Below are 122,262 nucleotides of genomic sequence, written 5' to 3'. Positions count from 1 at the left end.
TGCAGAAGCTGCTGTATAGGGTTCCTTCCCTCTGACCGTTCAAACCTCAATTTCTGTTTGACGTTGTAGATGTGTCTTCGGTTTGGCTGGTCTTCGGGGAATTTCTCTAACACAGACGCTAATATTTTAGCGGGCTTCACTTGAGCATCACTCATTTCTTTTACAACTAGTTTCGCAGCTGGACTTAGGCCGCTTAACTGCCGATGCCCACTTTGTATGCTATCAGCTCATGGTTGTGATATCCCCATTTGCCGTAACCCTTCACTTCCCAACCGTCACGCCTTTGATGTTGTCGAACCTTAACTCGGAACTGACACCCACAACCTTTCCGCTTTGAGTCAAACCGAATCGCTTTACTGAAATCTCGTTCTTCTCTTTTGCGATAACGGTCGCATCTCAAAATGCGATCCATTCTACCATCCCGTTGAGATTTATGAGTTGCTACTACTAAACAAAAGCCTGATCTAATTGCAACCTGTTTTGCCCAATCAATCGCTTGTTGAGCATCTTCGAACAGGCCATCATGTACAAAAATCCCACTGTAATCATTTCCGTCTCCACCATAATCCTGTAACAATAACATATAACGTATAAATATAATTACATTAAGATTAAATTAACAAAAACAAACAAAAAAAAAAAAGGGGATTAAAAAAAAAATAAAAAAAAAAAATATTCCCCTACTGGCGCCTGGCCAGGACGCCGGAGCCACGGCCGGGGCGCCTGGTCAGGACGCCGCCGCCATGGTGGCGGCGTGCTGGCCAGGCGCCTTGGCCGTGGCTGCGGCGTCCTGGCCACGCGCCACTACTATGGTCGAGGCTTCTCCACCAGGCGCCGTGACCACGGTGGCGGCGTCCTGGCTAGGCGCCACAACCACGGCATGGCCTTTTGGCTAGGCGCCAGCCACCATTTCGTCCTTACGATGCGTTACGAACCTCGTTTTCCGATGACGACGGCGATTCTCCGGTGATCCTCGGCGATCCGGTGCTGCTCCACATTTTTTTAGTGCGAAAAATTTATCTTCCGTTAAAATTATAAAAAGGGCAAATTTGTCAAAAAATTATAAAATGTGGGCTTTATGTAGAGATTTGCGGGCGATGAATAACAAGTCCCTTGAAATTAGCCTTGTTGTCTCTCTCAAGGAATCACCAAGTGCAGAAGATGTTATATTTAATTCAATACATGTCTTTTGATTGGTGCAGGAGATAATAACTAATTTCCTTGATAAACCTTCTATACATATCACAGTAAGTGTAGGAGAGAGGGGATCATCTTGTCTAAACCTCCTAATAGAGGGGAATACGTAACGTAGTCATATTAATAAAATTACGGAGAGAGGGGATCACCTTATTGTCTAAACCTCTTAATAGAGGGGAATACGAAAAGTAGTCATATTAATAAAACTACGTAACTAGATAATATGTAATTGTAGTAATACAAGTATTAATCCAAAACATCAAAAGTTTCAACAGTTTTCTAAAGGAAATCTCATTCTAATATATTTAATCAATGAGTTGCTTGTAATTGTAGTTGTGAAATAGGAAAAGGTGTAAACAACTTAATACCTAAGATCGATTATGATGAGGAAACCATACCTATAAATAAGATTTATTTCCTTTTATTATTGAGAAGTAAAATACAGATTGTATAAATTTAAATTTTTATAATGTGAGAATATTATAAAGCTTCCCCTCGGATCCATCTCTTAAACATGAAGGCACATTGCTTTGGCTTGTACTCGGGAGCAGTATGTCCAGCTCCCTATACAAAAGAGAGAAATATTTGCTATATAAATTCATTTTCATTGCATTCAATTATGTAATACTCCGTAATCAATGAAAGTTAGTTACATCAACTAACCTTAACGGTGGCAAATGTCATTCTATTAGCATATGTCCTTGTAAAGCTACATAAAAAGGGCGAATTAATGTATGACAATGCATAAAAATTATATTTATCACGAAATATGTACAAAATAACATATTTTTGAGCGAAAAAAATAATCAAATAACGAAAGAGATTAGTATCAAGAAAGGCATAAATCCCTAAAAGGAATTCTCAATTTATCTAGTCCTTCATATTTTTCTAAGTTTGAATTCTTTTATAATAGAAAGTAGGTCATAGAAAATGAAGTTTGAAAGTGACAAACATAAAGTTTTCTTTGTTATGTACTCCGTACTATGAATGAAGAATTGGTAATTATTAAGAAATGGCATGTACTAAACAACATTATTTAACAAAAGTATTTAAATAAAAGCTTGCATCTTAATTATATGTGGAATTATTTCATCTATATATTTACTTAAGCATGGAATCTTTCAAGATATTTAGGAATTATTTATACATTAAACTTGTAATTAAATGTGCATATTTCTTTATAGTAAGATTCTAAATGTATTTAACAAAGAATTTGTATGAAACTCTTTATTTGATTAAAATAAAATTCTTAATGTTAAGATGGTCGAATAACTAGAAACATATTAGCTAAACTCTTTATTTTATACCAATCATTTGTGGTGGAAGGAATACATACCTTTTGGTTTTCTTATTTTCATAAAATAATACTTCCTCCGTTTCTATTTAGTTGACACGTTTAATTTTGGCACATATATTAAGGAGAGGAGAGATAATGATAAAGTAAGTGGGGTACACTAAAAAAAACAAGGTACAAATCTTAGTCAACTAAAAATTAACTTCCTAAAAAAAATACGTGTCAACTAAAAAAACGGAGGTAAGTAAATCATTAGGTAATTTACTCAAACTAATGTGTTAATTATTCTGAAAAGCAAAAGGTATACTTTATAAACAAAATCTTCAATTCTAAATTATAACATGCATCTCATGGATATAAGTTGCACTTGTACTACCTCCTTATTTGAATCAAATGGTAAGCCAATTGACAAATAGTTTTTGATATATAACTTGGATATTTTTATAACAGTCGTTTGAAATATGACTATCTTATTATTTCAATGATAAGTAATATGACCTGTTCATTTTTTACATTGTAATATGGACACAATTAGTCTTCTAATATCTAATATGCAAATATAATTTTTTAAAATTTTAATCTAACATAAAATATTTTTTTTTTTCAAGAAACTATAAAATAATAATAAAAATTACATAAATGCAACTAAAATTTTGATAAATAAAAAAAATGTTGATAATACAATATTATACCAAAAATAATTAGTAATATAAATTATTACTTAGAGAAATATATGTCAATTATGATGTACATAATCATTAAAATATTATGATAGTCATAATTCAAACGACTACTACAAAATTTTCAAACTTTTGCACTACAAAAGATTAAGGTGAAAAAAAGGAAAAGAGAGAGAGAGAATGATGAAAACTTGCAACAACTTACCCGGCTATTTGGCTATCAACTAGCCATTTTCTCCAATCGTCAATAATTGAGTAATTCAAAGATCTTATCCATGCTTGCGTTCCCAGGAATGGGACAATCATGTCATGGTCTCCACTAAGTAATAAAATTAAGAAAAATTATTACATAATAAAGGTATTTAAGCATAATATTAGGAGACCACAAATTTAAATAGTATGCAAACCTGTATATTAGTGATCGAAAGCCTTTGGCACTTATTTTCACGTGGTATGGCACACTACTTGGAACCTCATAAGAATAGTTGAATTTATAATTACATCTTATCCAATTTCCAATAGTTTCCTATAATAATTTAGTAAAATAGTTAGGACTTTATTTTTTTTGGTGTAACATGAAGATTGTATTATATGCTCATCTCATATACCTTACGAACATGAAGAGCCTTTTGAACACTCTTCTGATTCATCCAGTGTTTAGCAACTAAATATCCTTCTTTCTAAAATAAAAGGAGGTAAAACCGTGTTAGCTATCTATTATTTACAAAATCAATATTTAAAATAAGTTTAATACTAAACCCCTTATTGGGGTGGAGTAGTCGATTGTAAGTTTGTAACAAAATGCATATTTAGGATTAGTACTTGTATCCATCCACAAACAAACACAAGTTCTTCTAACGCAATTTGTCCTTTCTCACATACACCCTAGATAACTTTCATACTATCATCCATCTTTAGTAGAAGACCACCAACTAAACATGCTTAAATATGGAATATCTTGTTACGGTGTATAATATAAGCTCCTTAAAAAGAAAGGTGTAATTTGTTCAATTCAGTTGTTGGTATGAATAGTATATCAAATCTTGTTTGTATGGATATCATCGTTGGACTCGTGAACTACAGTAATTAAATTTTAGCATGTAGCTTGTTATCAAGCCCCATTATTCTCTCCTGCTAGGACACTAACTAAAGAAAATTCCCAATAGGTCACCATCCCAAGACTACCTACAACTAATAAGCGTTCTTAGATTAATTGTTGTGTCATACTCCCGATGATTATTAGAGATATAAAAGGGTTAAAATACTAGTATATATAATGTATTGACAAACGTGAAAGTCACAATATTACAAATAAAAGAAAACAGAGAAAGTATATACTTGGATAACTACCTATTCACATGTACATGATAATAACTCTAAAAAAAATGTTAAAAACTTACTCGACAAGTATAAGCACCAAGTTGTTTGAGATGAAGTAGGCTATTGACCCTATCAATCATCTTCCTTCTCTTGCTACCGGAGATTCCATGAATTCTTAGAGAATCAATATCACAATAACTCTCTAATGTCATTGTAATTTGAATTCCAAGCAGGCCCTTGCATTCACAAATTATAGATAAAATTTACTATCATCATTTAAACAAATAACATCAAAACATAGTACGAATAATTAGTGAATAAATAGAAGCATATATATTGTGCTCACCCATTCAAAGTTCTTAATATTGTTCCTACACTCTTGGTTTCTTGCATTTACCAATTGATACTGTCCTTTATAAGTTCTTTGCAATGACTAGATGAGAAAAAAAATTAATAATAAATAAGAAGACATTACAAATACAAATTAATTTGAATTTAAGTTAGTTAAAATCTAGTACTATTAAAAAAAAAAAAAAAAAACTAAAAAAAAAAAGGTAGTTAAAATTATAGGGAGCTATATCATATTACCTCATACTGCTCATCAGAAATGAGCCCCATGCCATGTGCAAAAGGGACCTGATAATTGCTATCAATAAATCTATCAGTGGCAGGATTTCCTAATATATAGCCCTGGATATGTAAATATTCAAATATGTTATTAATTTCTATTTTTTAAGGAAAAAGCATGTACTTACTCCTTTGATCAATACACACACACAGACAATAAAAAAAATAAAAAATCCTCCATTCCATGTATTTTGCTTTTATAATATGTGTTCCCTCCATCTCATAATGTTAGTCCCATATATAATCCATCACATAAAATAAATAAAAAATGAATATTTGGAATCGAATATTAAAGTACAAAATTATTCATAATTAGTTTACCTTATTTAAGGTTCTTTTTTTTTATTTATGGAAAAGCATAAGTCATAATGCATAATTCAAGGTAGAGATTACCTTACTTAAAACCATGTCATCAATCCACAACCAATTAATTCCAAAAAAATTAAGTTAAAAATGGAATATATTTAATATGGGTAGATCTTTTTAAAACGCCGAAAATAGTATATGAGACTAACATTATGAAACGGAGGGAGTAATATAATATTACTTAAATGAAATCATACATTGGCAAACCTGAATGGTCAAAATGAAACAACTAAATAAAGTAGAAAAGATATAATTTTATAAGAAATTAGGTTAAGAAAAAAAGATATCTATAATACTTTTTTGTTATTTCCATTTTGAGAATTGTTGAAGTATATCTTACCAAATAACACATGTAAGTGTCTCATATTGAGAAAAGAAAGGGAGAGTTAAACACTTAATAAGGCTAAGGAGCTACTCCTCCTATTGCTATATGATTTTGGATGGAACCTCCTTTGGACTTGTGAAGTGAACTTTTTCTCTTGGTTTGCGGGTGCGGCCCACACCCATATTTAACATGGTATCAGAGTCAGGCCCACGGTATGGGACCTCTAATGGCTTGAGTATATAGTCAGGCCCAAAGTTTGGGACCTTTAATGACATAAAGTATTTTGGGCCAAATTGAATTGGATCAAGTGATCCTTGAGTTAAAGGGACCTTACATGTGAGGGGGAGTGTTGAAATATATCCTACCAAATAACACATGTAAGTGTCCCACATTGAGAAAAGAAAGGGAGTATAAGGTTAACGAGCTAATCTTCCTATTGACATATGGTTTTGGGATGAAACCTCCTTTGAACTTATGAAATGGACTCTCTCTCTCTTGATTTACGGGTGTGGCCCAAACCCGTATTTAACAAGAATCTAACTACTAGCTTGTTCATATCATTTTTTATTAACTTATAAGATGTTAGAATCTTTTATTTTGAAACTTTAAGCAAATGTATTATGTGATTAATGGTTAAATTCTCACTTTTCATTTCAAAAAACATGTGTTCAATTCATTGTAACACATATGTACATGTTAATCTTAGTACCAAGGATTTGCGAGTTGCAACTACTGCACCAGGGTAGCGGAAATAGGACAATGGTTCACCACGTTGCGCAATTATCATTTTATTCATTGAGATAAGTAATATCTGTGTTCCTTATAGTATAACAATGCTAACATATAGACATCGTTGTGGTTGTGTGGTTATAAGTGCCACGTCAAAATTTAAAATTACCAATAGGTTGGAGAATTCAAATAATATAATTGGGAAACAAAAACAATAGGTTGGAGAATTCAAATAATATAATTGGGAAACAAAAACAATAGGTTGGAGAATTCAAATAATATAATTGGGAAACAAAAAGGGAACAATAAGTATTAACCTTGAGATTTAGGAATGGTTGTGACCCTCTTTCATTATCTATGCAAGAATTAGCACGGAGAAAGTTATGTCAGCAACTAAAAATACATACCCATAAGGCCATAACCTTTATTCATATTGGAGTAACTTACCATAAACCATGTCTATAAAGTATAGTGGAAGAGTAAATCCTATGTATGAGTCACCTCCAAGGTAAAGAGGATTTGAAAGGAATTGTGGATGATTGAGCAGCCACTGCATTTGATTATAACACAAATAGATTGCTTAACATAATTGTGTTCATTAAAAAGAAATCTAGACTAGTCTAAATAATAGATCATACTTAATGCAACTTAACATGAACTATCCGGTTTGTCTCTAGAAAATTATCTTATCTAGACAATGATATTTTATAATTTCACACGAAAAGATAGGCTTAATAGAAAAACTTTTAGAGATAAAGGGAGTAACAATTTACTAAAGGAAAATTGTACAAATTTCACCTTTCTTAAAAATTGATTAATGTTATGAGATGCCTTGAAATCCCCAGAGTAATTGGCACGAGATGTTTCAGCATAAGAGAAGCCAGCACCCGCAGGAAAATCCACAAAGAGTATGCTTGCAGTCTTGGATTTCAATTGTCACAATGCAAACAAGAAAAAAATATTAATCCCTTATTAATTTTATTTTTTTTTCGCGCAAGTGCAAATTTAAATAACATATGAAAGCCAAGAGAAAATTTTATCATTTGTAGTTGGATAAAAATAAGTGATGAAAGTTTACCTTAGTCCATGCATATTGCCTCAAGAACAATTTGGGTATAGTCTCAATATTATCTACCTCTTCAAGTTGTATAGGTCCTAAACATTCAAGTTGTATATAGTTAGGCAAAATTAGATATAAATGATACTCGGTATATTTTTCATTAATAAAAGGGTCTATTTTATAGTTAATGTATAGTTTAAAAAGAGACTAATAATTTCGAAAAACCTTAATCATCTGGATTATAAAGTAAAAAGATACAAGAGAGAAGCTCATTAACGGATCTCAAAATGAAGTTGCATCCTAATCGGCAATATGATGAGTAACCCATTTAGGTTATGGAGTACCTATTTCATAGAGGATGGCAGACATTGCAGAGCAAAGAGGGCCTCCGGTTAGCCAAAGAATCACCGGATCTTGTTTTGGATTGTTTTCGGACTCAAAGAAATAGTAAAACAGTTGAACCTCTCCTTTATCCATTCCAATGTACCTGTCAAATATAACCAAAAAATTGGGCTTAAATTCCCTTAAAAGTCAAGCCCAATTTTTGGCATGTCCAGCCCAAAAACACGTGGCCCAAAATTTATAAGGCCTCAATCTAGTAAAAAAGTTAAATAAACCATAATCTAGAAAACGTTCACTTCAACATTTTATTGGAGATATATGAATTTAATTGACCTAAGTTTATAATTAGCACATGGCCTCTAATTTGATTTTGAGGGCCTTACTTATATAAACTAACTTAGTACACTATTTGTCCTACAATTATGATCATGTATACTACTTTAATATGTGTTAAATGGATGACAAATACGGGACAAAAAGAGTACTTAGATATGGAGTATTACGCGTACAATATATATATTGAATGCACTAATTAATGTTTAGCTAAAGATGACTCACCCGGTTTCAAGCGAGAAAGGAAGAGGGCCATCGAACCCGGGCAAATATTCAACGTTCTGAGAGTGAACAACAGTAGCATGAGAATTCAACAGCCAAAGAGTAAGACCCAACAGCTGCAAGATAATGAAGAAGCCAATGTTTGAAATTCTCATTGTATGTTTTTTGTTAGTTTTACAATTTGATCTTAGAGTTCTGTGAATATTTATGGTGTTTTGTAACTTTTATATACACTTGTTATTGCATTTGTTTTGTTTTAATAGAGAGTTATTTCAACTTGTATTGGGAAGGTTTAGCTTGAATTGCTAAAACTAGTAGAATTTGAAATTTGAAGCAACAACTTTGCTAACATGCGTAGAATTTGATATGGTATCGTAACAAACTTATAAGTACATTGCTCGATTATGTCATTATAAATGTAGAGTTCAATTTTGGTTGGCTTTATTATTTAAAATAAACACATGGGCTATTTTCTTTTATGACAAAAAAAACTTGCATAAGATGATTTTGGACCTTTTAAACTTTTTGGTTACTTAGCTCACTCAATAATAAAAGTTTACTTTGCCAGTTTACATAATAATGAGTTACATACAGAACATTAAGGATTCGAGAATATTGCTAAGCTATCAATCCCTTATCGTTCAATCATACCATTCACACGTACCTCAAGATATGTGATAAAGGAGATAACCTGTGGAATGTCAATACTTTACAACCACATGAGTTTTTGAGTGAAAACTAGCTACTCCCTTGATATTTAAATAAATAATCACTTTGACTGACACACATCCAATACACATTATGACCAATATTTTTTAATAAACTTTTTAAAATTTGATATTATGAAAATTTATAATGCTACTAATTTAACAAAAGTTTACTAAATAATTATAGGCGCCAAATTGTAACTCTCCAATATAAAGCATGATGGTAAAACTTACATCACCGTGAAATTTGATCCGTTATTGCGCAATAGATCATAGAGTTGCTTGAGTTTCCTCTTGTCCTAACTCTTTAGCCTTTCAAAGCCTTTTTATTCTAGCCCGTTAACCTTTTTCCATGCATATAAGCGTTATTTTTAATAAGCTTAAACCCTTAATTTGGCCCATTATTCTAAACTAACCCAATAAAACACTTTTGAACTCCAATAATATTTAAGAACTGATTGCAGCTAATTTGAGTCCCAAACGAATTAAAAATTATAAGAAAAACGAATCTGAAAGATGAAAATTAATTCGTATGGTCGTACGGATAATCACAGTTCACGTGTTGTGCGAGTCGACTAGCGTGAATCGCCACTTCTTGGACTAACGCGCCAATTAGCAGTGTTGTACGCTAGCCATCCTGGTGTAACATGTAACACTCCCAAATCTCCCTCTACGGAAATACTAGTATAATACGTATAATTATACAGTAGAGATAGACTTAGGCGTATTACCGCCGCGTGATTACGCAAGTTTACCTTAAAACTTAACTTAATAATAAACTTGCAGCGAAAAACTTAACTCTTCTTTTATTAATACTTATAAATAGAAACCATTGTTATGAGTATTCAATAATAAAGACAAAACAACCAACATCCCTAAACTAGGTGAAGTGAATCCCGGGACTCCCATATGCTCAATCATAACTACACCTGAAATAGTCAACACGGCTTACCTTTAAGGTAAACAGGGCAAACCAAAACATATAGGAAATACGAATTAGCAAAATAAGCCAAGTACATTTAAGTGCAAGATAAGTACACTCAATTTATTAGCAAACATGCTTTTAAAACCAATCTTGGAAATTCCAATATTTATTCAATCATTCCAAACCTCATAATTCCAAAACCAATTCTCAAGATTCTCAAAATAATTCCAATAACTCAATAATTCAATGATAGTGATTTATAAAATCAATTTCTCTTTTTAAAAAATCAATTCCTCTTCTAAGTGTGCACACCCACCAAGTTAGTATCTTTATATTGAAAGGCTATCTTTGAGGAAAGAGTAGGTCATACAAAGTCCATACTCTTATCAACCAAATTCGCATAGTGGGATTAATATAATCATGCTTGTAAGGCTTTAATTAATAATTCAATAATTCCTCATAAACTCATCCTTTAATTAAATCAATATATCAACCTTTATAATAGGTTAACTCAAAACTCATTTTTATTCAATTCAACATGCTTTTAAAATCAAACCCTTTTTAATCATGATAAATAATTCAAATTATCCAACATGCTATTAAAAATCCATTCTCAAACATCTTTATTTTAAAACATGAATTCTCAAATTTATTTCATAAATCATAATTCAAATTAGTTTAATTCAATTACTAATGAAAACATATGAAACATGCTATTCAAACCAATCACTTTCAAAGGTATCTAGCCACCTAAACGTACCTTGATTTCGAATCTCAAATCAACACTTTGCAATTTCAAAATTCAATCACGAATACACTTTGAAATTAATATAACTATAGGGTTATCACAACATCTTTAGATATAAACTCACACTTATATGTGCATGGAGTACAAAGCTCTTTAAAAATAATACTTTAATATAAAATTATAACTTTGAAATAGGTATTTATATTTTAGAAAACTAAGAGCTTTATCAATAATGCACTAGTTCTTAAATTGTAGTTCTTATTTTCTCTCTTATTCCACATCATCAAGAATTTTTATTAATGGTACGTTCTATTCACTTGATTTTTACTTATCTGAACTTATCTGATCTTATATGAACTTATTAGCCCTTATTATTGTTGGGTTTTGCGGTGTCGGACACCACACGAAAATAAAACCCGCAAAAGGATCGCATGCATAATAATTACAATATAACAACATAACATGCAACTAATGAAAGCATAAACACATAAAGGTAAGAGAGAGAAAGAAAGGATAAGAGTAGCTCACCCTTGACGTGTGCTTCGCTCGTATCATGAGCTTGGATTTGGAAAACCTCGAGACTCGCAAGTGCAAGCCCTCCAACATCTCACACCCTCATGCCCGAACCGGCCCCTACCCCGTAGCTTAGACGAGGCTAGACCAAATAAAATTAGAGTTTTACGAACTTAAAGGTTTCTCACTTTAGGGAGATACCATATTAAGTTCAACTCAAGCGAGAAATCCCATTACCCAAGGTGGGTTTTTATAGGGAAATGCTCCCTAAAGTTTCCATCAACTTTCCATGTGGGAGAGTTGTAGAAATGTGAAAATGAATGATTAATTTAATTTCAAATTAAATTAATAATTACAATTCAATTAGTAATCGACAAGTGTCACAAGGCAAAAGGGGAGGGTAGGTGAGGACCACTTGGGAGGACCACACCTCCCTTGCTCCCCAAGGCTTCCCATTACCACTAACTGGCTCCACTAATAAGCGGCTAGCTGGCAGCCCGCCTTGGGCACCAAGGCAGCCACGCTGGCGCCCGGTCCCTCGACTGGCCTTCCTGCACCAGCCGGCAACAACAAGCCGCACATACATGCGAGCTGCTTGTTGCTAGGCGCTGCTATGTTGCGCACCAAGGCTCGGTGCTAGCAGCAGCTCGCTGGTGCTTGGCGTGCGAGCGGTTGGGCGCATCGAGCTTGCAAGCATGCTCGGCCATGCTGGCGTGCCTTGCCTGCATGGATGCTCACCCAGCTCGCCCAGCCAATGCATGCGATGCATGTTGGGCTTGCAGCAAGGAGCTCGGCTAGCCATGTTAGCCCACCTAGCCCTCGTATGGCTAGGCCATTGCGAGGCTAAGACTTTCGCACGCGTTCACTTGTTGTTTGACTAACTTCTTGTCTCGTCGTTCACATAAATTGACTCGACATTCGACGCTCGGCTTCGACGCTCTAAGCTCGGAATTTGACGTCTTAGTTCGTAAAATCTCTTTCGACTATTTAATCATTCGGATTAATTTGTCGCCTTTGTTCGGTTACATGATTGGGTGTGACCCGAAGGGTTCAATTAAGAGCAAGTTGTAATATTAATTATACATTAATATTATTGATCAGAAGCGGCCTCCAGCTAGACATTCCGATCACTTGACCTCACTGAATAATTAGCTTTCCTAATTAGTTCCGAACCCTCTATCTGAATAATACCCTTGTTTGAAGGGCACCATTCCTTTCAATCTCCCACTTGTCCTTCCGGATGTTGTTTGTGTATAGCCTATTTTCTATTAATGCCTCTTCATGAACTATAAGGTTAGGTTCTTCGCCATCCTTATTACGTCCAAAAGTGTTTCTCAATTTCCGAGTTCTACTGTCAATAAGCAGATGATTTCTAAAATCCATCTGAGCACGACCATGCATTTTCACAGTCTCGCTCTTCGAGAGGCCTTGTAAACAACAAAGACATATTCCCTACTGTTAATAGGGGGACATTCCCAGTCTTGCATAGTTAGCTTACCATACTAAGAGGCCCTAGCCACCCGAGTGTTGCCTTTATAATCCCCTTGTACGACAGATGTTTGACAACATCAAAATGGACTAATACTCAAACAAGAGAACTTACAATACTCATGGTTAAGGAAAGAGGTTCCGATAGCCATAATGAGTAATATACTTGTGAAGATTGTTAAATCTCTTAAAGTAATCTCATAGGTCGATTTAGTATAGTTCCAAATTAATAATTGTGCAAATGATTTATGACAATCTTGTCTTTGTAGCACAAGCAACGGTGCTGTAAATCATACTACACACTAATCTCGCGCGGTCATTAGTCGTCCAACTTTCAAATGACCTCGATTAGGGATAGTTTCGATATGATATTCAATGTTCACTTAATAAGTGTTTCTTTATCCAAGACATTGTCTTGATACCTTATTTTGAATATTCTCAAATCGAATGGACTCATTATTTAATTCTAAACCACAATTAAATAGAAATGGAATAAGAATTTGCGAAAAATTAAAATTACTCCATAAATGAATGGTTTAACTTAGTGTTTATCATTAAGATCTCCAAAACTTAATTAAAAACACACAAACAGGGAAATTAAAGCCAGTCTCCGACATGCCTGATTCCCATTGCCTCAATGTGCTTATTGTGTTTCACTTGAAGCAAAGGTTTAGTGAGTGGATTGGCTATGTTGTTGTCCGTTCCAATCTTGTAAATTTTGATTTTACCTTCGGTCTTCCATTCCCTTATCATGTGAAATCGCCTCATGACATGTTTGACTTTCTGATGCTCCCTTGGCTCCCTGGCCTGAGCAATAGCCCCACTATTATCACAATAGAGGTCTATAGGTCCCTTTATCGAGGGTACAACACCAAGTTCACCAACGAACTTACGAATCTAAACTGCCTCCTTAGCTGCTTCAAAAGCTGCCAAGTATTCGGCTTCAGTTGTAGAATCTATAGTCGTGCTTTGCTTAGTACTCTTCCAACTGAACGCTCCTCCATTTAGGTAGATACATATCCTGATTGCGACTTGAAGTCAACTTTCTCAGTTTGGAAGCTTGCGTCGGTATAACCTTCAACAACTAAGTCCTTACTTCCACCATAGGCTAGAAATTTATCCTTGCTCCTTTTCAGGTACTTTAGGATATTTTTGGCCGCAGTCCAATGCGCTCTCCTAGGTTTGATTGGTATCGGCTCGTAGCGCTTAAGGCGTACGATACATCCAGCCTCGTACATATCATGGCGTACATGATCGATCCAATAAGCGAAGCATATGGAATCTGATTCATTCTCTCTCACTCATTAGGTGTCTTCGGACACTCTTTCTTGCTGAGAGTTATGCCATGAGACATGGGTAGGTGGCCTCTTTTGGCTTCCGTCATATTGAATCGTGCCAATACCTTATCAGTTTAAGTACTTTGGCTAAATCCAATCATCCTCTTAGATCTATCCCTATAGATCTTGATGCCCAATATGTACTGTGCCTCTCCCAAGTCCTTCATTGAAAGACACTTTCCAAGCCAAGTCTTTACATACTCCAGCATTGGAATGCTGTTTCCAATGAGCATTATGTCATCGACATATAAGACAAGAAACACGATGTCACTCCCATTGACCTTCTTGTATACACAAGACTCATCTGGATTCTTGATAAAACCAAACTTACTGATGGCTTCATCGAATCGCAGATTCCAACTCCCGCTTGCCTGCTGTAATCCATAAATGGACTTCTTAAGCTTACATACCTTCCCAGCATTGATCTATAAAACCTTCGAGATGTGTCATGTACACAGTTTCTTCCAAAATCCCATTGAGGAAGGCGGTTTTGACGTCCATTTGCCATATTTCATAATCATAATATGTGGCAATTGCTAGGATAATCTGGACGGACTTAAGCATGGCGACTGACGAAAAGGTTTCATCATAATCAACCCCGTGAATTTTCCTGTAACATTTTCCCATCAGTCTAGCTTTGTATACATATACAATACCATCATTGTCGGTTTTCAATTTGAAAATCCATTTGCAACCGATAGGTGTATAACCTTCGGGCAAATCAACCAAGTCCCAGACTTGATTCTCAAACATGGAATCCATCTCGGATATCATGGCTTTTTGCCATTTAGCGGAGTCGGGGCTCATCATAGCTTGTTTGTATGTCGTTGGATCATCTTCATCCATGACTAGGATGTCTTGATTCTCGGTTAAGACGATACCAAGGTATCTGTCCGGTTGAGATCTTGGCCTTTGCGACCTATGCAGGGTAATAGATTGAGCATTTACATTGTCGGTTTGACTTTGACCATTATCAGTAGGTGCTTCCAAAGCCCTTTTGTTATGCCCTGACTTCTCGTAACCTTAACTGGCGTTACTGGACCATACTTAACTCGTCATACGCAGTGGAAATAATAATAGATAATCTCATACCATCTTGTGGGTTATGGGCCCACAAAATAAACATATGCCTTAATCAGAAACATTGCTTTAAAAAATACAACTTTCAAAAATAAAATAATCTATCTCTCGATAGAACATTATCCATCATACATAAACTCTTGGTATGCAACTTCTAGAAATAATAATAATAATCTGTCACTCGATAAATCGTAATTCATAATACATAAGCCTTGACTCCATAATTCCTCAACAAAATAAATTCCATCAATCACTTTGCCTTTGACTAACTTGAGCTCCGTTATCATCATATGTCTATCCATAAAAATAGAAAACAGAGAAAAAACAGGAAATTCCAAAAATGAGTGGAAAACTCAGTAACATTACTCTAGCCCATAAAACAGTTTTTCTTTCAAAATCATTTCAGCACATATCATATATTTTATACATACATAGTTGTTAAGAAATAACATAATATCATTATCTTTAAGAGTTGAGTTGGCAAGAATCATTCCCTTTACATAAGACCATAGGTAAATACAGGTTTTGGACATAACATAACTTTCATTCGTGTGGGATTGATTCCCCATTTCATAACATACTTTCCTCCACCTGTAACTCACCCATTTACCTAGTTCTGTTCATTTTCCAATGCCGACAAAAACAACATCGTATCATATATAAATCATTTCAGAACAACTTCATACCTCATATAAATGCATAGTACATTGGCATATTTCATAATCAATCGTTCATAACATTTTAATAAAATCATCATGATCATTGAACATTTAATAGGGGTTGGAAATTTCCTACTATCAGGAGGAGCCAGTGCTCCTTACAGGGTAAGCCATTGCTTCTTACATGGGATGTCATTGTTTCTTACAGGGGGGAGCCAGTGTTCCTTACATAACAGAGGGAGCCATTGCTCCAATGAGGAATTGGCCCGTACGCTCAGGGGAGCCATTGCTCAGTCATAACAGATCATGTTTACATTTCTTATGAAAGTAATGGTGTCCTTCGAACAAGTGTATTATTCCGATAGAGGGTTTGGAATTAATTAGGAAAGCTAATTATTTAGTGAGGTCAAGTGATCGAAATGCCTAGCTGGAGGTCACTTCCGATCAGTAATATTAATGCATAATTAATATTACAACTTAATCTTGACTGAACCCTTCGGGTCACACCCAATTGTGTAATCGAACCAAAGCGACGAATTAATCCGAAGGATTAAATGAGTCGATAGAGATTTTACGAACTAAGACGTTGAATTCCAAGCTTACAACGTCGAAGCCAAGTGTCGAAAGTCGAGTCGAATTTAGGAATCGACGAGACGGAAAAATCTGTTAAACGACAAGTCAATACATAGCCGTAACCCCGCATTATCCTAGCCAAGCGACGGCTAGGCTATGTAGGGTTGTTAACCTAAACGCTAGCAAGGCCGCAAGCCCAACAGCCTATGCGCGTGCTGGCTGGAGCTTGCTAGCCGAGCTCACGTGCTAGCAGTGCTAGCAAGGTCAGCCGCACGTTAGCGCGCTAGGCCTCACTAGCTACTGCTAGTGCTAGCTAGCCTGGGTTACTTGCCTAGCAAGAGCAGCAGCACCCCGCATCGCACAATAACTTGTGCGGGCTAGCAAGGTAGGCTAGTGCAGCAGCAGCGCCGAGCAACAAGCAGCCCGCATATGCATGGCTTGCCGTTGTGGGCTGATGCGGCAAGGCATAGCTGCGCAGGCCCAGCCGAGGGACCAGACGCCAGCATGGCTGCCTTGGTGCCCAAGGCGGGCTGCCAGCTGGCCGCCTCCTATTGCACCATTTGTGTGAGGGGCGGTTTACTTGGGGAGCAAGAGGAAGGTGGTCCTCCCCTTGTGGTTCGTACCTAACCCCTTGCTCACCTTGTGCCACTTGTCGTTTGATGATTGTCTTTCCATTTTAATTTAATTTAGAATTAAATTAATTCTTTCTTTTGGCATTTTACCTACTATCCCACATTGAAAGATGATGGGAATCTTGGGGACATTTCCCTATAAATACCCATCATTGGGTAATTCACTTGAGTTGGTGAACTTTAAGGGATCTCCAAAGAAAACCTTTGTTCGTAAACTCTAAGCTGTTTTGTTCTAGCCCAGACTAAGCTTTGGGGTAGGGACCGGTTACGGTTTGGTAGCGGGGGTGTGAGCTGTCGGAGGTTCTCGCACTTGCGAAACTTGAACCTTTCAAGTTCGACCTCATCGGTTGAGCGAAGCACGCTTTTAGAGTGAGTATTCCTTCTCTCTCTTCCCTTGTATTTTTGTTTATTTGCACGCTTTTATTTATGTTGTAATTGTTATGGGTTCTCGCACTTGCGAATTTTGAACCTTTCAAGTTCGACCTCATCGGTTGAGCGAAGCACGCTTTTAGAGTGAGTATTCTTTCTCTCTCTTCTCTCTCTTCCCTTGTGTTTTGTTTATTTTCATGCTTTTATTTATCTTGTAATTATTATGCATGCGATCTAGTTATCGGGTTTTGTTTTCGCGCGGTGTCGGATACCGCAAAACCTAACAGCGGTGCATTTAATTTTTACAGCTAAAAAATTAAGGTTATTTAAAATGGAGTTAAATTTCTGGTTTCGCTTCCTGATTAGATTAGAAGCTCGTTTTTCAATTAGATTAAAATCATATTTATGCTATTTTTGGCTTTGGAACTCCAATTTTGACTCAAAATTAGTGAATTTTGGGTGGAATCGACGTTCTAAATCAAACTTTTATCACCTTGTGGTTATAAATGGACATACAGAAGCCAAAATCCACCCATAAAGTGGTTTTTTCGAGGGGTTTTTTGTTTTTGACGAAAATTTTTAAATCTTTAAACCTTGATTAATTATGACATGCAATTGTTGGATTATGTGTTCGATTATACTATTAATTTTCTGCAATTTTAACCCTTATTAAGCATGTTTATGAAGTCATAATTGGTGCTTAATTTGGTTAGCTCTTATTTTCACATAAACTTGCAATTTCACATTTTTGCAAATTAATTGCTTGGAGTGTGAATGTTTATGGTGAAGATGTATATTTGAAGCCCCTAAAATGTTAAAGGTTCAATCTTTAAATTGTTTATTTGGTTAGATCTTAACTTTCTAAAATCCATAATGAACAAATTTTTGGTTTTAATCATTTTGAGTTGATTATAATCTTAAATGTTCATACTTATGCTTGAAATATTATTGTTCTTCATATTGGAAGATTACAATATTCAAATGTGCACAAGTGAGTGTTGGATAAATTTTTTTTCATTGGATGAATGATTATTTATTCAACTATGTTTTTCAAATCTCATTATTAATTTATGTTGGTTAAATTAATTGTGAGAATAACCCTCAATTTTTGTAGCATTAAGTTGAGCCAAAAATAATTTACAGAATAGTTCTTGAATTAATTTTGGTTTGTGCACTAAAATTGAATTTAATTAAGTTAGAGTTCTTTTAATTGTGCGCAGCTGTGCTATGTGCGGCCAGCACATGCTAGCAGTGCGCTGGGGCTGCTAGGCAGCACCCAACTCGAGTGCCATCAAGGCTGCTCGGCTAGGCAGCCTAGCAGCACCCAACCCTCGGCTTGGGAGGCTAGGATTTGGTCTAGGCTTTCGATTTTGCAATGTTGTTCAAAACGAGGCTAGGCCTCGGTTTTTCACGTACTTGCAATTATTTTGAAAAAAATTTGGTTAATCGGCTTAATTAATTTTAATTGGATTAACTTTAATTAAGTTGGATGTGGAATTTTGTGGGAGCTTCATTAATCGCTTGAGCTATTATTGCATTAATTCACATAATCGGATAACATCTTTGACTAGTTTTAATTAGTCGCGTTAATTGGATTAACCACCTAAGTTAGTAATTAGTTTTGCGCTCATTTTGAATTGTTGCTTGATTTATTTTGTGAAATGCATGAGCCATTCACTTTAGAAGTGAATTGATGAATGGAATAGATATTCTAATAGGGGTTTTACAAAATGGCAACTAGTGGGGCCCGACTATGATAGTAAATACGGCCTGCATTCCGTTTTGTATTTATGTTAATCTAAATACGAACTGCGTGCCGTTAAGTATTTTGTACTTAAATTATTTAGATTAGTCCTAGCTTTTCTAGTAGTTGCATGATTGGCGGTGATGTGTCGAAGACGGCGTTTCTAAGAAGACGAAGCCAAGAAGATGCAATGAAGGCCCTTGAAGATTTGAAGATTCAAGTTTCAAGGGGTTATGCTAGTTGCCAAATGCATCTCTATTTATGCCCTGTATATTTTGCTTATATATAATTGCAATATTAGATGCATGTTTAGGATTTCGAATGTTGAATGATTAATTTAGTTCACTTAAATCAACCAACATAGAAACCCTAAGTCCCAAAGAATATTGAGTTAAATTTGCCATTCCAAAATGACACTTACGGAACTAATGAGAATAGTAATGGGCTATGCCAAAGCAAGACATTAGTACTTTCCTAGGGATGTAAGGTATGTTGGTGGGCTTGCCAAAGCAAGGCATCATATACACGTTAGTTTTGGTTAAACTTAACGATATCAATAAGGAGTCCTTAGATGTCGTGGCAAATGCGACAATTTATCGAACCAAGAATAGCTTAGAGCTATTAGCAATTAGATTGCTTACCTTAAAATATTAAGTGTTAAGACAAGCCAAAGCATGCTTAATAACTTTTGATTTTTGTGGTCTTGGAATCGTTTTATTCTCACCTGATTGGGATATTTATAAATGGGTGAATAGAACGTTAATAATAAGTTAATTGAAATTGCTAGTTTGCATGTATTTCAATGCTTATTATGTTATCTTGATAAATGGTAATACTTTGCACTTATATTTGTAGAATTCTAAATCAAATTATAATGTTTCCAACGATTGGTAAAAGGAAATCTTTTGAGAATGGCTCTTAAGGAAAGATAAGGAATTTCTAAAATACAACTTCTCATAAATGACTTTTATGGCTTAGTCCGAAACGACGGTTGGACATCACGTATTCAAAATATTAGGTAGTTTTGATAAACATGAAGTATTGAGTTGAAAAACTCAAATTGTCAATAGTTGACAACCAACATATCTTTTCGCTTCATACACTAATGAGTAGGACTCATTGATGTAGTAATTCAAGTACGAATTAAAGGAAAAGATGGAACTTTGTTTTACGGCGCATTAGATGCTTAATTATGTCTGAAAAAGTATAAAAGTCAATACACTTAAAGAAGTGGTTCTTAAAGTTATGAGATGATGTATGATAAGAAATATAGGAAACAAGGAACAAAGAAAAGGAATTCAAGGTTCCAATTCTACCTAAGAGTTCATGCTATCGTAGTTAAACTTAGCAACATATCTTCACAAATATTAGATACTGCTTGAGAGTTCCACTTTCGAAGTGACCTCAAAACAAATGAATTTAAGCCAAGTTATTGACTTATAAGCTTGGAATGAAGCAAGTAGTGCTACATTAGTTGTAAGGTCATCTGATTTGCTTAAAGACCTTTTAAAACTAAGGCTGGAATAAATATGGTTATTGTGTTCCATAATCAGCAATCATTTTGTTTACACACATAAAGACTCACATTCAAAGTAAAAGAACAATAGTTGTTGGTTTTATTTGAATGACATGGTTGTTTAGGCCATGAGTCAAGGATGCTTGATTATAAACAAACATTTCCCTAACATAAACTCACAAGGTTCAAGTCATGGACATGATTAGTGTTCCGTCTATCTTTAGAAATGTCACATCAACAAGAACATACTCAAGGCTCTATTAGATAGACTCTTGAAAGTAGATCGATTCGGAATTTTTCTATGGCAAGCAAGTCTTACTTGTTGAAATCGAAAAAGAAAAGAGCTATTGTGCTTGGTATAGACAATTGACTCCAAAAGCTAAAGAGGATTCCATTACTTCAACGTTTTCACAAAAATTTGAAAGAATATGACTATATTCATCAAAAGTGAACAAACTGGATTTTGAGTAGCTCAAAAATTCAGTGAAGTATAGAATAGACTTGGGAAGATATCAAAACATCTAGATTAGATCAAGCGATGTTTGCTTGAGCCAAAAGTGATCATCTCAAAGTTATGAAATTGAAATTTCATAAATAGCTCCACAAAGAATATAGTATGTCTTCACAGAGACCTCGATGCCATTTGGAAATGACTCGAACGATGATGGATCACATCCCTTCCTATAAAGTTCTTACAGATTTGCACAAATGACTAATGTTACACTAAATAAAATGTCAAAGCTAAGAAAGGACACCATATTTAGTTATGAATATAAATAGTTTCTAGCGTCTTTTCAAGTATATGTCTAGGGCTCTTAACTTAGTGGGAGTTCATTGGCTCAATGGGAGCTAAGTGGCTCAATAAGGGCTAAGGTAGCTCGAGTGGGAGCTAACTGTTTGTTTCACAACAAACTTTTACCCAAAGACAATATACATGTCTCTTTGTAAGCATTCAACTGAGACTACGGGCATTACTTCCACAACCTGATTGAGAACATAGTTTTTGTTGCTCTAAGTGATGTCTTTCTGGAAAATATCACATTTTCAAAACGACAAGTGGGAGGAAAATGAACTTGATGACCATCGAGATTAGCAACAAACTAGAAAAGAGAATCTCGGAAGACTTTAGAAGGGTTTCATGAGATTGATTGATCAAAAATACTCAAAGGACTTTACAAGTGCCTTATAAGAGAATTCATTACTCACAAAAACTTTAGAAATGTGGGAGTAAGATCAATATAATCAAAGGGCTTTAAAAGCTCCTTGAGACTCAGTGTTTGATGCAATTACCCCGCATAGGTATAGAATTCACCAAAAGGCTTGGATTGAATCCTGTAAAGTCTCTATTAAGTTAGAAATAAACCTAAGACTTACAAGCATACTATTTACTGTTGGATGGTAAGGGAATAGTGTCTTGTAAATTAGCTATGACAAATCCAAATTCCGAATAATGGTTAGAGGCTATAAAAATCCAAAACAGACTCCATGTTTGAAACTTGATTAATTTGCATGAAGGGTAAAGACTCATCAATTGCAAATAAATTTTCAAGGAGAAAACTAACAAATATGGAAATGTATATGCATACATAGTTAGATTGGTTGAAAAGGTTACAATTAAATTCACGGCATTTATTTAATAAAACCTATCGGAATGCTTAAGTCTTTTCGTGATTATTCTAGCAAAATTGCGCATATGAAATATGGCAAAATAGATATCGAAACTGCCTTCCTAAAAATGGGATTTTGGAAGAGACTATGGAAATAGTCTAAGGGTTTTGATTAATCAAAATTATGCTAGATTTGAATGCAAGCTCAAGAAATCCATTGGTGGATTGAGGGAAGCATGTAGGAATTAGAATGGGTTTTCTCATAAAGTTAATATAAGGTTTGGCTTGTTGAGAAACATGGAAATTCTTTATTGTGAGCAAAAGTCAATTTTGTAAGGTCCAATAAGAATTTTACGAACTCTATTGTAAAATAACTATCAAATGCTAAATGGTTAGATTTGAAAGAATTTTTCAATGATGGACCAAGCTAAAGGCGATATTTAGTACATAGTGGGAATTAAGATCTATTGGATAGACTTAATAAAATCTTTGAACGAGTAAAGGAATTTACCGTGTTAAACATGAAGGACCTGAAAAGGCTTTTAACACATATGTATAAAACTAAGCAAATGTTTTGAAATAAGTACAAGCTAAGCAAATACTAAGTCAAACTAGAAAGACTCTAGTAGAGACTTTCAACCGTATCATATAGCAAACAGTTTAACAAGACTCGGTGAAACTAGATGAGCTAAAAGTCACATGAATGGGATGAGATTGAGAATATTTCAGCAATTGAATCCATCATGTATACTACGATATGGAATCGTCACATGACCTACATGCTTAGAGCATGACAAGTTGATTTTAAGCAATGGATTTTTAGGTTATGATCAAGAAAGTCCAAAGTACTTGGTTAAGTAAAAGGATGAGTTCTTGATGCATGGAAATAAATATAATATGAGTATTTATGTTACAAGCACAACCTCAGCAAAGATTAGATCGTTGATGAGGAAGCCATTTATAAGCACGAGGTTAAGACGCGTTGTGGCTTGAGAATGGCAACATGAACTTATGGCCATGTATATAGTGTGGAAATTTAAGGTAAATTTCCATAATAACAAATGATTAGGGTATCCAAATCATTGTGAGCCAGTTGGAGTAAAATCCAAGCAAAGTATCATTAGGAAATCTACTAAAGTATATGTTGAGAACATTGCTTCCTAGAGGCAATAATAAGGAAGTTGGTAATCGGATAGTTCGTTGTTGAACTTTGATGATTGTAGGTCGTCAAGTTAAAGATCTCAAATCATGAAAATGAGTGGGAGCCATCACTTGGACAATAAATCCTAAATCGCATGTAATCCATAACACTCTTAAATCTTACCATCTTATTATGAGAGTTTTTGATAATGAAGATGCTAAGTTTTGCAAAGTAATCATAACTAAACCTATGCAATAAGTGAACCCCAAAATTCACAATTGCATAAAAGAAATCAAGCATATAAGATATGGATGTGATTTCTATAGATGTTTTGTTAAGAGTATTACTCTTAAAACATTTGGGGAAAATCATTTATCATAAGATGAAACGTTGAAAAGTTTCGTAGTGGAATAAAATTTACCCTTATTCCACAAAACTATTTAATTGTGGTTAGAATTAAATAATAAGTCCATTCGATTTGACGATATTCAAAAGGGGTATCAAGACAAGTCTTGGATAAAGAAACACCTAATAAGTGAACGCTGCATATCATATCGAAATTATCCCTGATCGAGGTCATTTGAAAGTTGGACGACTAATGACCGCATAATATTAGTGTGTAGTATGGTTTTAGCACTGTTTCTTGTGCTACAAGGACAAGAATGTCATAAATCACTTGCACATGTATTATTTTGGAACTATACTGGATCGACATATGAGAATACAGTAAGAGATTTAACAATCGTCATAAGTATATTACTCATTATGGCTATCGAACCTCTTTCCTCAACCATGAGTATTGTTAGTTAGTTCTCTTGTTTGAGTACTAGTCTGCTTTGATGTTGTAAAACATCTGCCGTACAAGGGGATTATAAAGGCAACACTTGGGCGACTAGGACCTCTTAGTAAGGAAAGCTAACAATGCCAGACTGGGAATGTCCCCCAATTAACAGTAGGGAACATGTCTTTGTTGTTTACAAGGCCTCTCGAAGAGCGAGACTGTGAAAATGCATGGCCATGCTCAAATGGATTTTAGAAATCATCTACTTATTAACAGTCGAACTCGAACATCGAGAAACACTTCTGGACGTAATAAGGATGACGGTGAATCTTACCTTATAGTTCATGATGAGACATTAAGTGACATAGGAAACATGCTATACACAATCAGCACCCTTGTCCGGAAGGACAAGTGGGAGATTGAAAGGAATGATGTCCTTCGAACAAGTGTATTATTCCGATAAAGGGTTCAATATTAATTAGGAAAGCTGATTATTCAGTGAGATCAAGTGATCGAAATGCCTAGCTAGAGACCGCTTCCGATCAGTAATATTAATGTATAATTAATATTACAACTTAATTTTGACTGAACCTTTCGGGTCACACCCAATCGTGTAACCGAACCGAAGCGACGAATTAATCCGAAGGATTAAATGAGTCGATAGAGATTTTACGAACTAAAACGTTGGATTCCGAGCTTAGAGCGTCGAAGCCGAGGGTTGAAAGTCGAGTTGAATTTAGGAATCAACGAGACGAAAAAATCAGTCAAACGACAAGTCAATACATAGCCGTAACCTCACATTAGCCTTGCTAAGCGAGGGCTAGGCTATGTAGGGTTACTAGCCTAAACGCTAGCAAGGCCGCAAGCCCAGCAGCTTATGCGCGTGCTGGATGGAGCTTGTTGGCCGAGCTCGCGTGCTAGCAGTGCTAGCAAGGCCAGCCGCACGCTAGTGCGCTAGGCCTCGTGTTCTACTGCTAGTGTTAGCTAGCCCGGGTTGCTTGCCTAGCAAGAGCAGCAGCACCCCGCATCGCACAACAGCTTGTGCGGGCTGGCGAGGGAGGCTAGTGCAACAACAGCGCCCAGCAACAAGCAGCCCGCATATGCGTGGCTTGCTGTTGCGGGCTGATGTGGCAAGGAATAGCTGGGCAGGCCTAGCCAAGGGACTAGGCGCCAGCGTGGCTTCTTTGGTGCCCAAGGCGGGCTGCCAGCTGGCCGCCTCCTATTGCACCATTTGTGTGAGGGGCGGTTTACTTAGGGAGCAAGGGGAAGGTGGTCCTCCCCTTGTGGTTCTCACCTAACCCCTTGCTCACCTTTTGCCACTTGTCGTTTGATGATTGCCTTGCCATTTTAGTTTAATTTATAATTAAATTAATTCTTTCTTTTGGAATTTTACCAACTATCCCACATTGAAAGATGATGGGAAATCTTGGGGACATTTCCCTTTAAATACCCATCATTGGGTATTGGGAAACTCACTTGAGTTGGTGAACTTTAAGGGATCTCCAAAAGCGAGAAAACCTATGTTTGTAAACTCTAAGTTGTTTTGGTCTAGCCCCGACTAAGCTTCGGGGTAAGGACCAGTTACGGTTCGGTAGCGAGGGTGTGAGCCGTCGGAGGTTCTCGCACTAGCGGAACTTGCGCTTTCAAGTTCGAGCTCATCGGTTGAGCGAAGCACGCTTCTAGGGTGAATATTCTTTCTCTCTCTTTTCTCTCTTCTCTTGTGTTTTGTTTACTTGCATGCTTTTATTTATGTTATCATTATTATGCATACGATCCAGTTACCGGGGTTTGTTTCCACGCGGCGTCAGACACCTCATAACCTAACATTTTATAAGTTAACAGAGTAGCAAGAACAACAATCATTCATAGCATCTTGTAAAATGGTAAGACATTTTACAATCAATCATACATTTCATTATATCATAGAACTCATCAATATAATATCCATAAATTGCTCAAATTCAATCCAAATGGCCGAAAATTTTGAGCTTTCCATAGCTCAAATTTTCGGACCTCTTGTGTAGATTTTAAGGATTAAAAATGATTGTGTAAATAATATATATTGTATAAAATAATTAATTAACAAAATACCAATTATTCACTAAATAATTTAACTTAGAAAATCAGATTTTCCTCACTAGGAAAATCCGAAACCCATAGCTAATCATTAGGAATATCCGAAATATCACTAGGCGAAAAACATAAATAGGCACCGGTTCAAACCACCCTATGGGCACCGCTTTTGAACCGTTCAGTGTTTGAGGGATGCCAAATCTCTGAAGATTTGGCACCGGTTCAAAACCGGTGGCTATTTAAAGATTTGACACTGGTTAACCGGTCCTAAATACCCTCTTTGGCACCGGTTAATCGGTGCCAATTACCCATGGCGCTTTTTATTTTATTTTATTTCAATACAATAGGCACCGGTTTTGACTTAGAACCGGTGTCAAAAGTCCCCAAAAAAAATTTTAAAAAAAACTTTTAGCACCGATTCTTTTCCAAAACTGGTGCCAAAAATGCCCAAAAAAATTTAATTTTTTTTTTTTTTTTTTTGCATTTTTTTCACTTAAATTGTACCAAATACTTATATATAATCATAATATACATAAAACACATATATTTTGTTCAATAACTTGTAATATTACACTTTAAAAAACTGAAAAAAAAACTACACAATCAAAGATAAGAGGCAGTAGCAATTCCTAAATAAGACTTGACTGCATCCATCTATGCATCTGGTGCAAAGGAACCTGACAGAAAATGCAGAAGATAAATTAAGATCACAGAACCAAAAACAGACAAGCAAAACAAGCTTAAAAATTTACTTACCAAAATATGTTCTCGGCTTTCTGGGATACTCCACTCATTTGTTTCTTCATGGTTCCTCTTCATAATCCTATCAGAAAAGAAAGATCCGAACAACCGAAAGCATCTTTGCTTGATGAGCAGCTGGTTTCTCCTCCATTAAAAGAGTCTGCTGGACAATCATTCTCCCCGCAGATTGAATTCTTACTTGTGTACAGTCGACTGTTCAAAATGCAACTCTCGAGACCATCATATGTCATGATTCCTGAAAGATGTTTGTATAAATTATTGCGACTATATCTAACATACAAAAAATGATGACAAATTTACAAGACATATTCCCATTGAGAGTAAAAGATTAAGTTTCAAGAGTGACGCATTCAAATTATGTCAATGCAGTAGTGAATCTGGAAGATCAATTCCTATTTTCGTTATTTAAACACTGGCCTACAAAAAATTAGGTATTTCTATTACCTTCATAAGATAACTATGTATCGACTCCACGGGATCTGCAAGGAAGGAAAAGCATAATTTAGGCTAATACCTTAAAACTCTATAAAGGTGCAATCATTCTGTTTTTTGCTATTAGAATAATATAATATCAAAAATCAGAAGAGGAAAAAATAAAAGGAATTCTTGACGCAAGATAGAAGCACAACTATACCCTCTAGAAAGTATCGGACTCAAGCAGTAGTCCCCAACTTCCTTTGATAACAAGCTCCAATCACAATGCACCATATCAAGGCCCTTCCGTTCAATTACCTATAACAAACATTTAAACTTACATTACATACTTGAAGCAGCCTCACTTCATATCTTCAAGAAGGTTACTAAAGATACCTCATATGGTTTTCATACACCAAATTATAGATCAGAAATGTACCAGCTGTGAGAATCTTGGTCTTACTTAGAGAGATTTTTATAAGCCACTTTAGATTACTGAGATCGTCTCAAATGGACGACGAACCAGCTAATGATTCCAATAAATGTAGTAAAATAATGGAGCAGCAGCAAAGACATAACACTAAGAGCCAAAAACAGTCATAATATGGAAAGATTATATTCTAGCCAATAACTGAAACCAACACAAACCTGGGCATCTTCTCTTACACGTAGATTCTGACCGGTTGGATTAAGCAAATCATTGATAATCTGAAATCACAGGATTCAATTAAATACAATTTTACTCATAAGTAAACCCCGAAATAAATACTTGAACCAGAAAACTTAATAAAAGAAACATGGAGCAGAAACTCTCGCCCAGGATTCTCAAAATCTTTCTTCAAACTAGAGTCACCTGCTTAATTGGTTCTGATTTTACATCTTGAGATCGAGGAACATCCTTATGGATTGTAACTGGCTTCAAATCCTCCTGGTTTACTGTTTTAGACTCAACATGATCATCAACCAGCAACATAAAAAAAAGGGGGAATAAACACCACCAAATTCTTGCTAAACATCTTGATATTTAAAAGATCAATAAAATGAAACTTGCTATCAATATTCAGGGGGCATAACATATCAAAAATAAGTCAATGTAACCAGAAACTTCAAATGTCAAAAATTGTTACCTGTTTCACTGTTCCATTGAGGGGTAACAACTCTGGAGATGGTGGAGTTGAGATAACAAGGTTCACTCTCATTTTTATCTCTTCAATATACTTCACACCATCCTTAGAAAACTGCAAGACAAACAGTAACCATAAGTCCACCAAAATAAGCATATGTGCAAACTTTACTTTTTCATCATCCTTATTACTTTTTCATCATTATTCTCAAATCTCAAAAGCTAAACTTTGAAAAGCAGGACTGCAGGAGGCTGAACAAGCCAAAATCAGTTACTGGTCTCTAGCAAAAATCAGCTAAATCCAACCCTAATTTCCAGTTCAACAAATTCATCAAAAAATGATATTGGGTCTAATTACTAAATTCACTAATAAAACCCTAAATTCAAACCCAGCTAATCCTCACCAAAACAAACAATCAAACATCCAAATTAAAACTGAAACAATCAAACATCCAATCAAACAAAACAATGAGAATTGAGGCAAACAGTATCCAGAACAAGAACAAAGCGAAATGTTGTTTTCTACATCGACTTTAAACACAATAACAACCGTTAGCAGAGAAATGAAAGGTTGTAGCCTGTAGGAGTGAAATTCTATACTCAAATATTCATAAAAATATACATTTAAGCCAATCTTCAATGTACTATCTCTTTTAAGCCAATCCAAAATACATAACTATTTTGAAAAATTATAACTTTATCTGTTCATCAACATCATAGACGTCCGTCCAAAAAACTACATTCCTCCAAACCTTAAATCAATCAATCAATTCATAATACTAGTTCAATCAAAGAATACAACTAAGAATTTGACACCTGAAACTCATCATATAATAATAAAATTGATACCTGAAACTTTTGATTTGGGTGATTACTCAACAGATAATCGAGCAGAAGAGAGAATCCAGCAAGTCGTATCAAACCCTAAATAAACAAGCCAATAGCACAATTTTAGCAAAGGTAAAACCCTAGATTAACTATACTAACACAAATAATTAGTGAAATTGATATTCATTGATTAAAAAACTTCATTGATTAAAAAACATTACCTCAGAAGTTGTTTCAATGGAGGAGAAAGCTCAGAACTGCTACAATATAACGCAAAGCTAAATAACCCAAAAACCCTAACCTCGAATTTCTGATTTTTGGTTCGAAATTGATTCGAATTTGTTGTTGTTGAAGACACACGCACATCGAATTGATTCAAAATAGACGCACCCAGAAACCCTAACCTCAAAGAGAGAAGGAGAAGGAGATCGAAAGAGAGATGAAAGGAAAGGGAAAGTGGTGGTTATAGAGATCGAAGGAGAGAGAAGGAGTTTGAGAAAAGTGTTGAGAGAAAGCTCAGAAGCCCCTTCAATGGAGAAATTCGAGTACGCTTCAATGGAGGAGAGAGAGAGGCAGATCAGATGAGAGAGGAGGAAAGATCGAGGAAATGAAAGCAAGAGAAAGAAAGAGTATATCCGGTTTTTTTTATTTTACAATAGATTTCGCACCGGTTCGAACCGAACCGGTGCAAAATCCCTTTCTCCCTTTTTTTTTTAAAAAAAATATCTTTTTTACTTGGCACCGGTTTGAACCGGTGCCAAAAAGATAATTTGCCACCGGTTTGGCTGGAACTGGTGCCAAAAGCTTGTTTTCCAATCCCGCCCGTTTTTTTAACCACCAGTTTTCAAAAACCGGTGCCAAAGGTGGGGTGCCTTTGTCATTTTTTCTACTAGTGTATATTTACACACACACTTATGTATATATATATATACAAACATACCACCTTATTCACTATTTCGCCAGTTTCCCTGACATGACACACCAATTTCTAAACAAGAAATAGATTAAAATTGATTTTTTTTTTTTAAAAAATAGATTGAAATAAATGAAAAAATTAGTCGAGCTTTTAAAAAAAGAACATTACAACTATACTCCCTCCTTTTATTAATGAGGACTTGTTCTCTTCAACTTGTTTCAAATACTTATTACTTATTTCTTAATAAATTCATATCAGATCAGACAAGACCAGAAACATTCATATTTGATCATATCAAAACTTTTAATATCATTTATTTGTTTTTTGAATAGTAAAATTAATTCATTAATAAAAGTCATATGATATCTACAAAGATTATCGAATTTAACAAATACATAATTTGAATCAAATAAAAATTACCTTCATAAAAACTACGATCGTCAAGCAAATCTTGCAATGTAGGACATCTCCTGCTTATATCGTTAGAGAATAGAACCTTGTTAGAGAGACAATCTAACAATCCCTCGAAGTTGTGAGGATCATCGGATTCTTGTATTTGAAAATTTGATAACCTTTTCTACCCCACATAATTTTTCACCAACGAAATAATTTTACGGCAATCCATTAGATCTATTATCCCAGATTTAAAGCTAAAGAAATTCACCCTCGAAAAGAAGAGAAAAACCCGGTCTTTCGAAGGAGATCGAAAAACTTTGTCTTTCGAATGAGATCGAAAAATCCAAGTCTTTTGAGATCGAAAAATCTTTTTCCGAGAGAGAAATCATTATTATAAACTTAAAATAACAAACAAAAAGTCTAAAAATACAAAGTTTATAATAAGACGAATCTAACAAGATCCAGTTTGATAATGTTTTTCTTTATACATTAGTATTAAAATACGGTTAAAAATTAATCAAATTATTAAATCAGATTAGACTACACCAGATGTCCTTGTTTTAGGTGAACAGAACATGTTTTGAATCGATTTTACGTTAGAACAATTAAAAGAACCACAACCTTGAAGTTATCCAATTAACATTAACCCCAATCAATCATACAACTTCATCAAATTTCTCCTGTATTAAACTTTCCGTAATTTCGCTTAAGGCAATAAGCATCATCCACTTCCACTTTCCAGCAAAAGCGCACCCCACCCCACTCTGGCCCCACCTTTCCCCCTTCCCAAAATGCAAGTCTACATCATCCTCTACGCTTCCCCATATTCTTTCTTTCTCACCTTTTTCTCCCTCTCTCAAACTCTCCATTTTCCTCACTTCTTTACTCAAAAAAAAAAAAACCAAAAATGGAAACCCACCATGAAAATAAAACCGAAATAATCAGAGAAAAAAAAGACCCGCCACCAACCGAACCGGGTCGCAGAATCCGACCCATAAACACTACCACAACCCGACCATCAAATCGACCAAGACCACCACCACAACCACCACTAGCCCGAGTCCCACTCACGAAACTCCTCAAAGTAACCTCCGTAGCAGGCGGAATCCAATTCGGATGGGCCCTACAACTCTCACTCCTAACACCTTACGTTCAAGAGCTCGGAATTCCTCACGCTTTCGCGAGTATCATTTGGTTGTGTGGTCCTATTTCGGGGTTTTTTGTTCAGCCTTTAGTGGGTCATCTTAGCGACCGGTCCACCAACCGGTTCGGACGTCGTCGCCCTTTTATATTTATCGGGGCGGTGTTGATCATTCTTGCCGTTACAATTGTTGGATTTTCTGCTGATATTGGGTATTTGATGGGTGATAAAGTGGATGCAAAAAACCGGAAGCGTCCGATGGCGATTGTTGCGTTTGTTATCGGGTTTTGGTTGCTTGATGTTGCTAATAATACTACTCAAGGTCCTTGTAGAGCTCTTCTTGCTGATCTTACTGGTATTTTTTTCCCAATATTTCTTTGAAATTTTCATTTTTTTGAGTATGTTTATTTTTTTATTTTTACTGTTGAATTTCTAGGGTTCTTGTTTGATTTTTAATTTAAATGAAAAAGAAGAAAAAACTGGAAAGTATGAGTGAGACGAATGTTGGTTTATGTTGTTTTGAGTGGCAGCATATCATAGGGGAGAGAGGTGGCGGGGAACGTTGCCTTTTTCCGCCTTTTGCCTAATTTTTTTAAAAAATATTCTTTTTATTTTGTGAAAATTATTTTTTAAGAAAAAATCTTTATTATCGAATATGTTTTTTTTTATTTTTTTTAATATTCGAAAATCAGAAAAATATTGTTTTTTTTGTTTGTTTTTGTTTTAATATTGGAGTTTTATAATAAATTTGGGCAATGCTTGATAATGCACTTATGTTAAGGCTTAAAGCTTAATATTTTTGTTAATTATCTTTTAATTTAAAGTAAGAGATACTACTAGCGTATTAAGAGCATCCACAATGGCTAGCTACATGTACGTGTAGCTAAGGGTTGCCGCATCATTATTTCTCGAGCTACATGATTTAAGCTACAACCTCAACAATGACAAACTACTTCTTTTGTAATTTTATTATGTCCCATGTTATGACATAAAATAAATAAATATACATTATATTAAACAAATAAATATAATAGCATTAGGTGGAGTGAAAAGAGCTATGTAGTTTGGCTTAGCTACAAGAGGTTGTAGCTTCACAATGGCTAGCATGTAGCTAGCAATTATTTAGAAATTGCTAGCAGGTGCACAACCATTGTGGATGCTCTAAAATCACTATCAAAAGGGTTTGATTATGTAATAGTTGGAAAGATGGTTATGCCCCTTCAAATTGGATTTGTTAGTCAAATTGATGGTGACATGTGAATTATGTTTAATTTAATACTACGTTAGAATGAAGATAATTCTAAATTGGGATTATCTAGGCTTATGTAGTTATGTTGTGTTTCAAATTGATAGACTGATAATGACAAATAATGTAACTCTTTTTAAAATCAACTAATATACAAGTACTAAAATAACAACCGCTAACATCATCCTATCCTAAATTTGTACACATGTCATGTTGAAATTAATAGTTTTCCCTCTAACACTATATATGATGTCATCATTTTATATTATTATACTAGGTTAGAAACCGTGCGATGCACGATTTATATAAAATCTATTTTTATAATTTGTACATTTAAAAAAATGGATAAATCTGATATAATACCTGTTTAACGTCGCCTAATACATATTTCAATGTAGGATTCCATTTATTAGTGTGCTATCTACTTTTTTGAACTTTACAATTGTTTCATTTTTTAAGGATAAATTGATATGTTTTAGTTGTAATGTACAAGCTTCTAATATTTAAATTTCAAGATTGTTAAATATGGTAGCTCCAAAAAAAAAAAAATGTCATCATCCTTACATTTAGGCGGGAAAAAAATTTATTACGAGAGTGACATGTGAACAGTGATGATATCAACAACGTTTTATTTTAGTAATTAGTTAATAGATTTTATAAAAATTATGGCAGCTATATTATTATTATTATTATTATCAATTTCCGAAAAAAAAATGTTTAGTTTTCATGCCTAACTTACCAATTCCTAGGCTTTATAGTTTTCTATGTTTCCTCTTTCTCTATATATTCCATACCCAGTGTATTCTGTCTAACAATAGTAAATTAATTTTTCTTCTCAGTACCCCTTTCATCATTCAATTTTTCTATGAGCTCTATTTTTTATTTTAAATATTTGATGTATTATTTATTTTAGGTTTATTTTAAAAAAAATTTTGGTATGAAATTATAAACAATTTTATGAAATTTTATTTGTTCAAACTGTGCATCGCACGAGGCTAATCTAGTTAATTTATGTGAGGGTGTCTCATGGGGTTTTTTTTTTTTTTTTAATTTTTTTTAATAGTTAATTCATGTGAGGGTGTCTCATGAGGAAACACAAGACTTGTTATTAGATTTTTATTTAAACATGATTAGGTAGTACTGTAGCTGTGAAAGTTGATATATGGAATCAATTTTAGTCATTTTAGCTTATAAAAAAGAATCAGGTCCTGTAGAAATTAAGTTGATACAAGTATTTTATTTTAGATTTTTAGTAATAGACGAAAAATCGTATATTTATAAATTTCTTTCGAGATGATTATGTTTTTGATATGTTGATGTAAAAAATAGGTCTATTTCTTCATGTAGATGTCATATTACTTGATGTTTTGCGAAGCTTACGAAATTGTTAGTTGTCTAAGAAACTTTTATTAGTTAGACTGTTTATTTCCATTTGAGTTTGTGTTTCATAGAAAATTATTTTCAATAGAATTCAGCTTTCAAACTTCGTTTTTTTAATGTTAAATAATAAGTAATAAGAAAATTGTTTAGGGTGGGGAGGTGGGATGGAAGTTGGAGCCTAACTCAAGCTAGGCATGATGTGGAAAATGAGGCACTCCTTAATCCAAGGAAATCATTCTCTTTCACGAACCAAACAAAAGAGAATGTTGGAAATAAATTTTCCCCTCAGCCAAACACATTCACATTCAGAACTCAGAAGTGACTGGTTGAAGTATATGATGCTTGATTATGTTTTAGAAAGCTGGTATGTTCTCTTGGTAGAATTATGTGAAATGCTATTGCCAACTTGCCACCTATTGAATTTACAGTGAAGAAGGATGAAGAACACTTGATTAGAGAGAAAAAATAGATAGAAGAAGAGAGGAATATTATTGATCAAGTAAGCAAAATGAACTGTGGGAATATTACAGCTATATAAAGCTGAGTTAGTTATTACAAACTCACTAACTCATTACAAAACAATATTCTGTTATAACAGAATTCTAACAACCTGCTTACTCTTACTCATCATCTGATGTGGCATCTTGATCATCTATATGATCATCAACATCCCCTTGCAAGCTAGGAACTGTATCAAAATTCATTCCTAGCTTGGGCTTAAGCTTGTTTTACTGAGTTGAACCCAAAGTTTAGTTGTGATATCTGCCAATTGCTCCGCTGTAGGAGTATATGTCAGTTCAATCGGCCCTTCTAGTACTTTATCTCTAGTGAAGTGGCAGTCCAATTCAATGTGTTTTGTGCGTTCATGAAACACATGGTTTTTGCCTATGTGAATAGCACTCTGATTGTCACAATGCAAGGCAACCGGCTGCAAGCTCAAAACACCAACTCTGTAAGCAATCTGACCAACCAAGTGGTTTCTGAAGCTGCGGCAGCCATGGCTCTATACTCGGCTTCACTCAAGCTTCTTGAAATGGTAGACTGTTTCTTTGACTTCCAGAAACGGGTGATTTACCCAAAAGCAACACATACGTTGTCACTATCTCCTTGTATTAGGACATGCTGCTGCCGGTGTTAGCTAACCAATAGCATATAAGATAATTCCTTGACCCAAAGTATGTGAGACATATCTCAGTACACGGTGTAAAGCCTTCACATGAGATAACCTTGGCTGCTGCATAAATTGACTTAAAGTCTATACATATCTCTGTAATGCTCAGGATCAGAATGTACCCTCATCTGCCATAAGCTTCACATTTGCTGGTAAAGGAGTCTTTGCAGCTTTAGAAGCATCCATGTTGCAATCCAAAAGTAATTCTTTTGTGTCATCACTATGCCAGTCTCAAATGACTAACTTCTATACCCAAGAAATAATTCATTACTCCTAGATCTTTGATGCTGAAAACTGAGTGCAAATGTTCCTTGAACCATCTTAAATCTGTTTCATCAGATCTTGTCACTATTATATCATCCACATACACCATTGTAATAGTGATCTGTCCATTCAACTTCTTAACGAACAATGAATAATCATTCTTTGATTGTTGATAATTCATCTTCTGTAATTCAGTGTTTAGCTTAGCAAACCACTGTCGAAGCTTGCTTCAGACCATAGAGTGACTTCTTAAGTCTGCAGACTAGATTACTTGGATTTGCAACACCTTGAGCAACTCTCATGTAAACTTCCTCAGTAAGATCTCCATGCAGGAATGCATTGTTGATATCCAGTTGATACATATTCCACTTTCTACTTGCTGCAATAACTAACAAGCACCTCATAGTTGCCATCTTTACAACTGGAGAAAAAAGTTTCTAAGTAATCCCCTCCATACTTCCGTGTGAAACCATAAGCAACCAGCCTTGCTTTCAGTCTTTCTATGCTTCCATCTGCTTTAAGCTTCACTTTATCAACCACTTGCATCCAATAGGCTTCTTATCCTTGGGTAAAGATACTAACTCCCATGTTTCATTCTAAATCAGGGCATTTAACTCTTTCTTCATAGCTGCAACCCAACCTGCATCCTGAGATGCTTCTAAATAGCTTGCTGGTTCTGAAATGACTGCAGTCTTGTCTATCAAAACGTTCATAGGAGAAGGAAGCACATCAAATAATATTGCACCAATGATTACTACACACACATAGTTACCCAGATAGCTTGGTCTTTTCTTTGGTCTGTCTGATTGTCTCACTTCTGTAGGGTGGCTTATAGGATGAATAATAGGAGCACAAAGAGGTTCTGATTCTGTTGTTGGGGTGGATAAAGGAATAGACTGATCATTAACCACATAAATTGTCTGGATTCAGCATTTTCTGAAGTTAAAGTCTCGGAATGTATTTGAAAAGGTTCTGGGATCATATATTTTGTATCCAGATCAAAAGGAGTATTAATAGGTAAGAAAATGGGATGTTTTGTGGTGTTATTTTGTGTTTCATAATGGAAAGGAAGGTGCCTCTCATAGAAGATTATATCTCTAGATACAACCACTCTTTTAGCTTCCAGATCAAATACTGTATAAGCCTTTTGATCTGGTGGATAACCCAATAGCACACATAGAGAAAACCTTTAATCAAATTTTGTTTTGCCCACTTTCAAGGTAGAAATGTAACACAAACACCCAAATACCTTCAAATGACTCAAATCAGGTTTCTTCCCATTCAACAGCTCATATGGTGATGCAAAGTATACTGAACTCAATGGCATTCTATTGATCACATGAGTTGCAGTTAACAAACAATCTCCCCAAAACCTTACTGGAACTCTTGACTGAATATATAATGCCCTTGCAGTTTCTAGCAAGTGTCCATGCTTTCTCTCCACAACTCCATTTTGTTGTGGAGTGTCAGCACAAGATTTCTGATGCATAATCCCATTTCTTCTGTAAACATGCAGAATATATCTTCTGTAAACTGGATGGATTCACTGTAAAAGATTGCAGAATCAAAGAACTTCAACTTCCTCCTTTGATACCATATTGAATTTACAGTAAAGAAGGATGAAGAACACTTGAATAGAGAGAGAAAATAGAGAGAAGAGAGGAATATTATTGAACAAGTAAGCAAAATGAACTGTAGGAATATTACAGCTATATATAGTTGAGTTAGTTATAACAAACTCACTAACTCATTACGAAACAATATTCTGTTATAACAGAATTCTAAAAACCTGCTTACTCATCATCTGACGTGGCATCTTGATCATCTATATGATCATCAACACCACCTGCATTCTGGTTTCATGCAACAAGTATTGATAGGCTTGAATTGAATTCCCTATCTTTTGTTTTAACATAATGTCCATTTTATCAATTCTGTGGTTACCAGTAAAACATGAGCTAAAGCAGGCTTACTTTTATCTTATTAATTAATAAAACAATGTTTATAAGAAGCAATACTACCAATAGCTCTGAGGATGTAATAAATATCTGTGGCAGGATCTCTGCTATAGTGCTCTGCACGAATAATAGGAATATAATCTTGATTCTTTTCTGATACTTGATCAATGCCTGACTGAAGTTCCCACCTTTCCGCCCTTGCCACTGCCATTCTATGAACCACCGACCTCTATAACCCAGTTAATGTAATCATTCATTAGAACCTTTCCGAACTGATTTGTTATCTTCAACATCTCTAACAACTTCACATTCCTCTCATAAATCAAACTCATGGCATTGAAATGATAGCCAGGTTGTTTTATAACAAGTTGGTTAAGGAAATTTTTCTAAATGCAGATTATCTCAGTGGACTAAATGGCCTAAAAATAACTCCATGCTGGCAAACCTGCAAGGTGATAAAGCCTGCCAACCTTAAAGATTCAAGACGTATTGGCACAACATTTAGTCCAAAAACCCATTCATATTTTGTTTGCATCGCAAGTGAAGTTAACAAGATATATGGATGACCTTACTCTGTAATTCCTGGAGAGATGCTGTCTCCCTCGCTAAACACTGCTACTATTTACATTCATACCCTTCCTTGAGTTGACCTTGGTTTGAAGAGCCTCATTGATTATTTTCCAAATGAAGTACTTCTATTTTGGCAGGATCTCAAACGCCCTTATCGTTTGAAGTCTGCCACAATCTGGCATTAGCAAAGAGATTACCTTGTTTAAAGATAACCAGGCATATCATGGTTTTAAATGGATAAGATCCTGTTGTAGAAGAAAACCATTTGTAGTCCTCTTCTTTTAGGCTATTAGAATAAAGTCTTATTAGTAATATTAGTCCTCTTCTTTTATGCTATTAGAATCAAGTCCTATTAGTAATATTAAGTACGAGGATCTTGTCTGTCACATTTCTTGGAAAGTGGAAACATACGTCTAAAGAGGGAAGCATTCCAAGAGTTCTAATTTTTTTCTACAAGCAGGGCCTATGAGCAGAACCGGGTACCCGGTTGGATTTGCTGGAACTTGTCCCAAAAGGCTGGAACTGATTAGAGCTGATTCCTAAAAACCAGAACCGAGACCGGAATCGGAACCACTCCTAACCGGGTCCAGCAAACAAGGAACCGGTCCCAAAACCGTTGGAAACCGGTTCAAATAAATTAAGAAATTGATCAATCTTAAAAAACGAAAACAAATCATCCAAAACAAAAGCTTCAAACCCCAAAATTTAGGAGAATTTCAAACAATCTACAGAATATGAACCAAGAGAGGCCTCACATAAAAGTATAAAAAAATCGAGAAGAAATTAATATGAAGATTGTTAGTGAAGGGTCCAAGAATCTAACTTTCCACACGGCAGCGGAATATGCATGAAAATCAGATTTGAGATATTAAGAAACATACTCAATTTGAAGTGTATTGAGGGAAGAAAATCTATTATTGTAGTTGGGAAGCATAGCAAATGGTAATTGCGAACTAGCCTTTTGTGGTGGCTATGTCTGCTAGCTGGTATCTAAGAGAGGGAAAGTGAGTGAGAGATCTTAAACCATTTAGGGTTGATTATTTGCAAAATTACAACTATACATGTACTAGCATGTGAGGGATGGGCTTGGACTTTATCTGTTAATGTAAGGATTTGGCCATTGGTTTCTTTTTGCTCAAGTCTAATTAATTTTTATACATTGTATAAAAGTGGGCTTGACAGGTCTAGTTCACTTGCAAACAGTTCAACCAGGTCCGTGGGTACCGGTTTTTTAAATTTAAGAACCAGAATTGGAACCAGTGATGATCGGGTCCCAATTTTGAGATTTGGAATTGGTACCACCAGTTTCGGTTCTGATTTTAGATCTGGTGGGTCCTCACCGGTTCCGGGTATGGAATTGGGTACCCATTATTAATGCGAAATTTGTTAGAGTATAAAACCGGAGAACTGTTTATTTAAGTTAAATGTTTTTGGTTTTCTTCTGCTCACTAAATTTATATTGTGGCTGCCCTATATATAGGATAATTAAGTGGCTGTAGGATTTATAATTTGTTTATTGAAAGTTTTGATTGTTTACTTTTCTACTGATCTACTAGATGTAGATGTCATCATAAATATGTGTAGACGCTAATATATTGTCTTGTATTATTGTTACTTGTATTAGGAAAGGATCATAGAAGAAACAGAGTGGCAAATGCATACTACTCTTTGTTTATGGCTATTGGCAATGTCCTTGGGTTTGCTACAGGCTCATACACTAGTTGGTTCACTATTTTTCCATTCACACTAACTTATGCTTGCAGTGAAAGTTGTGCCAATCTAAAGTCAGCTTTCCTCATTGATATAATTTTTATTGTTATAACGACATATATAAGTATCACGGCTGCCCACGAAGTTCCATTGATAGTCAGGAGTGAAGGTACCAACGTGGCTGAAGGATCTCAGCCATCTAGCCATGAACAAGAGGCCTTCTTTTGGGAGCTATTTGGAACTTTCAGATACCTTCCTGGATCAGTTTGGTTGATCCTTTCAGTTACCGCACTGACTTGGGTCGGGTGGTTTCCCTTCCTTCTCTTTGACACTGACTGGATGGGTCGTGAGGTTTATGGTGGTGATCCAGATGAAGGTAAACTTTACCATCAAGGAGTTAGTACAGGTGCTCTTGGCCTAATGTTGCAGTCAGTCATTCTGGGTATAACTTCAGTATTGATGGAAAAGCTCTGCAGGAAGTTGGGTTCTGGAATTTTATGGGGCGTATCAAACATTGTTATGTCCTTGTGCTTTGTTGCGATGCTTGTTATAGCATTTGTAGTAAGCAAAGTAGATTCCACTGGTTCTGCAGGTCCCCCAAATGGTGCTGTTATTGCTGCAGTGACTGTTTTCACGATTCTGGGTATGCCATTGGCGGTAAGTTACTTTACATGTGTATGTGTGAGTTAGTGTGTGCACGTTATGTTCAGAAAAAAAGCATTATTACAATTCGTCAGCTGAGTAAGCTTTTTTATTCCTAACTATTGTATGAAAAAATTAGGGTTTAATAGGAAGATTTTGGGAACCAGGAGAAAATAAGGGGTCCTGTTATGGGGAAAATTATGGGCAGCTTTGCAGATAAATTACTTAATTTGTCCTACGCAGTTTAAGAACTTGGATTTTCTTGTTGGTGAACATATGCTTCTGTGACAATTGTGTGGAGTGGTGGCATCAAATTGTAACAATTAGGGGGTGTTTGGTTTGGGGTCTTCAAAAAATGTTTAGGAAACACTGCCTTTGCTTTCCTTTTTTAGTTGTTAGTTATGCTACTATACTTTTTTCCCTTATATCATGATCACCCCCCTTCCCATAAACCATGTTTGACCGCTTCTTTGATCGCCTGCATTATACCTCACTATTGCTTGAACCCACCTTCCCAAAGTACCACCCTACTGCTTGCAACCCACCTCTAACCACCCTCCTAAGGCTAAAACCATCATATCTATTGCAAAAAATACACCCACCCCAATACAACCCCAACCATCTTGAATACCTCCAATAGCCTTGAAATATACGCTAATCATCCTTGAAAATCGTCCCATCCCACCCACTGCAAAAATCACCCAACCAATTCAAATACAAATCCAAATCCAACCAATACTCCTCAAAATAAATCAAACTAACTTATAAACTACCTCACCCACCACAAAACTATAACCCCACCCACATTAAAGCCACAACCTTAACTATTGCTGACATCTACCTAACCACCGGATCTAAGACGAGGAAAGAGATATAAATTTGTCATGAACAAAGTGTTAAAGGAGTTTTGGTGGAAAAGAGAGAAGGGTAGTGCAAAGGAAGTGGTAGTGTAGATTGAAATGGTGGTGGTTGTTTAATGTTTATGGAAGTGTAGTAGTGGATAGTGATTGATTAGAGTTTCCCTTTCCTATTTTTATAAGAAACATGTGAAGCTTAGAGATTTTCCACTCCATTGTCCATGTATCGGCAATTTTAATTATACAACTTGAAATACCTTGCAGTTTATTACCGGTTATCATAATTGCTCATTTTTATAATATGAGCAAATTTTGCTCATGTGCAAAATTTTCGTTCATTTCGCTTAATTTTTATACTTGCTTTATGAGAAAGTTTGTAAGTAATGGGGAATGAAAGCAAAACCGAATTGTTCATCTGTGCAAATGAGAAAAATTGATTTGCTCATGAGGGCAAAATCGATTTGCTCATGTCGGTAAATGAGCAAAATCAATTTGCTCATGTCGGTAAATGAGCAAAATCGGATTTGCTCCTGTGGGTCATCTGGGCAAATGAGCAAATCATCTTGTGCAGAACTGGTGAAGATGTTGTATCTCTTTCCTCTTCAAAAACAAAACACCCCCCTTAGGATGTTATACAAAGATTGCAAAAGAACATATACGGTGGAAAGGATCAAAGAATAAGATAAACTAGGGAGGAAGAAAAGGTAGGTAATCGAAGAAAGGAGCAATGTTGGGGTTGGGCACTTTTCCGTGAATATTAGGACATATTTGTATTTGCAACGACCTTACCGTGACTATGCTGTTGAACTAGTTTAGATTGATCTAAGCCAGTAACTCAATGTTATGTTTTCCTCTAGATTGCAGATCACTTATAGTATGATTGATTTGGCCTCAGTAGGATGTGCATTAATTTGATGCAATTTTTGCTTTTTGATTGCAGGTGACTTATAGTGTTCCATATGCGCTAATTTCCTCCAGGATTGAGTCTCTGGGGCTTGGCCAGGGTAAATTTTGTAATATTTTCTCTCTGTCTGTACAATGAGTCAATGACTTCATAGACTAATGATTCCCTTTTGTAGGATTATCAATGGGTGTACTAAATCTTGCAATAGTGATCCCTCAGGTCAGTTTATATGCCTTATTCTTTTATTAGTCGTATTTATTTGATTTTAGAGGCTATAGAAATCTCATTGTTGATTGGAAAAAAAATCATTATATATACGACATGATAAGTTGAGCATAGTACACACAATAAGCTCATGATCAGCTCCCAAAGCTTATAACATTTACTCTAAATGTTTCACTTGACTTCCTTTGTGAGCATCTCTATCGAGCTGGATGACTTTTAAGTTTGAACCGTAGACATTATTAGTTTGTACTAGGTCCAAGCAAGCGAGGGCCAAGGCTTACTCCTATCTTTGATCCACTAATCTATAACCATTGTTGGACCTAATGTTAGAATGGATAGTGCAACTGATCCAAGTCTCGGCAGGCTATTGCAATGGGCTTGACTAGATTTGACCTAGCTCAGTTGGCTTTTTATAATGTTTACCTAGCATTCTTTGGAAGAATGTGGTATAAATAAAACATACGTAATTGTCATAAATTATTGGTGCAATTGATAATTTAAGTTGATCTCTATAGTCACTACCATTTTTAGATCACACATATATTAATTTTATATCCATAACACTCTTAACTTTTGCATGAAATTCCTTGAAAAAGATATGAAAAAGTTATATGGCCTAATGTTTTGTTTAGATCCTTTATTAAAACTCCATAGTCAACATGTAGTCAATATATAATGGAAGAGTAATGAAATAACATTCAATAACTAACTCTACTGTATCTAGACTTGACAATCGTGTCGTGTTGTGTTCGTTTTCGTGTCGGAAATTAAACGGGTTGGGGAAGGTCAAAACTTACCCGACCCATTTAATAAATGTGTTGTGTCGTGTTGACCCAATTAATTAATCGTGTCTGAACCCTTCAACTAACCCGCTTTTTTCATGTTCGGTTCGTGTCGTGTTGAACTGAAAAACATTGGTTTTATTCAATATATTTATCAATAATTTCATAAATTAATGGGTTTTTATATTAGGCGGGTTGGGTCGTGTTAATTTCGTGTTAAGAATCTCAACACTAATCTAACCTGTTTAATTAAACGTGTCGTGTCGTGCCGTGTTGACCCGTTTAATCAAATATGCTGAAAACCCCCGACACTAACCCGTTTTTTTCGTGTTTGGTTTGTGTCGTGTTGTCGTGTCGTGTCAGTTTTTTCCAGCTGTAATTGTATCCAAGTCTTATCATGAAGGAATATGATAGGCGGTAGCACACCTATCAAAAATAATAAAACCTTAACTCGTCCTCCGAGAAGGTGAGCTGCTGTGAATTATGAATTATAAGTAGTGAATTAATAAAAATAGGATTGAAATTATCAAACTACTAAAGTAAGAAAATCAAATAATTAAAACATCTAGAATTAAGTATCACCACTAGCATAATTAATACAAGACAAATTCTTATCCCAATAATAAAGTACATGTCTCTTTTGTCATTGTAGTTGCTATTTTTAGCTACTCCAATTGCTACTTAAAAGTCTTTGCAAAAAATATTGGTGATGAAGTCTTTGCCCACAGTGGTATATCGGTCGACCTGCACTCAAGACCAATGATTTTATGAAATAGCACCTTCACTTGACTTTTATGAAATAACACCTCCACCTCCACCCAAAACTAAAACATAGATGTCTGTAAAAGAAATTTCTTCATTATCAGTACCCAATTAGCTATCAGGAACCGATTCTCACTCAACAATTAAGGCAAGAATAATTCGAAAGCTTGAGTCTTTGATTAATTAATTCGAAAGCAAGAATAATTACAAGGATAAATAATAGCTTTAGGCTATCAATCTCAAGAGTAGCTTTAGGCTACAAATCTCTAATGAGTTCACTCAAATTTTCTGGATAAGTGGCTACTACAACATTCATTACATTTTATACTCAAGCACTAAGCATGCCCTAAAGCTAATTAAGGTTGACCTCTAAGACTGGGAACAACAATCTTTTTGCCATGGTTACCAAAGTAGTGTCTCCTCCTTTTCAAGCTTCTCTTTCCTGAAATGGCTTTCTTGACAAAGGCTACTGCCTTTCTTGTTTCTCCACTTCTGTCCCAGCTTCTGTATTTCCCCCTTGGTTACAGTTGAATTTGATTTGCTTGTGAACTTGACCCACTTGGTCAATGTGACCTATCTTGGCCCTACAATGAGAAACCTTAATGGGCTAGCCCAATTTCGGATCCATCACATTACCCGTCGCCTCGAGATTGTCCTTGTCCTCAAGGTGGAATGTCGGAAAATGCCCCGCTATGGTGGCGCCATCCTCCCATGTTGCTTCGAAGTGGGGCAAGCGTTGCCACTTAATCAACACTTCAGTTTTAGTGCCTCGCCCTGCTGCTCACTGTCGTACTTCCAACACCTCTCTGGGTTCCACCACCAACTCCATAATAGCCTTCAATTGCGCCGGAATTGTTGTATTCACCGGAGCCGACCCAATAGCGCGCCTGAGTTGCGAAATGTGGAAAATCGAGTGGATCTTGCAAGTAGGGGGAAGATCCAACCGGTATGCCACCTTACCCACCTTCTTGACCACGCAAAATGGCCCATAGAAACGCGCCCCTAACTTTTCATTAGGACGATTGGCCAGAGATTTCTGGCGGTATGGCTGGAGTTTCAAGAACACATCCTCTCTCACCTCGAATTGCTTATCACGCCGCTTCTTGTGTGCATACTCTTTCATGACTTGTTGGGCTTTCAACAGGTTAACCCTCAACTCATCTAACATCTCATCCCTCTCCTTCAACATCTCTTCCAATTGATTTCATCTCTCTCCTTCAACATCTCTTCCAGTTGATCCACTAGAGTTTTCCCACTTTCAATTCGCCAGAGCTTCAGAGGGTCCCGCCCATACACCACCTTAAAAGGTGTTAGCTTGGTGGATGTGTGGGGCGAGGTATTGTAGGCATACTCTGCCAATGTAACCAATGTGCCCACCTCTTGGGCTAGTTGGCGATGAAGCACCAAAGGTAAGTCTCCAAACCCTTGTTCACGATTTCTGTTTGGAAGATATGTCGTGCTTCTTTTCAGGTGAACTCCCTGCAATTGGAAGAGTTCTCGCTAGAAAATGCTCATAAAGACCCTATCTCGATCAGAGACAATGGTGGAGGGAAATCCGTGCAATCGCACGACTTCTCGGATGAAGTAATCAGCCACCTTGAGGGCGTTAAATGGGTGCTTCAGCCCTATGAAATGGCTATACTTTGACAATAGGTCCACCACGACTAACACCGAATCAATCCCCTTGGACACCGGTAACCCCTCCACGAAATCCATGGAAATATCTTCCCAAATGGCCGTTGGAATCGGTAAAGGTTGTAATAACCCTAGAGGACTTCTCTGAATCGCCTTATTTTGTTGGCAAACATCGCACTTTCGGACATAATCACCCACTGCCCGTCGCATCCTGACCCAAAACTAGTCAGCGACGAGGCGGAGGTAAGTTTTGACCTCTCCGTCATGGCCGTCGGTTGGAGTATCATGGTATTCATGGAGCAAGGTCTGGATAAACTTGGAAGACTTAGGCAAAACGATCCTTCCCTTGAACATGACTCTTTGGCCTTTTAAGTGAAAGCCTACTGGGCTTTCTTCTCCTTTCTTAAGGCCCACGCAGATTTAGGCTAGCCATTCATCAGTTTCAATCTCCTCTTCTAATTCTTTCCAGTTCACGCATTGAGAGTGACTCATTACACTCAATTGCACTCTTCCTTTGATCCATACGAGATAGAGCATTGACAACCCGATTTGATGCCCCCGGTCGATATTGCACCTCAAAATCAAATCCCACTAATTTTCTCATCCATTTTTGATACTCCCTTCCCACCTCTCATTGTTGGGTGATGTAGCGGTGACTTTGTTGATCGGTCCTCACCACAAAGTGCCTTCCAAGGAGGTAGTGCTTCCACCTCATAATTGCTAAGCATATGGCCATAAGCTCCTTCTCATAAATCATTTTTTCCCTTGCCCTCACTCCCAACAACTTGCTAAAGTAGGCTATTGGCCTCCCACCTTGCATCATTACCGCTCCAACTCCAAACCCGGAAGCATCGGTTTCCACAACGAACTCTTTGGTGAAGTCGGGCATGGCAAGAACGGGTGCCTTTACCATGGCCCCTTGAGTGCTTCAAAGGCCCTGGTTAAAGTTAGGCATTGATCTCATCTTTTAGGCCATTAATGAATTGGCCTCTCATTATCTCCTTTGGTATATCATCAAGAGGGAAAGCCAACTTGATAAGTTTTCTCCCATACTCCTCCACAGTCGCCGTCTGAGTTACAGCCAACCATTGCTCCTGAAGTGTTCTGGAGTTAGTTGGTCAAACTCCTACAACACACGGCAGCATAAATCTGTCCAATTTGCGAAGCGACGTTGCCGGTTTTCCCAATGATACCATTGCAAGGTCGGGCTGTCCATCGCCATCACCGCCGCGGTAACTCGATCTTCATCAGAAAGTTGATAAAAATCAAAGTACATCTTGGCCCTCATAACCCAATTATCCGGATCTTTCCCTCAAACACCGGCATGCCAAGCCTTTTGTGCTTCCATCGGCCACCGTCGCCACCGCCTTCCTCCGGCCACCCTCGTGGATCCCTTCTCCTCCATTCCGGCATACCGAACCCGCCTCCCACTGGCGTTCGCACTTCATTTTCTCCGTGAATTTGGTTGTTGTCTCCCTCTATTAGGACGACAGGTGGTGGTCGGGGTGTAGGAATCTTTGCCATTGCGGCCCTCACTTCTTCCTTGAACTTCTCATCGTCTCTCGCTACCATCGCCGCCTAAACCTCTTGATCGTTCCGGAAACGGTCGATTCTTCCTTCGAGCCTTACCCTGTCCTCCTTCTGCCGCTTCCTTTCCGCCTCAAACAACGTCGTGAAGTGGTCGGTTATGGCCTTCTGGGTGTCGGCCATGGCCCGGTTAACTGCCTTTGCTACTACTCGACCAAGGGCGGTCATCCAATTTCCCTTCAATCGTCTGCAACCTCGACTCGACCTCCTCTATTTTCTCATCCACTGGTCGGCCTGTTACGACAGAGTAGCCACCATGATCAACTCGCTGTGATACCAAGTTGTCAGGAACCGATTCTTACTCAACAATTAAATGCTAATTGATACGAAAATAAGGCAAGCTTGAGTCTTTCATTAATTAATTCGAAAGCAAGAACAATTACAAGGATAAATAATAACTTTAGGGTATCAACCTCAAGAGTAGCTTTTGGCTACTAATCTCTAATGAGTTCACTAAAATTTTCTGGATAAGTGGCTACTACAACATACATTACATTTTATACTCAAGCACTAAGCATGCCCTAAAGCTAATTAAGGTTGACCTCTAATACTTAGGAACAACAATCTCTTTGCCATGGTTACCAAAGTAGTGTCTCCTCCTTTTCAACTTGTCTCTTTCCTGAAATGGCTTTCTTGACAAAGGCTATTGCCTTTCTTGTTTCTCCAATTCTTTCCCAGCTTCTGTATTTCCCCCTTGGTTACCGTTGAATTTAATTTGCTTGTGAACTTGACCCACTTGGTCAACGTGACCCATCTTGGCCCTGTGGTGATAAACTTTAATGGGTTGGCCCAATTTCGGATCCATCACATTTGCATCACAATAGCCTTCCAAAACGTTAGGAAAGCGATTAACATGCAAACATACCTCTATGGTACTTTTAAGATACTTTAGTAAATAATAAAGAGCAACCCAATGATCATCATTTAGATTGTGGATTTATCTACTAAGTCTTAAGACCATATTCTCTTCACCTTAATTTTGCTGAAATGAAATTATTTTTACTAAACTGAAATGTTTTGTGCTGCACTTAAATTAATTTTACTTAAATTATCTTTACTATACTAATTTTTTTTTTCCTCTTATTTTCTATTATATTTTTTCTTTAAACTTACTGATTTTTACTGAAGTGATTTTTTTTGCTAAACTGAACTTATTTTTACTGAACTTAAATTAATTTTACCAAATTGAAATTATTTTTACGAAATATAATTATTTTAAGGTGAAAAAACATGCTTAAGTCTACTTACTGCGTATGAAATGTCCGAACGTGTGCAATTCATTAAGATCACAATACCAATTACCTTTTTCTTAGAGCTCTTGAGACACATTTGGACCCTTGTTCTTCACGAGCTTCTTGTTGACATCATATGGAGCTTTACTAGGCACAACATTAAAAAAGTTAAAATTTTAAGAATCTATTCTAAACAGTTGGATCGACTCATAAAGAAACCATTCTTGGTTTTCTTAAAATGAATACCAACAATAATATCAACTTCCCCTAAATCCTTCGTTTCAAAAGTTAGTGGAAAGAAAGACCTTATTTTCATTGACAACTTCAAGATTGGTACTATTAAGCATATCATCTACATATTAACATGTTATAACACAAGATGATTCAAAAACTTTGAAAAACAAACAAGAATTCAAAAATTTTATCAGAAAGCCACTACTTGTAATTAAGAGACTTATTAAGACTACTTGCTTAAATGGTTTCTTATGTTTGGGCTTAACACAAATCGGACATTTGGAAAAGTTCTCAAACATTTGTATAGTTAATCAAATTCATGTCCTTAACCTTTTCAAGTAGGAAGAGTTTAAGTAACCTAAACGATTATTCCAAATGTTCAAAGTCTCAACATTATAAGCAAAGGAAGTACTTTTATTTTCCTTCATAACATTAAAAACTAACAAACCCACTAAGTTAACCTTTCCCAACAAAGTCTCCATTCTTAAAGATTACAATCTAAGAGAAGGTACATATGACACATTGTTCAAAACTTTCGGAGGTAAGTTTAAGATGGACCTTTCCTTTGCAAAATATGTTGATGCTCTAGTGTCCAAAATCTACTCAATTTTGTTCTCCACCAAGTTGGTTATATCCATCATCGCCGCAATGATATCATCTTCATGACATTGGCTTGTGAGGTGTTGGCAATTTTCTTAGCTCCATGCCTTTGAGTGCATTGGTATGCTTTTTGTCTGGTGATTCTAAACACAAAGTTGAAGTTGATCTACTTACTATTGGAAATAGTAATTCAATCGAAGCGTTGTATGCACGCCCAATCGGGCGGATGACCTGATTGCAGCTAAGAGACCCTTCTCTCGTGCCCGATGGCGTGGTTCGCCTAATCGGGCGGATTATCTTGCCGGGAATTATTGTTTTTTTGTAGGTATACTTGCGCTCGATCGGAATTGGGCATGTATTCGTGCTCGATCGGGCGAGGTTCGCTTGATCGGGCGGCAAGACGTCAGGTTTGACGATCCGACTCGCCAATGAATCTTTGTCGAGTAATTCATGCTCGCCCGATCGTGCGGTCGTGATTGTTTTGTCCGGGAGTGTGTCGCACTCGGGCCCAATCGAGCGGTCGTTAGCCTAATCGGGCATGCCTTTTTCCTGTGTCGGTTTGTGTGTTTTGTCTTCTATTTTTGGAGGCATATATATTGATAGGTTGTCGCACACTTGTAAAAAATAATTCCCGGCAAAACCTCCTAACAATGTAGTAGGGTAAGTAGGGTCGAATCCACACATAGATGGCTATTTAATCTAACCTTTTAATATTTGGGGAAACTAAATTATGTCACGAAATTGGGATTGAAAGGTAGCCTAAACTAAAATAAGAATACAATTAATAAAAAGGGTTAGGGTTATGGTTCACCATGTTTATAGTTCCAAATCAATCAAAATACCATTGACAATTTAATTAATCAAGTATTTAGTGCAATTGCTAAGCCTACGGCCGGGTCTTTACGCTCTCAATTCAACATATGTAGTACGGTCGCTAACATCATCAGCATTGCTAATTGTAGGCAAGCCTCTAAAAGTATGATCTTTCGATTCTAAACTTTTATCAACAAATAATTAATCAAACAATTGATCAGGTGTAAGATTAACAATATAATACTATCAATTAGAGAAATCAATAATCAAAATATCAATAATAACAATCAAAATTCATTGTATAAACGTGGATTTCCAAACACTAGAAATAAACTACTCAAACATGAAATAAATAATTTAAACTAAATCTAATAAACAAAGTATAATTAAAAGAGATAAATAAAATACCTTAATGAATAAAATCAATGAACTCAAGAACAATCCATGAAGAATCCATGGAGTTGTCCATGAGAACCTAGGGCTAAGAGAACCGAAAGTGAACGTAGTGTGAGAATAATGAAAAGCATCGGGGAAAATAATAATCCCTTGGAGTATTTATAAAATCCTAAATTCTAATCTAAAAATAATAAAAGAAAAGAAATAAGAAAATATAAATTACATAAGTTGCAATACAATTGGACGATAGAAGATGACATGGCACAAAGACATGGCATGATGACGCTTGATGGAATCAAGCAACAGGCCAATGACGTGATGTAATGATGCCTCATGGGCTGTTGTTAATGTCACTCGCCAAAACCCATGGGCGCAGGCGTGGCTGCGGGCTGGCAGCAGTGGGCGCGGGACACGGGACAGGGGACAGACCCGCAACAAATCTTGTGGGTGGCTGACTGCATCACTTGGATTAAAATGGCCATATCTTCTGTTCTAGGTAATAAAATAGCGATTACCTCCCAATGGTCCACATATATTTGTGTACTAATTCTAATGATTCTTTCGCTCTCCATGATAATCCCCCATGGAACGGAAGTCTTGCTTGTTTTCCAGTTGTGCATATTTCACAAACTTGTTTAGGATCTTCAATGGTAGGTAATTGATGCACCATGCACTTCGATTGCAGGTTTATGCCCAACACGTTTATGCCAGTTCCATGACTCATTCTCTATAACACCATAGAAACATTTTTGTACCTCGGTGTTAAGTTAGAAAACATGTGATCCTTGCCATTTTTTTTATTGAGCACGAAGTCTTCCACTTTTATCTTTAAGAAGAAGAATATTACCCTCTATATGAACATTTGTGTCAATCCACCAGTTTCAAAAGAGTTAGTTTTGTTAGTCTGCTCCTATGAATATGATGAAAATGATAACTACTTAGCTTGTAGTAGTTGAAGAAATATAGATGAGGCTAAATAAATAATTAGAATGATAATGCGATGAAGAAATCTAATTTTGTCAATAATATAATTGGAAAGATATTTTTAATTTAATTTGTTGATAACTAGATAAATCTTATTTTATCAAACGTGGTAAAAGGAGGTACTTAAAATACATTTGAAAATCCATTTACTTCCTCCGTATTTAAATACTTGCTCCACTTTCCGTTTCCGGCCGTTTTTAAATACTTGTTCCGTTTCCTAATATGGAAAGTTTTACAATATTTGATTCATTTTTCTCAAATAGTGGACCCAACATAAATCATATTTTATTAATTTCACATTATCTCTCCTCTAATTGTCTCAACTACTTTTACTTTTTATAATTTTTTATTCTTCTATCTACCCTGCGACCTCCATATTTTATTATTTTATACAATTTCTCCTAAAATTTTGCGCATAGAGAAATTGAGCAAGTTTTTAAAAATAGAGGGAGTATTTATGATTTAAAATAATAGTCACTTTACACCTTTTTTAATTTTTTTTAATTTATATATATATACTTAATATGAAAATATAGGATATTACATAGAGCGACAGAGAGCATATTGATATCATGACATAACAAAATTTATGCCGTGTCGGACCCCATTTTGCCTATGAGTATTGAGTTGTCACACCTACTACTTGAGAAACCAGTGAAAATGACAAAATATGAAAATCTCTTATACCAAGCATGTGGTGCTTACTCCAGGCCATACAATGACTTACGCAAAAGACACCTTAACGATTGATGCATACGTACAGTTTCTTAAAGCTCACCATGAAGAGAGGCTTTTTTGACATAAAACTGATGTATAGACCATGCCTTTGAGAGCTAAAGAGTAAGAAAGGAGCAAGTACACAGGCTAAACGTTTCACCACAATCGATGCAAACTTGTATTGTCTTCCCATCGACTTTGGGCCTTTGGAGAGTGGGCATGACGGTTGGCAGATGGTTATGATTTTGTAAATGATGGAGTATGTTAGGTGACAAACATCATCTAAAAAATCACACAAATAAGATGGAGATTGTAATTTAGCAAAGGGTAACACACTCTCATCAAATAACACATGACAAATGATAATTTTACAATAGGATAAAACATAACATTTGTGGCCACGATGTTTTGAAGGATACCTAGAAAATACAGAAGTGGTAGACCGAGGTTGAAACTTATTAATAGTGGTAGATATGAAGAGAGGGTAACACAAGCAACCAAAAACCGAAAGATGAGAGTAAGAAGGAACCTTTTAGTATAGTACTTGAAGTGGACATTTATCACCCAAAATATGTTGGAAGAATATTAAGGATATAAGTTGTCATTTGTAAAGCATGATGCCTAAAAGGAAGGAGGAAGGGAAGCCCATGAGAAAAAAGAGTACGAGTGATTTTATTGGTAGATCTAATTTTCCATTTGGCTTTTCCATTTTGACAAGATGTATGAGTGCAAGAGAGACGAAGAGACATGTTGCGATATTTCAAAAATCCCAAAAAGAACATTGTCAAACTCTCCCCCATGTCCCATTATCACATTGTACGATTTTAGTATTACGTTTAAGTTAAAGTTGGATAAGCTTATAATGCATGACAAGGAGAAAAATAAGAAAAGTTATTAATATAATAGAATGGGAGAAGTATTAGGAATAACATTCATTTATTTGCTTGCAGTAGCATTATATAAACGCAATATTTAATTCATTTTTGAAACACGCTTTTTTAAGAGATTATAAGAGACAAAATTAAGTGCATTTGTTTTCCTCTCTTTTGTGTGAAATTATTTGTGTCAACCAAGCTTCTAACATAAATTGGGTTAGAATATCAGTTGTAAAAACTTTGAACTTCTCATAAACATCCGACTTCCTAGTTGAAGGAAAAGTCTATAAGAAATTTGAAAAATCATCCAATAATATTACATAATATCGATGCCCTAAAGAACTAAAAAAAGGAGAAGTCCAAATATCACCATGAATAATATCAAAAGGCATAGAAATACTAAATATAGAGAAAACAAGAAGTAACTTAAGTTTGATTGAACCTAAGAGCATCTTTAATAGAGCAACCAAATAAGTGAATAACCCAATTGATTATGCCAAAGTGAAGGAGAGATGACTTCAAATGTCGAAGAAATAGCTTGATTGTTAATAGAAGAAGTAAGTGGATGATGGTCGCCCAACTATGACATCTCATTATTAGCATCTTCGTCTGAAAGTCTTTCACCGAAAACCAAGAAGGATCAAATTTAACTAACACAGAATTATCAGTTATAACTTTTAATAGAATTACAATTGTTAATGAGTTTGGGGGCATGAAGAACATTATTAGGGGAAGGCGAACGAGTGTAACTAACTAACCATAGCCATGAATTGGAATCGATGGACCATATCCCACAATATTACCATTAGGATAATTGCTCAAATTGATGAAAAATTACTATTAGATTATGTCAAATGTGATGTAGCTCCAATGTCCATGTACCATAATGGATCGGGTCTGTTAAGACTCTTGAGAGTCATATAGTGCATTGCCGACTTAATGTTCGTTGGAGCATAAGAAATGAGTTGCCCATTTGAAGAGCCATGTAAGCCTATGTGGACGTGGGCCTAAAATAGCAGGTTGCCAAATAGGGATTGTATGTTGGCCCATCCTTGTTTCAGAAATAGGCAAAGTGGAACGACCTAATGAGGCATCCAAATTCCAACCCCAATTTGGGTACTGCAGCTGAAAAGAAAATTGTGGCCATTGTTGTGCCAAGGATTGTTGTTGCTGCTGACCACCGGTTCTCGGCTGGCACCGCTGCTACTGCCACCATGGCGGGCATTGCTGCTGTTACCACGGCCACCACCACCATAATTCTTTCAACCATGTTATTTTTGCCATGAGAATGTCCTGTATACACCAATTTTGAAGAGGGATCATCATAATCCAAGTGAGAGCAACCACCATTATCGATTTTGAGCCTATAGAGTATGCAAGGAGCGATAAAAGGGAGGAACATAAACCTTTTGTCGAATAATATACCCACACCCCAAGTACGCACTTATGAGATCTAAAACAAGTACCCACACCCCAAGTACGCACTTTTGTCTACTATTGCTGTGACATTCTTTAGAGTTGATGACAATATGTCATACTAGTGGTCGAGAAGTCGTGCTCGAGAGTAACAACACGGGAATGTTTATTGTCTTAGAATATAACACGCAAACTATACCTAGCCTCCATGGTCATTGCATTCTATTCAAGAACAATGTACAAAAGTGTTGGTTGTTATCTCCTTATTTGGAGAAAATTAAATTATAAAATAATTACAGAAAAAGAATGATTAGAGTAATTGAAGAAGAGAAAAAGAAAGTAATAAGAACGTAAGAATAATGGAAGATTAATAAGCATTAATTTGCATCATTATTAGATTAATTATAAATGTGTAATCAAATTAATTGTTATTAATCTTCAGGAAGAATTTTTATCACATGAGAAACACATTTAATTTTAAGAGTATACCATCGAATGTATGTTTATATTTTATAAACACTTTGCGAGTTATTTTATAATATTATAGTTACATAATTGTTAGTCTATGTTGTTTATACACGAAGGGAAAACGAATATTTTCCGTTGCAAGATTATGTGATAATTCCCAACAGTATGGTATTAGAGGCGGATACGTACATACATATTGTATAAATAAAATGGAAAATTCGATGGTAAGCCTATCAGAATGATTAAATTGACATCATCCATATGTTCCATGGGGAAGTTTCGAAAGGAGGATGTCCCTTATTGTAAGGATTTGTATAAGCCTATTGAAGAAGAAAATAAGCTAAAAAACCAAAACCGAAAAGCATGGAAATTGGAGAATCGTAAGGCGGTAGAGTTTATTAAAGCATTTTCAACATGTCTCCACAACATATTGATCAAAGCATTTTTCAACATGTTGCTAATGACACTAATGCCTACAAACTACGACGAGGATACTTTTGCCCTAGAACTTGTGATACATACTCTTGATGAAGGCCTCCATCTCTATCCATTGTTGATATTTTCTCTTGTTTCTTATATTGATACTGATTGGGGAGGTTGCTTGTAACGACACGTTCTACATTTGGTGATTTTGTGTTTTTAAGGGACAACTTGGTATCTTGATCGTCCAAGCGACAACCAACTATTTCTTGTTTCAGACTTCCTGCTGATTATTGGGGAATTGCAAATGTTGAATCTGCATCGTGTTGGATTCGAAATCATCTCTTGGAATTGCATTATACGATTATGAAAGAGTTTGAATGCTTGCCTTTCCATTAGAAACCATAGTTTATATATACACGGTTACAACATAATAATTAGGCTAAGATTATGGAAACTAACTAGCTATAAGTAGAGGTGGGCATGGGCCGTGCGGGCGACACGGGCCACACGAGATTGGCCCGGCCCGGCCCGGCATGAGCCAGCCAGCGGCACGACACGACACGGTGATCGAGGAGTGGGTCGTGGGCTGTGCCGTTAACACGATTTCAAGAATCCGGCACGAGCACGGCAAAAACCCGCGGGCGACACGGTAGTTTGGCCCGCCGGCACACCAGACACGACCATAAAATAACATAAATAATAATAAAGAACTATAATAATAATAATAAGAATAATAAAAAGAACAATAATATAAAAAACATAAACATAAATTAATAAAATTATTTAAATAATATATCCATTTTAAAAATTGTTCAAAAAAAAATTTAAAAAATTATGGGCGGCCCGGTGCCCGGTGCCTGCCGTGGGTTGGGGTGTGCTAAATGGTGGCCCGGCACGGCACGCCAAGATGCAGGCACAACACGAGCCACCACCAGGCACGGCGAGGCACGACCCGCGGCGACCCGGCACGGCACGTTGCCCATCTCTAGCTATAAGTTAGGAACATTATATACTTAACAATTAAGATGTATAGAATAAATCAAAATATATTTATCATATATTCTAACACACCCTTGTTGTCGAAGCGAGAGTTCACAAACGCTAAGGTTGTCCGAAATCATCAAATAATACTTGCAGAAGACCTTTTGTAAATATATCAGCAATCTAATAATGGGAGAGAACATGAAGAACTCGGACTTCTCCTTAAGCAACTTTTACACGTACAAAGTGAATATACATGCTACACTGAATTACCCGATAAGTAGATGGCACTACATTGTTACAGTAACCTAGAGTAGCTTTATGAATAGGACAATGTAGCTCTAATAATAAGTTTCGGATTCAACAAGAATCGGAAACATTAGCAATCCCACGGTACTTAGCTTCTCCACTAGAACGGGATAGAGTTGGTTGTCTTTTGGACGATCAAGAAATCAAATTATCACCAAGAAAAAGGTACAAGGAAGAGTAAAAAAGGTGGTGTGCGTCCCACTTTTATTTTATTTTTTTTCTTTTTTTTTTGTATTTTTTTTTTCCTCCTCCGGACATGCATTCACGTGCAAAAGGGACAAAAAAGTGTAAGGGATTACCACTGAGAGTGTATTATGTACCATTGAAACTCCGGCGGAATTTTAAAATGTATTTTGTATCACTGAAACTCCAGTGGTATTATTTGACAGCCCAATGAGACTTTTTTAAAAGTGCAGCAAAATGACCTTTTTACTCCTGTGAGGCATACCAAAAGCGGCTCACGGTGAGCCTTTTGAAACGCCTTCATTCATCCATTGGGCCTTGCTTAAGTTGAACAACTTCAAATGCGTAATTTCCTTACAATGGGTGATCCATATTCATAAAGGATTTTAGAAGTATCCTTGTTTACTCTATTGTCAATAGAGGTTTTAGTTTTGATTGTGCCTTCCAGGGTCATTGGGTAAAAAAAAAAATAAAAAATAAAACACAATACTTTGTATATGAAATGCTGTGTTGATGCATATTTATAATTTGTTTGGACCATTTTTTTTTTCCTTTTTAACTCTTCGATGTTTTAGAGATTCTTATTGCTGCTGCGGACATTTTAGATTTTGTTTACTCCATTGGCTGATTACAACAGGAGATATTGCTCTATTATAAAAAAAAATTAAAAAAATAAAATAAAATTGTAGCTCTGGTAAAAAATTCATGAGAATTTTGTTTTTTCCTTGAGAATCCATGATTAACAAAGAATGCATAAACTGTCTTAATAAATGCTCTGGTGAATATGCAGGTGATTGTATCCTTGGGAAGTGGGCCATGGGATCAACTGTTCGGTGGGGGAAACTCACCATCCATAGCTGTAGCAGGAGTTGCTGCCTTTGCAAGTGGACTCATGGCAATTTTGATTTTGCCTCCATCTAGAACCGAGAAAACCAGAGTTCGAGCGATGCATGTATGAGGTATTTCTGTGGTTTGATTTTGTATAGCTATTCATGCATAAAGCATAGATGGCAACCTGTGAATCATGAGATTTGTACATAGTGATCCTCCATTTATTTAATAAAATGAGATTGTTCCACTCAAAACTGTTTCAGCTCTTACCAGTTACCACTACAATGTCTGGTTGGGTTTACATTGTTTAATGTGTTTTGTGTCTATGAAGAATCAAAAGAATTCTTTTTTATATCCAAGTATGATTAAATAGAGATAGACAGAAATTTTGTTTTTCATACAGAAATTTACTGAAGATTGCATATTATACTTTCACCTTGAGGACACAAAAGTTCAAATTGGAATTATTAAAGTGTTTTAGCTAATAACTCGAAGAATTCATCATAAAGTTCTGAAAAACTATATGACTCATGTTTACAGTACAGTTGTTGGCTGGATGCATATGTACACAAACTGATCTTAGGCATGGAGTGTCATACAAATAAGTTTAGTGATGTTCAATTCCTTTTTGTTTTGGGTAGTGTTAGCTACATGTATGGCCTAAAAATAAGGATTCAGTGCTCTGAATGATCTGAAATTCATTGTTTAGAGCAAATCGATAGTCCTGCATTCCTGTTTCACTTATTCCCATACATGGTTTTTAATAATGGATACAATCACAGTCAGTCACAAAACAACTTTTGCAAGTAATGCGAGGGTGTTTTGCTGATTGTGCATGATAAGCTTAAATCCTATACAATGTGTGATTATGCCGAGATTTAACCCCATGTTTCCAAATTAAATCAGTGATTTTTTAGGCTTTGTTTGATTTTGTGGACATTTACTCTGTCCCATTTTACTTACATCACTTTGATTGGACACACTTGTCAATGTCTATTTCTATCATCAATAACTCTAATTAATAACTCTAATTAATAGTTAGTGAAAAGATATTTTGAAAGTATACATTTAAATTTAACAACATATTACATCATATTAAGTTAATGATGGTCAATAATGTGGGATGAAGTGAGCATTGTTTTTTATGTTGAAATTGTTTTAAATCTTGTGTTACTGAAAACTGAAGATATTACTCGAAAGTTTTATGTGTGTTCGACTGGATGTGAATTGCTAAAATGTGGATAAAAATCAGAGTCTCCTCTGCCATTTTGGTCAATGTTCTCCCCATTTGAGGGTATGGGAAAATTCTACTGGATAAGCATTGTGGAGGTAATTAATATCATCCAATGAAACACGTCCTAGATATTAATGAGTAATTGCAGGAGTTGAAGGAAAGCCCTCATTTCGAATCATTAAAATATATTCTAAAACAAGCCTAAAAATGTACTTAATGGAAAGTTGAATCAATTCTTCCCATGGTTCAAGAATGTAGTTTTGGTTGTGATCAGAGGAATGGTTGCAGTGTTACGAGAACGGATGTAATAAGTTGATTGCAAACTGTGTCACAATTTTCGCTATGCAAATTTAATTGCAAAGTTTTTTTTATAGGATTTAATAATAGTTGTACGCTATTAGAATTGCTAGAGTAGAATACTAGAAGATTATAGCCATTAGTGAGGAGGCATGGAGGAATCTTTCACTATATCTTTGAATGATAAGAAGTAACTTTTGAGTGAAACACGAGAAGTTATGCTCAATGCGGGGTGATTTGGGACAGGAATAATGTGCGAATGAGATCACAGATTTTTAATACACCCCTTGTTGATACGGACGATATTGGTTTGGTCATTGAAAACCCTTTACAATATGTCCAAACCAAAATGACGAGGTCTTGTTTTTACACCATGATTCCGCCTCATGCGCTGATGCGAGCAGTGCTGGTAGGAGCCATTTATAGATGTAAGACATGAATACACGATCTTTCTTTCTGTTTCGGAGTGTGTAAGGATAAATGCATGAGCCAGAGAGTTTTTGGTGAGGGCATACTACAGTAGTATGCAGTGACGGAAAAAAGAAGAGACTAGGCCATCCACTGAAGTTGTGTGCCCATAAGCCCTACAAAACTTTATCAGTAGTCAGTAGTTTATGGATAAAAGATGCCACAATCGTCAGCCACTCTTTACTTGGAGCCATAGTGCTAAGAATAAAGACAACATTGGATGAAGAAAACATGCTTAAGACCAAAAATTGTGTTGCGGAATAGTACAACAGTTGTTTTTTTTGAAAAAAATAAGGTGTAATGGATCGATTAGAATACTTGACATACAAACCGTAAGTATAGACGGTGGACTACATAGAATCGATTAAAATAGGATGTAATAGTGAAACGATATATCGTAGCACTATAAGAGGCGAGACAAGGAGTAAGTTCTAACAGAATCGAAGTTTCTCACTGATACAACCAAGACAAACAGTGCATCTTCACTAGGTATGATGGCAGTTGCTAGTGAACATTGCTCATGTCAAGTTATCCAGCATCTAATGTCTTTAAGATAAGTCTCTTGATGACTTATCGCTGTAAGTAAAGCAGCAGCAGCATATGCTTATAAACATGGGAAAGGATTGCTCCCCATTTCGATAACTTTGCCAACCAGGATGTGCTGTTGGTAGTTCAGGATTTATTCCTCTATGAAAAATGTCACATTATTTTATGTCCTTTTCATGATTCCCTCTTGGTACTGGAATCTTAAGCAGTGTTATGTTATGTGCTCAAAATTGATACATGCATGTAAGTTGAAATATATGCTCAAGTGGTGGGGAATCCTTCAATCTTTTAATTCTACATATTTTGAAACTTTGATAGAGACACATCTTTTATGCTCTACAATTTCGCCCTTGAAAAGCCTATTTGATATTTTATCAAGGAATGTTCTCTATTATCATCTTTTTTTTATACCTGTTTCTGAAATATGGAATCTATTCCTCAGTTATATCCGGTTATCTGTATACTCCTAATTCTGTTTTGTGATGGCTTCAGTGTCACTTCCTGTAGAATCATGTCATGTGACTAGACTAAACATTAATCAATAATTTTATCACCAACTAGACTAGTATTCAAAGAAGGAAACAAGAAAACAAGAATAGGTGTAGAACAAGAGATGAACATTGTGCTGTAACGCAAGACGGAATCATCCGTTAAACCGTCGATTTGCTTCAGAGGTTCCCCTAGGATCAGGGTGTCAGTAGGTTTAGCAGCGTAAGAGGTCACGTGTTCATGATCTTACGGAGTGGATCATTCGTCGTAAGTATAATTATATACACTAATCACTTACGCGTTGTAATATTATATTTCGACACACACAACTAGCAGCATATTAATATCAAACTCAATCTTTGCTAATCTCTCCGATTAGGAAATGAAAATTATACTGCTTAGACTTTTGTTCCCAAAATTTTCTTCCCTGCATAAGAAAAATAATTTCTCTTCTGCCTGCTGCAGTACATGTGAGTTGAAATCACCCCAACTTGATCCCAGAGCTTGTCAGTTTCTATCACTTGTATATTATTGTAATATCTATCCCCACTTTCTTAGCTAAAAAAAAATTCAGAAAATAATTTCAGAGTTAATCTCCACCTCACAAATATTTTTTGATGTTTATGTTCAGCAGAATCCCTGACTACTGTAGCATACATATATTGCAACTTAATGGAGAGAGCTGAAGATTAAAAAATAACACAATAATAATATATAAATAAGATCTAACAGTTAAAACAAATAAAAAAATAAAAATAACTATTGTATCCATCCACAAATAATTTTCTTGTATTTCTTTTTAGAATGTCCACAAATATCACAATTAATCCAAGTGATGTGAAGTTTTACACTTTCATTCTCTAAGAGCAACTCTAATGGTTATAGCTAGAGAATTGCTTGAAATATTAAATAATCCCTACCTATCAGCTTGACCATCGGAGCTTAAAAAAGGCAATTAGTTTGGTCAAGCAAATTAGCTTGAAAAAAAAATTGCTAAAATAAAACAAATTAAAATAAATAATACTTGTATGAAATTTAAAAATGTAAATTTAGGAGGTGTTGTTCATATAAATAGTAAGCTAATAGCTAGCCATTGGAGCTCAAATTATCTAAAATGACAATTGGATTAAAAGCTTATGTGGCATGGCAGCTTGTCATAGGAGTTGCTCTAACATCTTCACTTAACCATACTAAATTCCTTAATATGCGGTCACGTGATATGTAGTCCTTGCACTAACTTTCTTTCTTCACTATCTCATTAACACACTCTTTATCTCACTAAATTCCTTAATATGCGTATTCAAATCTAACAGAAAGATTATTTGTCAATGGAGGGAATAATTTAGAAAGGTGGGGGTCTGTTATTTAGTGAAAAAATTGTCAATGACAGAAGAATACATAAGGGGGGTTGAAAATTTGCAGACTGCTAAAAACAAGAGAAAAGAAAAAAGAAATGGGAGGATGTGCACAGATAACTGGTAGTAAGAAAGAGGTGGCAGGCATAAGCAGAGGAGGGCAGAAAGGGGGGTTGGAATTTGGGAGGGGGGGTCCTTTATAATTAAGGGGTGGTGCCTCAAAATCAGAGGGCATTTGCCCTTGGTGCACCCATTCATGAGACACTCTAATCCTTTGCTCTATTAAGAGGGATACAATTTCTATGGTTATTATTGGATCACGTTTATTGTCGCCTTTTCTTTCAATGTTTCTCTGTTTTTGTTCCATCCGCCTTCTTATATGCCCAATATTCTCTCACTTTTTTTTTTTTTTTTTTTTTAACCACCACCCTCTCCACCACCACCCCCTTTACTGTTTTTTTACTTTAAGGGCCCTTCACTGCACCATGCAAATTTAATTTAAATCTTTGATTGTCGTAATTACTTTGTTTTTTTTTAAGTCAATGACTCCTGCCAACCCACAATCTTTTACCATCATGTACACGTTTCTCCTCGATTATTGTACTCCATCCGTGTGTCATGAATGATATTACGGAATATTTGCAACAGTTTGACTATAATTGCCAATGAACAATTTTAACTATAAAAAATGCAATTATTTATTAGTCAAATTATAAAGTCAACATTTGTAAAATGCACTTTGATACCAGTTCAAAAATATATATTACACAATAATGTATGATTTTTTTTTATTTATATTTAAAAAACAAATACCTAAATAAGGTTGATGCATTTGGTTGGAGACTCACATTGTAACTTCCAACTTGAATTTTCTCAACTGTAGGTACTTGTGGCCGTTGTGGGTGAGAATCCCCTAAAAAAAATTATAACGTGTGATTTTCATATACTACATCTATTTCAATTTATTTCAACATTTACCATGATTGGATACTTTAAATTATTTGTAACAAATGTTTTATTTCCTTAATCACTTTTAATTTCTCTCTCTAATTCTCCTCATCATATACAACTCTATTTTTCTCTCTCCATTTACAATTCACAAACAAATTTTATCTAGATGTTGGCGAATGTCACATCGTTGTAAATAAATAGAAACAGAGGTAGTATTAGTAAAAATAATATGAATAATGTAAAATTTAAATTGCTATAAGTAATTTGAAATAAAGGGAATTAGTTACATCTTTCAAAAAAAAAAAGAAAAAAAAAGGGAATTAGTTATGCTATCTCAACATTTGTAGTTAAGCAAGTTATGGAGTATAAAAATTTAATTCGATATCAATTTTTCTTTTATTTTGAGATTTGCTACCTCTACACGGCTCAATTCTGATAAGGTTGGATCATGGAGGGATAAAAAGGGATCTTAACCCATAAAAATAACTATGGCAAGAAACTTTACTAGAGAAGAAAACGACCACCACAGTACCCACCATAACTTTGAAAGTAACGGTGAACCAAACTTTAACCTCAAGGTTGAGAGGTGGAACTTTACCTTTAAGCTTCTTGATTTTCACCCTTTATTACAATCAAACATTTATTCTATACTCTCTTCATTTTGCAATTTAAATAAAAAGTGTACTGAAATTTTCTATACCTTTATTCTTTTTTATCCATCATAAAATACTCTTAATGTACACTTAAAAGACATCCATTTGCTATAGTTAATATTTATACTTCCTCCCATTCAAACTTTAATGGTATGATAAACAAAGTATATATATTCTAAAGCTATGCTTTATGTGACAAGTATCAATATAAATTTGGGTTGAACGATGTTAAAGTTTAGAAAGTGTAACATTTTTTCAAAGTACACATTCTAAACTAGTATTTCCTATGTTTCTTTTTACAAGCTATATTTGCTATTTTCGTTTATTTATTTTTTATAAAGTTACATTTCATCTTTTGCAAATTCCTTACAATTTAATAATCTATTTTTACTCACTAATAGTCCTCACTCTCTCTCACACCACTTTACTTTTCAATAAAATAATAACAAAACTATCTTTTCTTCCATTTTTTTATTACTTTATCTATTCCATTAACATCTTATTTTATAAAACCCCTAAAACTCCGCACAATCCTAACCCTAGCTTAAAAAAAAAAAACAGAGGGAGTATGTTTTGTAAAGGCTCGTTAGACTTGGAATTAGACTTAAAAACAATTTTAACATTTTTTTTTTTTTGGGTTTCATTTTTTGGCAATAGAGAAACAACTAAAACCAACACTAATTAAATTTATCATTAATAAGTGTAGTCCAATAGATTTGTTGTCGATAGGGGCCACGTTGACTCTCTTGGTTAAAGGACTCAACCAAACACGTTAACGTACTCTTATCTGGTATAGGAAAGAGGCAAAACGTGAGAGTTTAGGCATAAGATTATAATTATCCTTGTTTTTCTACTTTAATTTTGCATGAAATAATTAAATATCGTCAAGTTTACATCGAATATTAAAAGGTCTACAATAGTTTAACTATTTTAAGTTGTTACTTCATGATCATTGGGAAACCTCTTTTGACTAATAGTACTTGAGTTGTTACTTCAAAAACAGCTAATAAAAATGAAATGTACCTAATTTCTTGTTTTTATCTTTTTAGAGTGATGCTGTATAATCTTGTAATTATGCTAAATTATATAATGTGTACAAATATAAAAGGTTAAACTACATTATTCAGGAGGTGTGTTTACTGGTGTTAAATGTGGTTTCCTTCTAATTTTAAGTATGACATATTCTTATGGAGTATATTAGTGCAAGTGCAACATCTTAGTTGACTTAATTTATTCCTTTGATTGCTTTGAGTAATTTAGATGATTTGAATGTCATTTTATCTATTATGTTATTAAGATTAATCAGCATCCATGTCTATACTAAACACTAACATCTCTCGAGGTTACTATTAGGAGGTGTAATGAATTGTAATTTCCCATAATTGTTACAATGGAAAGCTTTTATGTTTCATCACATTTTGACTAAATTTCCCTTTTACATAGCTGTTTCTTTAATTTCCTATCTTTTCTGTATCCACTTTAGCCGAGTATTGTGAAATCCAATCAAATAATGTTCCATGTTTTATTAAATGCGGTATTTTTCCTCACAATCATGTATATGTGAGTATGTGACTCGCAATTTTGGACGTACCGAATATTCATTATAACCAAAACATCAAACATTACACTTAGCTTGTTAGAGCCACATTGTCATCAACTTCATCCATGGCATTGGCTAGCTAGAACCTCTATCTTATTCTTAGGCCAAATAACTTGTTGGCAATGCTTTTATTCTTTGAATCTAGTAACAAGCATTACAATACACCCTTGAAATACATATACTTTGTATAACCAAAAAAAAGTAAACGACAAATAAGATGAGGCAGTAGCCCGAAAAATTCGTATAGAAAAAACTTGTCGCTACCTTAAATATGGGATCACAAGTATACCTAAATTGATGGTTTTTTTCTATTCATTGTTGACACTTTTATCCGTTTATGGTGTATGACCTTAATCACATGGTTAGTGGGAGCAAACACCATGCATGTCCCCCCCCCCCCAAATATTGAAATAATAGTCAAATAAAAAGTTTATTTGCTATGTCCACTAATAATCTTCTTGTATTTTATTCATTTTTAGTTTGTCCACAAAAAATTTCATGTTTTAAAAATTGGATTTTACCCCTCAGCTAACTTCATACTTGTATTTTATATTACGTAGATCATTTTATCCGTCCACTAGCTATCCTATAAAATAGTTATCCCACCCTACTAATTTCCTTAATATTTTGCATCAAAGCTTAATAGAAGACTATTTGAGGACTGGAAAGGAGGATATATATTAGAAAGATAAAAAATTATGTCTTACGATCAATTGTTGTTGAAGTAGAGTAATTGACTCATACTTGTATTAGTTTAGGTAGTTTCAAATAGGTTCAAATTAGTTTATATAATCTTAAATAAAGTGAAAATTAGGTAAATAAAATGTATTTATAGTAAAACGAAGAACTTCACGATAAATTAAATGCCAAATTAGAAAATAACACCTATTAAAGACCCCGATATTGATAATAACACCTGTTGAAATAAAAGTTTTATTATAACACCTGCAAAAATCCCAAAATTTTGGTTTCACCACCCATTAACGGACTTTGGGATGGAAACCGTTAGTGGGGCCCGCCACGTACACGTATCCGTTGTGTATTGGTTAAAAAAAAAAAAAAAAACTAACCCCCTAACCCAGCCAGCCCCAGAAACCTCCTCCCCTAACACCGACAACCCCTTCCCTAACGCCGACATCTCCCGATATCCCCTCCCCTAACACCAGCACTGCCCTAAACCCCCTCCCCTAACACCGACAACCCCCAAACCTCCTCCCCTAACACCGGCATTCCCCTAAACAACCAATTTCGTTTGCCTCCACCGCGAAATCGACAGATTTGGGGCTTCTAAGGTCGATTTCGGCCGGTTTGAAGGTGAGGGGTAATTCCAGGTGTGGTTTTCAGCGAGGGGGCTAGGTGGTTTTCAGCGAGGGGGCGAAGGGGCTAGGTGGTTTTCACGAGGGGGGGCTGTGGTGGGTAGGGGTGATTTTTCGGGGAGAGGGAAGGGGGAAGGAGATTTGCGGCGGGGCTAATGTCGGTGGGGGTGATGGCCTGTGATTTTGCCGGTGAAGGAAAGGTTTCCGGCGGCAGTGGGGGTCTCCGGCGGTGGAGTGACGGCCGCCGGTGGTGGCTGGGTTAGGGTTTAGGGTTTTTTTTTTTTTTTTTTTTTTTGTAATTTTACTTTTTTTTTAAACCAATACCTTATTGACATGTGTACATGGCGGGCTCCACTAACGGTTTCCATCCAAAAGTCCGTTAGTGGGTGGTGAAACCAAAATTTTGGGATTTTTGTAGGTGTTATAGTAAAACTTTTTTTTTCAACAAGTGTTATTATCAAAATCGGGGTTTTTAGCAGGTGTTATTTTCTAATTTGGCCTAAATTAAATTAAGATATTGTATCATCAAAGCTATTTTGCTGCTTACACTACTACAAAAATGGCCTAGAAGACCGGGCAAAATATGCCTAGGAAACCGGAAAATTTCCGGTGCCTAGCTAAGAGACCGGATATTTTGTATCTTAGTGTAAGCGAAGAAACCAGTTATTTATTAAAACAGGTCTATTAGATTCTTTTGCATAACCGGTTTCTAGATATTGTTTAAGAAACCGGTTCCAAGAGATAACCGGTCTCTTTGATTATTTTTTGAAAAAATAAATTAATGATTTAAGGTTGAATTATATGGGTTTTTGCTATGGACCTAAGATAAATTGCATACGAAGTCCAATTTTTGTGTGTATAAAATTTTCCGGAAGCATTTCTCATACTTGAATTATATGGGTTTTTGCTATGGACCTAAGATTACATACACACAAAAAAAAAAAAAAAAAAAAAAAAAAAAATTGTTTCGGGGTTCATAGAAATTTTTTATTACGAGATCAATTTTCTTTCTTGAATACTATTATTAAGTGAGCATTAACAAGATTAAAAAAAAACTGAGATAGATGAAATTAATTGGTAAAAAAAACTTTTACCATGTATTTAAATTGAAAGCGGCTGTCCTGGAATTCGACGGAGGTTATTGACGATCTTGTTGGAAATACGACGACGGGACGAAAAGACGATAGCTCGAAGCGTATCAAGTTCTTAGACGTTGTTAATCTGTGAAGGTTTTTTTATTATGAATGAAAGAGTTAAAGTGATAAAAATTATTAAGGAACAATAGAAAATTTAGAAAATGAAAATGAGTAAAGGGAAATTGCAACTATATTACTGAGAAATTAATGGGAGGTTTTTCTTTTTTATTTTCTGTTTTGAGGTGGGCGGTAAAGGCAGTTTTTACGGGAATGGTTTAGGTTTTATTATTTAAAAATGTTAAACATTATATGAAATCTAAGAGACCTGTTTTAGTTATAATTGGTTTCTTATCTTTTACCTAAGTAATCGGACATCTCTCATATATGGTTTCTTTATCTAAGAAACCATATTAGTGATTTTTATGGTGTCTTTGTAGTAGTTCCTTAGGCCTTTTTTGTAGTAGTGTTACGTGCTCACAAGGTACAAGCACATAAGCAAAGAATAACCATAGTTATAATATAAACAAATTATAGTTGGTTTTATGCACAAAATGACAAAAAAACATATATATAGTTATCATATATACATATTCATCAATAGAAAATGAAGAGGGAAAAGCTATACAATTATACTAACGGAGTACTTAAATTACAAATAAAATTTTAGAATCGTTGACTATTGAGCTATAAAAATACCATTTATTAACTTTTAAGACAATTTAACCAACAAAAAGATGCAATAGCAAAATACAAGTCTCATTTATTATGGTACTATGGAGAATTTATAAATTTTGAGGCTCTTGTCAAAATATTCTAATATGCTTACTTGTCATTTCAATCCTTATTTTGTTCATTCCCACTTACAATAAAAGTGTACTTTTGCCATATAAATACAAACATGATAAATTAATAAAGTTTAGATTAAATTATCCAAACTTCTGTCAACGACAACTTAATATATAAGCTATATAATTTGAGCCCACCCATTTTCTATATTTCATGTATACTATAAGAATTGGTATAATCCGATAGCATTATCCTTATAAATTATGTAACCTCCTCACTCTTGGCCGTTTAAAACTATTATACTGATTACTGATTACCGACCTTTCTTTAAGCTGGTAACTTTTACCGTCATGGATCAAATTCATCATCACCATGTAATTCAAAATCCAAGTAAATTAATAAGAAAAAACAACACACCATGGTCCCCATTTCATTTTTTATTTTGTACGTCTAGTTTCTTTGACTAAAACTAAACTACTCTTATTCAAATATAATATGCCACATTTACTAACAGCTAACAGCTACCTTCACAGCTATATTTTGTCGAACACGCCATAAATATTTAATATTTGTAAAATCTGAATGTAGCAAATAAGGGTATTTTGATAGACTATCACTGACCATGTTACATGGTCGATAAATAGTTACCTACGATTTCTCAAATTACCAATTTGATCTTGTTGGACTGTGTTTTGTTGTATATGTTAATGTAAATTATTTTTAATGCATCATTGTGCATGCCCAAATATATTCTCTTTATTTCAATGCAAGGGAATCTTCACTACCACCACCAAATTAAAAAGTCTTCAAATGGTGTAATCTCAAATCTCAAAATTGTAAGATGAAAAAAACAATTTGGTTGATATTTATAATAGAATAGTTAACCTATATGAATTTCTGAAAAAAAAAAAAAAACATTATGAATTTTCTTAAAAGAAAATTATTTTAATAACTTTGATTAACAAAAAAATAAATTAAAAATCGGCTAATAAAATTTAATGATAGTGGTATTCAATTTAAAGATAACTACCGTAAAATTTTCAACAAATATATGAAAAAGGGGACTAAAGAATTAAAAGCAAAAAGAGTAAAAAAATTAATGGGATGCTTGCCTACTTACTAGCCAACAAAGATGCTACTTTGAAAACTACGATTCCTACTTCTTTATTATTACAATATTCAAACCTTTGCACTATTTATTTACAAAATACTAACAAGAGAACGAAGGAGATATATATTAGCATTCAACAATTAGAAATATATCCAGACATTTTTATTAACAATGATACATTGCTAATGTGGTGTTATTTTAATTGATCAAGTCAACTAGCTGAATCTTACGAAGTATTACTTTACCTCCTTATTTTATATTTAGTAAGAAACTGCTTGTTTGTTTTTCATTTAGCTCAAAGAGTCACATGTGTAGTAATGTAAACAAGATGATGTTCATGTATGATATATAATATGTTTTATTTATTTATTTATTTATTTATTTATTTTTAAATAACCCTAACTTATATGTTCTTTAAATTCATCAATGACCCCTTCATGCATAAATTCACCAAATATCCTTTATGACTAAAGGTGTCTATCTTTGTTAGTCATTAATCTCTAAATAACTTGTTGAACCTTAATTAAACTATACTTAACCTATTAAGCATTGTTTTTGGGTGGTAGGTTGGATTTTCGAGTGTGTAGGGAGGGTTTTAGGGGGTGGGGAAGGTTTTTGTACCAACCCGAAACCCTAGCCAAACACCTAAAAACCCTCTTTACAAACCCACCTAAAAACAAAGCTTAATGTATATATATCAACAATTGTTTAATTAAGGTTTAAAAAGTTAGATTAATAACTAGCAGAGTTAGCATTTGGTTTTGTCACAAAATGATTCCTATATCTATAATAGTTGTTGAATTTGATCCCCATATTTCTTGCATATATATACTTCCTCCACTCCATTTACTAGCAAATTAGACTTAAACATTGTTCATACTATCTGTTATTACGTCATACAGTGGCAGATCCACGAAGGCATAAGGGGTAACATATGTGCTACCCCTGAAAATAAAAATAAAAATATAAGAAGTTGTTCAAAGAGACCGGTTATCTTAGATAACCGGTATCTTAAAGGCTGCTATAAGCTCATAAGGCCCACGACAAATTACAACAAAGCGCGCTTCTTTCCATGTTAAAAATATAAGAGACCTGTTATATATAAAATAGGTATCTTAGATTCCGTGTTTTACTTTTACTAATATATGTACCTACTTACGGTCTGGGTTTTACTTTTACTTATATTTGTAAATATATATTTTTTTAAATCTCATTTAAGTTATAAGAAATTATTATAAAGTAGTAGAATTTATAATTTTTAAATTATATAATATATACTTATACTTTAATTATTTTAAAATCATTGTACATGATACCAAACATAACAAAAAAAATATAAAAAAAAATGAAATGACTAACTTATTATTCTTAAAAACTCCTTCATTTGATGAAATACTTCCATTTTTATTGCACTTTTCAATGCACATATCTATTTGCTAAGTAATATATTTACTTTTAGTTTTATATGAGTAAAGCAATAATTTATATTAAGTAAAATAATTTCATAGTATACTTTGTATGTACTACCCCTATTAAACATATTAAATAAATTTGATCATATTGATAACTAGAATATAAATTATTCCATATTTTTGAAATGAAAATTTATCTACCAAATTGAATGTTCAAAAGTTAAAGGCTAATTATTAAACAATAATATATACTATAGAAATTTTTTCTATTTTTTCTTATCATTTTGTGCTACCCCTAGTTAGAAATCCTGGATCAGCCGCTGATGTCATATTGTGATTTATATTGAAGATAAAAAATATAGTCATGTAGGATTTTGTTGGATTTGTCTCTAAATATACGTATTTTATTTAATTATATAATCTTTAAATTTTTTACTAAACCACAACTAAAGATATTTAATGGTTTAAATTGAGCATTGACAAGGGTGAAGCTTTTAGTGTTGGGTGGGATGACACCTACAATATCAGCCCTAAACTATACCATGCCAATTGGATAGAATTGACATATCATCCACACTGATGTTAGGTGTTATTGTAAAATAAAGAAAATTTTCTCCCCCAAATCGATTAGAATAATTAAAGAATGAATTAGGATATAAAATTTAAACCATGGCAACTTATCACTTTCTTCTTATCGGTAGTAAAATTTTGTCAATTAATTTGTTCGTTCTATCTTTCTTAAAGTGCGCATCAAAGTGGTGTGCTATAAGTAAATAAAAATGGAGGATGGAGATAATAACTTATTCACAAAATAAATCTTTCATAATTATAATATTTGAAAGCCATGAAAAAATTGTGGATCACAGAAGATTTCTATTTCTGATTTTATAAATACTACAATGATAATTGTGCATCACATATGATTTCTCCCTACGATTTTATGAATATTACAATAATTGTGGTTCTAATAAGATTTTACCCTATGATTTTATATGTACCACTCCTTCTATTTCTTTTTATTCATTAAAACTTTGAATTTTAAGGTCTCCAATGCACATCTTTGACCAAGTATAGTCGTATGTAGATATTCAACTAATAAATACATTTCAAGCCAAATCTAATAAGATCCCATATATATATACAGATATGGTTATGATGTTTAGAGTAATAGTGAATTTTAATAGTCAAAGTTTTAGAAAATTGACTATAAAAGTGAAAATGTAAATAATTAAAAAAAAAACGGAGGGAGTACTACAATAATAATTGTGGATCAAATAAATAATATTCTTTCTTATGATTTCATAAATATTACAACGACAAATCGACAATTATATATGAATCATATAAGATTTCTCCCTATCTATGATTTTACAAATATTACAATGATAATTGCGCATCAATTAAGATTTCTCCCTATAATAAATTAAGTACTACATACAATGAAAAGTATGGATCAAATAAAATTTCTCGCTGTAATTACATAAAAACTATCATGATAGGATAATTGCAGATCAAATAAGATATCTTCCTATAATTTTTGTCCTAAAACAACACCATAATCTTAAAACTAAATCAAAGATGATATTATTGATTTCCAAACACATACATACAATGCGTGAATCAAATAAAGATAAAAAAGAGGGGATTAAGGAAGCTATAGAAATGGTAACAAAATAGGCCGGCCGATCTTCTAAGACGGTCCTTTCCTCCATTTTACTGCGGATTCGACACGTAAAATAAGAGGACCCCACAAATGTGTTAGTGTATGTAGGAGTATATATATATATATATATATATATATATATATATATATATATATATATATATATATATATATATATATATATATATACCACTTCTCTCATTTCTTTGTTAATCTCATTTCTATTTAGTTGCTTCCTTAGAGAAAGACATACACAAACGTCTATTTTGTTTGTACAAGTTTTGTTTTTCTTAATTATTCATTCAAAAGCTTCTCTTTATTCTCATATTATTATTATTATTATTATTATTATTATTATTATTATTATTATTATTATGTCCAACATTCCTAAGCCTATAATCTCTTCACCTTCTCCTACCAAAACTCGTATGAATTCGCTATCGAGTGATAACAAGTTAATGGATACTCGTCCTACTACTATTATTGATGATGATGATAACGATCTTCATAGATGGCCAACCATTTCCGAGGTATGAAAAAAAAAAAATTAAAAATCAAAAGTCAAAATAAAACTAATATTTTTTTTTTTACCTAATTTGATTTGCTTTGTTTTGCTTTTATTGAATGTAATTAATTAATGTTTTCTACTTTGAAATTTCAGGCAGTACAAGAGATGAAAGCAATAGGAAAGATATCAGGGCCAACAACCGTAACAGGATTGTTGCTATATTCAAGAGCAATGATCTCCATGCTGTTCCTAGGCTACCTCGGCGAGCTCGAGTTAGCCGGTGGTTCGCTAGCCATTGGGTTCGCGAACATCACCGGCTATTCGGTCATATCCGGGTTAGCCATGGGAATGGAACCTATTTGTGGACAAGTATATGGTGCGAAACAAATGAAGCTTCTTGGGTTATCTTTACAAAGAACAGTGCTTCTACTTTTCTCAACTTCAGTGCCCATCACTTTCATGTGGATTAACATGAAAAGAATCCTACTTTGGTGTGGTCAAGATGATGAAATTTCATCCGTTGCTCAAATCTTTCTTCTTTTTTCTATTCCTGATCTTTTTTTCCTTTCTTTACTCCATCCTCTTAGAATCTATCTAAGGACACAAAACATCACATTGCCCTTAACTTATTGTACCGCGATTTCGGTACTAATCCATTTGCCTCTCAATTTCCTCCTAGTAGTCCATCTTAAACTAGGCATCGCCGGTGTTGCCATTGGCATGATATGGACTAATTTGAACTTGTGCCTTTTACTCTCTTCTTTTATTTATTTCTCGCGAGTCTATAAAGACTCGTGGATTGCCCCGAGTATGGATTGCCTTAGAGGTTGGTCGTCCTTACTAGCCCTCGCTATTCCTACTTGTGCTTCAGTTTGTCTTGAGTGGTGGTGGTACGAGTTCATGATTATGCTTTGCGGACTGCTAGCCAATCCGAGAGCGACCATAGCGTCGATGGGGATACTCATACAAACCACATCGTTGGTTTATGTTTTCCCTTCATCTTTATCCCTTGGTGTCTCTACTAGAGTTGGGAATGAGCTTGGAGCACACCGCCCCGGGAAGGCTCGTATCTCCATGATCGTGTCATTGTCATGCGCCGTTGTATTGGGACTCACTGCCACACTCTTTACCATTTTAATGAGGAATCAATGGGGTAGGTTTTTCACCAATGATGAAGAAATTCTACATCTTACTGCTGTTGCATTGCCGATTGTAGGCCTCTGCGAGCTCGGGAACTGTCCACAGACAACAGGCTGTGGAGTCCTTCGCGGTAGTGCAAGGCCTACAATCGGAGCAAACATAAACCTCGGGTCATTCTACTTAGTAGGAATGCCTGTTGCTATCTTCTTCGGGTTCATTCTTAAAAAGGGGTTCGCGGGGCTATGGGTCGGACTACTCGCTGCCCAAGCTTCCTGCGCGCTCCTGATGCTGTACGTCCTGTACAAAACAGATTGGAGTGTGCAAGCAGACAGAGCAATTGAATTGACAAATTCTTCAGTATCACAAACTCCGGGATTATTACCAATTTCGACTGCATTCGATTACAGTAACAATGACAAGAAGATTAATTCAAAATTCGAACAAGTTGTGTGCATAGAAAACAAAGAGAAGACGACATTGAAATTATCTTTGCCATCAGCAAACGAAGGTTTTCATGAAACAAATCCTCTGTTAACCCCTCATTTCTCAATAATATAAATAGATTAAAAAAATTATCAATGTATAATGTCATGTAGTTTAGGTAGTGTGACAGTACAAACTTTAACCAACATTTTTTCTTATCTTAATTCTAAAGAGGCTAAGCTAGTTAGTCCACAACTGAGCCAAATTAGTTATATAGCCGAGCTCGATTACTTTTCATAGTGATTGTAATGTAGAATAGTTCCTTTTTTTTTTCTTAATTTTTTTTTTTTTATTTTTTATTTTTTTTTTTTTTTTTTTGTACTTGTGAAGGCTGTACTGTTATTAATAAAAATTAATAATAATGTAAAGGAGCATATTAGTCGTATACAAAGTATTATAAAGTTATAAACATTATTTTTTATATATTTTTTTTTGCTGTTAGAGTAACTAAAAAGGTGATGTGGACGAGCTTCAATTGCTAATACTGTACTCCAATTATTTCATCGTCATGATTGTCTATTAATAAAATGAAAGATTATGACCATACTTCAATCGTTACAGTTATTTTGATTTATTATTTGTGGATTATGTACTTATAAATAAGGGAGTTTTCATCTCAAATACCTTTTATCGGTAATGTTTAAATTCTTAATCACTAAGATACTTCATATAAATTAAGACTTGTAAAAAAGTGAGTCAAACCTTATTTAGTACGAGTTTAAGTTTACCGATTAAGTCCGTAGCACTTGGCGCACACCAATTACGTATACAGATGAAGAATCACTCCGTATACTTTAATCTATAGTTGGTCCTGAAATTGTTGGGGGAAAAAGGCATCTTTTTGCTGTTCCCTACCATAAAAGGTTACAACATTGACTGCCTAAAAATAGAAAAGAATTAGGAGTATATTATACCCCATCGAGCTGCCTATACCCCTTTTTAAAAATTCAGTTTTCACGTTCTACTTATCATTTCTTTTTTTAACTCTGTCTAAAATCACAATTATTTTCGTTGTTCGTCCACTTCTCTTCCCTTCGACAATTTAGTGACTTTGCTCTTATTAAAACAAAACCAAACATAAAATAAAAAATTTAGTGACTTTGAAATTAAATAAATAAAGTAAAAAATCCTTTCATTTTTTTTAGAAAGAGGGAATATATATTAATTAATTAAAGTCCATATTCGCTAGCGTTATAAAGCTATTCGGAAACGGATCAAGCCAAACATGTTCAACCTCATTGATCGGGCAAGACCTGACGACCAAATGGGCTCTAGTATTACCCCCTCTCTTAACATGACTACAAAAGAAAAAACTCAAAGCAGAAATTAAACTACGAAGACAATTAACAAACATAAAGCTATAAGAATTACCCCCACACTTCCCTGAAATTTTTTGAACAATACTCAGAGCATCACACTCTAACCAGACCCTTGTGTACCCCATGCGTGAGGCCATCTCAATTCCATAACAGCATGCTGCTGCTTCCGCCACCTCAGGTTCCCAACTTCCTCTCCTCCTCCTAGCTGCTGCAAACACGAGCCTTCCATTCCAATCTTTGGCAACCGCACCCAATCCCACCTCTGATGTAGGTAAGAGTGTTGCATCCGTATTAATTTTAAGAACACCTTCTGGTGGCCTCTTCCACGCTCCTGCTGACAAGCAGCCCTTCCTCTGCTCATCACTAAACATCCTAGCGTGTTATGGTCTTGGACGTATTTTACAAAGTTTGCAACTAGCTCACTCAGAACATGAGATGAGTTGCCGTAGACAACCTTGTTCCAATTTGTCCACACTTCCCATGCAATTGTTGAGAAATTAGATAACTCCTCTCGAGACACATGCTCTGTCACATTCTTAAAGATTCCTTGAAAGTCCTCCATTCCACTGTCTTGAATATACCCCCAAAATTCACTGTTTTCCCATATACTTATAGCTGGATTACATCGGAATAGTACATGTGCAATAATCTCTACCTCCTCCGAGCATTGATGGCATCCACACACATCAGCAATATGGTGGCGATGAAGTTCAGGGCTCACTGCCAGCGTATTAGTATAGGCTCTCCATATGAAATGTTTGAGCTTAGGAGGTCCCTTTAATCCCCATATTGTCTTCCACATACTATCATCTTGACCAGAAAAAACACTCCTATTACCCAACACCCCGAGCCAATATGCTGAGCGAACTATAAAAAAAGGCCATTATTTGATAAGCCCCAAAACCTTATATCCTTGTCCATTGGAAAGGCTATTGGGATTGAGAGTATCTTTTGCACGTCTTCCGTCCTCATATGGAGTTCAATAGCCACCATATCCCAGTTTCTAGATTCCGGGTCTAGCAGGTCCGAGACCATGAGTTCGGGATCATGAAGAGCATTTGGTGGAGGTATTGGATGAACAAAATCCACATTTTCCGGCATCCACCTTTCCTTCCATACATGAATGTTGCTGCCATCCCCAACTCTCCATCTCAAACCCTCAATCAACAGAGATTTTGCCCTCCAGATTCCTCTCTAAGTGTAGCTCGGATCAAAGCCTCTCCTTGCCTCTAAAAAGCAAGAATTCTTGTAATATCGGGCTTTTAATACTCTATGTAGCAGTGAACTATCATCATTCATGAGCCTCCATCCCTGTTTCGCAAGCAGTGCATCATTAAAAATTTTCAGGTTACGGAATCCCATTCCCCCCTTAGCTTTTGGCTAGCACAAGGAGTCCCATTTTATCCAGTGAAGTTTCCTAGTCACCCCTTTTCCCCACCAAAATCGGGCAATAATGGAGTGCATTTTGTCAACAAGACCCTCCGGTATCACTACAAGAAATAAGCTTATTTTCGACGGACTTCTTCCGACGGACGAGAAAATCCGTCGGAAATTCCGACGAAATATAAATCCGTCGGATATTTCTGATGGATTTCCCAGGAAATTAAAATCCGTTGGAATATATGGATTTTCCGACGGAATTTTCCGTCGATCTATTAATTTTCCGACAGAATAAAATCCGTCGGAACTTTCCGACGGATTATTCCGTCGAAACAAAAACTTTCTAACGAAATAAAATCCGTCGAAAATTTCCGACGGAATATTCCGTCGGAAAATTAGTATTCCGACGGAATATTCCGTCAGAACATATTTAAATAATAAAAAAAATACAAACCCTAAACCCACCCATCTCTCCGGCTCTTCTCTTTTTTTTTTGACAGCCGCTTTCCTTATCTCTCCTCTCTTCTTCTCTTTCTTTCTCCTCTCATTCTCCTTCTCCTCCTTCTCTCCTCTTCTTCCTCATTCCTTTCTCCTTCTCCTCTTTCTCCTTCTTTCTTTGTATTCATCAACATCAACAACGAACCGCAACAACAACAACCGGAACAACAACAACCGCAACATCAACAACGAACCGCAACAACAACACCTTCAACCGTTCGTTCAAGAAAATTCATTCGTTGTTCAAGCAAATTCAAGTTTCAAATTCAAGCAAATTCGTTCGTTGTTTTTACATTTTGTAATTTTTTTTGTTAATTTGCATAGATCTGTTATTTTTGGTTTCGATTTGTATTTGTTCATTTGCTTAATGTGTATGGATTTGTTTTGGTTTCAATTTATTTTGTTTTGAGCATAATTTTGTGATCTTTATTGGTTTAAATTGGCTTAGATCTGTTTTTTTTTCAAAAATATTTCGTTTTTTTAATTTTTTTTCCCGATTTGGGCTGGGTGGTTCAGCTGGGTGGGGTGGTTACGGTGTGGGCTGGGTGGAAGGTGGTTAAGGTGTGGTGTGGGGTGGGTGGGGTGGGTGGAAGGTGGTTACGGTGTAGGGTGGGTTAGGTGGTTACGGTGGGTGGGCGGGCTGGGTGGAATGGGGTGGGTGTGGGTGTGGGTGGGGGTTATGGGGCGTGGGTGGGTGTGGGTGGGGGTTGTGGGGCGTGGGGTAGGGGGCAGGAATGGGGGCAGGGCAAGTGGTAGGGGGCAGGGCAGGGGGTGGTGGGCTGGGCTGGTGGTGGTGGGGGTGGCTTTTTTTATTTATATTTTTTTATTCAATTTTTCGACGGAAATTTCCGTCGGAATATTCTTCTTCCGATGGAATATTCCGTCGGAATCCACTTCAGCTCCGACTGAAAATTCCGTCTGAACTTTGCGACGGAATTTCGGTTAAAGTCACAACCAGCTTCGACAGAATGTATTCCGTTGGAAAAGTGGCTTCCGACGGAATTTCCCTCGGAAAACGTTGAATTTCCGACAAGGGTTGTTTCGAGAGACAGTTTCCGACGGAATTCCGTCGGAAGGCCGTTTTCCGACGGATTTTACCCTGTTTCCGACGGAAAAATTCCGTCGAAATTCAGCTGTTTTCTTGTAGTGTATTTTAAACACACTCATAAGGTAAGACGGGATAGCCTGAGCCACCGCCTTGATTAAAACTTCTTTCCCCGGCCTCGATAGCAATCTTTCTTTCCACCCTTGTAACTTCTTCCACAATCTGTTCTTTAAAACTACAAAAATAGCCTTTTTTGATCTCCTAATTACAGTGGGTATCCCCAAGTATTTCTCATGCTTACACACCTCTCCACCCCTGGCATATTGCATATACTAGCCCTCCATTATTCCGGGTCAATTTTGCTAAATGATGCCTCAGATTTGTTGAAATTGATTTTTTGTCCTGAAGCTCGCTCATAAATATGAAGAATATCTGCAATTTTTTAACATTCAACATTATTTGCTCGAGCAAACAAAATACTATCATCTGCGAAAAGGAGATGGGAGATACGAGGGGCACCTTTACAGATTTTTGCACCATGAATGACATTATCATTGACAGCCTTTGAGAGAAGACAGGAGAACGCATCTGCAACCATAAGAAATAAGTACGAGGATATCGGGTCACCTTGCCGGAGACCACGTTGGGGTACAATATTTCCTTCAATCTTTCCATTAATCTTCACCGAAAAGGAGACACAGGATATGCATTCAATAATTTTTTAGCACCACAATTCATTAAAGCCCAATCTCTTCATCACATTCTCTACAAAACTCCATTCCACCCTATCATACGCCTTCATCATGTCAAGCTTTAAAGCTACCGTACCATGTCTACCCTCTCCCCTTCTTTTCATTGCATGAAAAACCTCAAAAGCAATCAAGGCGTTGTCTGTAATAAGTCTGCCTGGCACAAAAGCACTCTGCTATGGGGATATAATATTTTTCAATATGGTCTTAAGGCGGTTTGCGAGCATTTTGGAGGCGATTTTATAAATAACATTGCATAAGCTAATTGGCCGGAACTATGTCATCTTGCGAGGCTCATAACATTTCGGTATTAGAACAATACAAGTTTTGTTGACATCCGAAATATCAAAATTACTATTCCACCAACTAGAAATAATATTCACAATATCACCACCAACTATCTGCCAGAATTTTTGGTAAAATAATGCATGCATACTGTCAATTCCTGGAGCTTTGTTTGGGTGCATATCAAATAATGCTCTCCGGGTCTCCTCCATGTCAGGCTCCTCTGTTAAAGCTGCATTCATTTCCTCTTTTACCATCCTCTGTATGCCTTCTAAGGCCTTTTCAGCCTCCATGGATCCCTCCGTAGTGAACAAGTGGGAAAAGTACTCTGTAGCTATACGAACTATCCCCTGTTCATCCCGTATCAACTCGCCATTTCTATCCTCCAATTACCCAATGAAACTCTTTCTTATCCTGGCACTCGCTTTGTGATGAAAGTAGGAGGTGTTTTTGTCCCCATCCCTCAATTCATTTGCTCTCGATCTAGCATACCAATAGGATTCTTCCATCAACAGTAATTCATCTAATTCCATTTAAATAGTCCTACATCGTTCAAGGTTCGGGTTATCCATCACTCTCCTTTGCGCCGCACCTAGCCTCTCTTCAGCTTTTTTAATTCGTTTCCTGACACTGCCAAAAGTAGAATCTGCCCAATGTTGTAAGGCCTCCGAGCAAAGTGCTATTTTCTCTGTAATTGACTTAGATACACATCCATACCATGCATTCTTCACAGTCTCCCCACACTCCATCCTCGACAGCCAATAAGCCTCGAAGCGAAAGATCTTCTTGTTTCTCCTATTTGCCTCTATCTCACCATCTTTAATGATGATTTGTGCATGATCTGAATGTTTTACATTTATTGGGAGATTACGTACTTCACGTTGAGTAAATAGAGAACACCAATTGTCACATGCTACAAACCTATCAAGCCTTTCTCTAATCAGATTTTGAGCTGAAATCCCCCTTTGCCATGTGAATATGTTCCCCTTGTATCCTAAATCTTTCATGCCCGTATCATATAAGGTGTCCCTAAACTCATCCATACATCTCTCACCTCTTGGCACACCTCCTGATTTTTCCTCCTCCACCAGAACTTCATTAAAATCGCCAAAGGAAATTATTGGAACAGTGGTATTCGCACGAATATCTCTCATAAGCTTCCAAGTCTTATGTTTGTTATGTTTCTCCGGCCACCCATATATCTCGACCGCTCTCCAAAAAGGATTATCATTGTTATCACATATGTCGGCCGCAATATGATTAGTAGAAAAGGAAGCTACCTTGACAACCATATCCCTCCACCACAACCCAATCCCTCCTGAAAGCCCTACGCTACTCAAGCACACACCTTCTACAAAACCACATTTATTACCAATGCTTTCCAAGCGAATCGAATCAATCTTAGTCTCCATAAGGAAGACCAAATTTGGCATTTCTCTCCAACACCGGTCTCGGAGAGAGCTGACTGTATGAGGGTTGCCAATCCCTCGACAGTTCCAGCTTAGGATTTTCATGGCTCTTCGCGGGGTGGTATTTGAGCCACCTCCGCTACTTTATCAGTCGGGTCGATACTAGTATTATCCATAGAAATCCTCCCTCTCTTAACATACTCAACATTGTACCACTCCAAACTTCCGTCCACCTCCATATAATCCGGTAATTTCCTCTTATCCCTTCTCAGTTTCCTTGCCTTCTTACCTTCTGTCTCTATCTCACCGGCATAAGGGATCACGACCTTTCTATTCTCCTCCTCCGCCATATCTTCCAGACACCAGTCCATCCCCACTTCCCCCCTTCTCCTTCTTCCTGTTTTAACCTTCCTCTGCCCCATGTCAATAGATAATGCATTATCAGGAGATTGATTCACAGCGTTGTCCATATTCGCACCTATTTCCTTCCCTTCAATCCTCTGTCTCTCCGATAACATCCCCTATCCCTTCCTCCTCCCCCACTTCATTCGCTCCCATATCAATGCCAGACTTCTCACGAGTAATATGGTTATTGTCATTCAACATTAGAGAGTCATGCAACATATCATCAATATCCACGTTCTCCCTTATTACTCCTCCTTGTGATTCTGCATTCCCAGTCTTACCCGTCTTCCCCTGTTCATGACAGTCAACTTTTGGCACGAAGGAAATTCTTTTCGCAGCCTGAATTTCATTCATTTCCTCTAAATCAAGTCTCCTTCCCTTTTGCGGTGATGCCTTTAGCCATAAACCCCACCCATATCCTTGGTTACTCAAATCTCCCGGATCCAACAGACAATCCTTCTCACTGTGTCCAAGAACCCCACAAGAGAAGCAAAAGAACGGTAGCCTTTCATACTTCAAATTGATCACCACCACACTACCATCCTTAGTGCGAATTTTCAGATATCTACGTAATGGTTTGCTAACATCAAGCAAGATTTTTATCCTCCTGCTTTTATTAATCCTCAGATTATCCTCCTCCACCTCCAACAGAGTACCCAATTTTGTAGCGATTGCCGAAATTTGTTCATTCGATCGACAATTAAACGGGAGATTTTCAATCCTTACCCAAAATGGTGAATGTGTTAGTTTAACCTCTGAGGGTTGTTCGTCACCGGTAATGGAATTCAAAAGTAGCAGGTTTTGATCGAAACTCCAAGGACACCAATCCAAAACCTTTTCTTTATCTTTCCAATGAAAGAATTGGAAAGCGAATAAGTTTGATTCAATCTTTCGTATGATTACTTTGCCCTTTAGTGCCTAGGATTGAATCATGGTTTTCTTGAAAGCCTTAAAATTTATTCCACGAATTGTTAACAGTTTCCCAATTAACATCAGAGAAACCCTAGATTTGTCCTCGTTCGAATTTAATACTCCACAATCTACAATCTCATCCTCCTCCTCACAAAGATTTAGATTAGAGTATTTGTCAGCCAGTTCGTCAGCCATTCTCACCGCCACAACGACAACCACCGCACGTGGTAGAACTTCCTCTCTCTCAAGGCAATATACCCTTTCTCTCAAGGGAGTCTATCGGTTTTTCACTTAAAAAAAAAACAAAAAAAAATCCTTTCATTTTGTTCTTTTAATAGTGCAATATGGGGTCAAAATTAAATATTTTTTTTAGTTATTTAAGGGTATAAATAATTAATTGTGGATAATGTAAAAGTGTATATTAAGAGGAATATAATAAGACTGTAAATGATTATATTTACATAATTTATAAATCACAATACGTGGCTTATAAAATATTACTCTCTTTGTCCCTTTTTGATGAGCTTGTATTTCTTTTTTGAAGTCCCAAAATGTTCTGTCAGTTTATAAAAATAACACATAATTATTATTTACTTTTTACTTTTTCCATACAAAATACACATATACCCAAAAAATCAATACTTTACTTTTATTTTTCCCATATAATATTTTCTACTTATTTTTATTATTCTCATACAATAATCTCTAGTTTTTAAATTTTCAATACAATTCTCTACTCCCTCATTCTCCTTAGTTACCGTGTTTTTTTTTAGAAATAGACACATTAAAAGGAGACTGAGGGAGTAAATAGTTTTTGCAAATAATTAAAGAACAAATAAAACATTTATTATCTTCAAATGAGTCCAAAGTTGTCAAGATCAGGATCTCACATTGGATCGGTGAGGGGAGTAGGATCGAATCGGTAAAATCAGATCGTAGAATCGTAAGATCTTACGAAATTGATAAAAAGAGTAATAAAAAGGTTGCTACATAACTAGATACACTATTTTTAAGCCATAAAAATGCTAAAATTTATAGTTTAAGTAGTTGGATGGTAATTTTCTTGGCTTAGAGAAAAGTTTGGTTGCTTTAAGCCCATTTAAATAAGTAAAAAGTAGGATCGTAGGATCTTGACTAATCCTACGCGATTCTGATCGATCTTACACGATTCTTTCCGATCCTTACTGATCCTGTGCAATCCTATAATAATTGAGGTGAAAAACAAGATTGTTGGATCCTACTCGCTGCTGTACGATCCCACACAATCCTACCCGATCCTGTACGATCCTACATCGATCCTGCTTGCTATGCGATTTTGCATCCAATCCGAATTGTTTGGCTAAAATTGGATCGTAAGATCGCACGATCCTACAATCCAGATCGCGATTCTAACAATAATGAGTGAGTCCATATCAAAGTAAGAATTACCTTACTTATTGATATTTTCTTCGATAATTTGGACTTCAATAATTGTTAAATGAGAGGTTAACAAAGGATTTGTGTATATGGCTCATTTGTGGACTAGCATAATTGTTAAATATTTTCTTCCTATCTAATATTGTTTGTTCTTTATTTCAAATCTTTCCATGAGCAACCAAATATAAAATGAATAAAAATTACCTTTAAATGTACCATGTACCTATTTCTGGGTGTACTGAGGTACATGTATCTACCTCAGGTATATGTAAAACAATCTCTCTCTTGCATTGTTGGTATTATCTCATTATATTTCCTATTAAAACAGCAACATATTTCATTTCATGGTAATCAATGCATTATTTCAATCACAAACAATATATATTTTAAAATCTATAAGTAAAATAAAATACAAATTACATATATGTTATGAAAGTATAAATTGAGACAAATCTAAAATGATGTGTTGAGAGACTAGAGAAATAGGCTTCCCAAACAACACAAGTAAGTGCTTCATATGGATAAAAGTTTATCAGAGTTAAACACTTAATAAGGTTAAGGGCCTACTCTTCTTACTTTTTTTTTTTTTTTTTTTTTTTTTACGGGTACTCCTCTTACTATTACCATATGGTTTTTGAATGGAACATGTTTTGGACTTGTAAAGTTGACTCTATCTCTTGGACTCTTAATAATGGGTGCAGTACAAGCTCATATATAACATGATGCTACATGACTAAGTTTGTCAAAGCACCATACGCGAATAATGCGTAAGTCAAAGTGTTGCAATTATTGTGAAATGAAGATGTATAATACAGTTAGTATATTGACTCATTGCCCCATAAAAAAAATAACATTTTCTTACAAATGGATGAATTTGATAATAAACACACCCCCGCATTATTTATCAAAATGTGCAAAAAAAAACTTTTGACTTAATTGTTATGTGCGCAATTTTAACTCAATGTGCACACTGAAATTTTTATTTTCCATTTTTTGCTCAATATGCACATTTATTATAAAATATATGCATAATGGGTAAATTTTAATAAGTCAAAGTCAGCATAAGTCAGCAAGGGTCAATGACGAAGACCCAGACTCGACTGACGAAATGAAGATAACAACTTCCCTATTTTTTAGGATGTGAAAAGCTTGGAGGACTAAGTCTTTCACCAGTAGGATAAAGCCGTTATTAGGCTAAGCCAATTGCCATGAGTCAAGGGGATAGTGGCCGAAAAACAAGGAGTTGATATTATCAAATTGCAACGGCTACAACAAACTCTAGGGGTCATCTATATAAAGGGAAGGCACCATCGACATTAAACACATTGCAACCTAGCTACAGAACTCATACTTATCATATATTATAATCACCTCCGTTCAATATTTTACATATTGTAAGTTTGGTAGATCCTCATTCTACCTGCGGCTTTTACCTTTTTTGGGTTTTCCGCATCACCAATTCTTTGTGTCCTTTCTTTATTTCGTTATTGCTTTCGTTTAAGGTTTTATTTGGTTGATTTGTAACCTAGATTTTGCTATTCAATCCTACTTGACAAAATTTATCATAAACAATTTGGCACCGTCTGTGGGGATCCAACTAGATAAAGCCCTCAAAACCCTGACCCAACCTTCGAAATGACATCTGATGATATGACCCTTGAGTGGATGAGAGAAGCCTATGAAAAAACCAAGGTCGATCTCCTTGCGACTTAAGAAACCAATGAACGCCTCAGCCGAGAAAAAGAAGCGTCGGCATCTGATGCAGCTACCCTCCGACAATAGTTGGAATCTGCCTAGAGAAACCGTCGTCGACGCCCAAGGCAGTTGGAGATCATACGGCGAATGTGTCCGTTAGACGTGCTAGACTCCCCGCATTATACCGATACAGAGACTAGTGGCGACGAAATGGATGTTGATGCTCAGATCTTGAATAGCGAGCAGCAAGAGAATGTGCGTCAACCCAATGATCGCGAGCCGAACCAGACTGAACTCTTGCTCCAAAGGTTAGCCGCTCTAGATAAGCAGAATTTCAGGGTGCTGACCATAATGAAGAGGATGTCGGGTGTCCCGATCCCAATCCAGAGAGAAGCTCTCGATGGATTCGCAGCAACGCCCTTTAGTGGCGAATTGTCTAGAGCTCACATCCCTAGAAGACTGGCTCTGCCAACGTTTACTTCACTCTATTATGGCACTAATTGTCCAGAGCAGCATGTCGAGTATACAAGTAGTGGATGTGGCAAGCATCGATCCCATATAAGTGCTGGGAAGCCTGCATGTTCAAATCCTTTGGCGCAACGTTGACAGGCCCCGCCCTCAAATGGCTCAATAAACTCGAACCAGGTAGTATAACTAGCTTTGCTATGTTAGTTAACAAGTTTTATTCCCATTTTGAAAGCAGCAAACAATTCGATAAGCAAACAAGCGATTTGTACGAATCGTCAAAGGACCAAAAGAGAGCATCAGGACCTATTGGACCAAATTCAACAAGGAGGAGGTCTCCATCAAGAGTGTCGAAAACAGGATTTCCATCGAAGCCTTCCGTTGAGGACTGCATACCGACTCAAATTTGTACAAGGACATGCATGGACAAATATCCCTGCTCAACGTTTGAAGAGGTCCGGACGAGAGCGGTGGCCCGGTTGCGCTTCGATGAGGATGTCGTCAATCGCAGCTCTAGCCATAGCGCCAGAAGTTCAACTGATCGAAAGGCTTAAAGCGATCACCGTGTGGATCATGGTGACATCAGCCCTACGAAACTTCAACTAGATCACGATTTGTTAATAGTGTGTAGAAAGGACAGGTTGTCGTTGCACCAGAATTCCCTGAAATATCAGAATATGGGTTCGACGTTGATGTGGTAGAAGTGGTGATTGCGTTGGAGCCATTAGGGATCAAGGTTCGTTGGCCCATGAAAAGCAACAAGCCAGATTCAAAGAAAGATATGAGCAAATGGTGCAAGTTCCACATCGACCATGGGAACAAGACAAAAGATTGCTACGCTTTGCAAAAGGAAGTGGCCTTCCAGCTGAAAATAGCAACCTCAAGGACTTGATGGGAAAAAAGAAAGGCAGCGACGCCAAAGCTGATCTAGTAAGCAAGCCGCCCAAACCGCCTGCACCTACGGTAGTAATTAATGTTATTTCTGGTGGTTCCGATATTTGTGGACTAACCTATTCTGCAGCTAAAAGAATCGCAAAGACGTCGTCAAATGATCCTGTCGTCCTATAAGAAGCAAGAGATCCTTTGGAAAAGAAGCTCGAAGCAATGGCCATCACTTTCGACGACGATGATATTGTAAACATCAGTAAAGAGCATGAAGAATCCTTGTTCATTTCATTGATGGTTAGGAATTGTCTACTTAAAAGGGTGCTAGTTGATGGGGGAAGCTTTGCAAATGTCCTATTCTGGAAGACCATAGAAGAGATGGGGCTGAAGATAGCGACGTCACCAGAAGGTCAATAGTGTTGGTCGGTTTCAGTGGCGAGACGATGTCGACTCTCGGAGACATAACTTTACCCACCTATGCTGGCGGCCTAAACCCTCAAACCAAATTCAACGTCGTAGACTACCCCTCAGCTTATAATGCCATCATGGGCTGGCCTAGGTTTTACAAACTAAAAGCCATCCCTTCCACCTATCATCAAACCCTCAAATTTCCAACTCCCTGAGGAATCCAAGAAATTAAAGGAGAACCCTGTGAAGCCAAAAACTGCTACAAAACAACCCTAAAACCATCCATGAAATCCACCTAGCAATTACAGCAAGGCCCGACACCAGACAATCCCAACGACCTAGAAATCGACGAAATACCCTTGGACCTTGAAAATCCAAATCAAACCGTCCGTGTCGGAGCCAACCTAACACCTAAACTCAAAAATACCATCCTAGCCTTTCTCCGAGAGAATAATGATTGTTTCACTTGGTCGCATGAAGATAAGACGGGCATAGATCCAAGCGTCATCTCGCAAAAGTTGAATGTCGATTCGAATCACAAGCTCGTGAAGCAGAAGCATCGAAAGTTCGCCCCAGAACGAAACAAAATCCTCAATGATGAAGTGCAGCAGTTGATCGATACAGGGAAAATAAGAGAAGTAAAATATCCAGATTGGCTTGCGAATGTCGTCGTCGTTAGCAAGAAGAATGGCAAGTGGAGAGTATGCATCGACTTCACCGATCTCAATAAAGCATGCCCCAAAGATCCATTCCCGTTACCGCACATCGACGCCATGGTAGATGCAACAATAGGTCATGAGCTCTTGACGTACATGGATGCCTACTTCGGATACAACCAAATTCTCATGCACCCTGATGATCAAGAAAAGACGGCCTTCATTACAGATAGAGGTATATATTGTTATAAAGTTATGCCTTTTGATCTAAAAAATGCAAGTTCAACATATCAGAGACCCATCAACAAAATGTTCATGGACCAGTTAGGCGATACAATGGAGGTGTACATCGATGACATGCTAGTAAAATAAAAAAATCTAGAGGATCACGTCGACCACCTTTGTCAGACATTTGAGGTTCTGCGAAACTATGGTATGAAACTTAACCCTGCTAAATGTTCTTTCGGAGTATCTCCAGGTAAATTTCTTGGTTATGTCGTAACGCAAAAGGGGAATTGAAGCCAGTTCCGACCAAGTTAGGGCCTTAATAAACATTCAATCCCCCCGAAACGTTAAAGAAACCCAGAACTTGACAGAACGAGTGGCAGCGTTAAATCGCTTTATCTCTCAATTGTCGAACAAATGCCATTTTTTTTACAACGTTTTACGAAAAAATAAAGGCTTTGAGTGGACCGAAGATCACGAGAAAGCAGTGCAGGATTTGAAAACCTATTTAATGACGCCACCCCTCTTGTCTAAACCAAAAGCTAACGAACCTTTGCAGCTGTACATTGTCGTTAGCGTCGTCGCCGTCAATGTCATCCTGACCAAGGAAGACTATGACACTGGGCAGTTACCAGTTTACTATGTGAGTAAAACTTTACTCCCAGCCGAGGTAAGGTATTCCTCTCTGGAAAAACTCGTTCTTGCTTTGGTTACTGTTGTTAAAAAGTTAAGACATTATTTTGAAACCCACCACGTAGTGGTGATGACTAATTACCCTATCAAGTCTGTTTTGAGCAAACCAGAGTTAACCGGACTTATAGGCAAATGGAGTATTTCGCTAAGCACATTCGACATTGAGTATCAACCTCGAAGAACAATTAAATCACAAGCTTTGGTTGATTTTGTGGCTGACTTTAGCCTTGATTTGTAAGCCGCAGCTGACAAGGAAGTAGAAGAAATAAACAACGTCGACAAAGAAAGCAAATGGATCCTGTTCGTCGACGGATCGTCCAACCAACGTGGAGCTGGCCTAGGAATGGTGCTAAAGTCGCCACAAGGGGACATGATAGTACGGTCCATATCTTGCAATTTCAAAGCGACAAACAATGAAGTAGAATATGAAGCACTAATTGCAGGAATGATCATCGCCAAAGATCTGGGGGCAACAGCCCTAGACATATACAGTGACTCCTTCCTCATCGTGAGCCAGATGACAGGAGACTTTGCAGCATAAGACTTTAAAATGATAGCCTATCTCGAAGTAGCTAAAGAAAAAGCTAAACACTTTAACCCTTTCATAATATAACAAATTCCAAGAGACCAAAACTCCCAAGCTGACGCACTTGCAAAATTAGCCTCCGCACTAAAAAAGACCACCTTTACATCGATCCCCTTACACTACTAGAAACAGGCCGATTTCCGATGGACCATTTCCGACGAACATGTTTTCTGTCGGAAATTTACGACGGATTTTTATTCCGTCGGAAATTTACGACGGATTTCCTACGGAATAAAAATCCGTTGAAATTTATGGGCCTTCTGACGAATTATTTCGTCGGAACCGTAATGTTTCGACGGAAATAAAATCCATCAAAAATTTCTGACGGAATATTCCGTCGAAACAATTATTTTCCGGCGGAAAACAAATCCGTCGGAAATTTCCGACGGAATATAATAAAATAATAAAAAAAAACTAACCCTAAAAACCCTTTAAAAACCCGGTTCTCCTCCCCCCCCCCCTTTTATTTCCCATCTCTCTCTCCTCTCCTCATCTGCCCGCCTCCATCTCTTCTCCTCTCTCTCTCCTCATTTCTCTTCTCCTTCCTCCTGCTCCTTTTCTCTTCTCTCTTTTCATTGTTTTTCTTTTCCTCCTTCTCCTTTTCTCTTCTCTCTCCGCATCCTTCACCGGCCATAGCACCGGCCTATCACCGAGCATAGAAACACGTATTTTCTCTCTCCTCTCCTCTCTCAAGCCTATCACCGACCATAGCAACACCGAGTAACCATCGTCGCGAGGCACTGCACCAGTCTCAAGGTTTTTTTTTTTTTTTTAATCTTGTAATTTAGGTATGGAATTGTAATATTATTTTATAAAATTTATGATAAAATTGTATATTAATTTATTTCTTTAAATTTTCATTTTTTAATTATCGTTTTTGTTAATTTTTTTATTGAAATTCTGATTAATATGTAGATCTGGTTTTTATTTTTTTTCCTGGTAAAATTTTATTATGTTTTATTAATTTTTGTATTTTTGGGGTTAATTTTCGGTTTTTTGGGGTTAATTTCGGTTTTTACTGAATTTTTGGAATGGTGGTGCTGTGTGGTGTGTCGGTGGTGGTGGGGTGGTGTCGGTGGGCTGTTGTGGTGGTGTCTGGTTTCATATTGGGGTGGGAATGTGGTGGGTCTGGGTGGGTAGGGGGCAAGGGTGGGTTGGCGGGTAGGGGGGCAGGGGATGGGCTGGTGGTGTCGGTTTAAGAGTGCTGGTAGGGGGTGGGCTGGAGGGTAGGAGGGTAGGGGGTGGGATGGTGGTGTCGGTTTAAGGGTGGTGGGTTCAGGTAAGGTGGGTGGGTGGGTTTAGGCTAGGGCTGGTGGTGGGGGTGGTGGGTGGGGCTGGTAGGGGTATGGTTGGGTAGGGGGGAAGGGGGTGGGCTGGTGGTAGGGGTGGTGGCTGGATAGGGTGGTTGGGGTGGTGCTAGGTTTTTTTTTTAATGCTATTTTCGACGGAATTCCAGTCGGAAGTTTCTGGAGGATTTGTATTCCGTCGGAAATTTCCGACGGACTTTCCGGTAACCGGAATTCCTCTTTCGACGACGAAATTCCGTCGGAACAGTGTTTTCTGACGGAATTCCGACTAAAAAGGCCGTTTTTCCAACAGAAGTTTTCCGACAACCTGTACTAACGGAAATTCCGTCGGAAATGGCCTTTTCCGACGGATTTCAGGGTGTTTCCGACGGAATTTTGCCATCGGAAATGGCCTGTTTTCTAGTAGTGTTAGTCCACCTACAAAAACCTTCCGTATCCACAAAAGCAATCCTTCCCGTCGACGACATAAACGACAACGACGACTAGACCAAACCTCTTATAGACTACCTCACCAACAACACCCTTCCCGACGTCAAAATAGAAGCCTAAAAATTGAGATACAAAGCTTCCAAGTACCATGTCACTAACAGAGTCCTCTTCCATAAGTCAGCGTCGGGAATGTCACAAAGGTGCATTCAAAGTCATGTGCAACAATCTATCCTTATCCACTTGCACGACGACGTATGTAGCAGTCATGTCGGGGACAGAGGACTAGCCATATCATACTCACAAAAAGACAAGGATACTTCTAGCCAACGCTCCATGAAGATGCCATCCAGTACGTTGTCAAGTGTGATAGCTGCCAATGATTCGCCAATATGGTCCATAAACCGTCGAAATCCTTGCACCAAACCTTGTCTCCATGGCCTTTCATGAGATGGGGAATGGACATTGTCGGAAAGCTACCTGCTGAACCAGGACAAAGAGTTTACATGCTAGCACTAACAAATTATTTCTCTAAATGGATTGAGGCAATTTCCTTAAAACAAGTGACGGACAAAGAAGTTATTTCGTTCTTATGGCAATGAGTCACAGTCTATTAGCGACAAAACTCGTTCATTTTGTAGGAAATTCCGAATAGAATTAAGGACATTGACACCAAGATATCCCAAGCTAATGAACGGGCAGAATCCAGTAACAAAGTCGTCATGAACGCCATCAAATAGAGGTTAAAACAGCAAAAGGTAGGTGGGACGACGAGCTCCCAGCCGTCCTATGGGCCAACGGAATGACACCAAGATCTGTGACGGAACAAACTCCTTTCTCCCTCGTCTATGGTTGCGAAGCCGTCCTCCTAGTAGAAGTCGAGTTTCCAACGTCTCGATTCGGCTTGATGACGGAAGAGAGAAATCAAGAAGAAATGGAAAACAACTTAGACACAATCGAAGAGCTGCGAGAAGCAGCATTGATTAGGACGGTAACACAACAACAAATCGTCGTCAGAAGCTTCAACAAGAATGTCAAAGCAAAAACATTCCAATTAGGTGATTGGGTGCTAAGGAAAGCGTTCCAGAACAAAAAAGATCTTTCTGACGGTAAGCTGCCCCCCCCCATGGGAATGTCCGTACCAGATCACTCAAGTCATCGGCAACGGCGCCTATCGACTATATCACAAGCAAGGTAAGCCTGTTCCAAGAAGTAGGAACGCAACTCATCTCAGAAATTACTATTTCTAAAGTGTTAAAAGAGTACTCGTCGATGATAAGTTAACAATCTCCGACCGTACATTTGATTTATTTACATTTGATTATTTTTTTCCACTACGAGTTTTGACTTAAGCATCGGAGGGCTGTTGGCCGAGCCAATGGCCAACGGTACTCTAACCATGTTGGTTTTACAGAACATTGATCGACAAGATACAAGTGACGAAACAGAGAACTCAGGTCATGACCCAAAATCACGACAAACAATACAAAGACAATCGATGTCGGCTACACTGACATCCTTCAAAGGGATGAGGAAAGTCGTCGTTCAAATGAAAACATCGAGATGAAACGAAGCCTAGGCAATCAAATTTGACCTTAGCATCCGACGCCAAACACCCGACACCTGAACTACAAACTTAGTCTTCAGTGTTCGGCATCGACGCTGGGACGCAAGGGGCATTGGCAAACAATGATGGCCTAAACTCGAGTATACATATGTCACAAAAAGCCTTTGACGAATACACTGTGCAAGGGCAAATTACTGAATAAAAAACAAATGTTACCAAGTTTTACAATTTTTGTTCGAAACATGTTTAATTTACTTCAAGCATTCTTAGCAAATATTTTATCAAATGTCTGCTCTTTTCGGCATCTCAATTTTTAGTCAATTTTTCTATGTTAACTAAAAGTTCTTCTCGTTTTATTTGCCTTAAAGAGTTTTTCGATCTTATGTCTTACATTGCTTACTGTACGCAGATCAAAGAAAACGATAAATACAGACGAGACAAAGGGAAAATATCATAACAACAGTTATGACAAAAGCTACAACAACATTCAAAAGACCACTTGCCATCAAGTGGAACAAAAGGCAACAATATCCAAGCAAAAATACCCAAAAGCTACGATGAAAAACATCCAAGTGCACAAAAAAAAAGTATTAAAGTACGAGATAAAAGCAAAACTACATAACAAAAGAAAGTGAAACCATCACAAGCAATAGCCTTCAAGCATCAACACCACCGTTAGCATCACCATCAGCATCGCCACCAGCGTTCAGCCCTTCAACGACATCCTTTACAATTTTGTCGAAATGAGAATTTTCTCCAACGCCTTCACCAACTGATGGTTGTGCTACGGACTTGTCGGTGGAAGGAGGAACAATGTTTGACGGATGAGGTTCCGACTCTACAGTCGAAATAATTGCAGCATCCTCTTCCATCTCGGCAAGAGTCCCCCCGTTGGCTAGGAAACGATCAATATCTTCCTGTGGACGCCACTCTGTAGCCTTTCCATCCAGATATTCCTTTATCAGTTGATCCATAAGCTTGATCTCCAATTCAACACTCTCATCCAACCATCGTCCAACTCCTTTCTGACTGGCGACAGCTCTTCATTCACTTTCGACAAAGCCTCATCTCGATCATGTATAATCACAGCCTTGTCTTCCAATTGCTGGGCTTGCTCCTTCAGTTGCTTGGCTTGGTCCTTCTGCTGTTGAGCTTGCTCATCCACTTTCTTTGATTGTTCCTCCATATTTTTTGCCTACTCCTCTAGCCGACTTTCTAGTTCGTCCACCTTCTTAGCCGCCTCATCAAACTCCTTCACAGTTAAGAATTGCCTCGTCGCAGTCTTCGTCTAGGCTTCATTGTTCTTCGCAACATCATCTAGCCTCATCATCTCTTTAGCCCACCCTATTACTCTTTCCCTCATAACCAAAGAGTTTTGCAAACACTGTCCAAACCAACAAGTCCCAAATCACAAACTAATTATACGTCGCCAAACAAAAAGCAACTAAGAAAAAGAAACTCACATAGAGATGAATGGAAGCAGCTTCTGACGCAATATCCAGAGTGGAAGTCCCAGCCAACCCTTCCCTAGAACTAGGGAACAACTGTTGATTCAATTGTGGGAATAAAGGCTGGCGAGTCTCCTTAGTAAGACTGAGAAAATCAGTAGGAAGGTGCATCTCCACGTCTGGGAGCACTGGGGTGTCGTCCGTCTTCTGCTGTTTATGAGGAGGAGACAACAACGCATGAACCAGAGCGGCTGCGTCGCCAACTTTCTGGGCGACAAATTACGAAGTTGTTCCGTCCTATCCACCGCCGACGACGGTGACGCCTCCTGAGGCGCCAACCCGCGCTTCCTCCTCATCCTTGCATCCTTCTCAGCCTGGGAAGTGTTGTGTCCTCAACGACCACCTTGCGCAGCAGACTCTGACGGACCTTCGCACATCGAACAATGCATGAACACACGAACAAAGAAGCAACTATATCTACAACCGAAAATGACGAAATGGTAAAGGACTTACGAGTACACATCGTTTCCTCGAAATCCTCGACTCTCTGTGGGGTGCTTGGTAATTCCCTGTGTTTCTAGCTTGACGATTCACCAAGAATGTGCCTCGTCCTCTCAAAAGTCCTTTTGCATGCCCTGCTTCGAGAATCCACTTTATCTTCGTCGACGATCTATCCGTCGGCTCAAGAAAATCGAGGTTAAGGTCTGCACAATCTGAACCAAGATCAAACATTCAGAAAACCTTAGTTCTAAATATCAAGCACAAAGAAAAATTGCTTACCCTTTACTGGCCACCCTTTCATCAGCCACATTTCGTCAGTACCCAACGACGTCTTTTTAACAAAAATGAAGTAATTAGCCTAACCCCTGTCATTATAGTCAGTGTTCAGCACCAATTTTCCCCCCCTCTTGTGCAGACTCACAAAACCATCATTCTTCATCTTTATGTCATAAGCTTCAATTAGGTCCTCCAAAGTAAATGAATCTTCCCAATCCTTAGTAATTTCCTCCAAAACTGATAAAATCCTCCAACCAGACGGCATTAATTGCCCAGGGCTCAACCCTTACACCTCGAAGAAAGATCTAGTCAGAGGCTTGAAAGGAAATTCAGCCCCTGTCTCCAAGAATGGGTACCTAAAGAACACAATGAAACCCTTAGAATAGTTCTCCACCTTCTTCCTTTCCCTAGGACATGAGCAAACGCACTCTCAGACAGCCCCGCCATTTTCATGAAACCTGCCATCATGTCTGACGTCATCAGCGACTCCGCCTTAGTCATCGTTTTCTTTTCTGAAACAACCGTTCCCCTCTTTTCAACAACGCGAAGTGAAAACCTAGACCTAGCTATAGGAATTCTACTTGACATTCGCCGAAATTAACTAAGTAAACAGAAAATTGAAGTAATTACCTGTCGATTGGAGTTATCGAAAGTCCGGAACAAAGAATCACCGCTGCTCACCGCCTTAGAATTCACCGGGAAACTTCTGCGCAAAGAGAAGAAGAAGAGGGGGAAAGAGTGCAGTAATTTTTGTGAAACAGGAAGCGTGTAGTAGTAATAAAGGCTTGAAGTGACGGTTAATTGGGGAAGTGGGAAGTTGAAGTAACTTCTCGAGTTAGTGCGCCAAGCGGAAAGACGATTGTGCCCTCGACTAATCAGTTTTTGAATTTGTTGGTTTTAATTTTTTATTTTTAGATTATTTTGTTTCTATAGTTTTAATTGCTGAACATGTACATGCATAGCTGCCCATATTAAGCAATTAGGGGCAAATTGTTTTGGGTAAATTTTAATAAGTCAAAGTCAGCTTAAGTCAGCAAAGGTCAACGACGAAGAGTGAAGATTGATGATTAAAGCCCAGACTCATGGATGAAGCGAAGATAGCAACTTCCCTATTTTTTAGGATGTGATAAGCTTGGAGGAATAAGTCTTTCACCAGCAGGATAAAGCCGTTATTAGGCTAAGCCAATTGCCATAAGTCAAGGGGATAGTGGCCGAAAAACAAGGAGTTGATGTTATCAAATTGCAACGGCCACAACAAACCCTAGGGGTCATCTTTATAAGGGGAAGGCACCATTGACATTAGACACATTGCAACCTAGCAACGAAAGTCATACTTATCATATTGTAATCACCTCCGTTCAATATTTTACATAGTGAAAGTTTGGTAGATCTTCATTCTACCCGCGGTTTTTACCTTCTTTGGGTTTTCCGCATCACCAATTCTTTGTGTCCTTTTTGTATTTCGTTATTGCTTTCGTTTAAGGTTTTATTTGGTTGATTCGTAACCTAGATTTTGCTATTCAATCCCACTTGATGAAATTTAGCATAAACATAATTAGTCAAAAATGGTTGTACATCCATCCATCCTTCTCATTGGAATGTGGAACCTCTCAAAATATAAATGAAGAATTGAGGAGACATCAATTTTTTTTATGAGACGGAGTGATCTATACATAAAACTTTCTTTATCAAGGCTAAATAATTAATTTTGGCTGGTTTTGTTAATTTTAGCATATATATTTAGCTATAAGTCTTATAATATGTACTGGTACATTTTTTTTTCTATATTGTTTCGGTCATTATGATTTTTTTAGTTAAACTTATTAATTTATAGCAATAGAGCAATGGTGCAACAAGTAATTCCAAGCTAGAATCACTATCATTTTTCTCATTCTTGAACTAGGCGTGATCAGTTTCGTTCAAGAACTAGGCGTGTGTGAATATCCCGACATTCGCATTATTGTCAATTGATTTGGTTTTGTTATTGAACATATATGTTGTCTGTTAGGCTTAGCTTGTATAGTTTTATGTTGTCTAAACTCTCTCTTACTCAGGTAGTTTGTACTTACATTTCATACTTAATTGTATTATCTATGAAAAATAAACTTGTTCATAATATAAATGGGTTCAAAGAAGCATGTTTGAGTTGGAGGTAGCAAAGAAAGATGTTAGGGGAGATGTATGCATAAATGAGTAAGAACAAAAGAAATGCAAACAATAATTGGAAATCAGATGACAGATGAAGAATTGAAGAGTGAAGGGCCTTGAAGAGAGTAAAAAAGGGGGGGCCTTCTTCAATTTGAAGAAACAAATAATTAGCTGTGTCTACTTCTCCCATGACAAAATATTGTAACAGTAGTATTTACTTATATTGTGCATGCATTAATAACACCATCTTATCCCTTAGCTTCTACCCAACCTACCCTCATCTCTAGCCCGCCACTCCAATCCTTCAACAAAATTCCCACAAAACAACAAAATACTAACTTGACTTATACTTGTGTCTCTATAATGTGGACAACCTCGATCAATCATGAGGAATACTATATATGTACGCGCGTATGTATGGTGTTCTTTTTGGTATTCAATACATGTACACACATCTTAGCGTAATAAGATGTATGTGCTAGCTTAGTGATGTCAAAGACTAATCTAACCTGAAACATTTACTTGAAACTAATCAAATTGGCTTGACTTGAGAAAACTTAGACCCTTACTCGAAATTGACTTGTTTTTAACATGAAATATTTTGTTTTTAACTTAGCTTGAATTTAAATTTAAGTATTTATTTCTCAAGAAAACTTGAATTTTTTTTTTATAACCTTTAATAAGTAGTCTAATCATTTTCTTGTAAATATTTGTTGTTTTGTTATGACGACATAAACTACAACATATGGTTGTATTTTGTAATATTTATTTACTTAATCGTCGCTGTGATTTAATATTTTTTGTTATTATAAGTTTATGTTTAAGAAGTTAACATAATGGTTTGTTTTTTTTTTTTTTTTTTTTTTTTTACAACTTAGACAATTTTTTTTATATAAATCAAATTTGAATTTAATTATTGGAATAAATTGACCAATACTATACTTTTACAGAGAACCAAATAATAATCCAAAGTGAGATTGATTGACCCAAAACCAAAATAACTTGATCACCTAGATCTAACCAATGTCAAATATGACTTATCCCAAATTCTACCTAAGCCATTTTGACCTAGATAAATCTAGTTAGAGCCTGACCTATTTTGCTTGAACTTGATAAGGGTCGACCAAATATTATCCTACCCCAAATCGTTCTGCACCAACAAGCAGTTGTACATTCTCATTGAACTTTAACTTAGAGTTGAGTGAATACCACTTGATCTAATTTGGTTGAACAAGCTAGGTAAGATGACCCATATCACAACTTGAACCGAACAAATTCAACCCGATGTGGCTCAATACAACATCCATTTGAGTGTCCAATTGACACCTAGCTCTATCAAATGCGTAGTTAGTAAGAGTCTCAACTTGTAACTTTGAAATTACATTTCCTAACCATGAATTCCCAGATAAATTGTGCAAAGCTGAATCCAGTTTTATTTTTAAAAAGTTTTAAGTTGCACACTCCACACAAATTTAATTTACTTATATGAATTTATCATAACATATGTCTAATAATAAGTTATGATATACATACCCAATTAAAACTTATTAGTTACTACTTCCCTACCTCTTATGTATCTATCTAATTTAAAAAGTATGAGACAACACTTATGAATAATGTGAGGACTATTATATTTTTAAAATGTTTGTTTACCTATATTCCCCTATTAATATTGCCTCTAAGCTTTTCCTTGTGTGATTTAATAATTTAACTCTTATGAATAGTATTTGGACAACTATAACCTTTAAAATGTTTAGTTACTTATTTTCCCTCATTAATGTTAATTATATTTATTTTTTTTAAATTAATAAGAATACTGTGTACATTTATACCCCTAAAAAATATTAATTTATTTATATATTTTTCCTATTGCCAACAATTGAAAGAGCTTCCCAGACATAACTAGTTATGGCGCATATCGCGCGCGTTAGCCACCAAAGTCATGATCAAACTAGTAATAATTATGATAAGCCGATGCACAATAGATAGATTATGAATTTGTATTGACTAATTTCTATTAATAAAGCATCCTAACAAATACTGAATCTAAGTCTACTTCAGCATGAATCAGCCCTAAGTAAACCACAGAGTTATGTCATCAACCAAAATAGTTAAACAATACATACATAGATATAGGGTGGTCCATAGATAATAGCAATATAGAAAACCATGATATAGGGCGGCTTAGGACCAGCAAAATAATTCAAGCTCCAATTGAAACACGATAGACATGCAAAATAGTCGACGTTTGAAAAAAGGAATTCAAAAACTTGAAATTGTATTCTTGCTTCACAATTCACATGGGTTGATGATGTGAAATGGGGCCTCGATGAGAAACAGACATCTCCAATTAAGCTGAGCCCTAATCCAAACTAGCTTTAATCGTCCAACACTGCACTGCACCATCATCTGATCTGTAGGGATACATAATGGCAGGGGTGCATGTATTGTGAGGTGGTTTTCATTTGCCCTAGTTGGCCTGGGGTAGCCTAAGCTAGCTGAGTACGATTGGGTGTGGACGGTTATTATGTCAAAGCTCATACTCGATATGGATATTTATTTATATAAGGACATGTACATGTGTAATATGTGATGCTTTGTTGGGATGGAGTTTATACTGCATTTCATTAAAAATTCACAAGTGTCCTACATTAGTTAAAAATAAAATCTATTTAAAGACAGGGTTGTTATGCTCAGATCATTACCAAACTTGTTGAAGATATGATTGAAATATAACCTAAGTATGTCTTTTTTATTAGAGGTTGGGTTATTACTTTAATCGTCCTATTGTTATATAATTTTGAAATACAATCTTCTTTGGACATATGAAGTGAAATTACCTTTCTTAATAATGAATGCATTTATGCTCGCTCATCATATGATAGATAATTTAGATTTATGGACAAATTTATATAATATATAAAAGGTATTTAAGACATTTGGTCAGCTAGCTAGTTTAGTTAAAGATCATACTAGTAGCTGTATATTAGTAGAAAATTTCGTTTCAAGTGTCTGACTTGTAACATAATTCCACTTTTTGTTGTTCCTTTAAGATATTTTGCGCTAAACTTAATGTATCCATTGGCCAATCTTCCTCCCATCCCCCCCCCCCCCTCCCTCCCTCCCAAAACACTTGAATAAATACTTCATCCCTTCATATCCAAATTAAATAAAAATCTCATTTCACCTATAATTATTATTGTCCCTAATTATAAGTCTTATTTCATTTTTATCTATTTATTTATTTAATCAATCAAACTTTACTATCTTATTTTTTTACGTACTCAGTTTTAATATGCCACGCCTTGTAATCTTGTCTTCTATATTCTCTTTTAATTAGCTAGGAAAAGAGTAAGTAACCTTTATTATGTGTCTTATCTCAAGCCTCTTTTTAGGCATTATGAGGGCATCGTTTGTGGCTACATTATGCATATATCTATAGTGCGTAGACCGCCCGTCCATGATGCTATGTGCATGTTAGAGTACAACCGTACAGACATTAATTGCTATACACATGATGACATGATTTATGCTTAAAAACATGCAGTAATTGTTAAATTTGCATTGAGTCATTTAGAATTTCATTATAAAAATTTCGGGCTTGTTTGACATCGTTTTTTTAATCTGTTTTTTTTTTAAAAAAAATTCAAAAAACTAAAAATAAGAAACAAGAAAAAGGTGTTTCCACTTTTCAGTTGTCAGTTTTGAAAATTATCATGATTTTAACAAGTTTGACTAATTTTGTTTAATTATATGACATATATCATATGGGTTTGACAAACAAAAAACCAAAAAATAGAAAACCACAGCAATACCAAACGAACCCGTCATTATCATGATTGTGAGAGTTTCGATATTGACTTATCTAATCTACATAAATACATGCCTCCAGTATATGGCCTGTATATATTACCTGGAAGAATTGTACATTTTTATTTTTATTTTATCTCTATAGAACTTAATGACAACAAGAAATTCAATTATAATTAAATGTAATCACTATATAAAAAATAAAATTTATTACTAGAGAAATTAAAAATGGATAGAATGAGAGAAGGTAGATGTGTATATATATAATGTCACTAGGAGTTTAGGAATGCTTATCAGCACTTATGGCATGATTGATGATAATTTTGCCTTTTCTATTAGTTATTACATACATGTATATCACTATATCGATCGGTATATGTACGGGAGGCATCTAATCCTTCTTCTTTTTAAGGTTATTATAGTATACTTCGTATAAATCTTAGGCTTCAACCATTAGCTTAAACTTATTGGTTGCGTTAGTCCTTTAACGTAGTATCAGAGTTAACAAGACACAAACGTCACAACAAATTCAATTCTCATCCACCTTCCACTTTCAAGTGGAATATTTCGCATTGGGTATGAAGGGAGTCCATGCTGCATCCACACTTCAAAACCAAAGTGCTATCACTATCATGTGAGGGGGCGTGAAAAAATAAATAAATCGATCATATCATGAGTTTTAAGTTTCAACCATTAGCTTAAGTTTTGGTGAGTAGGTCCTTTAACAGCTATAATGGTCATCCTTTGTTTTCTCTCATTCAATTAAACTCTTCAAAACCACCCCATTTCCTTAGCTTTTACTTCCAATAGCTCAAAGTTTGAATCCATATTTCACATAAATTAACTACAAAATCTAAAATACAATTTTTAGTAACAATTTGTTTTCTTCTTCATTCTTACATTTTTAGTAACAATTTGTTTTCTCCATCCTCTCCCACCCCAACCCCCCCCCCCCCCCCCCAAAAAAAAAAAAAAAAAAAAAAATTATCAAAATAGAAAATTTGAAATCTGACCAAACCAAGAATTCTTAATTCTCTTTGCTTATTTCTATGAACCTTTAGTTTCATAATTGTAAAAATTATGAAGATAATATAACTTATAAAATACACATTATTACGTACTGATCTAACAAGATTTCATTTAATGCTTTTATCCCACTTATATATCAATAACCAACTAAGGTCGTCAAAGTTTATTCAAATTAGACAATCAGATCAATTAGGGTAGACAAAAACAAAATGATCATATCAATTTAGACTATGTTAGAACAAAATGGAAGATAAAACAAGAGGCACCGGATATTTCTTCTAGGCACGTAACTTAATGCCGCTTTCCTAATAGTTTATTATTGCTCATCTACGAAACAACAAGGTTAACGCGATTAAATTATTGAGATACAAAGAAGAGACCAATTGGTTTAGGTTGTTTACTAAACCAATCTACAAGAAGTTTGTGAGCAAGTGTTTGTAAACACTCAAGAGAAAATACTCTAGAAATTTTTGTTTCAACGAAAGCAAGTTTAATGATGTTTTGTAACACCACAAATCTCCCTCTACGGAAATACCAGTATAATGCGTATAATTATACCGTAGAGATAGATTTAGGCGTATTACCGCCGCGTGATTATGCAAGGCTACTCAAAACTACTAAATAAACAAACACTTTGCTGTGGAAACTCAAACTCTTTCTTTATTAATACTTTGTAAAAATAGTATTATGAGTACTCAAAAATAGAAACAAAACCAACATTCCTAAAATTATGTGAAGCATATCCCGAGACTTCCAAATGTTCATTTATTGACTCCACCTGAAAACAGTCAACACTGCTTACCATTAAGGTAAACAGGGCGAATCAAACACAAATAGGAAATATGGATTAGCAAAATATGCTAAGTACGATAAGTGCAAGATAATGTAAACTCAATTTATTAGCAAACATGCTTTCAAAACCAATTCCAAGAATTAATCCAATAATTCCAGACTCATAAATTCAAAACCAATTCTCAATATTTTCTCAAAACAATTCTAATAACTCAATAATTCAAATAATAATGATTATTAAAATCAATTCCTGTTTTCAAAAAAAAAAAAAAAAACCAATTCCTCTTTTTAAAAACCAATTCCTCACCCAAGTGTGCACACTCTTCAAATTAGTGTCTTTAAGTAGAAAGGCTAGCCTTGAGGAAAGATTAGGTCATACAAAGTCCATAGTCTTATCAATCAAATCTGCATAGTGGGATTAATATAATCATGCTTGTAAAGCTTTAATAAATAATTCAATAATTCTCATGAAATTCCTCTTTGAAATAAAATAAAACTCAAAACTCCTTTTTATTTAATTCAACTTGCTTTCAAAATGAAACCTTTTAAATATTGAATTCCAACTCCAAACTCTTTAAATCAATCCAACATACTTTTGAAAACAAAATTTCTTTAAACATGATAATTAATTTCAAACCATTCAAAACAAGATATAAAAATCCATTCTCAATCAATTTATTAAAACATGATTTCTCAAGGTTAATTTATAAATCATAATTCAAAACAATTTAATTCAATCATCATTAAAATCACAAAAACATGCTTATTCAATCCAATCAATTGTTGAAGGTAACTAGCCACTTAAACGTACCTTGATCCTCACTTAGCAAATACAAAAAGAACCTCAAGAACTCTTGTCAAAAACACCCTACAATAAAATATATCCTTAATTAATATAAAGTCATCAAACAATCACAACAATTAAAATAAAACCCCCAACTATATGTACATGAACCTTATAAATTTTTTTTTTTGATAAACTTGAATAATAAACAAATTTTATTTAATTTTAAACACCTATAATAATTTTTAAAAAACACTAATAATAATAATAATAATAATAATAATAATAATAATAATCATAATAATAATAATAATAACAATAATAATAATAGAATTAATTAGGAGGAGAGAATAAGAAGTAGAAAAAACGAAGAAGAGGTGGAAGGAGAAGCTCGGCAAGGGGCAGTAGCACGCCGGCAGGTGGCAATTGCTGGTGGTCAGCGTCGGGGCTGGCCGCAGAAGGTGGCAGCCGGCAGTGGAGGTGGTTTGCGGTGGTGGTTGTGCACGAAAATCGAGGGGAAAGGAGGAGAGAATTAGAGAGAAAGAAGAGAGTTTTTGGCTTTGATTCAAGGGGTATTTATAGGCTCATGAATGAAAGAATTAAGGTAAGAAAATGTAGGAAGAAATATGGCAAATTTAGTTTAAGGAATTACTTGGAAAAGAAAGCTAAAGAATTAAGGAAAGTTTAGTTTTATGGTGATTAAGAAACTAAGAAATAAGGTAAGTGTGTAGTCATGAAATATTAAAATGGTAAGTGGTTTTGCTTGGGGAATAATCAAGTATGGTTTAAGGTAAATAAATAAGGTGATCAAATCTTTATGAGATGGGACATACGAATTAGGGAAATAATAGAAATTAAGGAAGATAATTAAAATACAAAACTACCAAAATAAATTTCTTAAAAATCATCCAAGGTAGCCGAAATTTTTGAGCTTTCCTAAGCTCATATTTTTGGTCCTCATGATTAGATTTAGAAATTAGTTTTCTAAATTTTAAGGATTAAAAATGATTGTGTAAATAATATATTTTGTACAAATTATTAATTAGAAAAATACCAACTTTAAACTAAATAATTAGTCATGAAAAATTAGATTTTCTATATCTAGAAAATCCGAAATTCCTAGCCTAATTAAATAGATTTTCAGCCCTTTATAAAATAAATAGGAAAATATAATTTTTGCTTAATTAAAATATCCGGAATATATATATAATCCGGTTTTTTAAATAAAATAAATGGATAGTAAATCTTATCCAAAAATCCGAAAATATAAGTAAGTTTCAAAAATGTTTTTGGCACTAAAATTCAATTATCATTTTGGCTAAAAAATTTAAATAGTAAAAATAATTACTAAAATATCCTTTTTAGAAAATACTCATTAATTAATTAACTAGAAAATACTTTTCAAAAATACGGGGTATTAAAATACACCCCCCCCCCCCCTAAAAGAAGTTTCGCCCCGAAACTTAGCCAAAAGAAAAACAAAAATCATTTAAAGTTATTGGTTCATGCACATCCTAACCCGACTCAAGATTGCAACTAACTCAAGAAAGACTCAAAATCACTCAAAAATGACTCAAAATGCAAACGCCCGAAACTTTATCGCCTCTACTTCCCTTAAAAGGAGTTACTTCCCCGTAACTCAACCACTAACCTTTTGGCAAACAATTCTGGGTAAAGTTTTCTCATATCAACCTCAGCTTCCCAAGTAGCCTCCTCAGTTTTATGGTTCGACCATAACACTTTCACAATTCTCACATCCTTGTTTCTTGTGCTTCTCACTTAGTAAAATTTTCACTGGTCTTTTCTCATAGGTCAAATTCTCATCCATCTCAATGGTTTCAGGTTGTAACTCATGTGTCACATCAGGTACATACTTTCGAATTTGACTCTCATGAAACACATTGTGAACCTTTTCCAATTCATTGGGAAAAATCCATCTTATAAGCCACTTTTCCCACTATCTGAATTATCTCATATGGCCCTATGTACTTTGGGCTTAGCTTTCCTTTCTTCCCGAACCTCATTACCCCTTTCATGGGTGAAATCTTCAACAACACTTTCTCTCCCACTTCATATTCTTCATCCCTTCTTTTCGAATCAGCATAACTCTTCTGTCAGTCTTGGGCTGCCTTGATCTTTTCTTGGATCAACTTCACTTGTTTCACCATATCCTCAATCATTTCAGGCCTAAGAACCATTGTCTCACTTATATCATTCTAGCAAATTGGGCTTCTACACTTCCGACCATACAGAGCTTCAAACGATGCCATTCCAATGCTTGCATGGTAAATGTTGTTGTAAGAAAACTCGATAAAATCCAAGTGGTCTTCCCAAGACCCTTAGTACTCCATCACACAAGCTCTCAACATATCTTCCAATGTCTGGATCATTCTCTCAGTCTGACCATCCGTGGCAGGATGAAATGATGTGCTCATTAGCAACTTCATTCCCATCGCCTTTTGCAAACTTTGCCAAAAGTTAGACTGGAATCTTGAATCTTTATCCAAAATAATATCCGTGGGTACCCCATGGTACTTCACCACAAACTTCACATAAGCTTTACCTAACTGATCCATACTCCAAGTACTTCTCATGGGTATAAATGTTGCTGACTTCGTCAACCTGTCCACTATTACCCAAATAGTCTTATTCCCAACATTTGTCTTAGGCAATGCTCCAACAAAATCCACATAAATCGAATCCCACTTCTAACTCAGCACTTTCAAGGATTGGACCTTTCGTTGAGGCCTATGATGCTCAATCTTTACTTTCTGACATGTCAAACACTTTGTCGCAAACTCAGCTATTTCTCTCTTCATATTGGGCCACCAAAACGTCTTCTTCATATCCTTATACAATTTATCCCCTCCAAGATGCATTGAATAAGGAGAATTATGGGCTTCTTCCATTAGCCTTCGCTTCAAATCTCCACGACTCTCTAGCACACACCATCTTCCCTTGAAATTAATACTCCCTTCATCACTTATGGTGAAATCCAACACTTGTCCTTCATCGATCTTCTTCTTTATAGCCTTTAACTTCTCATCCTCAAGTTGACTCTCCCTGATCTCATCATAAATGGATGATCGAACCACTAATGCATTCAACATCCTAGTCACTTCTCCATGTTCCATCACTTCCAAATTCATTTTCTGAAACTCCACACACAACTGATCTGGTAACACCATCACATTCATAGAATTTTTTGACTTCCTACTCAAAGCTTCTGCCACAACATTAGCTTTACCCTCATGGTATTGAATGTCCAATTCATAATCACTGAGAAATTCCATCAATAACCTTTATCTTCCATTCAAATCCCTTTGGGTGAAAATGTACTTCAAACTCTTGCGGTCCGTGAAAATCTTACAAGTTTCCCCATACAAGTAATGTCTCCAAATCTTCAAAGCAAACACAATTGCTGCTAACTACAAATCATGGGTCGGGTAATTCACCTCATGAGGTTTCAACTGCCTTGAAGCATATGGAATCACTCTCCGACTCTGCATTAAAACACACCCTAATCCAAACTTCGATGCATCACTATACACTTCATATAGAACGCTCCCATCAGGCAAAGCCAGCACAGGTGCTATGGTTAACCTTTCTTTCAAGGTCTGAAACGCCTTTTTACATTCTTGAGTCCACGAAAACTTATGCTCCTTTTTCATCAAACTTGTCATGAGCCTCGAAATCCTTGAAAAAACTTTCGTAAACCTTCTGTGATAGCCTGCCAAACCCAAGAAACTCCTTACATCCGACACATTCTTTGGGGTTGGCCATTAACTGACAGCTCGAATCTTTGCTGGATCAACTGAAACTCGTTCCTTAAAAATTACATGACCCAAGAATGCCACTTTCTCCGACCAAAATTCACACTTGGACAACTTAGCATACAACTGATGCTCCCTCAAAAGTAACAACACTTGTCTCAAATGCTCCTCATGCTCCTCTTTATCCTTTGAATAAATCAAAATATCATCAATGAACACCACTACAAACTTATCCGAGTATGGTCTGAAAATCCTATGCATCAAATCCATGAACACTGCTGGTGCATTGGTCAAACAAAACGGCATAATAGTGAACTCATAGTGACCATAACGGGTCTTGAAAGAACTGTTTAAAATATCTTGCTCTGCAATCCTCAACCGGTGATAACCTGATCTCAAATCTATCTACGAAAACACTCAGGCCCCTTTCAATTGATCAAACAAATCATCAATCCTCAGCAATGGATACTTATTCTTCCCTCTAACCTTATTCAACTCTTGATAATACACAGTATCATACTCCCATACTTTTTCTTTACAAACAACACTGGAGCTCCCCAAGGTGAGAAACTAGGTCGAATGTAACCTATCTCCAACAAATCATCCAACTAAGTCTTCAACTCTTTCATCTCAACTGGAGCCATCCTATATGGAGCCTTAGAAATAGGTCCAGTACCAGGCACTAGGTCGATAGTGAACTCCACATCCCTTACTGGTGGCATATCAGGAATCTCATCTCGAAATACATTAGGAAACTCTTCTATAACTGGAATACTCTCATCACTCTTCTCTTCCTTATTTCCAACTTCCCGAACACTACACATAAACAGAGGATAACCCTTCTTAACAAACTTCAATAGTTGTATTGCAGAAATAAATCTCAACCATGAACTCTTCTCTTCCTTTCTAGATGGCACTCTAGTCTTACTTGGGCTATTCAAAGCAACCTTTTCAACTACACAGTCAATCTTGGCTTCATACTTTCCGAACCAATCCATATCCAAAATCACATCGAGATCCTTCAAATCGAACTCGATTAAATCTGATGGAAATTCTGCCCCAAAAATGGAAATAGATACACTTCTAAACAACTTGGAACAATTCCTCACTTCCCTAGACGGAATAGACACATATAGAGAATCTGACTCAAGACTGACTAACCCCAACACTTTCAACTACGGTCTTAGAAATAAATGAATGGGATACACTCGAGTTAAACAAAACTTTCACAGATAGAGAACTTATGAGGAAAACACCGATTACCACATCATTAGAAGTTTCAGCCTCACGGTTTTTCATCACGAACATACGACCCTTTGGGTCCTGCACCGCTACTAGTTCCAATCTTGGGTGTAGGTCCACTAGGCTGCGATGGTTTTCTAAGAGTACTAGACTCTTTCACCTTTCCTGACTTAACGTCAACCTCTTTCTCGAAACACTCATACTCACGGTGTCCCAACTTCTGACAGTAACGACAAGTTACCGGGTTCCCCTCACAGTCCTTCCTAGGGTGGTCTTTCTCACACTGCTTACAGAGATACTTTCTCTTAGGCTTCTCATCCCTTTGGTTTCCATTCCCTCTAGCGTTGGCCAAATGGCCTCCATTCCCTTTCCCAAAGTACCCTTTGTTGTCCCTCCTATCTTCAAAATTCCCTTGGTGGTTACCATTGGGCTTATGCCTCTTTTCACCCCCTTGAAAAGAGTCCGGGTTCTTCCTTTTCTCTCCAGAATGATCCTTCTCTCTCCCCTTAATACCATACAGGTGGGCTGCACGGCCATAGATTTCTTTTAAGGTCTCAAAAGTTACTCCCCTTAGTTTCCCTTGGAGGGTCAGGGTCAGGCCTTGCTCAAATCTCTAAGCTTTGATGGTTTCGGTGGGAACTACTTCTGGGGCAAAGCTCATCAACTCAATGAACTTGTTGTAGTATTCAGTGATAGACATGTTCCCCCGTTCTTAGGTTTGTAAACTCCATACACTTCTGCTTTCTCAGGTAGGACGGGTAAAACTTCTCCCTCAAAGCTTCCTTAAACTCCTCCCTCCCAAAGTTTGGTTTCTTTAATAACTCATCCTTTCCTTGGGCCCACCATAAGTCAGCTTCCTCCCTCATATAATAAACTTTATTGTTCACCCTCAGCTCACTTGGGCACTTGATAGCATTAAACAACTTGTCAAACTCCCAAATCCAATTTTCAAGAATGTCTAGGTCCTCTTTTCCCAAGTAAATAGGTGGTTTGGCTGCAGCAACTCTCTTAAAAACTTCACTGTAAGAGTCAAGGTCAGAATGACATTTTCCTTGGTTCACCACTTTCGTGATGTTTCAGTGATATGGGTTAGCTTTCTAAGGACTTTCCCTACTTTGGAACCAGTGCGCCTATTTCCCACTTGGTTTCTCATTCTCGCAGACATAATTCCTGAGGATTATACCATACTTTGAAAATTAAAACAAGTTCTACTCATATAAGCATTTGATTCATTCAAGCTGTAGACACCTAAAAATGTGTCCCCAAAACCAAACTTGATGATGAACAACCTTTCACTGCCATTATTGGACTGGTCGAGTATTTAGTCTCGGGAGTGCTTAAAATCCACATTCAGTCAAACACAGTCTAGATATCAGTCCACAAATCAATCTAAGGATTTATTCAAAGCGTAGTCCAACCCTCATTTCAGCCAAACCCTTTAATTCATTTCATTCTATTTATTAATTAAGCCCGATTAATAAATATCACAACCCTAAAACCTAATTAAGCTCGGAATAACTGCAACCACTACTAGAAATAGGCTTATTTCCGAGGGAATGCTTCCGACGGAATTTAAGTCCCTTGGAAAATTAAAAATTTCCGAGGGAAATTGACTTTGTGGGAATAGTCCGTCGGAATGTTTCCTTACCGATGGAATATTCCCTCGGAACATTTTCGACGTATTTTTTTCCCTCGGAATATTTGGGTTACGACGAAATATTCCCTCGAAGTGGCTTCCGATGGAAATTATTCCCTCGAAAATCACAGGTTCCGACGGATTTTTTTCCGTCGGAACCTGTGATTTTCGAGGGAATAATTTCCGTCGAAAGCTGTGAAAAAAATAATAAAAAAAAAACGCAACCCTATCTGCATTCTGTACAGAACACAGAAGGAAAAAAAAGAGAGGAAGAGAGAGAAGGCGACACGGGAAGAGGAAGAGAAAGAAGAAGAGAGAGGAAGAGGAAGAAGAAGAGAGAGAAAAGGAGAAGGAGAAAGAGGAAGAGGGAGAAAGGGGAAGAGGGAGAAAGGGGCACGAGAGAGGAAGCGGAAGAGAGAGAAAAGGAGGAGGAAGAGGAAGAGAGAGAAAGGGAGAAGGAGAAAGAGGAAGAGAGAGAAAGGGGCACGCCACCCAGCCGTCGCCACCACGGCCCCCTCTGCTGCCGCCCCACCGCCGGTAAGGGTTTTTGTCAATTTTGTTTTTTATTTATTTTTTTCCTTAAAACCCTAACCACCACCTTTCACCTAGGGTGTACGGGAGTTTTCACCTAGGGGATAAGTCGTCGGCGAGTCTGCAACAACCACGCCCAGCCACCACCGCCGCCGCCACCAGCAAGTAGTTTGCATTTCTGTTTTTTTTTTTTTTTGGTTTTTTTTTTTTGTTTTTTTTTTAAGTTAAGTACACAAGATTAAATCATAAATGTAGTTTATGCTTTTGTTTGGTGTTAATTTTTTGTGTTAAATTTGAATATTTGTAGGTTTTGTGTATTGAATTGTTTATTTGGCAATTACAAACTTAGATCTACAGGTTAGACATTATTTTAAAGCTAAATTTATAAATTTAGTATATACTTGGCATGTTAAATCCTAATGGTGTGTAGATATATGGTAGTTTATTATTGTTTTTAGTTATTGTATCAACAATTTGTTATATTTATATTTCAATTTGTTGAAATATTTGAAATGAATGTGTTTGTGTTATAATATGTTAGATTAGTTTAGTTAATTTAAGTATAGTTTTTAATTACTTTATTATAACACGTTACTTTAGTTTGGTATAGTTTAGGGTAATATGTTAGTTTAGTTTAGTTGTTTATAATAGGTTAGTTTAGTTTGGTTTAGTTTAATATGATAATGTATGTTGGTTTGGTTTAGTTTAGCTTAATATGATGTATGTTAGCTTACTTTATTTTAATATAATGTTGTTTAGTTTTGTTTAATTTATTATAATGTAGGTTGGTTTGGTTTAGTTTAATATGATGTATGTTACATTACTTTAGTTTAATATAATGTAGCTTAGTTTAGTTTAATTTATATAATGTATCTTATTTTGGTTTAATATAATGATATTTTAGTGTAGTTTGGTTTTGTTTGATTGGTTTATTTGAATATTATGATATGTTAGTTTTCTTTAGATAAATTATGATATATTTGTTAGTTTAATGTAATGCAAGTTAGTTTATATATATATATATATATATATATATATGTATATATATATATATATATATATATTATAATAATAAATGAATCATTTGCATAATCATATGCCTAGATACCCGTTCAAGGCATATACATTAGGAGTATGTCTTGAATAGTCCTCGGTTGGGACTGTCCTTGTACGCTTATTCTCACTTAGGTGGTGAATGTAAGCCTTATTTTTGATTCTAGGGAAAATCCTGCCTTTTCATGCATTTCTCTACCGTGTTCTCTGGGTACATATGTAGGTGTGTATAATCGCCCACATCGTGTACTTGGAGAACTGTAGGGAAATGCTGGCGCATTTTCCATAGAATTGAAAACCTGGGTTACAGTCACTAGTGAGAATAAACGTACAAGGATGGGTTAGGTTGGAGTGATAAGGACCCTTTGGAAGCATTTCAAATCTCATTTGCATTTCCATAACGTAGTGGTGGATAATGACTACGATATACCGTTCATGACTAATGTGATTGTACATATGCGTGAGCTATGTAGAAGTTGTAATCATGAAACGAAGAGAACGTAGCTGGATGTATAAAAGGACGATTGGGCAAAGTATTAATCCAGATTTCGTGAAAGGAGTTGATGAATTCATTCAGTACGTCAGAGATCGTCCCGAGAGTAGTAATCCGGATGAGGTTAGGTGTCCATGTGTTAAATGTAAGAACAAAGGCCTTTTGAAATGCGGATACGGTTAAAATTCATCTGTATGACAAGGGTTTCGTACCTAACTACTATGTGTGGATGTGTCAAGGGGAGGGGTATCCGGGAGTTCCCGAACGGCGGTCCAATGAATATCATGACATGGTTTTGGATGCTTTTGGTCATAGTCAAGATCAGGGGCATTCCGAGGAGCCTAGTGTTTCATCAGAGGAGGAGCCTAATGCAACTGCTAAGCATTTTGGATTTGTTGAAGGCTTCTGAAAGGCCATTATACGAAGGGAGTTCTTTGTCTGTGTTAGAGATGGCCGCTAGAATCACTAGTCTCAAATGTGAGTATAATTTGCCTCATAGATGTGTTGATGGGTTTGCTTCTTTGCTAAGTGAGGCGATTCCGAACAACAATCATATGGCCGACACTTTCTACGAGGTGAAGAAGATTGTGAAGGGGTTGGAACTGTCCCATCAAAAGATTCATGCGTGCCCGAAAGGGTGTATGTTGTTTTGGAAGGATGATGCTCAGTTGTCTGAATGCAGGGTGTGTGGCAGCGACTGATACAAGCAGACTTCCAAAGGTAGCCTAGTGCCTTTGAATGTTCTATTTTATTTCCCGATCACACCCAGGTTGCAAAGACTGTTTGCAACAAAGAACATTTCGGAGGAAATGACATGGCATTCGAAATATCCTAGAGTTCAAGGCACAATGGCACACCCTAGTGACAGCGCAGCTTGGAAGCACCTCGATTGTCGATTTCCAGAGTTTGCTTCTGAGCCTCATAATGTGAGACTTGGCTTGTGTACAGATGGTTTTGCTCCTCATGGTAAGTTTGAGGGTCAATATTCTTGTTGGCCTGTCATCTTGACCCCTTATAACTTGCCTCCCTCAATGTGCATGAAAAGACAATTCATGTTCCTTTCGTTGCTCGTTCCTGGTCCTAAAAACCCTAAGGGCAACTTGGATGTTTACATGCAACCGTTGATAGAGGAGTTGAAACTGTTGTGGGAAGTTGGCGCGGCTACTTATGGTATTTTGAAGAAACAGAATTTCAATCTTCGAGCAGCCATCCTATGGACCATTAGTGACTTCCCGGCTTATGGCATGTTGTCTGGTTGGGCCACGGCTGGTAAGAAAGCTTGTCCACATTGCATGGAGAAGACCAAAGCATTTTGGCTTGAACATGGTGGTAAAGTTTCTTGGTTTGATTGCCACCGGCAATTCTTGCCGACAGATCACCCTTTTCGGAACAGTAAAACAGCATTCTGTAAAAACAAAGTAGAGAAAGGAGTCCCTCCACACATCATGTCAGAGGAGCTGTGGGAATGTGTTAAGGACCTTTCGAAGGCTACAGATGGACCCGATTCAATTAAAAGGCTGAAAAATGAAAAGAAGGGGTGTTTCAAGCAAAGCACCTTGTGGGAGCTCCCATATTGGAAGCATCTCCTCATTCGTCACAACTTAGATGTCATGCACATTGAGAGGAACTTCTTTGATCAATTAATTCACACTGTAATGGATGTGAAAAAGCTTACGTGTGACACGCCTTCAGCTCGGAATGACATTGATAAATATTGTAAACGTCCCCAGCTTCATCTTCAAGAGGATGATAGAGGAAAAGAGGTAATGCCAAAGGCTCCATTTTCTCTTGACAAGGCTCAGAGAAAAGTTTTGTGTGAGTGGGTTAAACAGTTACGGTTCCCTGATGGTTACGTCTCCAATTTGAGCAGATGCGTAGATTTGCAAGCGTGTAAGCTCTATGGAATGAAAAGCCATGACTGTCACGTGTTCATGGAGAGGATGTTGCCCACAGCTTTGAGGGAATTGCTCCCTGGCCATATTTGGAATGCAACTACAGAGATCAGCCAATTCTTCCACGACTTGTGTTGCTATACAACATCAGTTAGTGACATGGAGCGATTGGAGAAAAACATACCTGAGATCCTCTGCAAGCTTGAGAAGATCTTCCCTCCTACATTCTTTAACTCAATGCAGCATTTGCCTACACATTTGCCGTACGAGGGGAAGTTATGTGGTCCTGTACAATACAGATGGATGTATCCCTTCGAAAGGTAAATCAAATACCCTTATTTCACATCCTTTATTTTACATCCTAATCAATTGTTCATGCAGTTACATAACAACTGTAATTGCAGGTTCCTCAATCATTTGAAACGGAAAATTGGGAACAAGGCTCGAGTTGAAGGGTCCATATGCAATGCTTATCTCACTAAAGAGATAGCAAACTTCTGCTCCAATTACTTTCAGTCGACAATTGACACTAAAACTCGAGATCTTGGTCGAAATATGAATGCCGACGTTGAGTCCACATCGGACGACGCTGAAATACCAGAGTTGTTCAAAGAGGACAGTGGTCGTGTGTCAAATGAGGGTAGAACTCGGTTCTTAGATGACAAAGAACTCGAGTGTGCACATTTGTTCGTGTTACGAAACACCGGCATTCTTGGCGAATACGAAAGGTATATTAGGCCCAGGTATTCAGTGTATTCGTATTTACGATCATTTACAATGATGACTTTGTAGATTTACAATGTGTGTTTGGCCTCGTAGGAAGTTTGAGGACTACATTCTTAGTACTCGACCTTTCCTGCATAGAGAAGATGTCATGGAGAATTTCGAAACTGAATTCTCTGATTGGTTTCATCACAAGGTGATATGCACGGTGTAACCGTGAAATAATAATGAATTTTACATGTTACATTTCAATTCATTGAATTCTGGAACCTTGATGTTGATATTCAACCACTTTATAGGTGGTTGAAGAGAAGCCAAATTCGGATGTCCAGCGAACGTTGTGCATGCGTCCCTTCATGCGAGTTCGTACTTGGGGCCAGATTTTTATAGGTGGATTTAATTTCCGTACACTTGCCCATGGCAAGCACAAATCCACCATGAATTATGGTGTGTGTGTATCAAGTGAGGATGGCGTAGAGTACTTCGGCATCTTAGACGACATAATTGAACTTGTCTACACGGGACCCAAGAGACAGTACAAGACAATTTTGTTTAAGTGCAATTGGATGGATTGTGGTAGGGGAATGAACATACACGAACAATACAAGCTAATCGAAGTAAATAATACTAAGAAATACCCCAAATATGATCCATTTGTTTTATCTTACCAAGTGGCTCAAGTGTACTACGCATCATACCCTAGCCTGAAACGGGACCGAGTTCAATGGTGGTCTGTGTTTAAAACACATGCAAGGTCAGTGGTTGATGCTCCGGTGGACTTAGAGTTTCTGCAATCACCATCCCCAACATTACATGCAACGCTTTGCCCGCCGAGTGACATTCCAGACTACGCCATGGATGATGATGATGAAGACGATGACGATGGCTTTGTGATCTCAAGCGATGAAGACGATGAATTTAGTATCGGCTCTAGTGATAGTGACGATGGTGATGACATCGATGTAGTATTAGATGATAGTAGTGATGACTCTAGTAGTGAAAGTAGTGATGAGAGTACTGAATAGGAGAATATGTTAATCTCCTTTAAAAGTATGCTTCTTATTGTAAAATCAAAATATTAATGAGGCTTATGTAAAACTTTTTAGTGTTTGTATAAAAGCCATATTACGTTGCACTGCACTCCTTATTTATAATATCTTGTCATTTTAATAATATTTGATTCAGGTAGTCATAACGGCGCCTAATTATCTCGCACTTAATGTAAAATAAATAAAAACGAATTTTAAACAGAATATCAGAAAAATCATCTGTTGCGCCACGACAAAAGCTGTCGTGCCATGGAAAAAGCTGCTACGCCACGGGAAATTCTACCGTGCCACGACAATTTATTCCTTCGCGACGCCTCATTTATAGGATTCGTACATCACCCCTCGCATTTCCTCTATAAATACAAAGATGATTTCACAGTTTCGGAGGACCAAAAAATTCTCTCTTTCTCTCTTATGCTCTAGCCTAAACACTTGTCTTCCTAGTTCTCACAATTCATCCCTTAAGCACTCCCTGGAGTCCATACAACACCCGAAGTTCCATACTTAACCCAAGGCGTAAAAGGTAGAACTGTTTGAGGGTTTGGCCCCAAATCAACTTTACTTTCATTTTGATTTAATTTCTATTTTATTAATCCCTCCATTTCATAATGTTAGTCCCATATACTATTTTGGACGTTTCAAAAAGATCTGTCCATATTGAATATTTTCTATTTTTAACTTAATTTTTATGGAATTAATTGGTTGTGGATTAATGACATGGCTCTAAGTAAGGAAATCTCTACCTTGAATTATGCATTATGACTTATGCTTTTCCAAAAAAAAAAAAAAAAAAAAAAAAAAAACTTAAATAAAGTAAACTAATTATGAATTATTTTGTACTTTAATGTTAGATTTCAAATATTCTTCTTTTCTTATTTTATATGATTGATTCCATATGGGACTAACATTATGAAACGGAGCGAGTAATAATTTTCCCTGAAGTTACTAACGTGTTTATTGTTTTATAGTTGCAAGCAAAAGCAATCAAAGTAAGGAATCATGTTCTTTTTGTTCCTGTTATATTTCTAACAGTTTTTGTTATGTTTTTCATTTACTAATCGTTGTTATTACGGATAAATTGCTTCCAATATTGATGTTTATTCTATTAAGTTTGTTGATCACCATATTTCATGTTTAATGGGAATACGTAATTGAATATAACGCCTAATAAGATAATTTGGACGACCGGTTTAGGATCTTTTTTAATCTTGTTGTTTAATTGAAGTGATCATAATATTTTAGAATTATATGTTGCATTAACATTCAACCAATTTAGCTTAATAATAGTTTGGAGCAAATTAAATCTTTGTTTGTGTGCCTTTGAGATCGCATGAATACTTTTCGTTATAAGAATCGAGTAGAGTCCAATGCGGGCGAATGTGACTCCTTTACTCACTTCGTAACATCATCCCCGATCCTCCTTTCGTGGTTTCGAACCATATGGAGTTAGTAATCTCATGGATTATGAATGGGGTGTAACCTTCACGAGTCAATCATTGTTGCCTTTCGTTGTCCCTTATTCATTGTTGCCTTATAATGATCCGTGAACGATTTACAAGTTCCTTAAAAACTTGTTAGGGGCTCCCTACTTTATTTGTCCCTAATCGTATATGTTGATGAGTGTCATTTATGGCACTCATATGGTAGAATTTTATGACGTTTTTCTTCTCTTTTATAGCTTTTCTCTTTAAATAATGCCTTAGTTTCATCCATTTTTGCTTTAGTTTCTTCGTTTCCCTTATTTTGTGCTTTCTTGTGATTTAAGGGTAATTTCGTCTTTTCTACTCAAATCGCTTTACTTTCTTTTATTGTAGGTCTTGTTTGGGGCTCGGGATTTATTTTGGAAGATTCTCCAAGTCTTTTGGATGCTCGGGACAAGACCTTATATCATTTGGTTGCCTAAAATTCAAGCTAAGAAGCAAGCTCCTACTCATGTCATTAGCGCTCTCGTGCATCATTCTCATCACATGTCTTGGTCATGAACACGCTAAAATGAAGATTTGAAGGCTTCCCTCCTCGTAAGCAACACATGAGAGCGTCAGTGAGGAGCATGCTTGTGAGCGCAAGAACCAAAGCAAGAGGTCAAGTGCTCATGCATGCTAGGCCGATTGTGTGGTGCGTGAGCGCAACAAGGAGCCATGAAGGGCACACACCCTATGGTGCATGCGTGCACACCCACTTGTGCGCACGCACCACAGGTTGGCCGAGCTCCCTTGGCTAGCCTCCCATAAATACCTTAGTTCTTTCTATTTTTGGGGGATGACGTTTTTTCTAGTACATTTTGACATTTTCCAAATTTATTAGAGAGAGATAGTAGAGAGAAAAACACTTGGATAATTGAATTGTACTTCAAATTACTTCAATCAAGCTTGAATTTCCCCTTAATCGATGATAATTAGTGAGATTTCTTTTCTTTAATTCTTCTCTTTTGGTTTTATTTTAGTTTTGATCTTGGATAATTGTTTGATTGGTTTAATTTCTTGATTAGTTGCTTAATCACTTGAATTTCTCTTTGATTAGTTGAATATGATAATGATCATGATTAGATTTGTTTTATTTCTTCAATTCATAATAATTAGTGAGTAGATTTCTTAGCTAGGGTGTTGGGGAAGCATGTTTGATTGATAGTTTGATGCTAATTTGGTGATTTTGATCAATAGATTGTTGTAATTAAATGGATTGATGAAATTGTGCATGTGTTTAGCATAATAGGATTGATCAACCTAGAGTTCTAAACTTGATTGCATTGATGATCTTGATGACATGACCACTTGATTTGAGATTGTTAATTTTCAACTTGTTTGAGTTGTGATTCTACTAATTTGTTATCCATAGTGGAAACCTAGCATGACAATTAGTCTAGATAGCCTTTTGAACTCGTTGAATGCAATTGTCATTAGTCCTTGTAACGCTTATTGCTTCGATTCACCCCCAATTTGGCTCTACTAACGTGATTGCATGTGGAACCTAATCCCTAGCATCTTTATGATTGTTTTTTCCTCTATTATTTTCTTTGTTTGATTAGTTTACTTGATCACACACTCATACACTCCCTTCAAGATAGCTTAACACATAGACTATAGTAATTGACCCTCCATTCCTTGTAGATCAATCCTTGACTTGCCCCTTTACTATTGTTTAGGTTAGTCGAGTGTTACAAATTTGTTGATAAGGTTTTGAACATATAACGACGTGTTTAAATCCTGTGTCATATGTCAATTCCTACTTCTTAAGATTGCCAAGCATATTCACACATCCTTAGGTAGGCGCGCTTCGATCGACGCCTACATAAGCGCATGAAAAAAATTCAATAAAAATAACTTTATTTCATTAATAATCAAATTGAAAATATAACTTTACCATATAAGGAAATTACTAAAAGCATTAAACATAACATAGTACAATCATTCATGCAACACACTCAGAATAGTCATCCTCATTTGGATCATAGTCTAGATCGTCTTGCTTAGCCTTCCCCTTATCATTTGGGTCAGTCATGAAAGTTGGATTATAGCCACTGTAACTTGAAGTTTGGCCTCAACTTGAATGTGGACTGTAATTTAGGCTTTTGTGTGACTAGCACGACCACAAGTTGGCTTGGAAGAAGCATTGGGCTTTTGTTGAACTTTTGGTGAAAGTGGATGATATTCTGGACATGGTGATTTTGGATCAATAGAACGGTTAAAATTTCATGGCCTCTTGGCAATACGATAATGGACTTTTGGGCTTGGACACTTTGGAAGTTTAGAGGTGTCATAGCTTGGAGTAGTTGAAGGAGAAGGTTAATTCTTTCTCCTCACAAGAGGTGGTATGGACTCATCAATGGAAGACTCAAATTCATTGTGACGCTTTCAATACACAAAGGGTAGTTGAGCGTTCAAATGGTAAATTTGATCAAGTTCTTTCAAGGCAGCATTCTTCCCAAGTTTGGATGTTTTCACAATTCTCCTTCTAGGCTCATAGTCACGTTCAACATAGTGCAAGTCTTTCTTGAAGCTAGACATGGTTGCTAACCACTTCCCTTCATGATGGTGTCTTTCATTCCACATTTTGTTCTCTTTGATCACATCCCCATATTTGTCAAAGATAGGTTTGTATTTGTAGACTCTAAGAAAATAGGCTAAGGCTAAAAGAATCATCCATGGTGGTTGGGTAAACACTTCCGATTCCAAATTCTCATAAAGGGTTAAAGCCAGGGTGACTATGCCAGTCACAAACTCACTCACACTGACTCCATCATTTTTCAAATAGTGCAAATTAAAGAAGTTCTTTCTTATTTCATCAATCCTTTATGTCTGTTTTACACATGCAAAATAAAATTCAATTCAAAAATCCGTTTGCATAAGCAATTCATAACTCAATCAACCAAGTATAACTCAAGATCACCCAACTATGGGTAATAACTCAAAAATTCGGACCTCTTGACCATAGACTAAGGTGTTGTAACACCAACTTTAATTCACAAGAAATCACACCGACTTAAGCTTTCAAATAGCTTCAACTCTTTTTGTTTTCGAAAATAATAATAATGTACTTAAATCATGATATAGACAGTCCAGCTCGCGTCTCCCAGGTAAGTTACCTACAGTGTCGAGGTGAGCCTTACTTACACAAAGAGTCGTACCCATTATATGTGTAATACCCCGTATTTTCGAAACATATTTTCTAATTAATTAAATAATTAATATTTTCTAAAAAGGGTATTTTAGTAATTTACTTTATTGGATTTTGGAGTCAAAATGATATTTGAATTTTGGCGCCAAAAGTATTTTAAAACTTAATTATTATTTTTGGATTTTGGATAAGATATATTATCCATTTATTTTTATTTTAAAAACCGGAATATATATATATATATATATATATATATATATATTAATTGGATCTTTTAATTAAGCAAAATTATATTTTATTATTTGATAAAAAGAGCTGAATTTCCTAATTAATCAACTAGGAATTTTCGGATTTTCTTAGTAAAGAAAATCTGATTTTCTTAGAGAAATTAATTAGTGAATAATTGGTATTTCCTAATTAATTATTTTATAAAAAAATATTATTTATGCAATCATTTTTAATCCTCAAAATCTAACAAAATAATTCCTAAAGTCTAAACAAGATGGCTGAAAATTAGAGCTTAGGAAGCTCAAAAATTCCGGCCATCTTGAGTGATTATTGGGCAATTTATTTTGGTAGTTTTATATTTTAATTATCTTCATTAATTCTTAATTATTTCCCTAATTCTTATTTCCCATCTCTTGAAGATTTAATCATCTTATTTATTTACCTTAAACCATTCTTTATTATTCTCCAAGCAAAGCCATTTACCATATTATTTTTCATGACAACATACTTACCATAATTCTTAATTCCTTAATTACTATAAAACTAAACTTTCTTTAATTCTTTAGCTCACTTTTCCAAGTAAATCTTTAAACCAAATTTGTCATAATTCTCCCTACATTTTCTTACCTTAATTCTCG

The 122,262-nt window shown here is 36.1% G+C and overlaps 5 protein-coding genes across 5 annotated transcripts; 3 read left to right on the top strand and 2 right to left on the bottom strand.

Annotated features, from left to right (window-relative positions):
* Window positions 1-1,475: 1,475 nt before the first annotated feature.
* On the bottom strand, window positions 1,476-8,710 carry LOC110686316 (serine carboxypeptidase-like 17). The gene is made up of 14 exons (XM_021862909.1): window positions 8,499-8,710; window positions 7,943-8,085; window positions 7,617-7,693; window positions 7,337-7,459; window positions 6,986-7,088; window positions 6,856-6,893; window positions 5,080-5,181; window positions 4,838-4,924; window positions 4,572-4,727; window positions 3,780-3,851; window positions 3,579-3,697; window positions 3,377-3,490; window positions 1,861-1,906; window positions 1,476-1,761 (listed from the first exon to the last, which is right to left on the bottom strand). Exons 1-14 carry the CDS (start codon window positions 8,648-8,650, stop codon window positions 1,678-1,680), a joined length of 1,416 nt encoding a protein of 471 aa, XP_021718601.1. The 5' UTR covers window positions 8,651-8,710; the 3' UTR covers window positions 1,476-1,677.
* Window positions 8,711-31,224: 22,514 nt separating this feature from the next.
* On the top strand, window positions 31,225-58,521 carry LOC110686356 (sucrose transport protein SUC4-like). The gene is made up of 5 exons (XM_021862948.1): window positions 31,225-32,323; window positions 40,182-40,924; window positions 42,707-42,770; window positions 42,846-42,889; window positions 58,083-58,521. The coding sequence occupies exons 1-5, from the start codon at window positions 31,735-31,737 to the stop codon at window positions 58,248-58,250; spliced, it is 1,608 nt and encodes a 535-aa protein (XP_021718640.1). The 5' UTR covers window positions 31,225-31,734; the 3' UTR covers window positions 58,251-58,521.
* A 14,857-nt stretch (window positions 58,522-73,378) lies between these two features.
* On the top strand, window positions 73,379-75,575 carry LOC110686355 (protein DETOXIFICATION 48-like). Its single transcript, XM_021862947.1, has 2 exons — window positions 73,379-73,670; window positions 73,802-75,575. The coding sequence occupies exons 1-2, from the start codon at window positions 73,515-73,517 to the stop codon at window positions 75,344-75,346; spliced, it is 1,701 nt and encodes a 566-aa protein (XP_021718639.1). The 5' UTR covers window positions 73,379-73,514; the 3' UTR covers window positions 75,347-75,575.
* A 33,196-nt stretch (window positions 75,576-108,771) lies between these two features.
* On the bottom strand, window positions 108,772-110,271 carry LOC110686455. Its single transcript, XM_021863078.1, has 3 exons — window positions 110,139-110,271; window positions 109,453-109,930; window positions 108,772-109,276 (listed from the first exon to the last, which is right to left on the bottom strand). Exons 1-3 carry the CDS (start codon window positions 110,269-110,271, stop codon window positions 108,772-108,774), a joined length of 1,116 nt encoding a protein of 371 aa, XP_021718770.1.
* A 3,695-nt stretch (window positions 110,272-113,966) lies between these two features.
* LOC110686453 lies at window positions 113,967-116,758 on the top strand. Its single transcript, XM_021863077.1, has 5 exons — window positions 113,967-114,084; window positions 114,247-115,330; window positions 115,415-115,738; window positions 115,830-115,929; window positions 116,033-116,758. The coding sequence occupies exons 1-5, from the start codon at window positions 113,967-113,969 to the stop codon at window positions 116,756-116,758; spliced, it is 2,352 nt and encodes a 783-aa protein (XP_021718769.1).
* The last annotated feature ends 5,504 nt before the right edge of the window (window positions 116,759-122,262 follow it).

This window comes from Chenopodium quinoa, unplaced genomic scaffold, assembly GCF_001683475.1.
Source record: "Chenopodium quinoa cultivar QQ74 unplaced genomic scaffold, ASM168347v1, whole genome shotgun sequence".
Taxonomy (NCBI): domain Eukaryota; kingdom Viridiplantae; phylum Streptophyta; class Magnoliopsida; order Caryophyllales; family Amaranthaceae; genus Chenopodium; species Chenopodium quinoa.
Note: the sequence above shows the minus strand (reverse complement) of the source record. Positions and strands in the feature narration are given on the sequence as shown.

What these genes read in the sequence shown, in the direction of transcription:
- LOC110686316 (XM_021862909.1), bottom strand. Translation starts at nt 8,650, where the DNA reads ATGAGAATTTCAAACATTGGCTTCTTCATTATCTTGCAGCTGTTGGGT. An exon ending in TGCCATCCTCTATGAAATAG is followed by an intron (nt 7,694 to 7,942) that starts GTACTCCATAAC and finishes TTGAATGTTTAG; the next exon opens with GACCTATACAACTTGAAGAG. An exon ending in AGGCTCTTCATGTTCGTAAG is followed by an intron (nt 3,698 to 3,779) that starts GTATATGAGATG and finishes AAATTATTATAG; the next exon opens with GAAACTATTGGAAATTGGAT.
- LOC110686356 (XM_021862948.1), top strand. Translation starts at nt 31,735, where the DNA reads ATGGAAACCCACCATGAAAATAAAACCGAAATAATCAGAGAAAAAAAA. An exon ending in TCTTCTTGCTGATCTTACTG is followed by an intron (nt 32,324 to 40,181) that starts GTATTTTTTTCC and finishes TACTTGTATTAG; the next exon opens with GAAAGGATCATAGAAGAAAC. An exon ending in TTGCAATAGTGATCCCTCAG is followed by an intron (nt 42,890 to 58,082) that starts GTCAGTTTATAT and finishes GTGAATATGCAG; the next exon opens with GTGATTGTATCCTTGGGAAG.
- LOC110686355 (XM_021862947.1), top strand. Translation starts at nt 73,515, where the DNA reads ATGTCCAACATTCCTAAGCCTATAATCTCTTCACCTTCTCCTACCAAA. An exon ending in GATGGCCAACCATTTCCGAG is followed by an intron (nt 73,671 to 73,801) that starts GTATGAAAAAAA and finishes TTGAAATTTCAG; the next exon opens with GCAGTACAAGAGATGAAAGC.
- LOC110686455 (XM_021863078.1), bottom strand. Translation starts at nt 110,271, where the DNA reads ATGAGGGAGGAAGCTGACTTATGGTGGGCCCAAGGAAAGGATGAGTTA. An exon ending in CTACCTGAGAAAGCAGAAGT is followed by an intron (nt 109,931 to 110,138) that starts GTATGGAGTTTA and finishes ATGGCCGTGCAG; the next exon opens with CCCACCTGTATGGTATTAAG. An exon ending in TATGTTCGTGATGAAAAACC is followed by an intron (nt 109,277 to 109,452) that starts GTGAGGCTGAAA and finishes TATTCCGTCTAG; the next exon opens with GGAAGTGAGGAATTGTTCCA.
- LOC110686453 (XM_021863077.1), top strand. Translation starts at nt 113,967, where the DNA reads ATGGCACACCCTAGTGACAGCGCAGCTTGGAAGCACCTCGATTGTCGA. An exon ending in TGGATGTATCCCTTCGAAAG is followed by an intron (nt 115,331 to 115,414) that starts GTAAATCAAATA and finishes CTGTAATTGCAG; the next exon opens with GTTCCTCAATCATTTGAAAC. An exon ending in ATTCTTGGCGAATACGAAAG is followed by an intron (nt 115,739 to 115,829) that starts GTATATTAGGCC and finishes TTGGCCTCGTAG; the next exon opens with GAAGTTTGAGGACTACATTC.